The following is a 121,710-nucleotide window of genomic DNA, read 5'->3' on the forward strand; positions in this document are numbered from 1 at the left end:
TAAATAAAATTTAATCAGTTGGTGGCTTCCACTTGAAATAAGCAACATTATAACGAACGAGACCTAATACGGATTCAATCCAGTTGAAAATTAAATTAAGTTTAAATTGGCACTGTGTAAACGGAACTTAATCAACTTATGGTCGCATTTATGTGTTTCAATTGAGTTAGCTGATGGTTTAAACTAGAAATTTAGTTGAATATTTCTGAAGAAAACTAAAGCCAGTTACACACATAGATTTTTGGAGGTTCGATTTTTTGTCGTCTTCTACCAGATTGTACGGAGCTTGGCAAAAACATTAGTATATAATATGTTTGCCACTAATAGAATTTATAAGGACGGTAAAAAGTTGTTCGTCTAAAAATCGATGTATTTGTAACTAGACTAAGCTGCATAGTTTTTTGGTTTGTAATACGATATAATAATGTAGATTTCAAGTAAAATCTTTTCCTCAAGCTGTGGAGAGCTTTCGGACAAACTCGACTGAGTCAAATTCATCAAAAAGTGTTTAAATTGATTCATTAACTAGTAGGACGTAATGAGAAGTGGCAATGAAGAACATTGTGAGTAGATTGAAAACTTTCCTGTTGAGAGGAGCTTTCATTTCCTCCACTACGATAATTATTCAAATGAAATAAAAGTCATAAAGCTTCATTCATATCGAATACCTCATAAATTTGTTGATAATTATTATTAAATGAAAATCCCAATTAAACGCTGTAAATCACCCCGACGAAGACTTCAAATATTGACAACAGGGTAAACAGCTAGATGGAAATTCGATGAGCGCTACTATACATCCATTGAACAACGCTTGATTCAATCATGAGCGCTCATCGAATTTCCATCTAGCTGTTTACCCTGTTGTCAATATTTGCAGTAGCAGAAGTCTTCGGGGTGATTTACAGCGTTTAATTGGGATTTTCGTTAATTCATTAACTAGCATTTAAACAAATGCAACTTCCAATTTATCTACATCTGTAATTTGTTGATACATTTCCAGTTTCAATATTAACAAAATTTGTAGACGTGTGATAATCTCTTCAATCATTCGCGTACAATTACGGCATGTGGCCGGCCAGGTTAGCCGAGGCAACTAAGGCGTTGTGCACCCTACAGTTTGCTAGCGCTACCTGGTCTTGGGTTCAAACCATCCTGGGTCCTGATCATCTCATCAAATCACCCTCTTGTTCTCCATTACACACACAAAAGCTCATGTAGGCATCATCCGCAATATAAAAAATCCATTACCCATTCACAAGCAAAAGTGTATGTGAGCATCATCCGTATTAGATAAATATAATTTGAAGACAAAGAAAAGAAAACAGTATCTTAATCAATGTATTATGAGAATCTAGTATGAAAATAGAGTTGGTAAAATATCAAAGTTTTTAATCAATATTTCAGAAAAGTGTTGAATCCATTTAGTCATCTTTTGGAATTAATCACGCTTAAAATTCAACCGGCTTTTGTGAGAAGGCCTTTTTGATAAGACGGCTTCTCTGATTGATTGTCGTGGAATTAATCACGGTTAAAATTTAACCGGCTTTTGTGTGACCGGCACTTAGTATTAGTAGATTTATTTATTTGAATGGTAAATTCAAAATAGAAGTTAACAACTTGAGAAAGCATGCCTTCTTCAGAACGACTTGGTATTGTCAAAATGATTAATTTATTGAAACAATTTGAGATACTAGTTTCGGTTGCTACACCATTATCAATCTCTAGTAAACTTCAGATGTTTGTATGATACTTAGAACATTATTTATTTATAGATTGGATGATTAATATCAGTATAAAGGTACGTACAGACTTTTGCGCCTTACATGATACTCACAACATTATTTATTCATACATTGGATTATTAATATCAGTATAAATAAATGAATAGATAAATAAAGGTGCATAGAGACTTCTGCGCTAAAATGCGCATTTTACTTTTTTCAGCTGATGTTATGCTTATTATATCTGTATCTGTAGAGAAACAGTATGTTACAGATATACTCAGCTGATGAAGAGCAAAATGCGCGTGCTTGTGGCGCAGAAGTCTGTACGCAGCTTAATTAGACTAACAAATGTTTGTGGGGGAGAATTTAGGGTAGTAGTTATGTGGTTCTGAGTATGGAATATTATAATTATTTATCAATAAAAACTGCTACATTCGTGAGGAGTTGTCTGGAGTGCCTAGAGTCAATGATTTAGGCTAGACACACACCAGTTAGACAATACAAGACATGATCAGACACATTCAGACACAATACTTCACATAGTTGCTTATGAAGACATGTCTAATTCAGGTGCATTTCAATTCTACTTTTTGAAATTTAAATTGTAATTTATTCACAACACTGACATGTTTTACAAATATTTTTACAATGCAATTATTATAAAGAAACAGTATCATGATGGAAAAAAAGAGAAGAACTTCAGTAGCAGTTAACAGCTGTGGTTGAAGTTCTACACTATTGTTATTGTACATAATAGTATGAACGAGACAGTCACTTGATTTTGATAACTACTAAAAAAAGAATAAGTCTTTGCCAATTTCACACAAACAGAATTAGAGCAATAGTAAAAAACAAAAAATAAATAATAATAAAACCTAAAAAACAAATAAAATATAATTTCCTGAAGTACCTAAACATAAAAAGAATAAATAAAAAAATGAATAAATAAACCTCTATCACCAGTCAAATTTTTAACAATTGAGTCTAAATCCAGTCAAATTGAGCATCAGTAAAGTAACAAATAAAGGCAAAAGTTAAATTTAGTACAAAATTGTTTAAAATACTACAAGGAAATACTGAAGGAAAAATAATATTAATTCAATAAAACCGATTTACGCGGGAAAAAATGAAGAAAGACTAAGTAAAATCAAAAACAGTGAAAAGCGTCTTGAAAAGATAATTGCAATGACTAATCAGTGTGTGTTGCGTCATAAGCAACTATGTGAAGTATTGTGACTGAACGTGTCTGATCATGTCTTGTCTTGTCTTGACTAACTGGTGTGTGCCTAGCCTAAGACAGACTGCAAATTAGCTATTTTCATCAAACAATAGTTCGTCAATTTGAAATTCTGATTTCAAAATGTCAATACACTACTTATGGTTGAGTTATTCACTTTAATACTGTCAGCATTAATTATGAAAATAGCATCAACTGCTGGCTGTTTGAAATGAATATCACTGAAGAAATACCACTACTTTCTATAGTGGGATCCAATTTATAATGGCAGTATTTGGTTAACATTGGTGTTGCCATCCTTGTCTGTCATTCAACAAAGCAGGTAGCACTATGATTTTCTAGCTCTGTTCTGGTTTTAACAATTTTGAAATATAATTAAGGCAGAGAATCGGCAACGCCGTTCTCCTATCGTTATCTACTGCCATTATAACGTGGACCTCACTAAAGGCAAAGAATGTGTATGTGAGTTACGTCTAGTGTATTGGTATCTTGAAGTCAGCTTTCAAAGTTGACGATCTTTATGAAATATTTCAACGTGATACAATAATTAATTGTTATAAAATTAGAAGGGCTCAGAGAAATAATACACAGTCACAAAAAACAAATTTTACAGGAGAACGTTTTTGAAGGAAATGCTACATGGACTCTGTTAATTTTTCCTCTGACCTTGTTCGTTATTACATGTCAAGCCATGGACTTTGTTCGTTACTACTCTGTATGTTTCTTCTTCTGCTTATATCTAGGACTATGTTCAATATATCTCTGTAAGATTTTGCATGTCAATAGTACAGCATGATAGCCACCTGTTGCAATGAAAATCTCAATTTTGAAAATTTTGGACTATCTGCGTTATTCCTCTGAGCCCTTCTTCATTATAACAATAATTAGGTTATTGACAATTATTTAGTGATTCATGAGAAATAAATAATTGATATCAATAATTTATTTTATATTTTTCGAAATTCATGACTTGAGAATAGTGTAAAGAATTGAATCGAAATGCTTGCTGAGTCAATTTGTATTGAGTCAAGAACGATTTGAGTCATTGACTCAATGATAGAGTATTTTTTGGCAACTTTAATTAAACTATAATGTAACCATACTCTATCAGACAGAATGAGGATTTGAAAATCAACCCGATTTTTCAAACTTTTATTTCGACTATACTCTGAATTGAGATTTGAAAAACTTCCGTGTTACCAAATTATGCGAATTTAAATATTTTCATGAAAGCCCATGTGACTGGATATATTCAAATTGGCAACTCTGTTTCGACTGTGTTGTCAAATTAAATACATCCTGTCATCTAGTGGGCTTGTATGAAAAGATTGAAATTTCGCTCAATTTGGCAACACTGATAATTTGTCCATGTCTCAACTTGTTTTATACAGACTATACGATCGAATTCAATTGTACCGGGCAATCAAAAAGTCTCTCCGCAGTACCTGCGTTCTTTTTTAGCTGAAGATTGTGTTCTGTTTAGAAACCAGTTCGACAAGTTACTTCCACTTTTTTCCCCCTCTACTGTAATGAATGTTCACGTAAGTTTAATAGATTAACACCTTGCTATTGTTATAAATACTTATTTTTGAGTTATGGAGTTTTTTTTAGTATATAGTTCACTGCGGAGGGACTTCTTGATCACTCTGTATTACAATAGTAGTACAAAATAGAATTCACTCATTTAATAACTCAACTGTTGAAAAGTATTTTGTTATCTCCCTTGAAGTCTATAATATTGATTGTTGATGTTATCGAATTTAAAAAAATTATCTCACCTTTTAAATGAATCAAAATTATCACCTTTAAAATTCGTCAATTTTAACCAAATAACTTTGAAGTTTCCATGAAATCTCATGATAACCTCTTTGATTATACTTCATGTAAATATCTTATAACGTTCCTATATTTATCCAATATTATAATTTTAGTTATTGTAAAATCTATACAGAACTATTGAAGGTTGCTTGAAATTAATTTTATTCTATTATATTGTAGACTAATAATATTGTTATGCTATTATTAAGTTTTAGATTTCTAGTTGTTCTAATGTGATCCGCCTCCTTAGATGGATATAATTTATATTTAGATGTAATTTAGATTTATTGTTGATTAATTTTTACTGAACTATGTATAATTTATATAATTTTGTAAGATTTCACACTAATTTATCAATAATTCATTAGTAAAATGTCAAAGCCGTTTCCGACCACCGTAGAATTTAAGGCTGTTTTTCAGACCGCCGTAGCGTAGCTTGAACGTCGTTTTCGGGCGATGTAGCATGTATACCAGCTTACCAAGAAATATATGAGTTGACATTATACTGTCTTTATTGAGACCAAGATATTTAATGTCAGAGAGTGTTTACATTTTTTTGGGCCCTTCTGTATTTCTCATGCTATATACTAGGTATGATTTTTGGAAAAGTTCAGTAACTAAATATTAATTCTCCAACTAAAACAGGATACAAATCTAGCTTACCTTTATTGCAGTATTATTATAGCCATAACATTTGTAATCATAATCATTAACATTACCACTATCAAATCAAGTTATCACATACACAACTCATTCAACTATTTTAGCTAGAAGTAGATTATTAATCAACACAGTGCTGTTAGCTAGTCTCAAATGTAGATTGAATAGTAGATGATATATTTTGAAATTGTAGAGGAAAACATAAATAAAATGCTTTGAATGAAACAATAATTGGACCATCCAATCAAGTGGCTATATTGATAAACTGGAATCAGTATCTTCCATACAATATAAGTGCTACAGTACGGTTTGTTTTATAGACGGTTTTTGAAACGTTTAGAATGACAGGTCACTGTCTACGTTTGCTAACTATAACTCTAGTCTTCAAGCTAGATTGTATTAGTGCCTGGTAACGGTTTAAAGTTACTTTTTTGAAATTAGAGGGACTATCTAACACATAAATTCAAATTATATTTGATAGAAGAAAGTTTGTAGTTTCTGAAATAGAGTTGTTCCAAATAAGAAACTTTTAATCCATGATTATACAAACTATCTCTCATATTTGTTTAAAAAAGCTATTGCAAAGAGATTTACCGATTTCAAAAATCTAAAATGATTGAGATAATTATTTGATAATCCAAGTAATATCCAAATTTTCAATAATTAGGTCACAGTTTTAAATGTAAAAACAACATCAAGAATAATATTTAAAACTTGGAAGATCCAAATGTCATATATTTATATAATCTGAAAACCATTACTTCTGGATCTTCAGTTAAATTTAACTCCTGTCATCTTGGGAATTAATTGAAACTAAATTTTGAAAATTAAACTTGGAAAATAAGTAAAACTTGTTGTATCAAATTAAGATAACAAAACAAATTAATATTATTATTATTATTATAGACGACAATATAATGTGACTGGTTTTGTAGAGCCTTACAATTTATATTGAAAGAAGTTAACCTGTTGAAGAAGTTGTTGAAACACAAAACAATAAAATAAATAGTTTTGAACTGACAGCATTTAGATGAATGATGCTTACAATGATGCATAAGGAATGCTGAAAGAAGTTAAGAGTGTATCTCTCTATAGAAATAGACTAGCCGTGAACAGAAAGCACCAATTATCACACTAAATTTAATAGAATTAACAATGTAATGATTAGAGTAGCTGATACTATTGCCTTGAATTTTCACAGCATGAAAATAGGATATAGTATAAATTCTAATATTAAGGTAGCTTCACAATAGATCGAAGAATCAAATGTACTCTAAAATTCAGTAATTAAATTTATCATTATTGATAATAAGGATCATAATGAAGTTAGCACAAAATGATCTGAAAACCTGATTTTTCAAACCAGGATGATTACAGTTAATTTTTCATTGAAAATTATGGAAAAGTGGCATTTTGCTTCTAATATGATATTTTGTAAATTAATTCGGTTTCTAGTACAATATTTGAGGAAAATTTTCAAATTTCCTACATACATTTTAACGATCTGATGTAGAAAATGTAATATTTTTAATTATTTCGTAAAAATCTTTCCACCTTCTACGTTCAAAAATATCCTATTTCTCTAAAAATCAAAGGTCATTGCAAAATTATTATTTTGTTGAATAGGTTAGCAATAACTAAAATCGTATGAACACATTATCACTACTATTGTATAACTATAACTATAACCCTAGTCATAACTATTATTTATTAAACACCAAGCCAAACATCACATTTTATAAGTGCTATTAACGTATACTGTACCTATAGTGAGGTCCACGTTATAATGGCAGTGGATAAAGATAGAAGAATAGCGATGCCGATTCTCTGCATTAATTAATTATATTTCTACACTGACAAAAACATAATTGGCATCGTTGTGGACCTAGAAAAGGATAGTACCACCGACTTTGTCGAATGATAGACAAGGATAACATTACCACTATCAAATCAAGTTATCACATACACAACTCATTCAACTATTTTAGCTAGAAATAGATTATTAATCAACACAGTGCTGTTAGCTAGTCTCAAATGTAGATTGAATAGTAGATGATATATTTTGAAATTGTAGAGGAAAGCATGAATAAAATGCTTTGAATTAAACAATAATTGGACCATCCAATCAAGTGGCTATATTGATAAACTGGAACCAGTATCTTCCATACAATATAAGTGCTACGGTTTGTTTTATAGACGGTTTTTGAAACGTTTAGAATGACAGGTCACTGTCTACGTTTGCTAACTATAACTCTAGTCTTCAAGCTAGATTGTATTAGTGCCTGGTAACGGTTTAAAGTTACTTTTTTGAAATTAGAGGGACTATCTAACACATAAATTCAAATTATATTTGATAGAAGAAAGTTTGTAGTTTCTGAAATAGAGTTGTTCCAAATGAGAAACTTTTAATCCATGATAATACAAACTATCTCCCATATTTGTTTAAAAAAGCTATTGCGAAGAGATTTACCGACTTCAAAAATCTAAAATGATTGAGATAATTTGATAATCCAAGTAATATCCAAAGTTTCAATAATTATGTCACAGTTTTAAATGTAAAAACAACATCAAGAATAATATTTAAAACTTGGAAGATCTAAATGTCATTTATACTCAGTGTATAAAACCATTTTTCTGGATCTTCATTTAAATTTATCTCCTGCGTCTTCTTGGGAATTAATTGAAACTAAATGTTGAAAAATAAATAAAACTTGTTGAGTCAAATTAAGATTGGAAAATCAATTCAACTTGTTAAATCAAATTAAGATAACAAAATAAATTAATATTTTTATTATTATAGACGACAATATAATGTGACTGGTTTTGTAGAGCCTTTCAATTTATATTGAAAGAAGTTAACCTGTTGAAGATGTTGTTGAAACACAAAACAATAAAATAAATAGTTTTGAACTGACAGCATTTAAATGAATGGTAAGCAATGATGCTATCATAAGGAGTGCTGGTAGTTATATAAGAGTGCATCTCTCTATAGAAATAGACTAGCCGTGAACAGAAAGCACCAATTATCACAATAAATTTAATAGAATTAACAATGTAATGATTAGAGTAGCTGATACTATTGCCTTGAATTTTCACAGCATGAAAATAGGATATAGTATAAATTCTAATATTAAGGTAGCTTCACAATAAATCGAAGAATCAAATGTACTCTAAAATTCAGTAATTAAATCTATCATTATTGATAATAAGGATCATAATGAAGTTAGCACAAAATGATCTGAAAACCTGATTTTTCAAACCAGGATGATTACAGTTAATTTTTCATTGAAAATTATGTAAAAGTGGCATTTTGCTTCTAATATGATATTTTGTAAATTAATTCGGTTTCTAGTACAATATTTGAGGAAAATTTTCAAATTTCCTACATACATTTTAACGATCTGATGTAGAAAATGTAATATTTTTAATTATTTCGTAAAAATCTTTCCACCTTCTACGTTCAAAAATATCCTATTTCTCAAAAAATCAAAGTTCATTGCAAAATTATTATTTTGTTGAATAGGTTAGCAATAACTAAAATCGTATGAACACATTATCACTACTATTGTATAACTATAACTATAACCCTAGTCATAACTATTATTTATTAAACACCAAGCCAAACATCACATTTTATAAGTGCTATTAACGTATACTGTACCTATAGTGAGGTCCACGTTATAATGGCAGTGGATAAAGATAGAAGAATAGCGATGCCGATTCTCTGCATTAATTAATTATATTTCTACACTGACAAAAACATAATTGGCATCGTTGTGGACCTAGAAAAGGATAGTACCACCGACTTTGTCGAATGATAGACAAGGATAGCATAACCAAAGTTGATCAAATACTGTCATTATAACGTGGACCTCACTATAGTAATTGTTTCATCGAACTTGGGTAACGGTGTTAAGTTTTCAAATAATATTGGTAGTTGATGTGAATTTTGTATTTTATATTTTTTAGAATATGCTGCGACTAACTTGTTGATTACAAATTATATGCATATTTTAATCTATGTACTTACGTATTAATTAGTAAATAATTATTTGTTGTACTATTTGTGGAAACAAACATATTAAATGAATATCATTAGATATTTTATTTCACTAAGCATGTCCTTGTCATCTGAATTAAATAGAACGTAAAGCGTAAATTGAGATGCAACTGGAGCAGTTACAAGTAATATTTTAATCAAATTTTAATTCATTCAGAATTTATCAATAATTGTCTCTAACAATTAATTTTAGATATGGCTCGGTTGCACAAAAGCTTGTTGAATTTTAATCATGATTCAATGCCACGAGAACCAATCAAAGAAGACTTTTTTTGAAAAGGATTGTCCGATTGCTTCAAGTGGAATTTATTCATTTAACTTCACCACAAACTTAACAGGCTTTTGTGCAACTCGGACTTTGACTTTTAAGCCAAGGTCTTCCTCTACATGCATCCAATCACTGATATTTTTGAGGTGTTGGTAAGGGGTTGATATTACTTCTCTCCTCCAAGACAATTTTTTCTATTAGATTCTATTCTCACTTTAGGACATTGACCATTCAGAGATATTTGTTCTATTTTTGGTTTTGAAATGTCTTAATTTTAACATCTACTTTGTAAACATGTTTAACACTAAATTGACTATGTATAACACTATCGAAATTTGGGAGAGGAATAGCACAAGGTTACCTTATTTTTCCTCTCCTAATCGTTTTGATGATGTACTTATGAATGAATGAATCCTATTATATTAAGCGAGCAATTTCTGTATTTATATAAAATATCTGGTTATTTATGTTTAACGGATCTCAAAAACGGCTAACGATTTTCACGAAATTTGTAACATAGTAGGTTTATGATATAAAGATTCGATTGCTCTAGGTCTCATCCTTGGGAAAACTCGCTGAACGACATTAAAAGGATGATTCATCCTTGGCTGAAACAGCTGTGGATAGTAAAAAAGTGAGTATGTGAAAAATCAAAATATCGCATCCCCGAAATTCATAAGATGATGTATAGCCAACTGTGAAATATAAACACGATCATTTGAGAGAATTGTGTTCTGTTTATCAATGAATAAAAATAACGAGCGAAGCTCGGTGTCCCGATATTAAAGAATAAAGAGAGAGAAGTAATGATAATGCGAGAGTTAAGCTGTGTTTACACCAAAGTTATCAACATAATGTTAATAATTTAATCCTTATAGATTCTATTAGATTGAACATATCTCATCATACACACAATCATGATGAACATATGTGTTTGTCAAGTTCCGTTCAATCTAATAGAATAATCTATAAGCTGTAATTTACATAAGCTGTGTTTACACCAAAGTTATCAACATAATGTTAATAATTTAATCCTTATAGATTCTATTAGATTGAACATATCTCATCATACACACAATCATGATGAACATATGTGTTTGTCAAGTTCTGTTCAATCTAATAGAATAATCTATAAGGATAATGTTATTAACATTTTGTTAATAACTTTGGTGTAAAAACAGCTTTAGAATGCTTTTCCAACTTCTCCCTGGTCACTTCATCGTTCGAGGGCAAGCAAGGCTAATAGATTAATCTATCCACCGTTATTTATCTGAGGGGTCAGGGACAAAAAACTATTCTTGCAGCTCCTATAGTGAGAATCACGTTTAAATTCAGCATCTGATGAACATTGGTTTGCTATCCTTGTTCATCATTAGACAGAGCAGATACTTCTATTCTTTTATAGGTACCTTGCCACCGTTGCCAAATAGTTTGTTGACTATAAAGAAATATAATGAACTAAAATATTCATTTCAGCTATGAAAATGTATCATTAAATTATATATATATATATATATATATATATATAATATATATATATATATATATATTATATATATATATATAATAGAAAATATATTTGAGACCGAGTTGATCATGATATATTTATATCAACAATTATTGGTTATTTATGCTCAACGGATAATATTATATTAAAGAATAAAGAGAGAGAAGTAATGATAATGCGAGAGTTAAGCTTTGTTCACACCAAAGTTATCAACATAATGTTAATAATTTAATCCTTTTTACCATTTAATTAATCCATTCTATACCGGAATTAGGCTACTTGAATCACAGTTCTCTACTATAAATGGCAGTATAGTGACAGGAAATTAAAAACTCTGTTGTCCTATATTCTCACTACAGTACCGTACCCGAAAACGTAAATCCCAATCTTATCAGATTCTTATTATTACAAAGTGTTGTCCTAGAAAAAACTTATACGATTTATTCTATGCTATAATATAAAATTATTTTTAAAGTTTAGTTTTGGAAGTATTGAATTTCAATCAACTTTTATGACGTAGAATTTAGATCTGTTTTAGTGCTATTGCAGTGTGACTTCAGATAGCTTTCATTAGATTTTGATGAAGTAGTAATCAAAATTTTATTGTGAGGTATCATAAATCACAAAAATAATTGAAAAATCTTTCCGAAATTTTAAAAATAATATATCAGTAAAATATTGAATAGTTATGTTATTTATTCAAGTTAAAATTAAATTCAAGAGAAATTAAATAGAATTAAATCTCTATGGTTAAAGTCATTATCCAAGAGGCATTAACTATCGATGTATCGATATCGACTTTCTACGATTCTACTAGTCGACTATCGAGAATTTATCGAGTCGATTAGCGAGATATCGATAGCTATTCTTTATTTACAAAATATGAAGTTTGATGACTGTTCTGCTTACGTGATTAAGTGATAGTAAATTTTATAAAACTTCTTGTAAATTTCTCATAATGTTATTTGAAAGAGTGTCTTCTTGCTATTTGATAGTGGTTTTCAATTTATAGACAATAATCTAAACATCTTCATCTATGAATTTGGGAGTATTCAATAGAGTAAATTGGAAGGTTAGTTTTATGTTTCAATATAACTTATTTATCATTTTTTATTAATTGAAATTCATGAGAATTTATTATGAATTTGTTTGCAGTATGGGTCCTTCCTTTATAACAACGTCTTACTACTCCTGTATTTCTGTAGGTCTTTCATTTTAGTCATTGTTAAGAAACAATGAGTAGTTTTCTTAAACTACTTGTTTAAGAAAAAGTAGGTTAATAAGATTTTTAGTTATACTAATAAAGAAAGTGTTTTCTATCATTCCATCTACCTTAAAATAATAAATTAGTTCTTACTGTTATTTATTATCAAGAATCAAACTATGAAGATGTAATTTAGTATGTTTTTGCAATCAAACCTCTTTTATTAGTAGTGTACCTACTAAATTTTAGTGTGTGGTATGCTTCTTGCTACTTTTAGATATATACTGAACAATTTCCTGTTGAAAATACACAAACAATTATTGCTGCAGTCTAGAAAAGGAATTTGAAATGACACTTTTAAGATAAAACTAAAAACATTAAAGATAGCTGGAAAAACTCTATACTTGCTCACCTCTCATATAGGAAAAAATATGTAAAACTGGAGTACTAGACCACCACGAAGAAAACAACATTTTTCAGTAAAAATTAACATTTTAATCAGTAAACAAAGCTGTACCTTGTACCCCAGGGAATCATACTTGGACCATTTTTTCCTGATATACATTAGACTTCCTAAATGAAATATCCAGCTGTAACAAATGTATCCATACTCTTGGCAAACGACACTACAATACTGGTGTCTCATAATGAACTAGACCCAGTAAACACACTTGTCAACAAAACACTGGAAGAATCCATCCATACCTGCAATAAATTACAACTATCTACCAATGAACAAGGAAAGAAGGTAGAAAAGAATACGACCTACAACAATGAAGAAAAATGAAAGAAGGAGAGGTCAAACTTTGTTTGAAAAGATAGGATTTGATTGGATCAACTACCTATAAAACTTGGATAAAAGAGGATATGGAAAGGGTTGATTTAAAAAAATCAACTAAAAGTATTAGAGTTGCCATTATTCGATGAATGAACTGAAATAATGAACTACGTTTAGATATTACATTTTTAGTTTATTTTTTTTGAACCGGTTTATGACTTTTTATGGTTTTTATGAACCTTTGATTTTATTAATTTTTTAGCTTTACGCTTAATACACTTTTTGACCATACATAGTATTAATCTGTAAAAGAGACGTGGTACAAAATAAACTGGAAGATAACGATACAGAGTCAATACCGATCTTTCTGTTTGAAATAGCAAGTCTTCCTCCGTAGCTGAAAGCTGGGTGGGTTCCGGTAGGTAATGCTGTTTTGTAGCAATGACTAGGAACGATACCTGTTGAAATATAAAACATAATTAAAAAAATCAACATCAATTTTCATGAAAAGTAAATAAAATTAATGACATTTTTTCAATTTTAATAAAAAAAATAAATAAAAATTAAACTAGTGTTTGATCAATCATATGAGTACTGTGATGAATAATTAAAGTGATGAAATGATTCAATGGTCATTAAGTTGATAGAAACATTTCTCATCATGTTGATGATAAAATGAATCTGTGAGCAGAAATAAATCTTTCTAAAATAAGTACCATTATTCATTATACTTATTATAAGTACCGGTACCTTATTCAGGTACCATTAATAATACCTGAGTATCAAGAACTCAGGTACTTATCGTCTCCTCTTTCGGAGGAGACGATAATTCGTCGGTCCCGACTACCTAAAAAGTAGTCGGAATCTCTCATCGTCATCCCTCTCACTCATTACCCAAGCACAAGCGGACAAGCCTAAGAGCTTAGGCTCAGTATTATTATCATTACTTGTATTTAAATGCTTTGTTGCAGTATTTTAATTTTAGTGTATTTTTATCAACAATCAATATAGCCTAGTGAAGTTGACAAGGGACTTCAATATTCACAGATACATTCGAAACTAATATAGGGTACTCACAAAAAATTAAACTTGAAAGATAAATAATAAAAGTAATAAGAGGATTACTGACCACAATTATAACTACGCGAAGCAAAGAAAATGATAACTGCTTACTCCTATCCATTACAATGAACTTTTATAAATTTTAAACTAAAAAAAGCTACATTAATGAAACTTCATCTTTACTTTATGATCTCACTGCACATCGTGCTCAACAAAACTGATTCAAAGTATTTCTGCAGCAGATGAACAATAATATTTCATTGTTCAATTAACAAAAAAGGTGTTAGGATTCCTGTTCTGTATTTATTGGTAAACAATGTTTGTATTAACACACTTTTTTATGTATTGTGTAGTTTGTAATGTTTGTATAGTTTTTATGCAGATATTGGGTGCGATTGGTTTTGAAACCTTTGTGATTCATATTGGGAAAGTCATTCCTATTGTGATTACTTGATTGTTCTTCCACTACTAGTAAGCATAATTTCAATTTATGAACAATAAATAACTGTGATTCTGTACCAAATCTCAATATTTTATTTATTTATTTAACAACAATGACAAAACAACTGAATCATAATATCTATTCGTTTTTACTTTCCTTGCCCTATTAACATAGGTAAGGAAAGTATCGCTTTCCGAAAAAAAATTAAGGTACCCCAATTTCTACATTTATATACGTTTCAAGGTCTTCTGAGTCCAAAAAAGTGGTTTTTGGGTATTGGTCTGTGTGTGTGTATGTGCGTCTGTGTACACGATATCTCATCTCTCAATTAACGGAATAACTTGAAATTCGGAGCTTAAGATCCTTACACTATAAGGATCCGTCACGAACAATTTCGATCAAATGCAATTCAAGATGGCGGCTGAAATGGCGAAAATGTTGTCAATACAGGGGTTTTCGCGATTTTCTCGAAAACGGCTTCAACGATTTTGATCAAATTTATACCTAATAATAGTCATTGATAAGCTCTATCAACTGCCACAAGTCCCATATCTGTAAAAATTCCAGGAGCTTCGCCCCATCTATGCAAAGTTTGATTTTAGATTCTCAATTATCAGGCTTCAGATACAATTTAAACAAAAAAACTCAAATGGAAAAGATTGAGCATAAAAATCTTTACAATTAATGCTCAGTAACATTTTCACCTAAAATTGCAAATAAGCTCGAAATTCGAGAAAATGTGATTATTCAATTGCAAACTGTTGATTCTATTAAAACATTCACTATGAAGAAATAGCAGACTTCGTGTGTCTCCAGCGTTATTGTCCTGTCACCAGCTGGCTTGGATCTTTGAATAGTAGACTTTGCGTGAACACTAGCGTCAGGTGATCAATTTTCATAACGGCGAAGAAAGTTGTGTGAGTGCACCACACCATATTTTTCATATTGTGGAGTGAATATTGATTCTACAAGAATAACTCCAATTTATGTGCTGTTCTCCCTTCTACAGCAATACTTTATAATGAATCTGCATTTCTTTCAAATATAATTCTTCCTAACGCCGATAATATGAAGTGAATCTCGCTATAGCATGAGTAACAACTTTTGCACCTGCCTGAATCAAACACTCACTATTTCTTTCTAAATTATCACATCAACCCTTCCCATTCAATCAATGCTTAGGCTGCTCACACACCGATTAGTCAAGACAAGACTAGTCACGTTTAGTCACAATACTTCACATTGCTGCTTATGACGCCACACACACACACACACACACACACACACACACACACACACACACACACACACACACACACACACACACACACACACACACACACACACACACACACACACTGATTAGTCATTGCAATTAGACATGACTCCATAAGCAACTATGTGAAGTATTTTGACTAAACGTGACTAGTATTGTCTTGATTAATCGGTGTATGACCAGCCTCACATTTGAATTATATCTCACTATAATAATCTCGCCGGCCAGGATAGCTCAGACGACTAAGGCGGTGCACACTTCAGTCTTCTAGTGCTTCCTGGTCGTGGGTTCGAATCCCGCTGAATCCCATTGAATAGGAATGGACGTTTGATCATCTCATCAAATCATCCTCGCACTCACATTACCCACGCACAAGCAAAAATTGCATATGGGCATCATCTGCAATACAAAATATATACCATAAGGGAAAAATATATACTGAATGAAAAAGACTAAGAAATTGTCAAAAAAACCACTGATTTATTGATAATTAGAAAGACCGGTTTCGGTTATTACACCATTGTCAATCTCTGATAAACTAAAACTAAATACAAGAGCAGCAGAATTTATACTAGTAGGCGAGTACTGCTATACTACTACTAGCAGTACTCGCCTACTAGTATAAATTCTGCTGCTCTTGTATTTGGTTTTAGTTTCAGAGATTGACAATGGTGTAATAACCGAAACCGGTCTTTCTAATTATCAATAAATCAGTGGTTTTTTGACAATTTCTTAGTCTTTTTCATTCAATATGAATAATTACCACAATATCAACTTCTCAACTACACAAAAAGAAAAATATATACCATCAGGGAAAAATAGCATTAGAAGATATCTCATGATATAGGACGCTCATGTTTCACAATTTACTTTTACGCCAAGCCCAATATTGCCGATTACTGTCGACTATTCCTGATTACTTCTTTCTTGGCTGGTTGAGAGTGTAAGAACGGCACAGTATGAGATACGACCAGCGCCACATAGTTTTACGAAAAAACTACGTGTATCAGCTTGGCGTAACAGTGATGCCGCATCTATATGTTGGCCCAGTAAGCTGGCCCAGCCTGGTAACCTAATGTAGGTCAATGAAGGCCACCCATCCACACACTGTCGCTAGCCGACATTGGGCCAACGTGTAGATGCGGCATGAAATGGAAACATAAGCGCCCTATACCATGCGACATCTTCTTATCTTTTTGGTTAGAGCCACTCTTAATTATCAAGAACTAAAAAGTCCAAGTATCCTTTTTAAAAATGTTTACTCTCAACATGGTTCAACATTAAATGTCATTTTCAAGTCTTGAAAATGTTTTTAAAAAGGGTTCTTAGATTTTTTATTTTCTATTTTCTGATCTTCTTATCTTTATGATGAAATTGTATAATTAATCAGTGAACGCTCCACATTCAACTAATGCTTACTATGTTTTAAGTGAATCTCAATTAAAACATAGTCTCTATTATGAGAACATGAATCTCAATTATGAGAACATAGTCTCTATCAACTTGAAAGACCTCACTCTCCTCTCACAGACTCAAGTCTTTGTAGAGAGTATTCACTGTTGAATGTTTAAATGAATTTTATAAATTTGTATTATGCTTTTGTGAATAAAAAGCTATTTGATTTGAATAAAATAGGTTGATAATATCAATATGCAACTTTACAACTTTTAAATATATTCATTTCCAACTTTCCTAACTTTGTTTGTATTTGTGTAGCCCCGACAGGAAGGAAATTCTTTACATTCAACGAATGCTGTCTATGTTTTATGTGAATCTCAATAAATAGCCTAACAATAATAAATAATAATAACAAAGAACGTGACAACTTTTAATTATATAAATTTCCAACTCGTCTCAACTATTGTTCTGCTTTGTGTGTTCCCCTCCAGGAAGCAGGCGGCGACGGCATGTACGGCGAATGGGCGTCGCTGAGTGGAGTGGTGATGCGGGGGGGCGTGGTGGGCGGCGGGGAAGGTGGAGGAGGAGACAGTGTGCTGAGCAAGCTGGGTGCGTCGAATGGCCGCGACGTGGCTGTGTCCGTTGTGAAGCAGTTGGCCGCCAATCTGGGCATAGCGCAGGCGGCCGAACCCAGTTCGCTCACCACCGACCGTGAAGTCCAATGGTGCATGGAGGTCAGTCAGTCTCTCATTCACAGGGTGTCCCACGAAAGGTGTCACTATAGATTCTACGTGAAATTCGCTACAAAAAATGTTTGGTGACATTTTATTCTATCGATCTCGGCTTTCGAGATCTATCAACTTTTCGATATTTTTGAAATAGGCCTACTTAGGCCTATGTAGGTTATTAATAATTAATTTAGAAAATATTTCATCTAATAACGTCGGATAAAGGAAAAAATAATAAGAATCTTATTTAAAAGTTCTTCCTTTTTCCAACCATTTTCTTATAGTGAGGTCTACGTTACAATGGCAGTGTTTGATTAGCAAAGGCATTGCTATCCTTGTCTATCATTCAACAAAGTGGATAGCGCTATCTCTTTTTCGCTTTGCTCTGTTGCCCGATCTTTTTTTAACAATGTGGAATTAATTAATGAAATATTTCATCTTAATCATTAAAATTCATTATGAAATTAATAATACTTTTTTGCTTAATAAAATATAATTGATTATTTTAAACAAGAATGATCAGTTAATATTACATCAATAGACCTGTATCAGCTACCATTTATATAAGGCATTGACAAGACAACATTGTTCTGCTATATTTATTTACTGCCATTATAACGTGGACCTCACTATAGAATTAGATTTTGACTTATAAGTTTCTAGTTATTGACGGTAAGGCCCGCCGCAAAGTAGACCCACGTTAATCCACGAAAAGCAACCCACGCCGGGATCTTTTTGTGAACCATTGCTATAGAATTATTCATAATCAATTAACTGACAAGTGGATTATTCATTGCATGTATTACACAGATGTCTGGAGAAGCCTAGCAATGGTTTACAAAACAACCCACGGCGTGGGTTGCTTTCGTGGATTAACGTGGGTCTACTTTGCGGCGGGCCTTACCGTCAATAACTAGAAACTTATAAGTCAAAATCTAATTCTATAGTGAGGTCCATTGGAGGTTATTGGAAATTTCTCCTTCTTTCCAACCCTTAGAATCGGATTTTTTATAGTTTTCTGGTTATTGACGTTTTAATGACGGTAAATAGCCCTATTTCAAAAACATTACGATAATTAACCAATATTCTTGGGAGTGTTTATTGCGATTGAATAGAAACAACAACCAATTTTTTTCATATGAGATCTCCTTTAATATCAATTTATATCGTCAAGACCAGCTATTCTGCGTATCTTTCTTTTCAAATAATCAATGACATACAACAAAATGTAGTAGAATACTTCGGCTACAGTCATTATACTCACGCCTAAAAATGCGTCCAAGTATACAACGGTGGAATCGACCATCTCATTGTTATTGAACGTGTAGGTACGAACTTTTGGATGGAAGAAATTGTCCCTGAATCCAATTTCAATATCGTAAAACTTGGACTCACCTAATTTATTGGAAGGACCTGCATCATATGTCTCATATTCATATGATTCGTAAGATACCACCTTGTAGTCAGTGTAGTTGCAAGACGGCAGACAATCACAAGAATTTGCAGAGCTGCTGTCACTTATTGTCTCATAATGACTCTTCAAGGCAACATTCATCGCACAGGAGCTGTTTTCATCTGAGCAGATGTATGTTGATTCGTTGTGCGGCATGAAGAACAGAACACATCCGCATTCTCGCAATGCTCTTTTGGCTGAGCACTCTATTAAACAGTTTTGTCGTGTATAATATTGAAAAAAGTCCAATGTTTTTTCGGTTGTGTTATAGCATTGACTGGGAAATGAAACTTTGTACAGAAAATCATCGACAGGATATTTTAGGATTAGTTCAGGGTCGATTAGAACTCGAGCGCTTTTTGTGAATTGAAGACGATGCCATCTCATGAATGGACTTGGCACATCCCAAGGATTATGAATGGTGAACCGAAGTGTATTGTCTCTCCCAATAAACTTGTCTCTCTGATCAACCAAAAAATAAATTATCTCTGGTAGATCCACTAAAGTTGGGTACTTTCTCAATGGCAGATAGCGGCGACTATGTGAATGAAACTTATTCCCCATTGTATCACTCAAATATGCCCATTTTTTATAAAACGATGGGAACCCATGAATTGTATCATTGTCCGATTCATACATGATGTACCGCCCAGTCTGTCTCATTTCTGGTTGTAAGTGATTGCGTAGAAAATTTCGTACCGCGTTCACGTTGTAAATCTTTGAAGGGGGAAGCATGTTGCAAGTCAAACAGAGTTGCCTGTACATGAACGTTTGCGATATTTCGTAATTATGAGCAAATGAGGTGAAGCGTAATCTATTAAACAGTGAGATATCTTCGAAAAACTTTTCAAGACTTGAATCAGATACAACAAATCTCTTCTCACTACTATTCTTATTATTTTCAGTAGAACTTATATTGTACATCACATCAAATGCTTCCCTTGTCATGCCTAGAATATTAGCAATCTTGTACATTTCATCTCCATGTTCATTCATGAAAGATTTAATTTTTTCCCCTGACACACCTAGTGAACCACATATGGTTAATGCTGGAATTGACAAGGTAGAGATGTGTTGGCGGGTAGGTGCCACTTCAATCGTCATCGGAGTTTCTGCCCATTTAGCCATTTTCATGTTGTATATTGCGAACAATGATATGATGAAACCTATTACAGCTGTACACCAGAAACAACGCTCTAGCCAATGTCTGTTCGGGTCGCCGATGTATTTGACACCATGAAGTGATATATCCTCCAGAAAGTTCTTCAAATAGGGATTCATGTTTTTTCTTCTTCTCATTTGTCTTCTATGTGGAGTTTTGGAAGCAGCCACGTCCATGAGTGTAATTAACACAACAAGCAATTTAATAAACAGTAATTGATTACTCAATTTAATAAATAGTCCATTTGAACAAGAACTAGGATATGGATTCTTGTACTTCCAACTAGAACACTGAGCAGACTGATCTAATGTGAGCGTAGACTGCTAAACAATGAGCCATAAACATTGAATTTAATTCCAGAAAACCTCTTTTAATATTAATATTATTATCGTATTGATATAGAGTTCAGAGCTATAACGAGTAGCCTACATAATAGCTCGAAGCATGCAAATCACATTCCAAATAATTACCATTTCTTTTGGGATTTGCATTAAAAGGTACGTGTCTCACCTTACATCTGTATTGTATGAGCTTGTTACTCATTCTAAGGTCAAATTAATATGACCTCGCTATCCTCCTCCTCCTCCACCTCCTCCTCTTCCTTCTCCACCTCCTCCTCCTCCTCCACCGCCTCCTCCTCTCCCCTCCTCCTCCTCCTCCTCCTCCTCTCCTCCTCCTCATCCACCTCCTCCTCCTCCACCGCCTCCTTCAACCCCTCCTCCTCCTCATCCACCTCCTCCTCCACCCCCTCCTCATCCACCTCCTTCTCCTCATCCTCATCCTCCCTCTCCTCATCCTCATCCTCCTTCTCCTCATCCTCCTCCTCATCCTCCTCATCCTTCTCCTCATCCTCCTCCTCCACCTCCTTCTCCTCCTCCTCCTCATCCTCCTCCTCCACCACCTCCTCCTCATCCTCCAACTCATTTTCCACTTTCGTGTCATTTTTTGTTGATGTTCATGTTCAGTGGTTATTGATGTTCATTTACGAATAACATCATCAATAATTAGATAGCTTAATTAATTCAAACTTGGCATGGTTTATGAATTCATCCAATTTGGATAATGTATTTGAGACATGATCATTGACATGCGAATCCCAAGGGGAATAATAGTAGAGTTATGTGGAATATAAATTTCATGACATATACTGTGAGGAAAAAGTCTAATTATAATGTTTTAGTAGAATGAAATTTTAAATGAGTGGTCCTGTCCTAATATTCATTATTTAGGAGTCTGTTGAAGGTTTAAGCTCACATTAAAGAAAATTCTAGACAGTGTTGAATGTACCATATTACTTACATCCTAGTTATTGTATAGATTGGCAATCCATTTGAGTGAACTATAATCTACTGTGTATATTGCTTGTTGTGCTGATCAAACTCATGGACGTAGCTGCTGCCAAAACTCCACATCGACGACAAATGAGGAGAAGAAAGAACATGAATCCCCATTTCAAGAACTTTGTGGAGCATACATCACTTCATGGTGTCAAATACATCTTTGACCCGAACCGACATTGGCTAGAGCGTTGTTTCTGGTGTACAGCTGTAATAGGTTTCATCATATCATTGTTCGGAATATACAACATGAAAATGGCTCAATGGAAAGAAACTTCCATGACGATTGAATTGGCATCTACATCCCAACACATTTCAACCCTGCCCTATCCTGCTTTGACCATCTGTGGTGCACTTGGTGTATCAGAGGAAAAAGTCGAATCTTTCATGAATAAACGACATGGTGATGAGATTTACAAAATTGCAGATATTTTAGGCATGACAAGGGAAGCATTTGACGAAATGTATAATATTATTTCTACTGAAAATGATACAAACATTAGTGGAAAGAGATTTTTCATCTCTGATCAAAGTCTTGAGAACTTTTTCCACGATATATCTCTGTCTGACAGGTTATACTTCGCACGAGTAAAGTATGAGTTCGAAAAAAACTCCAACTTTCATGTTCAGACAAGTCTGCATGACTTGCAATATGCTCCCACCTTCAAAGATCTACAAAGTGAATGCTGTACGAAATTTTTCACGCAGTCATGTACAACCACACATCAGACAGTCTGGACTGAGCATCAGGTTTCAATTGGATTCTGATAAAATTCATGGATTTCCTTCGTTCACGGGGACATGGTTCTATCAAAATGATACTTTCAAACTATGGTTACCAAGTAAGTACCCAACTTTAGTTGAGAGACCACACATACGTTATGGATTGCTTGATAGTAAAAACAAGTTTATTGGCAGAGACAATACACTTCGGTTTACTATTCATAATCCTTGGGATGTTCCAAGTCCATTTATGAGGTGGCATAGTCTTCGATTATCAAGAGGCTCTCGCATACTCATCGACCCTGAACTTATCCTAAAATATCCTGTCGATGATTTTCTGTACAAAGTTCCATCTGCCAAGGAATGCTACAATACAACCGACAAAACATTGGACTTCATCCAATATTATTCACAACAAAACTGTTTAACAGAGTGCTCCACCAAGACAGCTTTGAAAGAATGCGGATGTGTTCTGTTTTTCATGCCGCACAACGAATCAACATACATCTGCTCTGATGAAAACAGCTCATGTGCGTTGGATGTTGCCTTGGAGAGTCATTATGATTCAAGTGAAATGAACTCCGCCAATTCTTGTGACTGTCTGCCATCTTGTAACTACACTGATTACAAGGTTATATCATATGAATCATTTTCTGAGGATGTGCTTGATGATCCATCGAGTTTCCACAAAACTCACGAGGTTGAAATTATATTCAGGGAAGATTTTTTCTATCCAAAAGTTCGTACCTACACCTACAGTAACTATGAGATGATCGATTCCACTGTTACCTACCTGGACACATTTCTAGGCATAAGTATAATGACTGTGACTGAAATTTTCTACTACTTGTTATTGTATGTTATTGATTATTTGAAAAGCAAGATACAGACAATGCTTGATGGATTGTATATGCCTTGTGAACTGAACTTGAATAAACAATACTAATTAACATTTTTTTATTTTATTTCAACACCTACAATCCATCAAGAAGAATGTCCAAATCATATTCTTTTCAACTCGAGATCGATGATTTGAACTACATCTAAAAGCTAAACAATTTGAGCAGAATATAAAACTTAGTATGAGAAGTTTCGATTGTTGTTTTAAATGTTATGAACGTTTTCAGTTTGACTCTTGAGGTTTTCTAAAGGCCTCCATCCATGGTCAAACAAGTTTGTGCAAATTATCACCTAATCATAGGGCCCCATCAGGCCACATGACTAAAATATTGTACTGAGTGAGTCATAAGTATGGGAACCCTTCAATAAGTTGGAGACTGTTGTAGATATAATACTGTAACTTTCAGGATAAGTTATTGTTCAAATACTCTACCTATTGACGTACAACTGAATTTCAACCCCTCATAAGGGGGTGACTTAGGGGTTGTAACTCGAATATTTAAAATGTAAACACCCATTGTGTGGTACATCATTTTAAAGGCCTTTTAAAAAAAAGTAAGATAACATCAATTAAAATGTATCCAAAATGGCGACTGATTGAAGTTTTAGTTAAGGGCGTTAGAAGTTAAGTGTTAGAAGTTTAGGGGGTGACCCTTATGAGGGGTTGAAATTCAGTTGTACGTAATAGGTAGATTACTTGACCAATAACTTATCCTGAAAGTTACAGTATTATATCCACAACAGTCTCCAATTTATTGGAGGGTTCCCATATGTCTTACTCTGTATATGTGTTAATATGCTGTAGAACTAGTGTGTCTATTCTATTATGTGTGGAGCCTGATTTTATATGTAGGTACTAAGTTAATTTGCACAATCATGTTTGACCGTGCATAAGGGTCTTTATTTAAGCCTTTTTACAATAAAGTAGGTTTCATTTTAAACAGTCAGGTTTAATAATTATGAATAATATCAATGCTTCTCATTTAAACTAATTGTGACAGTTCAAAGTGAATATCACTACAGGAAGTATCAAAAATGACACTCGGTTTTGTTAAAATTGTGAAATTCAGTTTTCATCGAAGTTAGATATTCAATTTTGAACCAATGCCAACCTTCTATTGAAAGTCAATAGTATGTTTGAAAGTTTGAAAGTATATTGAAAGTCAAGAGTATGTTTCTGTCCTGCCTAATGTATCTTTCTAATCCTGTCCGACGGCTGGATTTGTGGGAAATAGCAGAAAACTGAAAAGGTCTTGGGAAGGAAAAGTGAAATCTTGGAATTTTAGAGGTGAAGCCGTGGTCTGGTATTCTAGAGGTTGCAAATTCCAAATAGTCAACAGGTAATAGAGATGGATTAATATTGTGAATTGACAGACCGTAAATCATGAATGGAATGGATTGAATGGAAGTAATTAGCCTAGAATTAGAATCATTAATTATTAGAATCAAGTGTTTGTGTTTTGTTTCAATGTGGAAATTAGTGAAGAATTGGAAAGTCGCACATAACCTTTATTTGGACAATTCATTTTATGAAATTGGGATGAAAAGAAGTTTTGGACTGTAGTCTGTTTCTTTGTCCTTAAGTTGATTGTAAATGATGAATAAATAAATAAATAAATTATACTTGAGATTGGCGAGTCTTCAAACTTAGCTAATAATAAATTACTATTTGATGCACGTTATAAAGTCAGTGGAATATAGACGATATAGCTACCAGTTCTACGTCATACCGGGGTACCACTTGAAAATTACAACAAAATATTTTGTAACATTTCCTAAATTTTTTCCTTGCTCCTAAATAGCTTGAAACTCTCTTTTTGAGGCTAAATGTAGAAAGTTTTCCCGTGGTGGACCCCCCTGGAACATTGCGTTCTGGAACCTATATTTTTACAAAATCAGCACTGTGAATATTTACTTATTCACTTATCTATTTATCATTCACAATCAACTTAAGAACAAAGAAACAGACTACAGTCCAAAATTTCTTTTCATCCCAATTTCATAGAATATATTGTCCAAATAAAGGTTATGTGAGACTTGGTTATGTGAATATGATTATGATATCTCAATAACAATTGGAAATTATGGCTCGGTTGCACAAAAGCATGTTAAATTTTAACCGTGATTAAATGCCAAGAGATTCAATCAGAGTAGCCTTCTTTTCGAAAAAAACTCCGAGAAACCTCTAGGCATCTAATCATGATTAACATTTAACAATGGTTTCTACAAGATTGGTTCCCTTGGCATTTAATCATGATTAATATTATTTGACAACGTTTTGTGAAACTTGAAATTTGATTAACAACATGAACTTGAAGCCGGTTGCATTGAACTCCAAATCAAATTTTACATAAGAATCTACTCAATAATTCAACATTATTTAATATAAGAATCTCAATAATGTAATATTGTTACTGTATAATTAATGGAGGGAATGACTGAGGGAAGGAATGCGCGAAAAAGGCTAAGGGTGGGCACACACCAGTTAGTCAAGACAAGACTAGTCACGATTAGTCACAATACTTCACATAGTTGCTTATGAAGCAACACACACCGATTAGTCATTGCAATTAGACATGTCTTCATAAGCAACTATGTGAATTATTGTGACTAAACGTGTCTTGTCTTTTCTTGACTAACTGGTGTGTGCCTAGCCTAAGACTGGAGTACATAGAAAAACTGATAAAGGATCCGAGATGTGCCAACTACAGTGACCTTAAAAGGATGGCGGGTGACAGAGAGGCATGGAGAGTTGCTGTGAACACCCCCAACGGCTGTTAACCAAAGAAGAAGAAGACTGTATAATAATTAATTCAAATATCCAATGACAGGAATGTAAATGTAACTGAGGACTTCTGCTACTGCATAAGATCGTTAATATTGTTTTTATTTATTTGGTGTTCACCTATTCTTAATTTCTTTGATTAATGAGCAATTTTTGTTGGCTAGGTGATCTGCTACGGGCTGAGCTTGCCTCTGAGCGAGCATGAGGCGATCAAGGATTGTGTCAACGTGTACTGCGAGTGGATGACCTGTCTGCACCCGATTCCCAAGCTCAGTGTGCCCCGCCCCGTGTGTGAGGACCCCAATCTCTACGCGCGCAAGATGATCGGTCACTTCCACAATCTGTTTGTGCCCAGGAAGGGTGAAGGTGAGTAGAGGATCATTCACTCTCAATTGAATCAATCAGTTACAAACACAATATACAAATGAATACATGCAGTAATAACAACAGACATAATATACAGATGGAAATTACTGAGATATTGCAATTAATCAAATGCTAATGAATTAATTATTATTATTAAACGAAAATCCAAATTGAATGCTGGGATTCACCTTAAAGACTTCTGCTACTGCAAATATTGACAACAGGGTAAACAGCTAGATGGAAATTCGATGAGCTTTGGGAGGTACTGGGTTCGATTCCCGGGCTGACAAATAATTTTTGAATAGTAGCGCTCATCGAACTTCCATCTAGCTGTTTACCCTGTTGTCAATATTTGCAGTAGCAGTAGTCTTCGGGGTGAATTACAGCATTTAATTTGGATTTTCGTTTAATAATAATAAACATAATACGGTATACCAAATCAAGAACGGTCTTTCAACTATGGTTATCCATGCACATCCAATAGGAAAACCTATCAATTGTCTCTATTAATAGCACATTTGCTTCCCATTGAATCTCACTTTAGGTGGATGATTGATTGGTGAAACAAATAAATGAATATATTTCTCGTTTATTTCAATAGGGATAATTGAACGTTTAATGTGAAAAAGTCTTGTAGGTATGCATCGCAGTTCGGAATGGATCAAGGAGGCATATGTTTATTTGTATCCCAATAACAGATCTTTCGACTTCTTTAGACTTAAAGAAGACTTCTTCCTACTTCTTTATTTCCATAAGTTCCAATGTTATTCCAGTGAGTGTAATACTCACTCGGCCGGGCTGAGTAGGAATAGTCAAATTAGAACTCGTGAGAATTATATGACTATCTTTGGACTACAGTAAAATAAATTATTTACTTCAATTCCAAAATATAAAAACTTCAATACTTTTAATTATAAAATATTCTTTGATAAGATTTTACTGGCCAAAAGCTTTCGAAAATAACTTATTTTGTCCTCGAATTTGTTTATTAAATGAGATGGTAGACTACTAATTCATGAATTTACAAAATAGGTAGTGATAGTATGTTTGATGTAAACATGATCCAGTGAATTTCAAGACAGGTTAAACATCTCATGCTACAAAAATAAATCTCGAATGTAAGATAGAATTCCAAGTAGAATGTAATAATTCACCCTGACAGTAGAAGTGTAATGAATTATTTACTAATGTCATTGGATGCTGAATGAATTTGAAATTTCTTGAATGGCGTGTCTATCCCAATTAGCTTTATCAATGATAGATCACGTTTTGTTTTTCATTCATCTTCGGCTCCAAACAATGCATGTTGTAAATACTATTCAAATTGTTTAATTCATTATGTCTCTTTTTTCTACAGCCAAGCTTCTAAAAATGAAATCACGTGTGCTATAAACTTGCATATTTCATCTAGCATGAAAATATTAGCCTACATTTTTATTATATTTCTTGGTCACAGTTGACAATGTAACCTATTTTAACTTATCAATTTGTAAATATAAGTTCTAATAACAGCAATGCAGCTGCATTAGTTATCTTAATAATATTTCAACCACTTTATTAGCTAATTTAATAGATAAATGCAACCAATTTTATTGTACTGTTCTTCTTATTGAATAATGTGTGACTTGTGTATGGCATAATATATTATGCACTATATTTCTTTGATATCTTTCCAAATCTTTCAAATCATAACGAATCTTCTGTTCATCACCATCCTAATCCTATTCTATGACACACAATAATATCTGTACTATATTTTCTTCTGATATATTCTTCACAGAAATCTATTTCTATCACAATTTCACTTTTCAGCCTGCTTTTCATCTAATCTAATTCATTTCGTCTTCTTTTTTCGCTAGTCTGGACATTCCTGTATTTGGACCTAAGTGAGTAAATTATCTACAACTTTATGAAATCTGTTTGGTAGGGGGCGCCTAATGTCTAACGGTTATAGTGGTTATGTTATTAATACAAATATATTTATAAAATTGGGTGTAAGAGTTCACCAATAATATCAAGAATTTATTTAGCTTATTATAATTATCATTTATTGATTCAGTTGTACGTAAATCATTGAAATGTTTAGGGGAGGATCAACAGGTACAGCCGAAAACGGTTCCTCCCCGAATTTTGATACATATACATTGGGTCATAATATAGGATAAAATTATTCATTATTAGCGTTCTACTGAATGTTTCACTGTTATTTCAATGATGCATTCATCTCCAAATTGATTTAAACTATTTGTAAGTCTTTATGTTATTACTCATGTTTCCAAACTTGATAATGTGTATGCAGGAGCACTAATCTTGTAATTCGTATCTTGCTTCATTAACCAATTAGGCTAATTAAAACTACTGAGCTTGATAATCTTTGAAGAGGTAGAACATAATCTTAACGCTTGATGGTAGGAACTTAACATTATATCGTGCTTTATCTCCTAATATACAGTTGTAGAAGGATCAATAACATTTTGATTACTATGCTAACTTGATGTTTCCGAATTCAGACCAAATATTTTTTTGCTATAAAATTCTAGAGTAACGAATAAATATTAACACTAATAAATTAACAAAGCTATCAAATTCAAAGTTAACAATAACTAGTCGTTTTCATAATTTAAATTCAAAATGCTTTCTCCCAATTTTTTCAGGACGCTTTGTTCAACTGAATTCTCCTACGCATTTATAATTTTTTTTTGTATAAATTTATCTTCGAATGTGATCATTTTTATGGTTTTCCGAAGTAGCCTTTCAAGGTTTTGAATTCAAATTTCCAATTTAACCTAGCTTTATATTTTATGATGTTAATTAATTTATCCTCAACCTAAATCAATGTTATAATTTTTTTTTAATGAATTTTCTCAAAGGTATGGTTATTCATTGCTATATATATTTTTTTAGAAATATAGAATTCCACTTTTAGTTTCTAAAACAACCTAACATTTTGTTTAATCATGTACAACTATTACACTTATAAGAGAAGGCACAATAGGCTTATATGCCCAAAACTGTCATTTTCCAAATTTATACTACAGTTCAAATCAAGGACTATAATTATTTCATCAATTATTTCAAAGATAACCTAATTGTATTTGAATAGAATTCAAGTGATAGTGAAGTTTAGTGAACCTAACCCTAATCGGACTTTTATGAAAGTTAGGGAAAGAAGTAAGTCAATCTTAACCTTATTTCTTCTTTCGCAATCATTCTTATAATTTTTCTTTAATCGTTAGTGATATTTGTTATTTTTAAAATCAAATCCAAGTGAAAGTGAAGGTTAGTGAACCTAACCTTTTATCGGGCATTGTAATTCTATGAAAATTTGGGAGAGTATTCGTCAAGGTTATCTCTTTATCAATCATTTTGGTAATTATCATAAGAGATAATTAATGAATAAATGAAGAATGATTTGTTATGGCAATATAATAATAATTAAAATATTTTATGGTAAAAATGAATTTGAATTTTTTGATTTGTGTTGGCAGGCATGGACACGATCAATCGTCAAGCGGTGCTGTGTCACCGTGTTTTGCGTACTCTCCAACAGGTGGCACAACTGTCCACCTCCATGGACCGACAGACATGGGAGACACTGCTGCTCTTCCTATTGGCTATTAACGATACCTTGCTGGCTCCGCCCACTGTCAAAGGTAGTAGCATGTCTTGTACTGTATTTACTGGTGTTTTTGGAAGAATTAATTGAGTTTGAACTCACCCATTACCACCTAGATGGTCCTAGATGGCTAAATCTAGGTGGTAGTGACTCACCCTAAGACTGGGTGCTCACGCTAGAGAAGAATCGAAAAACAAGTAATCTTGTTCTCAACTACAACTTGTTTTTAATTTAACTAATCTATTAAATATTGATGTTTCATGGTGTCATAATTTTCAAGAATTGTATAATTATTTCGAAAACTTGTAATGATTCTCAATTTTTATTTTAAAATTCCCCTCAATCTAACGGTTGATACAAGGCTAAACTTATCTCAATTGACAGTTCAAGTATTAAAAAGCAGGGTGGCCACCTACCGAGAAAATCTGGAGAACCTTAAATTCCTAATGATTTTACTAACCGGGAAAAATACCGTGAATTCCTCATGAATTTTTCCAATTACTCGTGAATTTTTCATAAATTTCAATCAGTTCAGTGAAGAAGTGTTCAGTAACAATAAACTCAAATAAAAAAATACTTGTTGGCAATAATAATTAGCAATGTTTTTGAACTCCCTTACATAACAAATCTAAAAACATCGATATTCTTGTCATGTCAAAAATTAACAATATATTTGGAAATTTAAATATGCTATTTGCAATTCTTCATGGAAGATCAAACTGAAGATTTCCATTATAAATTCTTTACAAATGTATATTGTTCCTCAAATACCGCGGATACTCTACCTCGAAATTTTGAAATTTTACTCTGGAAAACCGGGAATTACTTATGATTTGTTTATTTTGAAATGGGTGGCTACCCTGAAAAGTTAATGAAAACACTGGGAATTTGAAAATTCAAAACTTTTTCACACTGAAGATGACACCAATGATGTTGAAACATGTTTGTAATTTTACAGTAAATTAATGATATTTTTGACAACATCCCAGTGTTTTCATTATGGATAGATATCACAACATCTCACAAGCAACAGTATCTGAAGTATTAAAAAGTTGTCTAAAATGGGGACATGAAATGGGGCTGTTGAGTTGTACATCTTGCTTATTCCTTCTGTTTCAATACGGATGATGTCGACATAAACTTCTTGTTTGTGCATGAATAATATAATAAGTTCGTGGGTGATTGAACAAACGTCCATGTCTACCGGCGAGATTCGAACCCATGACCAGGCAGTGCCAGCAGACTAAAGGGTTAAACGCCTTAATCTGTATTTCCAGTTCATGGATTCCCAATATCAGTATCAATGAAAGTGACCGGCACGGTAAAAATATAATCTCCATGAGATCTGATTGGACTATTTTCACTCAGCACGGCCGAGCGAGTATGAATAGTCCCATTATAACGTACGGGAATAATATTTTCACTGTACCGGACACGTCCACTGATACTGATATGTGAGAATCCAGCTATAATAGGTCAATAATCTACTGGTCAACATTTTATGGACTGGTGGACTTTCTATAGTCTATATATACGGTACCATTTGTATTGCACAGTGCTATACATAGCCCACATGACCATTATCTATACTGCTACTCGTAGTTACTCGTAGCTACTACTTAGCTACTTAGCTACTCATGAACAGTAGACCTCGCGCTTTGTACGTTACATTGACCTGTTGCTATGTTTTCTCAAAAATAAATGAATAATCTATCAATTTAAAATGCCTAGAAAAATCCTAATTGAACATAGAGCTTTCTGACGTGTCGTCCCGGAGTGTGAGCGCAGTTATCAGGTCTGGCTGTCGTCGATACGCCAACCCAATCAACCCATCAGAGGACATTCTGAGTTTTCGCGTCGGCCAAAAATCGGTGTGTTGAATTTTAAAAATATAGACAACCATAAAGCTGATTTCCTACAAACTTCATTTTTCACTTTTCATGATTTTAGGAATCAATTTCTTTTCGATAACATTTGTTGCAATTTAATCATCAGAATCCAAAAGAAAAATGTAAAAAAAAACTTTTCCATCAATAACTAAACTTAGAATCATGGCCTAAGCTTATGGAAAGATACATTTTCAAGAATGTTCGATGTTTTTGAACGGGTAGTATTATAGTCTAGTGACATTCCGCCAACAGGCAAAGCTACAGGACCTGGACTATACATTGAGTTATTAATTGCATGCCTTATTGCATACAATTAATAGTCCACACGACAGCTGATTTTCCACCAAATTACTTTGAGATTTTTTTTTTTTTTTTAGATTACGTCCTAAAGACTCCAGTCATGGAGTATAAGACAAGTCATGTTATTACATAATAATTCTAACACTAAGTAGTTCAACCTAGTTTAGGTTTGAAAGGAATTCTTGTACACTATAAAAAGCTCTATCAACTAAATATTTTTTCATTTGTTTTTTGAAAATCTTCAAATCATCATTACTTTTCAAGATTTGAGGTAGCTTGTTATAAAATTTCCTACCAATATAATCTGGTTTTTGTTCAAATAACCTACTATTGTGACCCATTATATGATAATCTGCTCTGTTTCGCGTATTATACTCATGAACATCTGAATTCTGGATCACACCACTCGTTTTCACATGCATTACAACTTCATATACATACAAAGATGGCACAGTTAATAGACCAAGCTTTTTAAATAAAGGCCTACAAGAGTCTAACCTATTCACTTTCTCTATACATCTGAGTGCCTTCTTTTGAATCTTAAACACTCTGTCCATATTTTGTTGAGATGAATTACCCCATACTAAAATAGCATACCTAATATGAGATAGTATAAGTCCATGGTAAGCAGTTAACAGTAGTTTTTTATCATTCAGCCTAGCAAGCTGCCGCAGGACAAATACCCCAGATGATATCTTATTACATATCCTCTCAATGTAAGGATGCCATGTTAATTTCCTGTCCAATAAAATTCCCAAGAATGCTACTTTCTCTTCTTGGTCTAATTCATTTTCCTCTACAAACACATTTATTTCTCTATCCTCTACTGAATTATATTTACTTTTGAATTGTAGGAATTGACATTTCTTACTATTTATTGTTAATTGCCTTTGCTTCAAGAATTGGACAATTGACTGTACTCCAGTAAAAGCATTTATTTCTAGACTATCTAATAAATAATTGTTAAAGATAAGCGATGTGTCATCAGCAAACAACAGAGCTCTGTGATCTTTTAACTCTTTTGGTAATTGGTTCACATACAACAGAAACAGTAAGGGACCCAGAATTGAGCCTTGAGGTACTCCAGCCTGGACCTCCAGTTTTTGAGATTTAATTTTTACTATTTCATTCCCATCCACCTTGGTAAGCTCAACACACTGGTTTCTACCTATGAGATATGATTCAAACCATTTTAGTTCTATACCATTCACACCTACAGTTTTTAGTATTTCCAATAATATTCTATGGTTCACACAATCAAAAGCTTTGGATAAATCAAGAAATATTGCGGCTGCCTTCTCACCTGAATCTATTATATCTATTAGTCTTTCAACAAGGGATACTATTGCAGTCTTAGTAGATTTCCCTTTCTGGAACCCATGCTGTTCATCACATATGAAATTAATTTCTTCCAGGTGCATCAATAACCTATTTAAAACTACTCTTTCAAAAATTTACTTATTACATTTAGAATACTAATGGGTCTATAATTTTCAACTCTTTCAGAATCACCGCTCTTGAAAATTGGCAAAATTTTTCCTTGTTTCAGATCATCAGGGAAAATACCCTGCTCTAGTGAAGTATTAAGGAGATGCAATAAAGGGTCCAGTAATTCATTTTCACATTCTTTTAAAATTTTGCTTGAGACCCCATCCAATCCTACTGTTTTTTTGTTATTCAAATTTTTTATTATTCTTGACAACTCATCTCTTGATAATGGATGAAATTTAAATACCTTTTCAATTGGCTCAGCATTTAATGTAGTTGTATTATAAGTATTAGTGTTCAGTGACTTTTGGAGATTATATGCAACCTGTTGATAATATTTATTGAAAAAGTTACAAATGTCTATACTATCATCCATATAATTTCCATGTTCATCGATTATCCTAGGGACATTAGTAACTGTATCTTTTTGAGCTGCTCTCCTATTTCTATTAATTACCTCCCAAACAGCAGAGTTAAAATTGGTACTAGTTGTTAATATTTCAGCTGTTTTCTTACACTTAGCTTTCCTCACTTCTTTTGCATAGTTTTTCTTTAGACATTTGTATTTGACTTCACTCGGAACATCCCTCACTAATTTAAATTCCTCATAAGCTTCCCTAACAATATTTCTTTGAGTAAGAATATCTTCAGTTATCCATTCATCTACTTTGTTTAATTTACTTTTTACTTTGACTTTTTTTATCGGACAGCATACACTAATGTGAAATCTTAGAGTATCAATGAATTGCTTATATTTGTAATTTAGGTTACAACTGTTATAAACACTACTCCAATTTTCTTGAAGCAGTTCCTGCTTCAAACAATTTATATTTCCTAGCTCATATTGCTGAATTTCTTTCACAAAAGTTTTTTTTCTGCCTGGATTCTGGCCCTGCAACTTAACATCTAAAATTTGATAGTTATGATCTGATAGATCTGAGCTCCCTAACCTGACATTACAACCTTCTATATTTGTGAGGATATTATCAATAATTGTCTGTGAAGTTCGAGTTACTCTTGTATATTCGTGTATCTTAATTTCTAAATTATTCATATTAATAATATCTCTAATATCCTCTGTCATTTTATCCTGCCTGGCAAAATCGGTATTGAAATCTCCTACTACTATAACATTTGTGAAACGAGCGGTTGTAATTTCCAAAAGTGTATGGAGCAGCTCACAAAATTTTTGCCAGTCTCCATTTGGTGACCTATAGATACCTAACACTGCTACCTCAAATCGATCATCAATTTTTAACCTTAGTCCCGTCACCTCTGAATCCATCTCAACAGAAAATCTCTTAACAAAATCCAGTTCATAAGTTTGGGTATGTTTAGCATTGCTAGTGAATATACATACACCACCACTTCTATGAGCTATTCTACAAAATTCTGATCTCAGTGAATAGCCTGGAATCCTAACTTGATTTATTTCCTTTATTTTTAAGCCATGCTCTGTGAAAATAACAATGTCAGGATCCTCCTCTTTAAGAAATACTTCTAATCTGTCAATTTTGTTGCGAAGATACTGAATATTTTGATGATAAATACTAAAAACCTTACCATTTTGTGCTACTCTATCTCTAGCATTTGTAGCTATTTCCCTTTCCCTGTTTTGAGCCAATTTACTAAAAAATCGTTATTTGTTTTTTTGACTGTTTTTAAACCAGAGGATTGCAAACGGCTTTCAATCAGCTCTGCCAATCTATTACAAAAGATTACTTTGCCAGATCGATTTAGATGCAACCCATGATTAGTGAAGTTATGTCTTTTCAGCCTTTCATTTAGAAAACAAATCCCCAGTTGTTTAGAATTCTTATTTTTTAGGCTGTTGATTGTATTATGGATTGATTTGTTTGTCGAATTGATTGCTTCATTTAATTCTGGCCTATCAACCTATTAGGAATAGTACTTATTATTAAGTTTGTTTTTTTTGCTGAGTGGCACAATTTCCTTGATTTTTTCTGTTACTTGAGGAAGATGATTCAAGTTAGGTTCATTTATATTATTTGAGCCACCCAGTACAATTAGATAGTCATTTTCATCAAAGTCTTTAGTTTGTTCCCTAGCTGACTCTACAACTGCATTAATTGATGCACTTGGCTTGAAAAAACATTGGACATCAAATTTATTTTTTAATCTTTTATCAAGGAGATCACTGCAATCACGTCCATGACTGGACGTCAGTAGCAGAACTCTCCCTTTCCTATCTTTATTTCCCTCAGCTATATTTTTGGTTGCTGTCTTCAAAACCTCACTATACGTTTTATTTCGACCATTTTCAGAGCATTTCCCATCATTTAGGTTAGATTTTATTTTTTTTGCATTTGGACGGAGGTTCTATCATACATTTAGTATTATCAAATTTAGATTTTAGTTTCTTTATTTCCTCCGACATTAGACTACATTGATTTTTTAGATTTAGTATTTCTTTTTTATGGTCTTCATCTTGTAACTTTATAATCAGTTCCAAAGATTTAATTTCTTCTACCATCCCTAACCTTTCTTCCTCAGACGTTTTTAGAGTTACTTCTAATTGGTTTTTTTAAATTAGTGTGGCTACTTTGTAGTTGAGCAACTTTTTCGGCTAAAGTAGTTTGAAGAACTGGGGTTTTTGTGTTCGGAATGTTCGGAATTCAGGTGAGCTGATTTCATGTGTCGACTGTGAAGCGAATTTTCATATAGGATGTGTGAAAATGACCAAGGACGATGCGGACTACATAAAGAGAAACAAACAAATTTGGAGATGTAGCAGCTGTTCCTCTACACGTCGCAAAAGTATGGTGAGTGAATCGACAACAGGAAACAAGGACGTGACTCTCCAAGAACTCGCAGGAGTTCTTGAGGTAATTGCAGGAAATCAGACGTCGATGAAGGAGAATATTAAGAAAATGGAGTTGGAGCTTGGGAAATCAATTGAATCATGTCATCAGGCGATTAACGATATAAATAAGAAGTTTGATGAACAAAACAAGCAAATTAGCACATGCCTCATCAACATCGATAAGCTTTCAACAGAAGTCTAGCCTCAGGAAAGAAAATGCAGAACTGAAGGAACGCGTCGAGGATATGGAACAATACTCAAGATCGAACATGCTGGAATAAATGGTATACCCAAAAACAGGATGAAGATGTAACAGAAATCATTTGTAGAATGAGCGAAGCATTAGGACACAAAATAAAAGCAGATGCAATCGACATTTGTCACAGACTTAAACAACGAAATGAAAACCTACCTCCACCAATCGTTGTCAAGTTCGTTCGTAGAACAGACAAACAAGTAATATTGAATAAAAGGAAAGTTACGAGGCAGTTTTCTACAAAGCAGATGGGAGAAACAACGGACCATCCAGTCTATGTGAATGAAAGTCTAGCACCTACGCGAAGAAGGATTTTCACCATGGCGAGAGAGATCTTCAAAAGAGGAAGGATCAAGGAAGGGAAGATTCTAGCTAGGAAAGAAGACGGAACACCAGTTATTGAACTCAGAACAGTGAACAAGTGAAAAAGTTGAGCGTGATAAGTGCATCTAAGCAGCCAGGTAACCAAGAAAATAACAGTGTCAGTACCGTAAATAAAAATGTCATCAGAGATAAGTAGCAGAGAAACACTAATTATTCATCAAAATATACGCAGTCTGCGAAGTAATTTCGATTTATTCTTAGTGCAAATGAGGAAATTAGAAAACAACCCGCTAATAATAGTCTTGACAGAAATATGGATACTAGAGAATGAAATAGACTTATATCATATAGAGGGCTATTCCGTACATGGTAATTTCAATCATAACTACAGAGCAGGAGGAACTTTGGTTTATATAAGCAGTGAGATAACGTTCAAAACAAAGACAATAGTTTTTATTTCAGCGGACTGTGTACATATATCTTGTTCATATAATAATTTTGAATTTCAGTTGTTGGCTGCTTACAGGTTGCAATCAAACTCACCCAAAATATTTCTTAACGAATTAACCTTGTACTTAGAAGAAATATTTAATATTAACGAAAACAATGAGGTCCCTTTCTTTTTCACGGGAGATATAAATATAGATCTTTTTCAGAACACCAGAATTATTGACGATTACAAATATTTAATGAATAGTTTTGGATTTGAATCACTCATACTGATTACACTCATAGGTCCCGATTTTCCAACTCTTTAATAGATCATCTCTACTTAAAATCCGGCAAAAATAGAACAAAACTGAATAAAATTAATCTAATTCCAGAAATACTACATTTAGATATAACTGATCACAGTACAATCATACTTAAAGTTGAAGGATTGAAGAGATCCAACGAAGAAGCAGATACAAATTATAAAAAAATATGCCTAATCAATTACCGGAAGTTGAATAATATTTTATCATCGATTGATTGGGATAGAGAAATACCAGCAGTATCAGTTGATGAGGGATGGGAAAATTTCATTGACATTTTAAAAAGCGCTATCAAAGATTCACAAGAAAATCTTCTTTTAGAAAATAACTTGACACAGAAATATAGGTCGCCATGGATAAATAGTTATCTGATCAAGCAAATAAACTTAAGAAATGAGTTATACAAGAAAGTTATCAAACAACCTAATAATGACGACTTAAAACAAATATACAATACATTCAAAAATAACTTACGTAATGAACTGAGAGAAAGAAAACAATATTATTATTCAAAACTGTTTAGAGAAAGCCAGGGAAACATTAGAAAGACGTGGAAAACAATTGACGCGTTAATAGGATTGAAAAAAAATAAAGAACCACTAAAACTGATTGTTGATGAGCAGGGAAATAGCATACATGATAGTAATAAAATTTCTAATTCGTTTAATTCTTATTTTCTAAATGTTGTGAATAAAATGAATGATGAATTAGAACAAACCACATTGCAAACCAGGGAAGAGTCTGCTAGAATATCAAAAATAAGGTTTCCATACAATTCTCCAACAAATTCAATTTTTCTCCACCCTACAAATCCGGAGGAAGTAGCAAGTACAATAAGAAAATTGAAAAATAAATCTTCGCCAGGTGTAGATGGGATAAGCACAAGCATGATTAAAAAACTTACATGAATTATTTGAACAAATTAACCGATCTAATTAACCTAAGTATTGCCAAAGGAAAATTCCCAAGCATGTTCAAACACAGCGTAGTTATACCTATTCCTAAAAAGCCAAATTGTAAAAACATAGATCAGTTCCGCCCAATTTCACTTTTACCGGTTTTTTCCAAGATTTTAGAAAAAATATTCAAGATTAGACTTGAAAACTTTTATAAAAATAATAACTTTTTTAGTGATAACCAATATGGTTTCCGTGAAGGAAGAAGTACAGAAGCGGCAATTAAAAATCTCATTTCAAAAATAAATGACAGTTTTAGTGTTAATAATAAGTGTGCAGCTCTGTTTCTTGATATATCTAAAGCATATGATGCAATTGATAAAAACATGCTTCTAAAAAAACTTGATTTATCAGGAGTAAGAGGAATTGCCAATGATTGGTTAAGATGCTACCTATCTAATAGGAGTCAAAGGGTCAGAATTAACGATACGTTGAGTGAACCCGGGGACATTACCATAGGTATTCCTCAAGGATCAGTGTTATCAAGTACTTTATTCCTGGTCTTTATTAACGATTTGACGGATGGTGACTTACAGGGAAAGATTACATCTTTTGCAGACGATACAGTTATATTTTATTCGGCCAAAACAAATCAAGAACTTAAAAATAAATTAGAAATGGATCTTAAGCACCTTAGGTGGTGGTTTTGCGAAAATAAATTAACTATCAACACAGACAAATCTAATATAATACAATCTAATCTTCAAAACACGGATCAGGAGTTAACTAGTATTTACTTCCATAAATTAGATTGTGCGCAACAGGTGAGTAATATATTGTGTAACTGTGAAACTATAAAACAAGCACGTACAGTTAAATATCTGGGCCTCATATTGGATAGTAGGCTCACTTGGTCAGATCATGTACAGAAGATAAAAATGAGTTATTTGTATACATAAGGAAGTTCTATTACCTCAGACAGTTATGTCCAAAAGAAGTATTGTTACAATTATACCATGCAATTATTGGTTCTAGAATAATTATGGAATAATATGCTATGGGAGTGCATACAATGTTCATATTAAACCTGTGATTACTGGTCAGAACATATATTAAAAATAATTTGTAATAAACCTAAACAATATAGTTCAATGATGCTCTTCAGAGAACTGTCAATATTATCAGTGAGACATTCTTTTCTATTCAAAGCATTGCTGGATTTAGCTAAAAATAATTTCGATATTCAACAGATGAGAGAAAGAATAAACCTCAGGAATTCACAGGACATTAACCTCCCAAAACCAAGATTAGAGCATTCCAGACGACACTTCAAATACATAGCTATAAAATATTCAATTCACTTCCAGTAACAACAAGGAAAATAACGTCACGTCAGTTATTTAGAAAAGAAATCAAGAAATTCATTTTACAACTAGACAACCCGAATGATTTTTTTACTAAATTAATATAGGTCTAAATTTAGTATAATTTACACATTACACGACATGAACACTGCAACAATCAAAGATCATTGAACTCACAAATCCCGTCCGGTATGCGTAAACAGTAAGACAGTATCAAATTTCAATCACTGTATCTTTCTTCAAAACGCATTCATTTATGGTATAATTACATCAGCACTTTGAAAAAAAAACGAAACGTTAACTATGAATAAAATTGAACTAAATATGAAAAAAAACAGCAACCACTCCGTACATAGTTTTAAGTTTTGTGTAAGTGTGTGTGTGTGTGTGTGTGTGTGTGTGTGTGTGTGTGTGTGTGTGGTGTGTGTGTGTTGTGTGTGTGTGTGTGTGTGTGTGTGTTGTGTGTGTGTGTGTTTGTGCGCATGTGTGAATGTGTGTGCGTATGAATGTGTGCGCATATGTGAATGTGTGTGCGTATGAATGTGTGCAAGAATGATTATAAATATTGACATATTGATTTATTTCAATATAATACCATATTCAATTATTATGTTCTTCATGATATATATTTAAATTTGTATATAAATATTTTATTATATATATTCAAGTGTCCCCACACAGGGTAGCCTATAGGGACACATATTAGAAATTAGGAAACAATATTGTATTTGATTTTTGGAATGCATTTGATTGTATAATTATTTTTTTTGAATAAAAATTCTTCAAATTCTCAAATTCTTTATTTGCCATAATACAATACAGAATAAAGAATTTGAATTTGAATTTTGAATTTGAATTTGAATTTGAATTTTGGTTTTGGCGTTTTTGAATTTTGGTTTTGGGATCGCGTAAGTACTCCCGCTATGTGTACATTTCTATTACTAACCTTCGGTGTTCTACTTGAGCTCATCTTCCTATCTAAGAAATTATATTACTTGCAATAATAATAATTGATTTATAAATGATAGGATTTTAATTTGGTTATAATTTTAGTCAAGTATCTATGTTTATTTTTAATTCTTGAAAACCTAACCTCAAACTAACCTCTAAACCGTGTTTGGCTTATTAAAATAGAATTAAGAATCAAAATCTAAAACAAAATGATAAAACGTGATCAAGAAACAATTAATAATGAAATTAACACAAAATTTGTACTTATCCGTGACTATTTATAACACAAAATCTTCCAAAACCCATGAGCGAAATTATGTAGGACTTTCATTCACAACCTCTAACCTTGGTTGATATTAATTGCATGCAATTTATAATCCACTCGACAGCTGATTTATGATGAATAATTCTATAGTCTGATTTTTACGGTTATATTGGCGATCGAACGAGACTCTTTTACCTTTTGTATTATCCTTTAAAAATTTGTTATAACTTTTTTAATAATGCAAAATTTAAAAAAACCTTATATATACGTCGACGCGAAATTCAAAAAGGAATATACCTGTAGAATTTCATGAAAATCTATTGCCGCGTTTCGCCGTAAATGCAGAACATAAATATAAACATGGAAACTTATAAACATTAAGAGAAATGTAGAACCGTCGACTTGAATCTTAGACCTCACTTCGCTCGGTCAATTATATGATGTTATATTGAACATCAATATAAACATGAAAACTTATAAACATAAAGAGAAATGTAGAACCGTCGACTTGAATCTTAGACCTCACTTCGCTCGGTCAATTATATGATGTTATATTGGTGACATGACCAATTTGATGTTAACATTTGCAGATGACGTAGGCGACAAATTGTGTGAACGCGTGCTGAGTGTGCTATTCGAAGTGTGGCTGTTGGCATGCGTGCACTGCTTCCCCTCTCCCCCACTCTGGAAGACCCTGCGTGAGATGTCGATGAACTGGCGTCACCGGGTCGCTCTGGTCGAGCAATGGAACCGCGTCAACTTGGCGCTCACGCAACGGTTGCTCGACTTCATGTACGGGCCCAGTTTTCCTCAGCTCAAGATTTGTGAGTACAGATTGAATATAGGTTGGAAAAGTAAATAATATAGGCCTGCATAGAGTAGTTGAATAGGTTATAAAAGTGAAAAAGATAATTATATTCAATAGTTGATAGACGTTGAATAATGCATGACGGTGTAAGTGTCGTTGAACAATGTAAGTAAAGAAAAAGTGGTGTTGACGCACTACCTCTGTAAACAAACCTGTAGTGCATTCGTGTGACGTCAGCACAGGTAGGGCTCCTACACCAATAAAAATTCGTTGATTTCAGCTGATCTATATCAGCTAGAGTTTCTATTGGTGTAGGAGCAATACCTACTATTACTATTAAATAATAGTAGGTATTGGTAGGAGCCCTACCTGTGCTGACGTCACACGAACGCACTACGGCTTTGTTTACGGAGGTAGTGGTTGACGTTGACTTCATGTACGGACCCACGTTTCTTGAGCTCAAGATTTGTGAGTCGATTGAGATAGTAGATAATAATATTGACTATAGATTATTCATAGAGTCAAAGATTTGTGAGTAGAGGATAAAAAAAGTTGGAAAATTTAATAGAGAATAATAGTTCAGACCCAATTCTACTTAGTATTAATTTTCGGTCTACAATCGTAGAAGATGTCTCATTTTTTTCGGTTAGACTAGTATAATGAGAAACGCAATGATGTCGAAATTACAGGCAAACATCTCGAAAACAGAGAGGCCAATATTTTTAGGGCTGTGTTATATCGCTTGAATTTTGATAACCGTTCAAGATATTCTACCTGGTTTGTGCACAAAGTTCTAGAATATTTCCTGCAAATTTGTTCATTTTGGGGAATAGATTACAGTTTCCCACACTTCTCTTCTATTTACAGTGGAAGACGACATCCAACTAATCCCGGAAGGTATGTCGAACGACTGCGTCGCCCAATGCTGGTTCCGTCTGCTGCATTGCATCGGCAATCCCGTTGACCTGTGCAGACCGCAGGTATAGTCACTATTCATTCATTCTTACATTTATCCAGTCTTTCAATCTTTAAGGGCCGGTTTCCGAGCTCGGGATCTATAAGTTCTGGACTTACAGAGTTCAGGACTAAAATAAGCGCTCGGGTCTAAATTTACTTAGTCACGATTTAATCTTCTGAACTCCGGGGTCTATTAAGTTCTCGACTTAAGCTGTGTTTTCGTAACGGGCAGAAGCAGAATCGATTGCAGCGCACCCAAGCGGGCAGAAACAGTAACACTCAAAGAACTAGTTCTTTGACATGAATTTTGCTTTATGTGTTATGGGTAATGAATTTTTTGGGTTGTTCAAAAGGTAATTCTAAAATGATTATTGGATATTTGATTCATTATAGTGAATTAATTGCTTTTTATAACTCAGATAACTTTTCCACAATTATTAGTTACTTCAATAATGCTAAATATTATGCTTTATAGGCATGTCAATCAAAGAGTTAACTTTTCATTTCCTATACCTGGAAATTTGTAAGGGTAAATTATTTTAAGTAACTGTGATTGTATTTCATTATTAATAAGATATTATTTTATTAATTAGAAGCATTCCATTATTAATAATATATTATTATAATTATTTTATCAACTAGAATCAATTGCCTTCAGAGTCAATGCATGTTCTTTGAATCACATTGCGTATAGGTAGGCCTACCTACTTGTATGAGTACCGTATTCAACTTCAAAGGCCTATTGAAGCTCTATCGAAAAAAAATTCAAATTAATAAATAAGTGCTTTACTTTTGGCATTTTTGGAATCTACGGGTTATATTACACCAAGAGAAATAAATACTGTAAACTTTTCTTAGGCAATTTTATTTTAGCAGTCCCCTTCTTGATCATTTGGATAGGTACGTCCCGGCTGATATACATGAAATATAATAATCGTGAGGCCCATTGACTGCCTAAATCAATATGCCTTCTCAGGCAAGGTTCAATTGGGGACTCCTCACCAGTAAAAGCTATACGAATATTAAAAATTATTATTATTATAGATTACTGTAACACATATGACATGTACAAAGTGTATTAAAACAGGCGAACTAATTCTAATAATTATTGTTGAGATAACTATATCTTGCTAGAATAAACAGGTTCTCTTATGGTACTTTAAATAACACATAGCCTATTTTAAAATGGATAAATATCTATTGATTATAGAAGGTAACTAGTACCCTTGTGATATTCCAAAATGAAACATGATTAGTTTCGACATTTTCAATAAGGACTCTCTTGACAATGACATAATTTTATTAGAAACTGGTCATGCTTATTTTGAATATATTAGGGTAGGCCTACTAGTTATTTTTCATAATTAAAACATTAAAGTTGCTCTATTAAAATGAATACTTTATTAGATATTCATTAGAATTAGAGTAGCCATTCAAACTCCTTATTTACTTATAATGTTCTAAAAGCTCATCAATTTTAATCAAAACCTTGGAAATATAGTCTAGAAGGTAGAATTAAAAGTAATTATATTTGATGTGGCTTGGAACATAATATTTTCAACTTTTGCGTGAGTTATTTTTCATATTCAAAGAATTATTACCCGTTCAATGCAGTACATAAGTACTATTATTTAATTCTTAATGCAATACATAATTGTGATAGCTTACCTTATTTTATATAAAATTAGCAATGTTAAATAATTTTATTATTTCCAAAAGAAGCAGAAGCCATACAGAACCAATAAAGTTGTTAATAAGAGTTCGATGCTGTTGGGTTGAATATAGTTTTAAAAATCCCTCAAGTATAAACCATCAAAACTTATTTTATTAGCTTCATGTCACTTGCTGTTTTCTTAAACTACCTGAATTGAAGCAGTTAGCAGGAGCGATCGCCCAACCCCCCCCCCCAAAGAGGATATTATTATGAATAACATGAAATAAACACATCAAGATTTACTGAAAAAATTGATATATTTCTTAGATTAGTCCATCTCTTTCTTCTGTAGGCTACTACATCATACATGAATTATATCCATGGAATATTATTCATAGCTGATTTTCTTTGTCATCCTCTACTTCTGGCTGGTACACCACTAGGCCTGAAATCAAAAAGTTATAATTTATTATTCATTATAAAAAAAACTTTGCAAAGTGAATTCTGAAATTGATTGTTTGTAATCTGTATAAGTTTTCAATTATATTTCTTGGCAAGGAACTCCCAATAATGAAAAGTAATATTATATGAGAAATTCCAACAATCAGTTGAATTATTATTAGCATCAATCTCCATGTAGGAATTGGTATTAATCAGTGTGTCCAAAGGTCAAAAGAACTTTTTGGTGAACAACATATTTTTGGATACCATGAACAATTCATTCATTTCTGTAGTCAGTAGGTCTACTTCTCGACCGTTTGGTTTATTTGACTCTTCAAAAATGTACTGCATAAAGTAATTATTGGTTCTTTATTTAGAGAAACAAGTTTAATGAAACAAATGGAAATATAATCAATTAATTGCTTGATCTGAAATGATGATTATCTACAACATTATAAGTAGAACTAAGTGATTTGAAAATGAATACCAAACTGTAAATACATAAATCTCTCTCAAAACAATGCAGGTATTTCATCCATGAATTCAATTATAAATTTTAAAAGGTGGAATCACTGTCATTTAAGCTATTATTCAGTGTTTTTTACCAGCACTTGCTGGTTGAATTTTTGAAGTCATCTATTCATAGTTCTAATGTATGGTCATTTATAAAGTTCAACATTCACTCAAGAACAAGATGAACAGTTGAGAAGAGTGTTTAAAAAACAATGTATTCACTCATCATTCAGGGAATAGAGCTGTTCATAATATTTGGTATTTCCTCCATAATGAAATAATTTATGTAACAAAATCTAATAATGTGATAACATTGAATCAATAATCTGATGTTAAAATATTATCACATTATTAGATTTTGTTACATAAATTATTTCTTTATGGAAGGAATCCCAAATATTATGAACAGCTCTATTCCCTGAATGATAAGTGAATACATTGTTTTTTAAACACTCTTCTCAACTGTCCATCTTGATCTCATGTGGTTTCACGTAGTTTCGAAATATTAAAATTTCCTGTAAGCTATTAATGATTTTGTAATTAGTCAGTTTTTCAATTATTTTAGTCACATACCATATTTATGTCTTACTATTTGAATATCTAACATCAAATCAATAATAAAACATCGTGGATAAACTTTTTGAAAAAATGGGAAACTGTATAAAATGACATCGCCCACATATAGTTTAAAAAATGTGTGGAATTTGATCTTACCTAACTAACTCATTCTATCTATGGGCTCCAAAGAATTTTTCTATCCTGGTCAGCAAAAATGAATTCATATGCATTTCCTTTGAGCACATTCTCTTCAATATTTTGTTTGTAAATGGTACCTGAAAAAAGAAACATATTTAATCTTTCAAAATATATTTTGGAGATAAAGTGAAGTTAATCATCAATGATAATACATAGGCCTAGTTTGGACTTTGAATAAATTAGAAGTGAACTGGGCCTCAATAAACTATTTACATTAGATAGACTATACATACTAAAAGTATATAGCCTACTTACATTCGTAGCACATAACAGAAAACACTTTAAAGTTTTATAATATAAATTAAAACAGGAGACACACGACATAGATAGATTAAAAACACTGAAAAACTTACATTACACTCTCTGCTCGGTCGAGAAAAGGGACACAGCTCCTCGAAAATTTCCGATTATAATGTAAGTTTTTCAGTGTTTTTAATCCATCTATGTTGTGTGTCTCCTGTTTTAATTTTTACTATTTACATTGATATACCTGGCATCACGCAATAGAGCATGAATAAGTTTTTCAAATACATTACTATTTAAGTTTTAAATGAGTTTGGTAGCAATGGTCAACCAGAAAAATAGTACCTACCTATTCTATCTTTTTTCAATGGCAGTCTTTCAATATTCAATTACACTGACTCTGATCAAGTTATTTCTATAACAATCTATGAACTAATTTTGTTTCCAAGTGAATTTGAATTAATTAAAAGAAGATTAATTCATAGATAGGTACCAAAGACAAAGTAAATGTTCTAATAGTCAGGTTAGTTTTGTTATTGTATTGATAAACTATGGGTTTACAATATTTTGAGGTGCAACAAGGATAATGGAAGTTTAGGACTTAGAATGTAATGGATTACTTCAAAGTCAAATGATGATGCTATTTTCAATAAATCTGTTTGTGAAAACTACTAGCTGCATTATAAAAAATGTATTTTGTGATTAGGCCAACTCAATGAAAGTGTAAAAGATTGTTAGCATGAAATGCTATCTTATTTTATCATGTAATGCAAAATGTTATCTTGGTTGAATAATGTTTTGAATCTGATCATTTAATGTTAATCTAATCAATCAAGTTTGAATGAGTTTAAATCTAAATAGTTGATTAGATTTCTCTCTTTCTTGTGATAATTCTCTACCATACACTAACTGGCTAGTCTAGGCTTTACATTATTATTAAACACTAGAAATTATACTTTAAACAAATAAATAAACTTTCGTCAACTTCTAACTTCTTGAAAAATGAAAAATATAGCAATTTAGACCTAGAGACTAGGTTATTAAAGGCCTACTACAGTAGGCTACCTGAATAAAAATTGTAAACATGCTGGTAGGCTACTTATAAAAATTATATCAAATTGTGTACGGTAGATCTAGCCTACTTTATTATGAGAAATTTAAGTCTACTTACTTGAATCCTCTATCACATCAGCAATTTTTAACCATATTCTATTTTTCAAATAGGTAATTTGTTTTGTTGTAATTTAGTTTTGTTGGTAAAACTAAATACATGGAGCTAGCCCTGCGGACTCAAGGTGATGTTCATGGCAGGGTGCTGCACTTGCATTGCAATACATGTGCTGTTGCGGAGGGCTGCCAGTGTCCAGTTGTTGAGCTGGTCGACAAATACAAGTATTTGGGTGTTGTTTTTGATAGCCGGCTCTCCTGGTCGGCTCACACTGCATACATCAATGGTAGGCTGAGGAAGTTTATTTATGTGTTCTCTGTGTTGTCCAGAATCCTCAACCATGGACTGTTGAAAATGGTATATTATGCATTTGTACAATGCATCCTTCAATTTGGCATTATAGTCTGGGGAGGTTCCACAAATGCATCAGTAAAGTGTTTGGAAATAACCCAGAAGGCCATTATCAAGACAGCTCTTTGTGTTCCGATCCGTTACCCCACAGAAGCATTGTTCAATTCATTTAAAGTGCTGGACCTGAGACAACTTTTTATCAAGAACCTGCTTTTGTTTGGTTTTAAAAGAAATTTCAATATGTTGCAACCTGTGAACCATGTTTATCCAACTAGATATAGAATTAATGTCGGCATAACTGTCCCCCCTATCAATAGATCTGCATCAGCATCCAACCCTCACCACCTTATCCATATTATCTACCAGAATATCCCAACAGATTTGCGTACAGTTTTACCAAGCACAAATATCTACAAAAGAATGCTTACCTCATGGCTAATTCAAACTGGTAGAGAATCTTCTAAAAATATGTTAAGGTCAGCCCACACCACTTATATTTAAAAATACATTTCATAGTTTCTCCTACCTTCTGATATATTATCTTCAATGATCACTAATCTTATTTTTATTCTTTGTATTCTCAGTTCTATAATATTATATCTTCTCTTCAGATTTTAGATCCTATTCTACATTAATTTCCTCATTATCCTTATATTCTTATCTCTCTCTCTCTCTCTCCTCTCTCTCTCTCTCTCTTCTCTCTCTCTCTCTCTCTCTTCTCTCTCTCTCTCTCTCTATCTATCTATCTATGTATGTACGGTATGCATTTGTATGTGTAGGTCTATACATGCATCTGTGAACATATATGTGTATGTTTATTTTTCTTCTTAAATATAATAATAAACTATTAGACGGTGCAGTACTTGATCAAAATCCAATGCAACTCGGTCCCCGCGCACAGGCACAGCCCATGCGGGGACCTTCCTCCTATTCAACAGTTATTTGTGTTAACAGCAATAATAGTTATCAATGTTTATTAATTTAACAGTCACAGTTTTTGTTAATCATGGTCATGTATTTTTAGAAATTTTATTTTATATACATTATAATATCAACATAGGCTACTAGGCTCATAGTCATGTTATAATTCTGTGTATATCTTGAGTTTTATTGCTGCTATAACATGTATTGTGTTTTTGTTTTTGAGGAATAAACAGTTTGATTTGAAAAAAAAAAAAAATTCGTTGTGCAGGTCTGGAAAGTACAAAACTTTGAACTGTCGCATCAAATTTATAACGAATTTCACGCCTTTCTGTAGTAAATCCATTTTCAATTTCTCTTGTAAAAATTATAAGAATAAAGAAACCAATAGAAATATTTTATACCTCAATTTTCTACTGCAAATTAATTTTACAGTATAATAGTAGCAATCCGAAATCTGACAACCAACAGCAAAATAATATCAAAACAAACCATTCAACAATTGAAGATTGAGGTTAAAAAGAACATGGCGTCTGATCCAGAGAAAGATTATTCTGCCGGTGTCACGTGATCAGAGCAGAAAAGTAATTCGAAGCTGTCCGTTCTCGTCGACAGAAAATTAGAAAAAACAGAAAATCTCGTCGCCGAAATTAGTTCTTTTTCGACAAAACGGTTCACGAGCAGTGATCGGTCGAAGCAAAATAGCATTGTGTTGATAGGCCTTATAAAGAACGGCAAAATGAACGACAGTTCGTCTCTGATTTAAACAGTTCTTTTTTTCTGCTCAACTTTCTGCCGATGGGTGAATACTCCCATAAGAACCAATGTTAATTTAAAGTGAATTCTGTCGTCTGCCCGTTACGAAAACACACCTTTATGAGTCCACGACTGCATGAGGGAAATTCACATTATTTTGCTGTTGTATTGTTGGCATTATACCAAAACAGAAACAGCTGATTGCAGCGGGATAATTCAAATGAGCATGCTCTCCAAACTATTTTGTAAAAATAGTAGGCCTATTCAAAGCAAAACCTTTGAATGGTGAATGAATAAACATTTCATTTTACGTTATGCAATTATTGATCATTGATCCTAACCAGTGATTTTGGAATAAAATTTCATTAGGCTATTGAGTTTGAAAACGTATTTGTTTTGAAAAAAATGGAATAATAATTTATTTTGTTATATTATTATTATTATTAATTATGTTAAATATGACATTGATTAATAACATTCAGATTGGAATATAAATTCAAGGCAATCCTTGTATTATTTTTCTTGAACATTTTTAGGTTATGTCAGTAAAATAAGGATAGTTTTTTACACATAATTCTGATACAATTTTATTCTAAAATGAACTTGCGAACTATAAATTATGAATTTAGATAGACTAATCCAAATAATTGAGGTATTCCATGACATCTATTTGGCTTTTTATCTACTCCAAAACAATAACTGAATTGTGTTTGCTCCGTTAAGTCTAGAACTTGAATTTAAACCCTACCCCAGTCGAGGTTTTAAAATCACGCTGTTTTAAGTCCTGGACTTGACAATTTTTGATAAATCCTTGACTCAGAAAGAGGCGAGAATCTAATTCAAGTCCTGGACTTTACTCAGAAAGCGAAATTATGAACTCCAGGGTCTAACGTGATCTCTAAACTCCAGAGTCTATTCAAGTCCTCGACTACGTTAACGCTCTGACTCGGAAAGCCAATTTTCTGACTCCAGAGTTTAAAGCCAGTTAAAGTCTAGAACTTAGCTAAATTCCGAGCTCGGAAACCGGCCCTAAATATTTCTATCTTTTATACATCCATTCATTCAGCTCTCCACCCATTCCCTATTTCAATCATGTAATACTTTAATAAAGGCTCATTCGATTATGTGGGATCCGACTGAGATCTCAGTAATATTTACGCAGTTAGTCTGGTATTACCACGATCACGATACTACTAGGACCTTTAGGGCAAACCTTCAAAGCCACTTTCTTCTTGAAAACTTTATTTTTCAGTACAGTAAATGAACTAACTGACGTTACTCTTTCATTCATAATAATAATGTAAATTGATAATCATGATTAATAATTATTTTTTCATTAATTATTTTCATCCAGTATAAATTTATTCAATCATTCGTTAATGAAAACAAGAACAGAAGACAAGTTTGGAAGCCTTGAAGCATTAGTTTTGGAGGCGTGATGTTATTCTAAAGATGATTATATGAATTAAAATTTGGAAATCATTTTTGGTTTCCTAATATCGAAATAGAAATATGGAAGACCAGTTTTGGTTGTCTAAAAGTGCGTACAGACTTGAGCGACATACACACACGCATCTCACTTTTCATCAGTTGATGCGTATTATATTGAAGGGCCGGTTTCCGAACTCGGAATTTGCCAAGTTCTAGACTTTAAACAGCTGGAGTTAGAAAATTGGCTTTCCAAAACGTTTTTCCTTGACGAAATGCAACATTCCTAAATAATTCAAAATATCTGAAACTTCACACTATTTTCTCTTTATTTAATTTTGTGTTCAATTTTATAGTTTTTCGAAATTTAAATTAAACGTGGACTGCGACTACGCCCCGTTTTGGAAAGCCAATTTTCTGACTCCAGCTGTTTAAAGTCTAGAACTTAGCTAAATCCCGAGCTCGGAAACCGGTCCTTACTGTTTCTGTACAAAGTGTTCGTGGCGCTTAAGTCTGCACGTATCTTTAGAAAACGTTTTGTCGGAAGACGTTGAAAGTGTAAGACTTACCATGCAGTTGATTGTTTGTCGTACTGCAATACTGCCATGCAGTATTTGTGTTCTTGGTTAACAATGTATAATAATGTATGACTATTGTCTATTTGACAATTGATTATTACCAATATGGTATTTTTCTTACCAACTAAGGGTCGTTTGCACAGTCAAAGCTCAAACTCGATTCAATCAGCTGGTGTCTTAAACTCAAAATGAAACACATTATAACAAACTAGACTTGATACGGATTTAATCCAGTTCAAAATTAAATTTAGTTTAAACTGTCACTGTGCAAACGGCCTTAAGACAAATAAGTGAATTGAATCTTGGACGGAATGAACGGTTGTTTGTTCACACTGTTCTGTAGGTGATCAGCCAGACACAGAAGTTCCTGCAGTTTGCGATCACGAGCGACAGTGTGGTCGACCCCTGCCAACATCCCTGTCTGGCCGTCCTGCCTCACAACTTCCTCAAGGCCATCAAGGGCATAGCGGGACAGGTGGACGCGTTTCTGGGTGAGTGGCTGCATCTTCTCACTACTGGGTTTCTGATGGCGAAGACCATGTTAAGTTACCTCATCGGTGTCTTACCTTAGAGATACCCTTCAGGTAGTCTTTTTTCCGTTATGACTATTCTTGGATATAAATAAAAATAGAAATCCTTAGAAATAAAAGTACCCTTTTTAAAATTGTTTACTTACAATATGTTTCGGCTATATTATGCCACTAGCCGTCAGGCTCGCTTCGCTCGCCATATCCGTCTAGCCCCGACGACCCCCGACTGGATCGTTCAAAATTGAGATCAGCGGGCTCGCTTCGCTCGCCTGCATTTTTCATTTGAGCATGCTTCATTTCATCAGAAAGTCAAAGTTCTGAGAAAACGCAGAAAAGCTGAGAAAAACGTTGGAAAAACGCTGATTTTGGGCGTATCTTTGATGAAATATTAAAGTCACCTCATCACAAAAGTTTTAGACCTCTGTACCAAATTTGAACATTTTCTGTCTATTACTTGATGAAAGAACTGAAAAACGCAAAAAACAGCTAATTTTGGGCGTATCTTTGGTGTTATTTCAAATTCCTTCTAACACAACATTATTACACCCTAGCTTAGCTTCTGTACTAAATTAGAACAATTTCTGTTCATTTGTTCTCGATAAATCTGAGAAAAAGCAAAAAAACGCTGGAAAAACGCTAATTTTGGGCGTATCTTTGACGTTATTGTAAATTCCTTCTAACACAACATTATTACACCCTAGATTAGCTTCTGTACTAAATTTGAACAATATCTGTTCATTTTTTCTCGATAAATCTGAGAAAAAGCAAAAAAAAAACGCTGGAAAAACGCTAATTTTGGGCTTATCATTGACGTTATTGTAAATTCCTTCTAACACAACATTATTACACTCTAGCTGAGCTTCTGTACTAAATTTGAACATTTTCTGTTCATTTGTTCTCGATAAAGCTGAGAAAACGCTAAAAAAAACGCTGGAAAACGCAGATTTTGGGCGTATCTTTGAAATTTTTTACAAATTCGTTCTTATTGCGCCTCTAAAGGGCCAACTGAACATACCTACCAAATTTGAACGTTTTGGTCCGGTAGATTTTTAGTTCTGCGAGTGAGTGAGTGAGTGAGTGAGTCAGTCAGTCAGTCAGTGAGTGCCATTTCTCTTTTATATATATAGATTATCAAGCGATTGGAAAAAAGTATCACTTGATAATAGCATCATATAGCCGAAAAATGTTGTGAGTGAATAATTTTAAAAAGGGTACTTGGATCTCTATTTTTATTTAAACCCTTCAGGTACCCTGATTGTACCCTTGGGCTCGGTTGCACAAAAGCCTTCTTTTCAAAAACGTCTTCTCTGATTGGTTCTTGTGGCATTTAATCATGATTAAAATTTAACAGGTTCTTGTGAAAACATTCATAGATATATTTATTTCTTAGCGAATTCCTGAAGAGTGAGTCAATAAATTTTAGGAGTTCAAGGAAATTGAAACAAAATTTCTAAATTAGTAATGATACTGCTATTCAGTTAATAAAATCAATATGGAAACTTGAAGTTCCCTTTATTATTTAAAATATTACAACAATATTACAAAAAAATGAAGGGTACTTCAAGTTTGCATATTGGTTGTTTTTATTAATTTGTAAAAGTAGCCCATTCAAGTGAAATGTTTTTGCTATTCAGTTACTATATTGGCTAAGCTAATTTTCGAAAGCAAGTTGTGGGGGCTATTTAGCTGGGAACTAAAGATCAATCCGATTAAAATTGACAAACAGGAATTGAATCTATTGAATTGAATAGTTTTGGTTTGTAAGAGTATCACTGAAATTTAAAATTCAATTATTCAAGATTAGTTGGAGAATTCAATTTATCAGTGTTGTGTTCATTTTTCTCCTACTATTTGCTGTTTTTGTATATTTGTTTCAAACTGTCTCTTATTTTTTGCATGCGATTTTGTTGATACACCTAGCATGTGAAAGAAGCACACACGGTTTTGCATCTCAATGAATTTGTGTTTCATTTGAATTTTTTTTGTCAGGCTTCCCAGAATGTATTTTTAATTTGCTTAGTGTCTGTTGAATTCATCTAAAAAATTACATGTTTAATTGCTTATTTTGAATAACTTTGTGTTGATTAACTAATGTGTAGCTGATAAACCACACTGTCAAATATGAAACACTCAACTTCTTTGTAGAATGTGACTAAATAAGTCACAAAATTGTGTGAAAAGTTTTGTTGATTTTACTGTGTCACTTATTGCTTTAACATACAATAACACCATCAGGGTTACAGTACTAGAATCAGAATTATGTGTCTCATATACTTAAAAGATCATATTCAATAAGATCGATAGAATATATTATATTCTTCATAACTTCATCATTTGATTGTGTGAGAATTGTCTTGTCCACCTTTTAAACTAAATTATCATTCACGTGATCAAGTGAGCATATTTTTTTCTCATTCAGGTCTTGCATCCTGACCCTGATTCATGATGCATCAAAATTTATTTATAACTTATTTATTCCAATCAAGAGCAACGGGAACGCTGAATAAATAATGAAGAAGCATTTCATAAAGTATGGATTAGATAGTTTTTCATAAGATTGTACAATATACCTAGTCTCGCACAATATTTCCTCCACACTTTTACGGTATCTCCTTCTCATTCAGATGTATTGCTATTTCATATGCTCCTTCTCTTTCACATTTTATTGTCCTTCTATTTGCTTAAAATATTCATCATCATTTTCCTGTTTTCAATTATCATCACTTTCCCCTTCCGCTTTCAGTTTTTATCAATTTCTTTATGCTTTCAACCTTTATCAATTCAACTTGTTCTTCTAGTTTATCAATCTAATGTCCTTAAGTTGATTGTGAATGATAAATAAATAATATCACTCCTCTATTGGCATTATTGTACTCACGTTCATCAACTATTCCTCTCTTAATTACTCTTATATTTTATAAATTATTATATCAATCATAAACTTACGTTTCTTCAACCCAAATCAATCCTTCAATTATTTACGTTTGTTTATTCATGTTTATTAATTATTCCTCTCCTAATTATTACCACTTCTTACGTTTCTTCAATTATCAATCTCTCCTTGTCTCCTTTCTTCAGTTCTATATTTTTTTATCTCTCAATTTATATTTAAAAAAATCCTTCTTAGATCTTCAGTTCTATCTTCCTATTTATCTCTAAATTTATGTTGAAAAAAAATTCCTTTCTAGATCTTCAGTTCTATCTTTCTATTTATCTCTAAATTTATATCAAATAAATACTTCTCAGATCTTCAGTTCTATCTTCCTATTTATCTCGAAATTTATATCTAAAAATTCCTTCCTAGATCTTCAGTTCTATCTCTCTATTTAGCTCTAAATTCATATCGTACCTCTCTATCTCTAATCTCTCTCTGTCTTCACATATTCGTATCAATCCTTTTTTGTGTTCTAATCTTCATTTTTGTTTCTTTCTTCTTCTTTCTATTTCCTGAGTAAATTTCCATTGAATAAAGCACTCTTTCTCTCTCTCCGGTTCATCCGGAAATTTGATTATGCCTAATAAAGGCATATAATCAATCAATCAACCTCTCTCTCTCTCTTTCTCTCTCTCTATACATATTCATATCAATCCTTCTCAATCCTCTGTGTCCTAATGTTCATCTCTTGTTTTTCTCTCCTTCTCTCTATTTCCTGGTGTTCTGTTCTGGCTGCGCACATTTGCACTGCTGTTGGATGGATGATGGGTTGAAAAGGAATTGCAACACAGCCAATCACGTGGGACGATAGTGGCGGAGGAGGAGGAGGAGGTGAGGGGAAGAAAGGTGGAGGAGGAGGAGGGGATGCCCCCTCCCACTCTCCCACACCTCCAACCCAGCGGCGGCTGGCTAAAAGCTTTAGTGTGGCTCCCTCTACTGTGACAAAGGGTAGGCCTCAATAATACATGACAAATCATTCAAATTTATCGAAAATCAGTTGAAAAGTTTATTTTAGTCATGTTTTAACTCTGTATTGACAACATAATTTGGGCTAATATAGCCCTAATAGGGCTATAGTATAGAATAGAATAGAATGACATTTTTGTTGACGTGGCGAAGTTTGGACAATAATGTCCACTCTACCACTTAACCACGTCGTTAGCAAATACAGTAATACAATACAAAATATGCAGAGATAAGAAAAAATTGAAGCAAGAAATGGCAATAAAATGTAATAAATATGAGAGATCAATATTGAATAATAAAAGTCTTTAAAAATAAGTGTTTTTCAATGAACTCAATCACTTCACTGCTTAAAGAAAAAGCAAAAAATAAATTAAAACAAAGTAATAGACAAGCTACTGAAGAAAATGAATACAGTAAGAATTGGAATCAAAGATGAATTTGTTGATTTCATGTATAGTGGATATGGATATGAGGAAAAAGAACCTGTGTAGGCCAAACAGTATTCAATACGTGGAAAAGAGAATAAAGAAAAGTGGGGAAAATCAGATAGCAAATAAGAAGATTTTAAATAGGAAAAATTTTGAAAAGAAAGAGGATAAGATGTAGTTACATAATAAATACATATTTTTGATAATTGATATAGTTAGGGCTATAAGCCAGTTTTTTTTCATTCCCAATAAATTTATGATGATGTGTTTCAATCATTGCTGAATAAATAATAATAATTATTGCGAAAAATATTAATTATCACTGAATGAAACTGGACTCCCACGTATCAGTGACAGTGAACCTTTCCGATACAGTAAAAATTTAATTCCCTTACGTTTTAATGGGACTTTTCATACTCGCTCGTCCGGGCTGAGTGGAAATGGTCCCATTAGAACGCATGGGAATTAAATTTTCACTGTGCCGGTCACTTTCATTGATACTGATTTGGGAAGATTTGATTACTGAAGTGGAATCCAGATTTAAGCAAGCATTTGCTACAAACAAAACATCAGTTGGTACTTTTCAAACAATTGTTCGAGTATCGCTCGGAATCGATGTTAACTATGTCAACAGTGGAAGGAATGTAATTTTCATCAGTCTCTGTTGTCATTTGTCAACAATAAATTATTGTAACATCGACTGTTGTTCGAGCAACATAAAAGTCTGCTTCAGTCTAGAGTATCGCTCGGAATCCATGTGAACCATGTCAATAGTGGAAGGAATGTAATTTTCATCAGTCTCTGTTGTCATTTGTCAACAGTAAATTATTGTAACGTCGACTGTTGTTAATTTATTTTGAGGAACATGAAAGTTTGCTTCAGTCAGTGAGTAAATATATCTTATTATTCACATAGAAAGAATCTGAAAATTGTCAATACAGCGTTAAAAATTTGATGAAACATCGCATTCAGTTACCAAGAAATTCAATATTGTAAATTTGTTATTCTTGTCATATTTTAATCGCATTACTGCAATCTGTACCCTGTGCACATATTACATACGCTATCAATTAAGTCATCTTTTGGTGGTGGAACGCTAGGGCCAAGCTACACGAAGCGTTTTTTAGGCGTTTTCAGACGAGTCGGCAGGGCAGGAAGCTCAGGACAGGATTGGCTGATTATCAGCTGATTCCCGAACGCCAACCCAATCGGAGAGCTTTCTGCCCTGCCGACTCGTCTGAAAACGCCTGGAAAAAAGCTTCGTGTGGCTTGGCACTTAGTTTGAAAAAGTTTGTCAAGAAGCTCAAAATACATCTATTACATCTCTACATCTATATATCTTTTGTAACAGATAATTTGATACATTACATAACATTACATAATGTATCACATTATTTTGTTTTATGGGTTGAGTAATATGATAGATGATACATAATACATATGACAGATTAGTATGTATCTTGTCAACTAATGTGGTACATAATGTAACTGAGATGTGTCACATTATAATGTATTGTATCAGATGTATCATATATATTAAATATGTCATTATACTATCATGTTCAATATCCTAGATCTATTTGTACAGAACCTTGGAATGTAACAGTATGTATATTGTATGTGTCGTGACTAATATTTGAATTATTCCTTTGTGTATTTAAACATGTGAAAGAATGGCTAAAAATGTCCAATAATGCATTACTGTATTTGTTCGATGATTTTCATGAATGCTATGTGAATTATGTGACAGTATTTGAATAGATGTTTTTGAGATTTTCTTTGTAATAATCTGAATAATCCAGTGAACATGAATAATCGAGACATGTATCCAAAATAATGAATAAGTGCTTCTTTTGTGAATGATTCCTGTAAGTTTTCTGTTAGAATAGTTGCATAATTGTTGTGAATTTTTGTTGCATCAATTTGTATTACACCAGTAAAATATTGTGTCTTTGATTTGGAAACCATCCAGGAATTTAATGCATACTACCAAAGAGAAAAAAATGCATAATCTTAAAGCTTATAGCATTAGCTTATAAGTCTTTAAAGATAGCATAGCTATGTGTTCTCTATGGTACTACGTTCACAGGAATTAGGATATTGCGTGTAGACCTCAAAAACTGACTTCAAATTGATTGTATAATCCACTTTCACTCTAAATTCAAGAAAAGTTTCAAGATCATTATGTAATTATTAAATTTCAATTCATTAAGTAAAATTACAAAAACCAGATGTCATTGACGATTATAACTGTAGCTTAAAAACTTGATAATTGAATTTTTTTGCAATATGAGAAGAAAATTTAGCATTAAAACTATTCGAGACAAGTAAATTATGAATTTAATGTGAACTCATAGTAGTTAATTATTTGTAATTTATTATTTTTTAAGGTATTCCGAAAGCATCTCTCATTGCTTTGACAACAAGCAGAGCCTCAGCTGTAAGTCATCCTCCTCCCCCCACCCCGGGAAATTCTGGGCCTTCCTCAACCTCAAGTGTTACTTGTGAGTGAAAATCTTGAAAAATCATACATTTTTCAATTAATTTTGCATCTGTAGTTTATGTAAACTTAGCAATTACTACAATAATTGATTACATAGAAATAGACAAATAATGTGTTGACACTCTATTTTGATATTTTAAACAAAGTCATGCAGTCAATTATTCATGTAAATAAAAGATTTTGTTCACTTACTGACTGGAGTACTTTCGGGCGGCAAATCAGTACTCGTGGTCCATTATTCGTCCCGCCAAGTGAATGTAAGTATGTTTCCGCACATATTCTGCCGTGGTTTAGTAGGGTCTATGGATCAGCTGCCTCAATCTGAAACCTAACAATTTTAAACATTCAAATGGACGCTTTCCGTATTTATTTACATAAGTAATTGAGGTACATGTCTTTGTTTAAAACATCATAATAGTGTGTTAATGAACATGGTAGATGAAATAAACATAGTAGATGTTAATAAATCGCAGTTCGGAATCGATCAAGAAACCATCATCTTTAAATAATGTGTGCTGTGAGATTCATTTCAAACTGGCAGCATTATTTAAATTGTAAGCTTCAATCTTATAAGGAATGCTGAGAGTTTGAATCGGATCTCAGTATTCTACACAAATTCAATTTTCAATGAATCGATATTATTAATTATCAATGAACATTGAAACCTACTTAACTTGAAGGCTATTGAGCTCTTGGGGATTTTGATGCTTTGAGAATTGCTGACATTTTGAAGCGACAGTAGAGCAATTCAATTTACAATCAATTAATTCTAATTTATTCATGAATATTGGAACTTGCCAAACTTGTAGGCTATTGAGCTCTTATTCTGATTTTTTGGTCATCCTGAAATTTATATCTTCATTCTCCCTGGGTTTGGATTATCTTCACATATTATTATACAAGAGAAAAAGATAAATTAACTATTGAGTCTATTGGAATAATTTATGCAATATAAAATCTTAGGATATGGGTTTAATTTATTTCCAGTTTGAAGCTTGTTGAAACAATCGATCGTCTTTATAAGATTGTATTTTCACAGTATTTCCGTGTATTACCACAGTTCTGCTTATCATATATTTGTTATTCAATAATTATTGTAAATTATTTTCTAATTCTATTTATCAATAATTAGTGGTTTGTATGGTTTTCCAGCTCTGTTATCACTGGGATGTGAGGTGCGTACTCCGTTGGCACCATGCAGACCGAAATCGAACAGCATCCTCCACTTGTTTGGCGAATGGTTGTTCGAGGCTGCACAAATTGGAACCCCGCTTTACAGAAGTCGACTTGGCAATAGTGAGTCTTTTCACGTATCAATTCTAATACCTGGAAGCCGAGCTTTTCATAATAGTCACTGAACTTTTCATAATATAAAGTTATACTGAGTTTTTAATAGTGTAAGTGCCATTGGCACAGCCTGCTACATTTTTTTTTTGTCAAAGTCATTCAATTTCAGCTGTTTTACATCCATGAAATGAAGCCGGTAACAGCTGATTGTAGAACAAATAAACATATGTTTCTCGTTACAGCATACTATACTGTAATAAAATCATATATTTTCTTTACAGTCGAGTATGTTTCCTTGTTCCGAATTAGGAACAGCAAAACTGGTACAAAAACCATCTTTTAGCGCTCCAGGTGGAAGTTTTGTCAACTAGAATCAAGAAATTCCTGATTCGAAACTTGTAAACTAGGTTATGTTTATAGAATGCATGTAGTAATGTCAGCACAAGCAGGTAATGTTTTCTGTTTCTCAATTATTCTTTTCTAGATTATTATGACAAAAAATAGTGTAAGCTACTTGGACGTGAATAAAGCATTCTCTGATTGGAACTTGTGGCATTAAATCATGATTAAAACTTGGCAGGCTTTTGTACAACCGTACTTGATATTCATGGTGAGGAGTTGTATTGACAAATCCACATACCCCTTCCATAGGCGATCAATGGGTTATGATGATGGGACAAATGAAATGAAAATGAATGGTTAGGCCCAGATACTTGTTTTAATGACAATCATCGCCGTTTGTCCAGTGAAAGCTTGAATTGTATTAGAACAGCTGGTGGCTTAATCTCAAAATGCATCACATTATAATTAATATCGGGGACCGAGCTTCGCTCTGGAGTACAAAAGCATAAACAATTCATTTCGAAAGAAGAAATAATAATAATATTTATAGTTCATATAGAAATGATCTAATCACAGTGAATTGAGATTAATTCCCAGAGGAATGCAACATTTTTCCTCACAAAGGCCCGGTTGCACAAAATCCGGTTAAATTTCAATCCTGATTAATTTCACGTGAACCAAATCAGAGAAGACCATTTCAAAAAGATGGTTCTACTGGAATTAATATATAAATTATATAAATTGCCTTATATATTTGCAATAAATATATGAATAACCTCTAGACAGTGTATTCTAAGTTAAGGTTTAAAGCCGTTTTGGGCGAATTCTTGCCGTTTTTACCTAAATGTATATCAATAAATGAATAAAAAATATTTTTCCCTTCCTCAGGAGACAGCCGACCCAGCTCAGTGAGACTAGACTCGGTGGGCAGTACCGGCTCGACCAATCGCAAAGGCAGTCTGTCGACCACCAGCCAACCAGGCTCGCTCACAGATGACCTTGACGGGGTGGGCGGTGGGGGTGGGGGCACATCGCCCTACCCTTCCCCCGGCCTCTCCTACCAGTCGGGTCGCGCCGAGGCAATAGGCGCATTGTGTCGCATATTTTGCGCAAAGAAAACGGGCGAAGAAATACTGTCCGTTTACTATGCCAGGTTCTATTTGACGCTGCAACAGGGGTTAAAAGTAATCGATTATAGTTTGCCGCCGCCTTCTACGCCTGTAAGTAGGGGTTCATTCATTCAAAACTATCAACTGTTTTATTCATGGATACTAATTAATTTTTACATAGATAATGACGGTCAATGAGGAGATGGTTGAAATCTCTGCTGAAGAGCCCTTTCACACGGGGAGCCCTTACTTTTCACCTTTGAGGCTCTCCCTCCCGAGAGGGAAGAAGTCTCTCATCACTAGAATGCATTGAATCCAATGTAGCTTTAAGGCCGGTTACAGAGCTCGACCGACCGTCAATGCGTATGTACCATCCTGACCGTACGCATCGATGAATCAGTTTTACACATTCACAGCTCGACCGACCGTCAGTGCGTATGCACCATCCTGACCATACGCATCCATACATCAGTTTTTCTGACTCACAAAATGGACGCCTTTACAGATTATTTAATTGCAGGTTATTATCTTCGTAAACGAAAGATTAAAAGACGTAGATATCAAGTTCACCGGATGGTCGCCCAAAGAGCATTTCAAAGGGAATTGATTACCATTATATACATCATTGCTTGGGGATGAAGATACATTTTTCAACTACCTCAGAATGCCTATCAGAAATTTTTATTAGCTATTTCAAGCTTGTTTCACCATTGGGAATACTGCTTGCAGTCACTATAAGCTACGGATCAAATAAATGTAGATAATATTAATAATATATGATTTTTCCAAAAAAAATTAGAAATGATTGAAGAAATGTATAGAAAAACTCTGAATTCAAATATGAGACTATTAATTGAATTCATTCATTATGCTATTCAATTCAATATCAGCTGATTGTCGGGCAGAGGTGCCAGCACATTGGTTATGTTGCGATCGGGCTACTGATCATTACAGCACTGAAAGCTTCTATTTGCTTCAATAGAGCGTCAGTCGACCGATGGTCTTCGTACGCAGTGCAAAACGCATGGTCATGACCGTGCGCATGCGTGCTGTCAGTCCTGCTCTGTACGGATACATGGAATATCTATAGAAAAGACAAGCGCGACTGACGTACGCACTGACGGTCGGTCGTGCTCTGTAACCGGCCTTAGACGAGGAGCGGGTGACTCCTCGAAATGCAAAATGAAGAGGAGGCGAAAATGCACTCGCTTCCTTCCCCAGTACTCATTTTATTATCTTTGAGCTGAATATCATTCACCTTGTCAAGGATCACATGCATCAAATGAAGCAGAATAGGGGCCTTCATGCGAAAACAGTTGAAAAACTTTTTCTCACCCTGTCTCTATTATTAGTAAAGCTTGGGAAAAACTTCTGCTTCATTGCGTTTTTGATTGATTGGTTATACCCAAGATAGTCTTGGTCTTTGGCGTTTTTGACTTCGAAGTTTGTGGCGACGGTAGAGAAGGTACAAGCATAGAGTAAATGTATCGTTCAAGATAGATAAAGTAAATATACTTGGTATTATTTTTCTCTGGTACAAGGCAACAGCTCGTATTCGATCCATTCTACAGCTGAGCTCAGGGACCGTAAATGCTTCTCGTTTGAGAGATGCGGTAGTAGGAGCGAAGTACGCCCCCATATAGAAGCGAGAGCCGTAAAGCTTCCCGTGTGAAAGAGCCCTGAGGGCAGCCGACCTTTTTCTCGTTATTGAACCATTCATATTCACTAGCCTATACAGTTTTCATTTATCTACTATATACTTATTCACAACTGAAATTAAAAGAATTCCAATGGTTATAAATCAATGATTCATCAATAATGAAATGATTCACAATATTTGTTCTTGTCTCCAGGGCAGGGAGTGCGAAGAAACGTTGTCGAGTATTCTGGTCAATTCCCCTGATCTGCTACGTCTCGATTTGGATGGTATTCAGATTCTGGTGCCAAGCCTCATAGATGCTCTAGAAATCGTTCTACCCGAGAAAGATTTGAATTTGAAGTAAGTTAACTCCAATTACATCCTATTGAAGAAAGCAACTATTGGTTAGTTCGACGTTCGACCTAGGAGCTAGCCAAGCTCGACCTCTGTTCCACGCTCTTCTCGCGTTCCACTCTTGCTCCTCCTTCGATCTGCTCGAGTGACGTTCGATTGCGGAGCAGAGCGAAAGTCTGTACGCACCTTTAGGTCTGGTTTCTTGGACACTCATTAAATATGATGAACAATTAAGCTTATCGATTTAATGTTTCATTAGTTTTAATAAGTGTCCTAGAACGACTCAAGGCCTTAAGAGGCTCATTAAGAGGCCTTCAACTACTCAACATCCATTTCCAATGGAAGTTTATTTGTTAATATTGTTCAATGCCAATTATAAAAAAACACACTTGTAGATAGCATTTCGACTGACATAGATGTTGTTCATTCATAATTTGAATCCTCACAACTAAATAAAATTACTATTACAGGTCTTCATTAGTTTCAAAGGTTTGACTGACATAAATGTTTTTTCATAATTTGAATCCTCTCAACTAAATAAAATTACTATTTCAGGTCTCCATCAGTTTCAAAGGTTGAACTCAGAAGAAACTCAATACATCTTCTCCTGTCAATGTTGGTTCTACCGTTGCATTATCAAGTAAGTATTTATCAAATAATTCAAGTTCATTAGTACCGTGAATTTTTATAAAACGAAGCTTATTATACTGTATTTTCAACAAGAATTACAAATCAATGCGTGATCTCAAGTTATATTCACAATACAAAGTCGATAAATTTGAATTCATAATTAGCAGCTAATGTTACTTATATTTGAATTTCATTCCTTATTTAAAAAAACCTTATAAAATCAATACTGTTCAGAATGTGCTAATTTTACAAATTTTATCTCTATATTGTTGTAGATGTGGTTTTGTAATTAACACTTTATTCATTAAAAGTTTACATTTATGAACAAGATAAAAATAAAATACATCATCTTTGAACAAATCTCATAAAACTCCCACTTCTTATCTTTTCATAAATTCGTTGCTAAAACATTCACCTTGATAACCATGATTCTACAATGATTCCAGGATTCTACCATGATTCCATGATTCTACCATGATTCAGCTTGATTCTATCCATGTAGGGCTAGCCTACATCAATACTTTCATTGAGGTTTGAGGATTGTTTATCAAGCTCTTGAATAATTTCACTTCCTATATAGTTGTGAAGTTAATATTGTGGTACCTAATTATTCAAGAGTTAAATAAAGACTAAACAATTTTCAAAACCACAGATTATTTTTAAAAGTAGAAAGACCGGTTCCGGTTTTAGTTTACCAGAGATTGATAATGATGTAACAACCGAAACCGGTCTTTCCACTTTCAATAAAATCTGTGGTTTTGAAAACTTTTTGTCTTTTTGTTCAGCTCTTGAACAGTGTTATTGAATTATTATTATTTCCATTCGCAGAATTTACCAATCAAACCACTGCTGGGACATGAGTCGATTCCTTTGACATTTTCTCAACTGAAGCCAAGACTCATGAACCTGTTGATTAATGCCCTACAAGTCGAAACTGATCCACAAAATACTCAGATGCTCTTGGGTGAGTCATAAGAAGAATTCATTACTAATAATTGCAATCTACAATAAACTTTCACTGTAATAGAAAAGGTTTCAAACTATAAGATGTATCTATATTGAATGAGAAAGTATATTGATAATTGACATGAAGTTGACTCAACCACTGTTAATTTTTTGTTCTGTAGTGTTATAGAACAATTGTAGTTTATTTATTTATTCATTCATTTAATATAACAACTACAATAACGGAATAAAAGAACAGACGCTAGCCCAAAACTTCTTCTGTTCTTGAATTTAGTCTAATAAAATGTCCAAAGTAGTTGTAATTGTTCTAAAGAAGCAAGTACATATACTTTTATAATCTCTCATACAAATCGTGTCTTTTTCTTATGCGTTGCATTGTTTTTGTTTTGTTTTTTATTCTAAATTTTTGTATCTCATGTCTTCCAACATATTATGTTGCAATGTTTATCGTGAATGTACTTTTTATACTCGATTAAGGTCCAAATTCTTTTGTATGCCTTCGAATATCTTGGTGAAAACCAGCTCGCTATACTACAGTTACTGTGTATACTGTTAATTAATCCATTTATCTATTGTTTTAGTATCGTTTATTGTGAATTAATTAACTTCCATATTTTAAATTATAGTTTAAAGCAATAAAATTCTCTAAGAAAACATTTTATTGCGGATGATGCCCACATGAGCTTTTTTGTTTGTGCGTGGGTAATGAGAATTGCGAGGGTGGTTTATGAGATGATCAAACGTCCATGCCTATTCGATGGGATTCGGCAGGATTCGAACTCGCGACCAGGTAGCACTAGCAGATTTAAGAGTGAAACGCCTTAGTGGTCTCGGCTATCCTGGCCGGCAATAATTAAATTAATTGATGGATTAATAGTTTTTGTATTGTAAGTAAATAAATGAATTGTTTTACAGGAGGTTTGTTGCTCAGTGTACAAGACTCAGCCACTTTTGAAGAATCAGACCAGGTGACCCAGCCTGATGTGTTATCAGCCAGTGGTAGTGACTCTACGTCCAATCTTCTATCTTCTGGTGAGTGACACTTCATTCATTCATCTCTTTATTCATCCAGTCATTCATCCATCAATATCAATGCATTAACTCATTCATCCAATGTCTCATGAGCCATTCATTCATCCTTTTATTAATGGAAACTAATATTAAAGGTTACCCTCCTTCAAAAGAAAACATTGTTCACCTTAATCTGACTGATACAATGATAATGTCAATAGAATGAAATTGAAATTTTCCTCTAAATTGTCATGCCTGATTATAAACAGATCTGATTATAATCACTTTGATACTTTGATCATTTGCACGATTAACTTCAATTGTAGTTGATCATATAATTTTGTACACCATTTTATCCACCATTATAACGTGGACCTCACTATAGTTAAATCTTATTAACTTATCTACTCATTTCAACTTATTAAGCTACTTACATTCAACTTATATTTGATATTACTCATTTTCAACTCATATGCTTATTTAAAAATCATCATAGAATCATTTTAATCAATTAAACTATCAATTCAACATTGCAGTATTGAATATGTAACTCACCTGCTCATTTTAAATCTATTATTCCAATATAAATGAATTTTCAGCCATTATTTCAATGTGGTGAGTTAGCTACTCATTTCAAACCTTATATTAACTAATAATTGTAACCCATCTACAACTATTAATTCAACTGTGGAGCATTCAACTCACCTCGTTACGGTACTCAGTTCAAATGAATTATTTCATATCAATATAAACAAATTTATTAGCAATGATTCAATTGGGTGAGTTGAGTACTCTAATTTAATACCTGCTATTAACTAATAATTGTAATCCATCTACAACTATTAATTTATTCAACTGTGAAAAATTCAACTCACCCAGGTACTCAATTTAAACCCATTATTTTATATCAATACAAACAATAATTCAATTGGGTGAGTTGAGAACTCATTTAAAACCTGCTATAACTAATTGTAACTCATAATTTCAAACCAATCTAACGTGAATTAGATCATTGAATATTTAACTCTCCTACTCATTTCAAATTTATTATTTTAATTTAAACTACCTGCTATTGACTAATTTTAACTGATTACTTTAATTCTAAACCGAATTTTCGACCGAAGCAGACTCAATGAGTTCGGTTAGCGGAATGAGCGACGGCACAATCACCGAGGAACAAGATGGCGGCTCTAACGTCTACTACACGGATGGCGAACACTCTTACGTGATCAACGCCCCCAACAAACGTAACTAATAAACAAACTGCAACCGCAAATGTTAACAATCAGCATGTGATGTGGGTTGTGCGTCTGACTAACTCTGTGTAAAGTAGTCGAGGTGATAGTGTGCTGGATTTTGAATGAAAACACTTGAAGTTGTCACAACAATAGAATTGCTGCTTTCATCTTGACCTATTGTATGTTATGTTATTGAAGGGACGGATTCAAGGATCCAAAGGTCCAAAGAACCTCACACGTCAACTGAAGCTTATTGTGTGTCCCAAATACGTTAGTTGGGCAAACCAATACCTGTGTCCTTTACAAGATCCAGGTGTTTTTTCCCTATACTAACATCCCATTCATCACCTGGTCGCTTGCAGCCAAACACAGTCCTTCTTCTTGCCCCTAGTCTATTGCAATCCAGTATGATATGCTTGGCAGTCTCTTCAGACTGATTACAAAGCCTACACATCCGACTTTCATTTCTGAGTCCAATTGTGTGGAGATTTTTCCTGAAGTGGCCATGTCCATTAGAGCAATCAACTGCTTGGCCTGACCTCTACCCAACCTCACCAGCCAGCTGGTGAAGTAAGAGCTTGCGTCTGCTAGCAGCGTTTTGCCAAGTGCTTGACCAGGGTGACCTTGCCATTGCTGGTGATGTAAGTCCCTGGACCATTTACTTATTGTGTGAAAGGCAGTTGTTTTACTTATGCCACAGCTTGGCTCTGGACCAAAGAATGGCATACTGGAACTCTGCTTAGCAAGCCAATCTGCACGCTCGTTACCACCTATGCCTACATAGCCAGGTACCCAACCAAGATGCACAGAGTGACCTATTGTAGGTTGGAAAAGGCTTTTCAAAAGCAGTTATGTTAAATTTACTCAAGGGTACAAAATTGACAGTAGATTCATGTTTAATAAGTTCTGTTTTCTTCTTGTGTGATTATAAACTGACTTCAGTGCTCAAATGAGTCTGATGAACGTCAGGAAAGTCAAATTAGCTCCAACATGAACTTGGATATACAGGAAGCGAAGAGCATAATGCAAATATTAATATACTGCAGAAAACATATTGAGACATGGAAAAAGTATTCGCGTTGCCAAATTGTGCTATTCTATGAAGATTTCATGCATGCCTATAGGACTGAATATATTCAATGAGCAAATGCTGTATTGACTGTGTTGTCAAATTGAATATATTTTATCATGTGGACTTGCATGAGAATGTACATTCTCGCACAAATTGGCAACACAGCTATTTTGTCCCAAGTCTAATTTTTTTTATTCCTACTACAGCGATCTCATATAAGGCGTTTGACTATTATCAATCTAATCTCTATTAAGTAGAGTTTACAACTGCTATTGGTGTAACAACCAAAACTAATTTCAAAACTGATAAAGGTTAACTGATTTTCGTTGTTGAAACTTCTAATTCTAGTTAGTAAAGTTTACTACTAGACATGGACAAGTAATATTTATTCAATTATCAATGATATTTTGCAGCTTCAAGTGTATTCATTCAATATCTTACCAACTGGTTGATTGGATTGAGCAAATATTTGCAAATTTATAGTGTATAGCTCATAATTTGCATAGTGAAGTGATGATTCGGTGTCGGATTGAATACTGAAATATATTATTGTACTTTTTGATTGTGTTACGCTTTTCCAACCACAGTAAACGGAACGGGATCTTGAACTTTCACGTCAATTTTAATTGATTTTCTCTTCATTGAAGTTGAGTTTTCTTTTACGAACTTACCGTAAAGTAAACTGAAATTTGTGGCTCAGCTTATAACCAAATATTTTTTATTTAAATTCACTACACAAATATTTAGCTATCTAGGTTCTTGGTTACAATTCACAAACTAAGCTTTTCAAGTCAATTTTTTTCATTTTAATTTAATAATTATCATAGAACGCACATCTTTTTCATAAATCAATGTAAAATTTTGTTTGTGAACAATTAATGGTAAACTAGTTTTAGTCTTCGTTCCGTTCTCAGTGGTCCTAGCAACCAATCAAGAAGTTAATTTATATTTTCAATATTATTCCTGTGGTTCACATTTATGTATTGTTTTCTTCCTAATCTGTCTAATTTCTAATCTTCTAATCAAGTGTACTAACTGTTCTGTACTAATAGAAATGTCCTACCCTTATTTATTGTCATCTATGTATGTAACCTGTGATCGTCTAGTGTTGGAAAGTTGTTTATATTGTGATTAATAATTAATTTGTCCAATGCTAATGTTTCTATTTATTTATGTGTAGTTGATAGTTCTATGTTGGAGTGATAGTCTAAACTTGTGTAATAGTTCAAAAGTTTGATTTTGTGTAGTTGATAGCTCTATAATGAAAATACAGATTCAATATTAATAATGATCCAAATAGTGAAGATGTCCAAAGTCCAATCTGAGGTGCGAAGGTTTTATGGGTTAGGATGCTGAATAGCGCTGCTTAGAAATGGTCTACTACCCAAGCATAATAACGCAGCGATTTGCGGCAAAAACGAAGCGATTTGCGGCAAAATGCATCGATTTGTAGCATAACGCAGCGATTTGCAGCAAAACGCAGCGATTTGTAGCATAGCGTAGCGATTTGCGGCAAAAACGAAGCGATTTGCGGCAAAACGCATAGATTTGTAGCATAATGCAGCGATTTGCGGAAAAACCGTTGCGATTTGCGACAAAACGTATCGATTTGTAGCATAATTCAGCGATTTGCGGAAAAAACGATGCGATTTGCGACAAAACGTATCGATTTGTAGCATAACGCAGCGATTTGAGGCAAATCTTTGCGATTTACGGTAAAATGCAGCAATTTGCGGCATACTGCAACGATTTGCGGTATAACGCAGCTAGGACAATCTATTTTCAGAATAGTTTCTAGTTGGGAATATGTAGTTGGCTAATACCTAGTTGGTTTTCTCCAAGGTATTAAGATTTCTTCTAAATATGATTGATGATAATAAATACATTTCTAAATATCTTGTTCTTTCTTACAAGACAATTTGTATCTCAAAATACTTTGTGAGTGTGACATTTTGAGACATTTTTTCTAATGCACTTTGTGAGTGCTACTAGACATTTTATGAAACAAATTGTCTATCATATTGAATATCTGCATCCTTTATATCAATGTGATTTTGTGATAAATACATCTTCTCTTCCAATGAATGTGAACAGTTCAACATATATGTATCATCTTGTTAGAATAGTTGTATACAAGAACATTTTAAGTTCTCTAGAAATTCACTTTAAACCGTCAGCATATCTTATGAGTAACATCAATGAGTAACTTCAACCACAGCTGTTAAGCTATTGAAGTTCTTTTCTCTTTTTACCATCATGATTCTTGTTTTCCCTAATAATTGCATTTTAAAAACATTTGTAAAACATGTTTGAACAAATTTAAATTTCAATAAACATATAAACATCAATGTTTCCCATTCAAACAATGCTGACACTATGAACAGTGTTATCGCTATAGTTCATTTATCCACTGTACCAGTTCTTCTCAAGTAGCTTGACAGAAGTCAGTTACATATCTAGCACGTTCACCATTCTCTATTTACTGCCAACTCGTACTATATTGATGTATGCATGATGTATAGTAATGCATGATGTGTTGTGGTTTATTCAATGAATTCCTTCATGATAATCTGAGAATTCCATGTATTACAGTACAGTATTTTAAAATTTAACTACTCTTATACTATGTAGTTTATGTACTGTTCTCATAGTCTTCTATATTCTTCTCGACTTTTACTTGGAGTTTCCATGGTTGTTTACTTATAAATAATATAGACTAGTTTTATTCAGTTTTTCAGATATTTTTCCATATGAATCCATTATAAGTTTTTCAAAAACTAGTCCCCAAACAATTCAGCATCGGTGTATTTCTATAGAGGAACTGAATTGCAGGCGAAATCTATCACCCTGTATAGCTCGCTAATGAAGCGTTTATGGATATATGTTTATAAGAGCTTTTTTACCTCTATTATCACGCATTTAATTATTTTACCATATTTAAGAATCACCCTGTATATTGTGTGGCATCGGAATAGAGCATGTCAAATTCTTATACAAATTATCCTGTTGAACGATTAAGAAAATATAGGGATATGAAATTTCAAATAAGCTATCCATCTCAGTATTCGCTGTCAAATTAGTTATGTTTCACACTATTTATTTAAATAATAAAATCCCAATAAAATTCACTGTTTGTGATATTAGTGGTTCGTAAATTTACAAAAATTTCCATAAAACAATCAGATGATCGTTTGAAGTCAACATCAATGCATTATCAATTTATACAACTCTTTATTACTACGTTTTAGATAGAACTATTTGGTTTCTTAAAGAATTCAAGAGTGATGGAACTTTATGAGTGCTAATTCATTCTTCTCATGTCTAAATAGTGCCGATATCGCAGAATATATACAGAATGGAAACTGTCAATCAAACGCCTATCCAACCAATGCTCTTTACATGACACAAATACTAGACACGTCACGTGACCTTAGGAAGTTCGAATCCTGGTCTTCTGATTGGCTCGCGGCAGTGAACGAGATCAATTGATTCGAATCAATAAAGTGATCCAAACCTCCCATCAATCCAATAGTGTGGTCTACGTTATAATGACAGTGGATAAAGATAGGAGAACAGAGTTGCCGTTTGTCTGCCTTGATTGATTATATTTCTACATTCTTAAAAACCTATTTGGCAACGTTGTGGAGCTAGAAAACGATACTGCTATGTGTTTTGTGGGATAATAGACAAGGATAGCAACACCAAAGTTAATCAAATACTGCCATTATAACATGGACCTCACTATATTACAATGCGGAACTTCCTAACAAGATGGCGGATTTTTGCGCCAGGTTACTATAGTGAGGTCCACGTTATAATGACAGTAGATGAAGATAAAAGAACAGCGTTGCCGTTTCTCTGTCTCAATTTATTATATTTATACATTGTCAAAAACAGATTTGGCATCATTGCGGAGCTAAAAAAGGATAATGCTACCTGCTTTGTCGAATGATAGACAAGGATAGCAACACCAATTTTAATCAAATACTGTCATTATAACGTGGACCTCACTATAGCCGAGTTTCCATACTGTATGTATACTGTGATGATATATAGTTTTCTGAAAATTGACTCATGTATATTCTATATCACTATCTTAGGTCCATATGCACCATCTTGACTTAAACGGAGATATATCAGCTGTTGGTTCAAACCTGAATAACACTCGTCATAATTAATGCAACCACACCTTCATGTAATCGTAGATTATCGTTGAACATAGTTGGTGCATAAGGGCCTCAGGGTATGATCACATTAGATGCGTGTATTTGCAAGAGCACTCCAGATCATGCATGAGCCGAGAATCAAAATCTGGAAAGAGCCATTGAAACACGTTGTGACTTGTTTGTAGCTTCTCACACTGAACGCAACCAACAAGTGCACGCGTTCAGTGTGAGTGTTTCTATAGGTCTTTCCAGATTTTGTTTCTCATCTGCGTGCTTGGTCATGCATAACCAAGCGTGCACTTGCACATATATGCATCCAATGTGGTCCTACCCTCAAATGCAATATACTTTTATATACTAACAATATACTATGCAATATACTAACAATCAATTCACGTTTTTCTTGGTTCAAACAAGTTATTTTTTTTATTTTAATTTAGAGAGAATTGTGAGAAGTTGAGTGAGTTTTATTGATAATAATTTTCAATTTGTTGTATCTAGATTCTGCTCACGGGTTGCTAGTTCGTGCAACATATCTGGTCTGCCACCGGTTGATTTCATCATGGAAAACCGATCTGAATGTATCATTGGCAGCTCTGGAACTGTTGTCTGGACTGGCTAGAGTCCATATACGTGATACTGGTGAGTTTTCACTCAAAATTGATGTATTTCACTCAGTCTCAGTAATTCTACACAAAGTTGAGAGGTGCATAGAGAAAAGATAGCATGAGAAGATATCCCATAGTATAGAGCGTTTATGTTCAAAATTTCACTGTTAACTCAAGCCGATAGTCCTAGTAGTTTTTTTAGTGAAGCTTTTTGATGCTGAGGCTCTCATACTGTTATTTATTTATTTATTCAATCATTCAGAATCACACAAGTAACAGAAAAGTACTACAGGCTTATAAGACCAAAACTGTTCCAATTCTAATTTATACAACAGTCCAAATGTAGCTAGGTTATGTGTCACTTAACATTCTTCAATTACACGTATTGTGTAATCATATATTCAGCGTATGGCAGATACACAACAAATATATAGCTCATGAGTCTCAAATGCCTACATACACACTGTATATTCTCAATTTCTTTGAAATTCTGTGTAGTTTTCAGTCAGAAGAACATAAGTTTGTTTGACCGCCATCATTTGCTAGTCCATTTAGTGTCAACTAATGTGCACCATGGAGGCGAACTAGCGTTACACATATTTGAGTTATAAAAATGATTGCTGGAACAATCTCATACTGTGCTTTCCTTGCATTCTTATCAGGCCAAAACAGTAATAATAAACTTGGGTTAACAAAACATCGGCTTCAAATTTGGAACATAAACGATCTATACTATGGGATATTTTATCATGCTATCTTTTCTCTATGGCATTACTAAATCGGTGTTGTTTTAAAGAAATGAAATGCACTCTTCACTTGAATTCGAGAATAGGACTGTATAATGAGATTCTCGTTATAAAGTTGGTGGACATTGTTGGTTAATAGGACGACAGAATACTGTGTTTGAAATTTTTCCGGGTGTATTTGATCTAGTATTGATTATTCATAATTAATAATTATTAATTAATATTGTTAGTAAATGAAGTAAATTCGTATGGCTTTTGTTGGTGGGTAGTCCCTTGCGGGAAGGTCCCACCTCGTCTGAATATTCATTATTATTATTTTAATATAACTTGAAATCATTATTCCTGGACCAAAGATCAAGTGACGAATCAGAGTGTGATATTATTTAATTATTTAATCGTGGACAGAATCACAAATCATATAAATATGATTAGGAAGGAACAACAGGCTTGGCCCAAATCTATTCCATTCCCAAATTTTGATAAATTAATAAAAAGTCCAAAAAATAGGTTATGTTTCTACTGTAAAACGTTCAAGTTTATAACTTTTTATAATTATTTTATATAATATAATATAAATATTATAACCTCTTCCTTTGGACAACATTAACTTTTTATCGAAATTTTTGGAGAGAAATAGTACAGGCTCAGCCTAGTCTTTCCTTCAATGTCATAATTATATTATGATTGTAGTATTTTGTACAATAAATGAATAAATAAATATAAAATTTAAGCTGTCTTACTCCAGACCAACAGTTTTTTTTTCAAAATCAAAATCAATTTATTCGCCATAAAATACATTACAATTATATGAATTGTCCTCTAAATACAATTTGACTTTGAAAATAATATTTCTGTAATAAAACACAAATGTCAATCAAATTAGTAAATAGAGAAAGCAAAACATCAAGCTTTTTTATCAATTTGATTATTTATTAGTTTAATGTGCCAATCCGATAACACGGGAGTGGCCTGGTTAAAAACTTGTGGTGATATGTGCGTTTGAACCCAGGATCTCAGAGCAAGCACTCTATCCACTTGCATCTATTAAAACTATAGTGTGTTATTGTTAATAGTAAATTCTTGTTAATGGCAACTGTGATGTTCTAAGATTTTCACTGACTTTGCAACGTGAATATCACTATAACATAAACTAAACAATCATTACTTTCCTCTTATCATTGGTATCATTATTATGAAATATCGTTTCAAGCAAAATATATGAGGTTTTGAATGTTATAGATATGAGTTCATCCTAAATGTTAATGTTCCGATTTGAATTAACAGAATCTAAATTATTTTCTTCCTTAATACTTCCCTTTTCTTCTCCTCTTGACCTTTCATTCCTTACTTTTATACCCTCTACCTGTCTATTACATGGGAAACCATAGTTGGCTAGGTATTTTTCCTCCTTTCTTTCTTTTCAACACACCCCGCCATGAAGCCTGTTTTGTATTTTATTAGAAATTTATTTTTGATTGTGATTTTTTTGTATTTTGATTTCTTTTATGAATATTGTATTGTGTTGATTTGAATGAAATTGATTGATTGGATTCTTTACGTTGATGTTTGTGATATTTATGAATTAGAAAGGTTCAATATTGAAAGATATAGTTGTAAAAATTAATATAGTTATTCTTTTTTCTTACAGCAAAAAAACCAACTGGTATGTGAATGATTCAATTCAAAAATTATTTTCAAACTTGACCTTTGTTGCTGTTGCTTTCAAATATATCAAACTGAATACTCCCTTTCTTTCTAACACGAAATGCTTATTGTTATCACTGCTTATGGTCGATTGTAAATCATTATAATTGTGTTTTATTCTAAAATTTTCAAATATTTCATTTCTACATTTATGTTTTTTGTCCATGATTGTGTGTTAATCAAATCAATATTATTATTATTTAATTTCTTCAAAAAATGAGTGTTTTTGTACGCCGATTTGTTTATTTTGCTTCCATAAATTGTAAATATGTACACTTATAATGTAGGATTGAGTACACTCAGTATTTGCTATTATTTGTTAACTTTGTGTAAATTTTTCATAATACTAAACTTATATGCATGTTCTTCTTATGTTTCCTCAGCTCTAGTAAGTTAATTTAACAATAAATAACTGTTACTTACATAATTTCAAAACTAATTATTTTTTTAAAGATTCTATGCTTCTATAATAAAGTCATTCGTCGGTTTTGTGTGAGGTTATGTTCCGTTCATTTCCCTTAAAACTAATTCGTTGATAACTATTTTCAATTAGGGAATAGAGGAGTTTTTGGTGATGCCAGTTAAATGCTTCCACATAGCGTTCTATACTATTATAAAGGAAATGACATAATATTGGCTATAATCTGGAATCTCCAACTTGTTTCGTGGTTGTTGATTTGGAAAATTGATGGAAAAATAATAAAAACAAATGCACTCCGACTATTTATATCTTGAACATCTCTCATCATCGTCCATCTCATAATTCATGCATGAGCCTATATTCCGGACTATGAGCTTGATCCGACAATCGATATACCCCTTTCATAGCGTTTTGAGACTGAACAACTTACCTGACTTACTTAATATATTATACTAGTGACCCCTTGGGTTGAAGAACTCGCTCAAGAACTGTTGTATTGTAATCTTTGAAACCTGCAACTTTTAATTATACAGAGTTGATGAAAATTATGAAAACAGCAAAATATTTCTCTTACAAGAATCATTTGACAGTAGGTTTCATTGGGGATCCTATTTGAATAAAAATATTACTCTTCAAATATTACTCTGTCGCTTCAACATCTAATATTAACCAGCTGGAATCATGTGTCAGCGGGTGTGATAGCTCCCAAATAGCCTCAGCTGATGTTATGAATGAATGGAAAAAATGTAGTAATTGCAAGCAATGAATTCTTCAGCTGACTGAATCATAACAATTATTTTCTTACGCACTTTCATTGTTATTCTTATATCCTGAAAAAGGACGAAGGAGTGAGTCAATTTTGTTGTCCAACGAACTTGAACTGTGAAAAGGTTTGAAGAATACGTGTTCAAAATTTGAAACTAATTGATCAATTCTTGCTAAAGTTACTGTAGAACATACACACAGACGGACAACGACTTTGGTCTTCAGTGAGTCAAAAGTGAGAACTCACTAACGCTCGTTCAATTGAACACAGAGAGACTCCTACTAGACTTCCTACTGCTAATAGTAATTTCAATTTTGACTAGAATTTAGATTTAATGTGTTTGTTACATTTATAGACGCACTAGAGTGCAAACGTGCGGTGAAGTGGATCTGCGACTACATAGTCTACCAGTGCGGGCGCCCTCCGCCCGCCCACTCCAAGGACCTGCACTCGACCATAGTGGCCGCCTTCCAGTGTGCGGCCGTCTGGCTGCTGGCCCATCCCTACATCCTGCAGGACAAGGACTGGCTGCAGACCCTCTTCGAAGTGGTCGAGTTGGGAATATCTGGCTCCAAGTCACAGGCGAGTCTGAAAAGAGAAAATATTGCATAAAAATCATATTTTTGGACTCAGGGGACCTTGAAACGTATAGAGAACTTGAAATTAGGGTTCCTTAATTTTTTTGGAAAGCAATACTTTCCGTACCTATGGTAATAGGGCTAGGAAAGTAAAAATATATCCCATGGTTTGTGGAATTCATCCAGTTAGGAAGTTTTGTATCAAATTTTGGTGTTGTTTATCTAGTTGAGATGATACTGTATCATTTTGTGTTGATACTGTATCGTGTGGTGATACTGTATCATTTTGGGGTGATACTGTATCATTTATAGTGATACCAAAGAGAAAAGATAGCATAAGAAGATATCCCATGGTTTGTAGAATTCATTCAGTTTGGAAGTATTGTATCAAATTTTGACAGGTTGTGTATCAAGTTCAGATGATACGGTATTATTCTGTGTTGATATTGTATCATGTGTGTTGATACTGTATCATCTTGTGGTGATACTGTATCATTTTTCAATCACAATTGATCAATCAAGTGGCTTTGTGGTGATACTGTACAATGTGTGGTGATACTGTATCATTTATGGTGATACCATAGAGAAAAGATAACATAAGACGATATTCCACGGTTAGGGCGTTCATGTTCCAAATTTCACTGAAGCCTATAGTCGTAGTAGTTGGTGTTGTGTATCAAGTTGATGATACTGTATCATATTGTGTTGATACTGTACCATGAGTTACTGAATCATTTGTGGAGAAACCAAAGAGAAAAGTTAGCATAAAAATATATCGCATGGTATAGGTCGTTTAGCTTCCAAATTCCAAGTAAAACCGATATTTTGTTAACTCAAGCTGATTAGCCTACTATTGACTACTGTCCATCACTACTGTTTTATTACTGAGAGTGTCAAACGGCACAGTATAAGAGACTACAAGCGTCACATAGATTCACGAAAAAGAACTACGTGGAATATCGGTTTGAGATCACATTGAAAATTAGAACATAAACACCCTAAACCATGGGATATCTTCTTGTGCTATCTTTACTTTATAATAGGATCGTATTAACAAGTAAAAATCAACTACATTATTGCCAATTTTCCATTCAATCTGATTTCATTTCGTTCACTACAGAGACGCTATAGATCTATATATATTCGTATTATACCGGTATCAGATTTAAAATCGGCAACGTTGTTTCTCCACTATTATTATAACTTGGACCTCACTATAGACCATTATTACTGTCACGTTTTTGATCAGCATTATTATCACTTTTTTGAGCAATATCTCCCTCTTTTCCTTTTTCCGTTTTTCTTCCTTCCTCTTCTTCTCTTTTCTTCTTACTCATTTTCCTCTTTCTTGTGCTCTTGATTCCTCTTCTTTTTCTTTTCGATTCTTCTAATCTTTCATATATTCTCTGTGTGATTCAAGTATAAATGATAATTTTTAAAAAGTTGAATGAACAATTTATTTTTGTTGTACAGGGTAAACCAGGAGAAAAAATCAAGCTGAAGGATGAGAAAGAGCTGAAACCAGTCTCAATGCGTGTCAGAGATGCAGCCGAATTTCTGCTAAGTGTCATCCTTGAGCAGGTAACTATTTATTCAATTTTTATTTTTACTACACTTTCATTGTTCTGTGTTTTAATGATTTACACTTTTCATCACCCACGCAAAATTCTCATCTTGGCATCATCCGCAGTAAAAACCTCAAGCATCGCCGCGCTTTATTATTGGCTATAGTATATTATTGTAGTGTGTAAACATCGACTATAACCTACTATATTATACAGTAATAAACTATAGCCGCTAGAGCTGCTGTAGCTTCGTACCTAGAGCCGTCACTTAGGAATTGAACATTACTCGAACATTATTTATTTACATTTTATAATACACAAATCAAATACATGATCAGAAAGGAGCTACAGACGTAGCCCAAAACGGATCCCTCTCCGAATGTTGATAGAAGTATGTCTAAAACGTAGGTTATGTTGCTTCACTTTGAATCAAAAAGTCCAGAGATATGCAAACCAAAATTTAGAATTTAATTGATTGAGAATCGAAAAGAATGAAAATTTTGCACCGAACTGTATTCAATTGTTCGGCTTCACTGGAAGTCACACTATAGGTTCGGGCTTTTATCGTCAATTATACTTTGTATCACAAATTGAATAAATTTGTTCCAATTATTAAAATTATAATTAATATCGGGGCACCGAGCTTCGCACGTTATTTAATTATTGATAAACAGAACATAATTCTTCAAAATGATTGGGGAAGGACAAACAGGCACAGCCCAAAACTCTTTCTTCCCCGAATTTTGATTTATACACTATAAATGGTCCAAAAAGTAGGTTATGTTTCATACACTTCAATTCAGGTACAATTTTCAGTCAACATATTTAAAAATAGAAAAGTTCTAATTTAGATTGTTTACAAACCAAATTGAATAACAAAATAACACTTACTGATCACTTAAAACTGTAAAATAATGAACAACTTTGAATATCATGATATACTCTAATTTAAAGTGATAAACCATGTCATGTCAACAAATCAAATTATTTTGATAGAATCTATTGAAATTTCTAGATAATATTTTGCGCGAGATACGGTAAGCTGATTAAATGATTACACAGCTGATCTCCCACACAGGCACACGCATCTTCTGTTATCGACAGCCGACGAAATTATCATCTGTTCTTCCAAGGATGAATTATCCTTCTAATGTCCTTCAGCGAGTTTTCCCAGGGATGAGACATAGTGCAATCTAATTTTTATATCATAAACCTACTATGTTCCAAATTTCGTGAAAACCGTTAGAGCCGTTTTCGAGATCCGTTCAACATAAATAACCAGATATAAAAGACAGATTTAATCAGATTTAAACAGACATACAGAAATTGCTCGCTTAATATAATACAGTAGGATTTGATTAATGAACGTGGAGATACTACTTCATCCATCCTCGATGAATTCAGAATCTTCATGGCAAAATTAGTTCAGACAAGATGATGCGTTAAACTTGTATTTCTTATCCCGTCCATGTTAATTTGATAACTCAATTTTATAATATAGTATGATGATAAATGGTTGATAATTAAGTGATTGTAAAAACACTTAATTCACATGGGCTACTTTTTAAATTAATAAAACAATTTTAAACTTTATTTCAAAGATTTTTTTTTAAATAAAGGGCGCTTTAAGATTTTTATATTGTTTTATTAAGTGATTGTGTATTTTGATTTTGTTAGGTGGGTTACATGCCCTCGCCATGTGGCGCCGAGTCGCTGTCCTGTCTACTGGACGAGGTGGCGCTGGCCAAGCAATGCAACTCGGCCTCCCATCAGCTCAGTCAGCAGTCAGCTGTTGCCAAGTTCCGCTACTTTGTGCTCGAGAACTCCACTGTCCTAGCGCTGCTCGAGGAACCGCTTGGAAATGATCAAGGTCAGCTATTTATTCATTATAGTGAGGTCCACGTTATAATGGCAGTATTCGATTAACGTTTCCTTGTCAATCATTCGATAGCCCTAAAAATTCGAAAGAGGGACGGTTTTAGGTTTAGCCTGTTGTCAGCTCCCAATCATCATCATCAAATAAAAAATTCTTTATTGGTTCTTCAACGACAATAAATATACAAAAAAAAACTTTCAGCAAAAATATAAGAAGCCAATCACCTGCAAGGAAAAACCCGTGCGCAGGTGAGAGTTGCTAATACAAATTTTATATGAGTCATATTACAAAAGATATTATAAATAGAAATAAGAAATTATATAACATTAATAATGAATAAGTGGAATAAGGGTGAAAGAAAGAGAGAAAGAAGAAAAAGAGGAAGAAAGAGAGATGGCGAACATACTATTGAAACAAAGATAAGAGTCACTCAAAAAGTATGTCCTCGATTTTACTGGTAATTATCCATTCAATAGTTCTTTTTTTAATCAATGTAACAGAATTTCGATTAATATGCTCCATAAGGTAATCTGGAATTTTACTGATTAACTTATTAGCTAGGTAAAAGTATTGTCTCCGGCAAACATTAAGATCCATTCTTATATTTTCAAACCTATTTCTGGAAAGTCGTAAATTGAGGTTTGATTCACGGAATAGAAACATATCTTTATTATTTCTAATGAAAATTATGAGGTCTTCAATATTATAATTGACGGACAGTTAACACTTAAAACTCTTTGAATAAATATTTAGTTGGATAAAGACGAGGTTTACCTAAAATAGTTTTGGATAAAAAATTGGTGTTTTTGGATAATTTTTTTTTTTTAATGTGCATTCAAAGCACCCCCCAAGCACGAATGCCATACTGTAATGCAGATTGAGCATATGAGTAGTAGATTAGCTTTGTTATTCTTAGATTATTTAGTTGTTTGATTTGATGAAATTTGTAAATAAGAAATCATTGTATATGAGTTGTGCTTTGTATTCAAATGAAATAGATGAATAATCACTAATCCTAAAGCACGCTGCCCATAGGTACACTAGTAGCTTCCACTAGCTGCGGTGCCAGTCACTACCTACCCAGGTGTGCAGAAGTTTGTGGACACTTGTAGGTCAGCTGTATGTTCTTATGGGAGACTGTTCACCTGTCAGTCGTAGATGTCCGTCCGGTGAAACCTTACGTCAGTGGATGGCCTTAGAAGTAGATTAAAACTGCGTAGATACATCGATCATGGATGAATGATTTTTCTATTGAGATCTTCATCAAGATCTCAGTTAACTTAATAAAGAATCAGCCAGACAGCATCTGTACGTCAACTTTTCAATTCGTCGATTTCCTGTTGCTTTCAGGAAGTCCAGTAGATACAGTGTCGTAATTTACATTCTGAAATATTATAAAACATTCTGAATAATTCCAACATATTGCTATTTAAAAGCAAAAACCTAACCATTAAACTTGACCCAACCTTTAATTAAGTTCTCCAACCTTTAATTAAGTAAACTAATGTACAACGATGTAGCTGACTCTTGACTGTGTATCAGCCTGCAACGAAAACTTGATGAACTGAATGGCTCAACTTCCCATTTGTTTCAGTACCGGTATATCAAAGAAATGGCCAAATAGATTCTTGATGAGCTGAGAACTTTACGAACTGAGACCCTCCCTCTAGTGTGCACTTTGCAACTTACTGTAGTTAAGCCTGCAACAAAACTTGATCCCATGAAACTTGAGAAAATGAACAGATATACTTCTTTTTTGTTTCAGTATCCCATGAAAAATGGTCAAATTAGGTACTTAACCAACATTAGTTTCTTATTATTACTATAGTTCTTATTTGTTTCAGTATCTCACGAAATGCTCAAAATAGGTACTTCTTGAACCTGATAAATAGGATCTTGACGAACTGAAACCGTACCGACCGCCTGTTAGTCGAAAAAGTATGGTGAACGATAAGTAGTTGACCTTAGAAGTAAATTCAAACTGTGTAAATACATTGTATCGATCACAGATGAATCATTGTTCTATTTGAATTTGAATATTTTATTTAATTTTATTCTACTTTTTCAGATCCGCAACCAACAGTGACGGTGCTGATCCGGGGCGCTTTCGGCCGGCACGCGTGGACGCTGCAGCTGCGTCACTTGCCGCGGCACAAGTCAGGTGGCAGCAAGTGCAGGCACGTGGGTGGCAGCCCTGGCAGGCCTGTGCCAATGCACGATGCGGGCACCGTACGGGCTCCCCCGAGGACTCCCAAACACTTCCCCGACGCCGTCGAGAGGATACCACAGTGCAAAGTGTGAGTCGCTTCAAACTGTCAGCATTTCTTTTAATAGAATCAAACTTTTAATGTCACGCTTTTTAAATCTGAAATCCATGACAATCTTCAGTGAATCTATCAATTGATAATATTTTGTATTATTACAGTACTGGATGGAATAATGTATTGTAATGCAACAGGTCTCTATAAAACTGACTTTCTCTAGTTTCGTCACAGTCTTTGACTGGGGAATGCCAAATTAGTGTTTAATTAATAATATGGTGTCGTGAGGTGAAGAAAGTATGATCATCTGATCATAGCGCTTAAACTTCGATAGGAATATCTCTAATGCTGAAAAGTATGATTTTGAACATATTCAAAAATTGTGAATAGTAAGGTTTTCGTAATAGATGGTGCTTCTTCTCAATTTGGTGCTTCATGTTTATTTATATTTCGACTTAAACAGACTACTTTTGCTATCTATGGATTTAAATCAAGGTAGGAGAAGGTTAAAGGGCAGCGATCCCGCATATATTGGAGAATTTTTATGTTTGTTCAGTCGATGTTGAGGAAGATTTATATTATTTTTGTTTCTCGTGTTCATGTTAACAATTGGATCTCAGAGGTCGGTTCGAATTCCCAGACAGTATTATAACTTCCATAATATATATGTTGTTAGAACAGTGTGATCTTATTCTGAACAAATATGGCTCTTTTGGAGAAGTAGCTCCTAAAGTTTTATTTTGTAGAATAATTTCATTATTGTTTTGTATATTGTATAGTTTATTGATTTCTTTTGTAATTTATGAGGAATAATTATAACGGCTTTCAATGCTCCATTTGATTAGCCTGAAAAATTGTTCTGATTGCCTTTTTATGCAGTTCAATATTCTGCCAAGATAGTTTTTGGGTGTAGCTTGTGACAAATCAATCATCTATCAATCAATGTGTGGTTTGCAGCGACCGTTCAATCCCCGAACTGGACTCGCTGCTAATGGACGACCCGAGCGGCGAGCTGAACGAGTTGTCGCGCCTCATTGAGCGACAGTCGGTGGCCGAGCGGAGCGACACGAGCGACAGTGTAGCGCGCAACAAAGCGACAGTCGCGCGACAGCATGACACCGATGCTGAGTGCACGCCGCCGCCTCTCTGTCACGAGTTTCAGACCGCGCGACTCTTTCTGTCGCATTTCGGCTTTTTGTCGCGGCTCGATAATACGCAGGTTAGAAATTGTTTATTGAATAGATTCGTTAAATCAGTACTAAATTTAATTTATTTCAAATGTTTATTTCCTCCACAAAGTTGAACAGTCACAAAGTTTGTAACATGGTACTTATCTTACAGTATAACCTAGGAGTCTCGGTCATGGGCTTTGTTTGGTGTTAGTCCCTTCTCTGCGAAATTATTATAAGTATTAAATGACTACTAAACCAAAACCTCAGCGGAAGGACCTTCAAAGAAGACCAGGAGTGGAACTCACTTAGGTCACGAGGACTAATCAGTCTGAAGAGACTGCCAAGCATATTACACTGGATTGCGACAAGCAACCAGGTGATGAATGGGATGTTAGCTTAGGGAAAAACTCCTGGTTCTTGTAAAGGACACAGGTATTGGTTTGCCTAACTAACATACTACTTGGGGACACAATAAGCTTCCGTTTACGTGTGGGGTTCTTTGAACCTTTGGATCCTTGAATCCGTCCCTTCAAAAAACAATAAATACTAATAAAAACCAAAACCTAGATTGACAAATTTCTTATTCCTTTTCAGCCGACATCAGTTCCACCGCTAGTAGCCCTGGACACATCGAGCTCTAGCTTCTGTTCGGATCTGGCCGCGTTGGACACAATCGGCTCGAGAACTTGCGACACTTGTCACGTGTTCTATGTCAGAGCAGGACAGAAACAGGCTGATCACATTCTCTCCAATGTGGTGAGTCTCATTACAAAGCACAAGTATTATCTTTTCAGTCTGTTTTCTCTCATCACAATTGAATTTCATCAAACATTGACTTCTTCTCATTCACATAAAGTACAATCAAACCATTGCTCTCTGGACGTATCATCCATTTTTAACGCATCCAGTAGAATCATTAAATTGTATAAAGAGAGATATTGCGGTACTTTTCCTCAATACCTCTAATATAGTTATATAAACAATATAAGTGTATTTTTATTTTTATCTTTTACCAATACTTATATTCAATTAATATTCTTGGTATAATTACACTAATATAGTGGTATTAATAATATCAGTGTATCTTTCTTTTTCATTTTTTTATCACGTATGATTGAGTGCACCTCAGAGTATAGTACATATTTGGAACCTCCATTCATGTCATCATTTAATTATTGCTTCGTCGGTTATATAATGCAGTTCGGTTCTACCAATAACTATATTCCTATAACAGACGGTTTGATTGTCACTTTTCTTAGGGCGAGACTATACTAGGCGTTTCTGAAGCCAATTTTAGAGTCGGCAGGGCAGGAAGCTCTTCGATTGGCTGATTGGGTTAATAAATTGTTGTATACTGTAGTTAAATTTGATTCTATATTTCTCGACATATATCATAATCAAGGATAAAAAATAAAACGATTAAGATAATCAATATAGAGAGTTAAATAAAGATAATTTAGTGGTTGTAAAGTAGTGGATGTAGAGAGGACGCGAGTTCTCTCTCTCCCTTCAGGAGAGAGACACTCGTATCGTGGGAGTGGAGAGAGTTTTTGATAAGTTTTCCTCAAGGGAGAATCGACACTTTTTGACATTCGCATTCTGACCGTGAATCAAGTAGTAGTAATATCTATTCAGTGCACGACTCTCCACCCCGACGCTCCGCCTCATGGACGGCGATCACCCAGCGAGAAGTGACCGTAGAGGTGCCAAGTGTAAACACCATGACCAGAGGTATCGTAATTAAAAGAACTATTTAATTTTCTTTCTAAAAGGTGTTTATTCCTTTTTCCAACATTCCGTAACCCGAATACGTCTCTCGAAGACGCGGCCCATGTTGAGCCCATTACAATACATTGGATTTGGTTTTGGAAAATCTCGAGATTTGATTTCATATTTTTCGACCGATTATGATCGACGATAAAAAATAGAATGATTACGATAATCTACTTGAGAGTGGAATATTGTGTTTCATACATTAGATTTAAACTTAGAGAATGTTGAAATTTGGTTGTTTGTTTTCGGACAGATATCCGACTCAACAGTATCGCCGCATTTCCTCGAGATGCTTCTGTCTCTGGGTTGGCCTGTGACAGTGGGCCAACACCCGGGCTGGACTGGCCAGCTGGAAACCAGCTGGAAGATAACGCCCACACAAACGAATGCCGGTCAGTTTTGCGTTTTCAGTAAGATAAACAATTATTCATTAATATTATTAATTATAATATAATTATTATAACTGTTTCTCGTCCGAATTTGTATTTAAATACAATTAAATACACTATTGGCATCACCCAGCAAAGGAAAAATTCCTGTCTGCTGAGTGAGAGCATCAATTCAAAACAAAATCAAGCTAACATGAAACATAAAAGAAACCAAGGGTGCTAATAGTGAAAAAATAAATTACAATATATTACTGATGTCAAAGAAAAAGTTTTCAACGATCCAGACAATGACTTTCGTTCCCATCCTTCGACTTACCACATGGGAAAAAATCAATTCTGTTACTATAATACAATATAATCTGAACAACTGTTAGTCTGTAGGCGCCACAAACAATACACGTATGCTTTTCATCAGTTGATGCGATGCTTATCATATCTGTTTCTTGCTGTCACCTTAAATATATGCGTAATAACATAGAGAAACTATAGCGTAAGTTATGCTATTATAACTTCTGCTATTGTTTCTCTATGGTAGTAAGCATGGCATGCTTAGCTGATGAAAAGCATACGTGTATTGTTTGTGGCACACATCAGCAGATAGATGAAGAAAAAATCAAACATCTATGAGCAGACATGCACAAACAGACGTCTGTGTGTGTGTTTTTTTCAACATTCAACATTCGAACACCTGGGGACGTTCCTTGTCTGGCTTTATTCGTCTGTATTTATACACTGTGTTCAATAAAGTATTATCCCATTGATATTGCATTATGTTATCGTACCATGTATTCAATAATATTATTATTCCTTAGTGACAGTTCTTCAGACAGCTGATTCAGAAAAGGGCAGTTAGAATTATTTCTGATGCTAACTACCTGGACCACTGCAAACCGTTGTTCATTGACCAAGAAATAATGACTGTTTATAGCTTATTTCTCTTTTTGCTGTCACTGAATGTGAGAAAAATATTGAATCATTTCCATGTAGGGAGGACTTTCATCAGTATGATACAAGAAATAGGCAGCAAATTGATGTTCCTTAAGGCTCGATTACACGGGGCGAGTTTACTCGCTACTCGCCGGCTAGTTGGCTAGTAGCTAGTAAACTCGCCCCGTGTAAACCCATACTAGCCGACTCGCTGGCTACTAGCCGGCGAGTAAAAAAGCTGAAGAAAAAGTAGAAGACCGGTCAACTTTACTCGCTACTAGCCAGCGTTTGAGCGAGCTTGCTAGTAAACTAGCCGTGTGTAAAGTGATTTGCTAGTTTTAAAAGCGGCAAGTGACCTGTTTGATATGCTTTTTCTTGTTGAAGTCTCCTCACTCAGGTAATTTGCGTCTTTGAACCAGCTCAGTTTTGGCGTGTAAACTTCATCTTTGCCACAGTCACTTTTTTACTCTTCTCTATTTTTTGTAGTTCTTGCCTATACACATCTTTTACTGTCTTAATTTTGACCTTCAGTTTTTTAACATCCATTCCTCTCAATAAGTTGTGCTCATCAAGATCAGACATTAAACGTTTTACATTTTCCTCCTTCAAAGTTTTATTTGTGTAGTCTTTGTCCTTTATATTCCACAATAAAGGATATTCACGGTAAAGTACAAGAAACTTAGCAATATCACTGCCATTCCACTTCATTTTCACACAAACACGTGTCACAACAACTCCGCAACTAACTAGTTGGAGAGTGAGCGAGTGAGCGACTGGCGCTAGCTACGTGAAATCGACCACTAGCGCACTCGCCGACTCGCTGGCTTTTCACTAGCCGGCGAGTCGGCGAGTAAACTAGCCCCGTGTAATCGAGGCTTAATACTAGGCTGAGGAGAGTGCAGATGAATTCGAAGCTAATTTCTTTGAGAATCTTCAATAAGTTTCCTGCTTCAGTGAGAACCATGTCTGCTCCTTTGTCTAAACGTACATTGAAAACTCTCTTGACAGAAAATCATCTAACTCACTGTCGGAATTTTTTGATATGGATAGGGATGTAATTAGTAATTATTTTTAAATATACGTTCCATAATGTATTAATATTAGGTTGGCAATAATTTTAGTGTATGAGAATATATTTGAATTATATATATATATATATATATATATATATTATATATATATATATATTATATATATATATATGTTTGTAACATTATTTATGTATGAGCTGAATCATATGATAGTCAGTGTTTTTGATTGTTTTTTATTATTGTATGTTTTGAACATTGTGATGTTTCCGATTGTGTAATCTATATGCTTAAAGGAATAAAATCTATTCTATTCTGTTCTTACTTCTAATCTATTATTGTTGTATTTTCAGATTTGGAAGACCACGGCCAACATGGTGGCAGCCTTTACAATGGAAACTCTCATGTGATCTACTGGGCCGATGTTAGTTCGGAAATAGCATTCGTTGTGCCGACACTCAGCAATGTCAAGAAGCATACAGAGAAAGACTTCCAAACAGATAGTTCAAGTAAGTATGAATGTCAATCAAATCAAATCAAGTTTTTTTGCCACACTAGAACATAATATGTTTGTATCGAATAAATAATTATTAGTTATTATTAATTATTATTAATGTTTTAGGACCTCATATATGGAGATCGAAAGAAATCAGTTTCTGACGAGATCAGCTGGTTGCCCAACAATGTTTTCTTCACCACCCTAGGGCCGAAAGTGCCCGCAGAACTCAGAATTAATTTCCTCATATCATTTTTGTGTACATCTTGATTGACGTCATATCTGGATTTTTTTAAAGAGAATGTCACAAGCCCCAAATGAGTAAGAATTAAGTATAGTCTTCATTTGTAGCTCGACAATAGGTTTGCAGTGATCCAGAGTCAATAGTTTGACAAAATAAATATTATGTTTTTTTCCTGGTCTATATTGTACAGTCTCTTAACATAGCTAATAATATGAACAACTTGAAACACAGCTTATAGCTTGAAGAGCTAGAAAGCTTATAACTTGAAGAACTGCTCCCAAACACAGACAATATAGTATATGTTGTTTCCAATATCCAGTTTATATTTTATTGTGTCTGTTGATTTGTATGATAAATCAATAAAATATCGGGGGACCGAGCTTTGCTCTGGAGTGTAAAAGCATAGAAAATTTATAACAATTAAGTTTGTTTTTTCGGTTCTTTTTCAAAATTATTTCTTTAATACATGAATCTTCTCTATTCAAGTAATAATAATGTGAAATATCTGTTCTATTTTTTGTTTTGAAGCATCTAAATTTGAAAATTTACTTTGTGAACATATTAGTGGTCTGAAAATTTTGCGAAGTGAAGAGCTACAAGACTTAACCTATTTCGGACTATGTGTAACCTATATCTAAATTGGGGAGAGGAATAGCACAAGGTTACCTTATTTTTCCTCTCCCTATCATTTATATGATGTATACTTATTATATCAATCAATAAAGAATCAATAAAGAATAACAAAAGTTTATATTTATTTATTCGTTTTTTCAGTCATACAATTATTTTTACAGCTATATGAGGAGGTACAACAGGCTTATGCACAAAACTGTCCCTTTTCAAATTTTATACTACAGTCCAATTCAAAATCTAGGTTAAGCCACTATCACTCATAAAAATAACAATTCATTCACACTTCAAAAAACAAATATATCATCAATTAAAAATAGATATACTATGAATTCGATTTAGAATGATATATTAATAATAATATTTGTTAATATACTATTTACTATTCCACAATAACAGCATAAAGCATAAAGTAAACTTGTTTTCTAAAAAAAGAGAAATAAACAAAAATAAGATTTTCTTGCTGGATTATTCCTCTTGTGAGATCAGCTCATGCATTCATTCACACATGCACTCGCTCACTCATTTCCATTACGGTATCGACAGACGACAAAATTTCCAGCTGTTTTTCCAAGGACGTATTCATCCTCTTAATGTCCTTCAGCGAGTTATCCCAGGGTTGAGACCTAGTGCGATCGAATTTTCATATCATAAACCTACTTTGTTCCAAATTTCGTGAGAATCGTTGGAGCCGTTTTCGAGATCCGGTCACATGCAGATATATAAACATCTAAATATCTAAACAGAAATTGTTCGATTAAATAGTATAGGATTTAAAATACACCTTCAAAAAGCATAGCGCTTGAATGATCGGGGCATATCGTACTTGTAAATTATTTCAAGAATCTCATATTCACTTATTTTTCATTCATTTGTGAAAATACTGTATTAATTCAATCACTGATCATATTATAAATATTATCAGATCATTTTATCATTTATATTGATGATGGATGGATTTATTGATTGATAGACTGATTATTGGTCGTTTGTTGTATAGGAGGTGCCTGGTTTGAACGCAGTGTCAGTGTATCAGGGGATAAGCCTCGCAATATGAGCCTGGAACTGGATGGTTCCAAGGAGAAATGGAGTCGAAGACATCCCCCCACCCCTGTGCTAGTTGTATGGCTGGAAAGCTTCGAAGATCATCTGCATTTTCCTTTAGGTGAGATGCTCTAAATTAGATTACACATTTCCATATTATAAAAAACGTTTATAACTAATTTATCATTTCATAGAGCAATTACTAGTATACCATTCTCTCATCTTATTTTATACACTAGTTCCTTTCGGCCAAAGACGCCATCATCAAGTGTCAAAATGGATATTCAAGGATGAAATGAATACTTTCAAGTTGCCCTATTGGAATAAATGAAAATTAATGTATTATATTTTTTTAAATTAATAAAAACAATATAAAAACTTGTAGTACCCTTTTATTAAAAGCTTAAAAATATTTTAACAACTCGTTTCGACCATTGAAACTAGTCGTTAAAATATTTTAAAGTTTTTAATAAAAGGGTACTAAAAGTTCTTATATTGTTTTTATCAATTTGAACTAGCCGTCTGGCTCGTTTCGCTCGCCATATCCGTCTAGCCAGGGGGCTCCGCTCTCTGGACCCACGACTGGATCGTCCAAAAATGAGATCAGCGGGCTCGCTTAGCTCGCCTGTATTTTTCATTTGAGCATGCTTCATTCCATCATAAAATCAAAGTACTTTCTCGCTCGATTCAAAGCGCAAAAAAACGCTGGAAAACGCAGATTTTGGGCGTATCTTTGGCGTTATTTCAAATTCCTTCTAACACAACATTATTACACCCTAGCTTAGCTTCTGTACTAAATTTGAACAATTTCTGTTGGTTCTCGATAAATCTGAGAAAAAGCGAAAAACCGCTGGAAAAACGCTAATTTTGAGCGTATCTTTGTTACATTATTACACCCTAGCTGAGCTAAAAATTTGAACATTTCCTGTTCATTTGTTCTCGATAAAGCTGAGAAAACGTTAAAAAACGCTGGAAAAACGCAGATTTTGGGCGTAGATACTTGGAAAATTTTCCAATTCCGTTCTTAGTGCGCCTCTAAAGGGTCAACTGAACATACCTACCAAATTTGAACGTTTTTGGTCCGGTAGTTTTTTCCGAGTGAGTGAGTCAGACGACAGTCCTTGGACGCCTCCACTACAGCTCTCCACGCTTCTTGGTCCTCTGTCTTTTGTCTCCTCCTTCTACATCCCAGTTCTTGGAGATCGTCTCTCACTTTATCTTCTCACCTTTATCTTGTTCTCTCTTCCCTTTGGAATGCAGCCTCTCTTTGAATTTCTTATTACTGAAGATTAAAAAGTTTCGGTTTAACGATGAGATAGAATGAGATATTGCAAGAAAAAAGCTTGGTCCCTGGTCCCCATAAGGCCGCTGCTATTTCAAGCTTTAAATTCATTTATTTATTTGAGAACCTTATATTTTCTAGAAAAGTACCACGTACTAAAGCCTAAAACGGTTCCAATTCAATCTAAATGTAGCTATAGTGAGGTTCACGTTATAATGACAGTATTTGATCAACTTTGGTTTTGCTATCCATGTTTATCATTCGACAAAGCCGGTGGTACTATCCTTTTCTAGGTCCACAACCATGCCAATTATGTTTTTGACAGTGTAGAAATAAAATTAATTAATGCAGAGAATCGGCATTGCTATTCTTCTATCTTTATCCACTGCCATTATAACGTGGACCTCACTATAGGTTATAAACCACTTCCATGTTTTAGAGTCATACTCCAATTTACAATACAAAACAAGCAAGAAACACAGATTTCAAAATATTTTTAGAATGAATTCAATCAATCACAAACAGTTAAAAAAGTTAAATTGAAAAATTGTTATTTATTATTTCAATAGGTCTACTTAAAAGTTCTATTGCATAGAATTACTATTACCGTACCCTTTTTATTTCCTCTGAAACATGACTAGTTTCTGGTATTTATCCAATTAAGTGTCATTATTATTTATTTATTCGTGGACAGAATCACAACTCATATAAATATGATTAGGAAGGAACAACAGGCTTGGCCCAAATCTATTCCATTCCGAAATTTTGATAAATTAATAAATTGTCCAAAAATAGGTTATGTTTCAACTGTAAAACGTTCAAGTTCAATTGTATAATATGTTTTATTAATTGTAATTATGTTTGCAGTTGACATGATGCCCTACATCAGCACAGGACTGGAGCCCGAGTCTCAAGGTCATTTGCCGAGAAGTCAGGACTGCTTCGTCATTTTCCTGCACGCTTTGCATAGTGGTTTACTCAGGGTTAGACTGCAGGGTCCGTCTGGCAGGTTTGTTCACATTTTCTCTAGTTATAAGTGGCTCACTCTTCAACTTCTCAGTTAAGCTGGGCGCACACCAGTTAGTCGAGACCAGACAAGACACGTTTAGTCACAATACTTCACATAGTTGCTTATGAAGACATGTCTAATTGCAATGACTAATCGGTGAGTGTTGCTTCATAAGCAACTATGTGAAGTATTGTGACTAATCGTGACTAGTCTTGTCTTGACTAATCGGTGTGTGACCAGCCTTAGGCTAGGCGCACACCAGTTAGTCAAGACATGATCAGACATTTTAGTCACGTTATTTCAAATTCCTTCTAACACAACATTATTACACCCTAGCTGAGCTTAAAATTTGAACATTTTCTGCTTATTTGTTCTCGATAAAGCTGAGAAAACGCTAAAAAAACGCTGGAAAAACGCAGATTTTGGGCGTATCTTTGGAAATTTTTCCAAATCCGTTCTTAGTGTGCCTCTAAAGGGCCAACTGAACATACCTACCAAATTTGAATGTTTTTGGTCCGGTAGTTTTTTCCGAGTGAGTGAGTCAGACGACAGTCCTTGGACGCCTCCACTACAGCTCTCCACGCTTCTTGGTCCTCTGTCTTTTGTCTCCTCCTTCTACATCCCAGTTCTTGGAGATCGTCTCTCACTTTATCTTCTCACCTTAATCTTGTTCTCTCTTCCCTTTGGAATGCAGCCTCTCTTTGAATTTCTTATTACTGAAGATTAAAAAGTTTCGGTTTAACGATGAGATAGAATGAGATATTGCAAGAAAAAAGCTTGGTCCCTGGTCCCCATAAGGCCGTTGCTATTCCAAGCTTTAAATTCATTTATTTATTTGAGAACCCTATATTTCCTAGAAAAGTACCACGTACTAAAGCCCAAAACGGTTCCAATTCAATCTAAATGTAGCTAGGTTATAAACCACTTCTATGTTTCTGAGTCATACTCCAATTTACAATACAAAACAAGCAAGAAACACAGATTTCAAAATATTTTTAGAATGAATCCAATCAATCACAAACAGTTAAAAAAGTTAAATTTAAAAATTGTTATTTATTTATTATTTCAATAGGGCTACTTAAAAGTTCTATTGCATAGAATTACTATTACCCTTTTTATTTCCTCTGAAACATGACTAGTTTCTGGTATTTATCCAATTAAGTGTCATTATTATTTATGTATTTATTTATTCGTGGACAGAATCACAACTCATATAAATATGATTAGGAAGGAACAACAGGCTTGGCCCAAATCTATTCCATTCCCAAATTTTGATAAATTAATAAATTGTCCAAAAATAGGTTATGTTTCAACTGTAAAACGTTCAAGTTCAATTGTATAATATGTTTTATTAATTGTAATTATGTTTGCAGTTGACATGATGCCCTACATCAGCACAGGACTGGAGCCCGAGTCTCAAGGTCATTTGCCGAGAAGTCAGGACTGCTTCGTCATTTTCCTGCACGCTTTGCATAGTGGTCTACTCAGGGTTAGACTGCAGGGTCCGTCTGGCAGGTTTGTTCACATTTTCTCTAGTTATAAGTGACTCACTCTTCAACTTATCAGTTAGGCTAGAAGCACACCAGTTAATCAAGACATGATCAGACATTTTAGTCACGATACTTCACATTGCTGCTTATGACGCAACACACACTGATTAGTCATTGCATTTAAACATGTCTTCATAAGCAACTATGTGAAGTATTGTGACTAAACGTGTCTGATCATATCTTGTCTTGTTTTGACTAAAAGGTCTTGCCTTATCCTCTAAAAAACACACAGTATTATCTCATCAAATAATATATTATCTTTACAACTATGAACATTCACTACTTATACTGTTCTTAGTCTGGCCACTAAGTACATGCATTGCATGTTTATCATGCACACTCACACATGTTCATCATGCATGTTTTGACATCAGTGAGAGGTTTCTAACATAAAATAAACAACCAATAACAATAAATAAACCACTGGAAAATTACTAATTATAATGATACAACTATAATTGAACCTCAAATAGAGCAGAGAAGAAAAAACAAACAAAAAATCGGAGATACAAAAACCTCACCTCAAAAAATTTTGCCCGAAGCCTTTCACTGTGATGACACAACAATTATATCGATATGTGCATCATGCATGTCCTACCGTTAGTGATCAGCCTTATAATATAATGATAAATAAACTCATAAGATGATCAGTGTCAACTCATTAGGTATTCAACATAAACCAGCTCATCATTTCAAATCTACTATATTAGTACCAGTGCGGCAGCGAAACTTCCTTTTTTTAAAGTGATCGCCATTCAGTCAGCTGATGTCGTCGTAGTAGAGAAAATTTGGTCTCGTTAGAGAAGCCAGACCATAAGGTTTTCTTCCCGACTAGTTCAGTCGCCATCATGCATTGGAACAATGAGAAGCGTGAATCTGACGTTGAGACATTTTTCGAGCGGATGTTCTGTGATAACAACCCCTCGCTCATTTCGAAATAACTTTAATCTAGCCCCTTTGGCTACTGTCCAATTCCGAAAATCAATTGTTACGTGGGTCACTACGTTCAGACATACTGTAAGTGCGACAAGTCGAAGAACTGAAGTCCCCCGGCCCATTAGGTCACCTGAGAACATTGAGGCAGTGAGAGTTTCAATTGTTGCGATCACCACAGCGTTCTGCGCGCAAACATGCGTCTGCTCTTGGACATTCCGATCGTTCTGTGAGACGAATTCTTCATGATAATCTTCATTTCCATCTATACAAGATAGCAGTTGTACAGGTACTTTCTGAACGTGACTTCAATTGAGGGAACACTTTCTACGACGCCTCATCTCAATTAGGATCGATTTGAAGTAGTCAGCCCGATCTCCCGATTTTAATCCTTGTGATTTTTTTCTTTGGGGGTTTTTGAAATTCCTTGTTTATGTGAACCTTCCAATTACCCTACAAGATTTGAAAACCAATATCAGGGAGGAAATTGCCAATATAACGCCTGTAATGCTGGCAGGAGTTATGAAAACGCCAGAAATCGGTTTACTTGACTTATGGTGAATGGGGGACGTCACCTACCTGATTTGATTTCCAAAACAAATTTGAACAAAACTTTATATTATGTGTCTACATTACAAAAAATAAATACAAACTTTCTGATCCATACAAAGAGTTTTATTCACGTTTAAAAAAAGGAAGTTTTGCTGCCGCACTCTGTACTATATTACCGGTAGTACTAGTATAGCTCTAGGATTTTTTATAAAAAAATTGAATCCTGCTTAACTTGATACTACATGATATTTGCCTTTCTGTGCTTATCTAGTGTTCACAAAACATCTTGAAGTCAATTTTCCTCCATCAATTAATCTTTTTCATTTAAAGTTCCTGAATTCTCATTAAAGTAGGTTGAAAGCTCAATAATACGTTACTTATATCAGTTATTCATTTGGTTCAGCTAATTTTACAGCAGATTGTGATTTGGAGTCCAGAATTGTTATGAACTGTGGATTTTCTCAGTTATAATTCGTAGGCTTTACTTTCAGTGTTGTCTCATTATGGTTAATATTAATATTTGTAATTAATATTTTCTATTACTGGTTTTATTTTTCAGAATGAGCCTTGCCACGCCATTGGTTGATGGAATGGTTATAAGCCGAAGAGTGGTTGGGTCTCTTGTCAGACAAACGGCTCTAAATATGTGCCGTAGGAGACGACTTGATAACGACAAGTAAGATTATATTCTTTTTATACTAAGCTCAATATTTTCCAATCATTCATAGTTTGAGAATGATATTGCATGTATCAATGTATAAAATAAATAAAAATGAGTAGCTTAAACGATTCGAAAGTTGAGTTGTTTCCGACCCTTTGGTGTATCATTTTGAAAATTGTAAATTCATTTTCTCAAGATGTTTGAGTGATCGATATATGTTTACTCGTATCTTTATATTTATTTTTCATATTATTTATAAATCCACGATTTGAAATAGTTGCAGGCCTTCTGCGCTAACCTTTTAAGACTTGGAAATCCCATATTGGTTTTCAATTTTTAGCAACTCATTTCTTGAAAATTCTTATGCTATTCGCAATTTTTTGTTTAATAATTTATGTTTTTTTGCACAGTTATCAGCCACCTCACGTGCGACGAAGACTAAAAGTGCAAGAAATGGTCTCAAAGTACAGATGTGAAATGACATTCCCCGAATTACTTACCTACTTACTGAGTAACGAGAAGAAAAATGATACCAAAGAAAGTTCGTCTGGACGAAAATGAGTGAGTAAACAATATTTTACATGATTTGTCTTAGAATAAGTGAGTGTTTCTCGTACATGACTTCTATTGTGAACTAGATTTTGAAAGTAGGTACCATCTAGAATAAGTGAGTTTTTCTCGTAGATGAAAGTAGGTACCATCTGGATTCGAAAGGTATTATTTATTATGAAGTAGATTTTGAAAGTAGGTAGCATCTTGATTCAAAAGGTTATTGCTATTTCAATGAATTATCTGAAGTTATGTGACTAAGTTACAATTAGTAAAGTTTCACTTTTTTAATCTCGAATAAATACCGTTTAGTTGGAATTCTAATTAGAATTCTAAATATAGAGTTAACTCTATAGTTAGAAGTTGGTACTCTAATAATACTTGGCATTATAAATATTTTTGCGTTTAATATAAACTCGTAGTGCCGGTTGCACAAGAGCCGGTTAAATTTTAATCTACATTAATTCCAAGAGAACCAATCAGAGAAGCCGTCTTTACAAAAAAGGCTTCTCTGATTGGTTCTTGTAAAATTAATTTCGATTAAAATTTAACCGGCTTTTGTGCAACCGGGTCTTGGTGATTAACTGGGTAATTGTATTTGAGAAATTGGTTCAAGTTTCACCTAGTTTGATCAACACAATTACTGTATTGCTGGAGATCTCTTAGAATCTTTCCAGTTTATATAAGCAATACTAATCATATAATCTTCGAAATGTTTCCATGATTTTATTTGAAAATATACATATTTGAGGGCACCAGGAAGTCAATCCAGTTATTGAACTCATAACGCACACTGAACAGTATAATTTATAGTTAGCCAACTAAGCCAAGTGAGAATGGAATTCTCAATTTGAGAAAAATAGTGTATTGTACTATATTAATAAGAATAGAAATTGAAAACTAGATCTATAAAATAAAATAGAAATGAACTTTATCCAACCAAACACATTTTAAATAGTTCTCAATCTAATAAGAATCAAATTGAAAGAATAAACAGTTCATCAGGCTTGGCATTATAGATAGTAAGAGTATAGTTTTGATAGTAAGAATAGTTTTGTGACGATATTAATAATTCTTGTTGTAATTTGACACTGTTCAGATGTATTTTGTGCATTTTGATGAATAAAGAAATTTTCAATCCAATTCAATTCAAAGAGATCCACTTTAACACACAAATTTGAAGCAGTGAATGAAAACCACAAGAGTTACTGACCATGATATTTCATTGAAAAGATTTTATGTGTCGTAGAATCTGCTCTTAACTCACAGTTATTAGTTCAATACAAAGAAGAGCTGTAATTGATGAGGCAAGTGGAATATTACCTTGTAGTACTTAATCATTGAGTATTTGATTACATTTACTAGAAATACAGTAAGTACATCGCCTAAAAGTGTATATTGATTAATAGAGGTTTAATTGTATGCATTACAGTACTGCACGTGTACTTAAGATTTGGGAGTTGTTAACTTGAGTCTAAACTGTACAATTACGCATAGAGTTGTGACTGAATCATAAAATTTATAGATTGACCTAACTAATATGCAGGCGTGCTGGCAAATATAAAAGATAATCCGATAAATATTTATTAGAAGTTAAGATATCAAAAATCTTATTAAAACTCCTCCGTCAAAATTGTATTTAATTATTGATTAAAATTCTTTCATTATTTGATCATTCATTAAAATTTGTTCATTTAATGGACAATCACCAAACTTGAAATGAATCATCCATAGAAAGTAGAATGGACCAATTGACAACACCATTGATTCATTATTTTCGAAAAATCATGAAGTGCATTGAAAAGTGATTGTCTGGTTTATCCTATTGCTGCAAGTGTCTCCGTTATTGATAAATGTTGAAGATGGTATTTCAAGGAGGAATAATCATATTATCAATTTCAGATGGCTGATCTAATCAACAGTCATTGCCAATCTCTGTGAGAAAATTGTAATTTTCTCTAACCTCAATTCATCGCTTCAAATACAATCAGCATTGGAGCCAGCCTCTTTACATCAATTTACAATATTGTTTATTGTAATTTGTATTTACAATAGAAATGTATTGTATCTCATACACAATTGTATTGTTTTTAGAACACAATGCAACATTTCTACAATGCTTTAAATAAGGACAGAATTTTAATGATTATATGATTGAAAAAATTGTCGCAACTTTGCAATACGACTGTACTTACTGTAAAGTACACCAATTTTATTTTTTAAATCATATAGAATAAATTGCATTACTGTATTATACTTTTATAATACAGTGCTGTTTTTCTACAATTAATTAGAGAGGAAGCTTTTTGTTATGAATTCAATTCTTGTGATTGGATTTAGTGTAATACAATAAGGCAACGCATGTAATGTGTTGTGTTTTAATACTATGTAATGTACTAATGCGTAATTTATTTGTTTTTTATTTTAATTTACATTGAATGCGCGGTGTATCAGTCTTGAATCTCTTCACCTATACAAGTCACACGATAAAATCATGTTTATTGTTGGTATCAATAACAATTTAAGCCCCTTTAAACAGTATTATTCAATAATTTATCAGAAAAAGTCCTGAAAATGGACTATAAACTAGGGTTAGTTCTTCCTGAACAATATTACCTACATTATAGGAAATATTATACCGTCATTATAACTTCAAACAAGTCTGAAATATTTGTAGACGTATAAAAGAGAATATGTTCAGAGAAGTGGAGTTGACAATATCCGAAAGTTTTTCTTTCAAGTTGAGATACTTCAAGTGGGTTCCAAATCACCAGGAAATTCATAACTAAATAGTTGAACATAAGCTTTTAAACTAACTCGACAATGTGATATTTTATCAAAGGTTCAATGTAGTAGAGAACCATTGTTTTTTATTTATGTTAGTAGAATCTATTTTATTTCAGTTATTTAGTTTCAAAACATTGATAATCAAAGTATTTATAAGTTAGATTAACTGTAAGAGTAGTTGATAATTTTGGGTAATAAACAGTATTTTTATAGATGATGGTATTGAATAGCTATAACCAAACTATGTACTTAATATATTTTGTTGTTAACTAGTTTGAATAATTTTCTGTTGAAAACCTTTTTAAAAACTGTTTTTAATGATTTTACTTGTTGGTTTCAAGAGGAAAAACCTCGCAGTAGTGGAGAAATTTATCGGATTCGTAGAGAAATATATCAATGTTTTTATCTTTGTGGTATTGAATTGTGGTACAGAATTGATGGTGGATTTTCCGTGTTGTAGCAAAGAGGACTCTTGAATTTTGCCTTGGTTGTAGCGAAAATTATTCTTTGTTAGTAGTTTCATGCTACATTGATTTTAGATCGCAATTTCTGATTCAAATGATTTTAGATCGCAATTTCTGATTCAAATGATTATAGATCACAATTGGACTTGAATTGATTGTAGATCAAAATCTTAGATTTGAATTGGTTGTAGATCTAAATCTCAGCTATAAATCGGCTCTAGGTATAGATAGTAGATTTGATAACCCATATTTGAGCATTTACAATGATGAATATTTCAAAAATGTTGGTAGGCAAATCATTTAAAATCTGTAGTTTGAAAGTAGTACTGGAAATTCCCGATATTCTCATAATACTATTTAATTCCATACATTTCAAAAATCTTGAAAAGCTATGGAGATACTGATTATGAATGGGAGAATAATTCTATTTGGGAATCAACACGGGTTCCAAACAAAGACAAACCAGGTTATGCTGTTATTTATTGTTCTTTGGTAATTGGGAGAACTGAAAGAGAAGACAATTTCAGAGGGGCAATTCGTTTATTGTTAAAATTAGCATATCAAATCAATCAATAAAAATAAATAAATTATTTAAATTCGCAACACTATGACAACATTCCAGATGTTATACGATATTCATATAGCTCAAGCACCAATACCTGAAACGATAAAAATAGAATAATGACAGAATAATACAGTTTGAATCGAAGATTTTAAGTGATTTCGCTATGGGAATTCAACAAACGTTCATGTAATACAACAAATATGGATGTAAAATGACATGAGCCGGTTTTGTGCCATGGGAAAAAGAATCAGTGGAAAATTCCTGTAGCCTTAATGCCTGGTCCACACACTCGTCAAGTCGCTTGCCAAGCTGGTAAGCTTGGCCACGTTGGTCTTGCCATCCACACTGCAATGTGACCATTTGTGGATGCTTGTCTGGCCACTCGCCATCGCTCGACAGACATCACTATAATTATACATTGGTGCTTGCATTCTATATAGTAGTTAAGATTTTTTCAATAGCCTATATTGTTTGGATACATAAGAGAAGTCCAGAACCAATTTTTTCAGAAGCAAAATTTCCATGTGCTAGATACATGGTAGCTTAAATACCTCGTACCTTTTCGGTTAATTTTCCAGTTTTCAGATATATCCGCCAAATCCAGTAATCGGACAGAAAAATTCGCTCTCACCTTTTTTTAGATTATGTAATTCTTAATAAAATGAGATCATTCGGAACTCTCTATCTTCAATGAGTACTGAGTTAAATTTATTTAAATGAGTAGAATTAAAAAAAAAAACAAAAAACAATTTTAACGGTAATTCTAGAAGTTCAATTTCTTTTCTTTTTTAGTTTCAATTTCTTTATAAAAAAATAAAACAATCAAATGCATCCCAAAAAGCAAATACAATATTGTTTCCTAATTTCTAATATGTGTTCCCTATAGACAGTTGTATAATTCAGAATGATTGAATAAATTAAATGAATCATAATTGAAAATACTAACCAATAGCATTGTTGCACCGATCCACCCACTTTTGTAGTGACTGGGTGAGCTCCAGGTCTCCGTCACATTTGACCACAGACCAGAGAGCTACATCAGCCACGCCCATCTCGCCGCCTCCCAACCATTGCCCCTGAAAACAAAATTAAATAAGCATTTTATTACATTACTTTTGAATTCAAAAATTCCAAGTAGCCCTATCGAAATAAATGTACACAAAATGACATGATATTACATAGAGATAATTCGATAATTAATGAAAATGATAATTTTTATTAAAGAAATTTCTAATTCCAGACTTAGAATAATTATTGCTGGAAGTAAACATAAGGTGTAATGGCTCCATTGCACAGTCATAAGTAGTATACTTATGTAGTCGCTACCTAGTCTACTAGATAATTAATGATTTATATTGTCAATTGTCATCATATCTAGTATAAGGTTACCTGATCAACATTTTGACGTCCGACTCTAAAATATTGACGGAAAAGCGTTGCACTGTGACTACAAATTCATTGTTTCTAAAAAATTACACAGAGAACATACGATGTTGTACGTTCCGACGCTCCATAGTGACTGAAACGGCATAGTATGGGCCGCCTGCCAACATTCGTTCAAGGGCAATACCCACTAGCAAAGTACTAGCTGTTCGAAAAACATGAGTTCCCTCTGCACCACCTTGTAGTAACACAGAGGAGTTTATCCTGCGTTGCAGTGGAACCATCCACAGATCGTCCAGTCATACCGGATGTGGACGCTGCTGCAGTTCCGGGGGTACGTTAGCAAGTTCCGGGGGTACGGTAGCCAGTTATGGTTGTGGAAACTACTGCTGTTCCCAGGGTACGTTAGCCAGTTCCTGGCTGGTTAAGGCCTGGACGTATCTTCTAACTTGAAATTTGAATAATAGACAAATAGAAATCTAGAAGTGACTATATATACGTGGAATTCTAACCTTATCTTGGACTTTGTCACCTATAAATTTGGAAGAAAAATAGCACTACCTAAAAAGGACTACCTTATTATTTTATTTGCCAATGTTATAACATTAGTGTCATTTGCATTGTAAATAAATAAATATGGTGAATATAATAACCTTTCCGAGTGCGGCGTTGGCCGCCTTGACGCCCGCCTTCTTCTCTTTGGCAGTGGAGGCGTGTCGCAGCCCGTGACAGCGGTCGAGCAGCGAGTCGAGTCGCGTGGCGGCCACCGTGTCGTCGTGCGACTGCAGGTGGCGGTGCAGGTAGCGCAGTAGGTTCACTTCGCCGCGGATCGCCGTATGGTGCAGCGGCGACGTGATTAGCTCCAGATCGGGGCCGGATGCTAAACATAACACAGAAATGAATAACACTATAACTATTACTATCAATAACACAACAATATCAATGATTAGTCTATTCGTGCATGAAACGTGTAGATTTCGTGTCCCACGAAAGGCGTAACTGCCGATTCTACATTCAATTTGCAACAAAAAATTTCCAGTAGAATGTCCTTATATCGGCCTTAGTTTTCGAAATATATATGGAAAATTTAAATTAATAAAAACAATATAAAAAACTTGTAGTACCCTTTATTAAAAACTTTGAAAATTTCAAGGATTAGTTTCGACCATAGTTGAATGTTTTAACTTGAAAATGACCTATGGTCGAAACTAATCCTTGAAATTTTTCAAAGTTTTTAATGAAGGGTAGGCTACTACAAGGTTTTATATTGTTTTTATTCATTTGAACAGAAGTAGCCCATATAAGTAATGTGATTTTATGGAAAACTCATTTTATGATTTGTTCCTGAATTTTCATAATTGAGATTGAATATTATGGTAGTTATTCTATTATTTATGCTAATTCTTCATATCAGTGTAGATACTAAAGGGAGGTAGGGTGTCCCACGGAAGGTGTAACAGCCGATTCCACATGCAATTTGCAACAAAAATGTACAGTAAATTTCCTTTTATCGACCTCAGTTTTCGAGTTATATCAAAAATATATATATACAGTATTTTATGATTTGATCCTGAATTTTCATAATTGAGGTTGAATATTCTGGTTGTAATTGTATTGTTTATGCTATTTCTTCATAGTAAACAAACAATTTGACAAAGGTGTGAAGTTGGAAGAGGATACAGCTATCTGCTTTGCTTGATAAAAGACAAAGATAGCAAACCGAAGTTTATCAGGCGCTGACTTAATAACTTGAATCTCATTGGACTATGATTAGCTTCAATCTTCTTACAATTACAATGCATGAAAAACTATTAACTTTTCCAGAATAAGCTTGAATATGATTCAAAGCCACTAGGGTTAAACTGGACTTGGAATATGACTTGACCCATCCTTTACAGAAGTTTCAGTAGAGGAAATAACCAAAAAAACAACTAAAATATTGATAGTGGTCTAATAACAAAAAACAGTATCTGAAATTGTTTTTATGAAACAGTGGTTTTGACAATATCAAATAGTTTTCATTCAATAGGAATATCTACCAGCACACAGAATGTAGCAATATCTCCGGTTGCTTTAAAAACTATTCTAAAAAATTGGATAAACTCTCGAACACTCACTTTCTTTCCATACTAGAGTTATATTGAGCGAAGATTGACTACAGCCATTGTTGTTGTTATCATGTAGTACTTGGAACAGTTCATTCACTTTTGGAAAGGTTGCAATTGTTGAATGAACGTGGCTGTTTACTCGAACTTTCAACTTATCGCCCCATAACTTGTTAATGGCCAAAAGTGAGTAGGGTGGATGCTTCGGATTAGCATTGATAACCACATCGTAGATAACTCCTCCCTGCAAAAAATACAACCAATAATTTAAAATTATTATAATTGCATTGAAATTGAATACAGGAATAGATACATTCCTTGCATTGATAGAAATAGGATAGGTTTAGAAAAGAGCTGATGGAACACCTTATATTAATGAAGGAATATTAAGTATAGGTTCCAAAACACCGGAAGGTGATGTAGATTATAACAGAGAGCTATCATCAACAATATCAGGCACTAAAATACGGCTCTCAACACAATCTACACGATAACAGTCCTGCCTACCAACCCAAAACTTGTCCTGACAACCCAACCCAAAACTATAATGATAATATTCATATGGCTTTTATTGGTGGGGAGTCTCTGACGGAAGTACCACCTCGCCTCAATATATCATTTAAGCCGTCAATGTGTCTTACGACTCATTCTTCAACCGGGACCGACAATTAACGTGCCCATCCGATATTATAATTTGTAGTTATGAATTTAAAAATCGTAAACTAGAGAAAGTAAAGATGTTTTAAATTAAATAAAAACATACCTCCTCAAATCGTGGTTTCATGGTAGCCGTATTTGGTTTGATGTCTGGAACACTTCTGCTATTTTTCACAGGTACAACTTTTTCACTGCTTAACCGCTCTCTAAATACACTCATCTGATTTTGTAAATCAGTTAATTGTTGTAGAATTATTTTTTGTCGTTTATGGATGTCATCATATTCGTTATTCGGTGTCTGAAATAAGAACATAGAAATTGATCATAATAATTGAATTTTAAAAGATTATATTGCCTTTTTAGGAAATCGAAAAGTGGTGTAACTAAGATAACATGCTTTTATGAAAGTGTATTTTACAGCAGTAAACTCGTTTTACAAAAATCGGAGATAAAGAACTTAGTGGACTGAATAACAGAAGGTGATTTAGGTTTAATGGAAGAATTGTTAACAGTTATTTACCAGTCGTTAACAGCAATTGACGGCTGAGATGAGTGATCACTTTCAGGTTTGTATAATGAACAAGGCCACTTTCAGGTTTGTATAATGAACTAGGGTCTCGAGCTGAGACACCAAATTCTAGTAGCCGGCTGGTGTCTCTCTAGTGTTCCCAGGTTTGGTGTCCCATCTTGCTTTAAACATGGCGGTCAGTAGTAGCTCACTGGCGACCCAGCCTACTGGCCCAATGTTAACAAGCCTTATAGGTAAATGTTAAGTTATTGTTGCCTCCGTTCGATAAACAAATTGAAGGTTTAATTGATGATTATTGTTAAACAATTATAAATAACAAAATAAATAGAAATGTATAAATTTCAATCACCTGCGACATTTTATAAAATAATCACTTATAACCTGAGTAATTGAGATAAAACAGCATTACATACAAAACAAGGCTGAACATATTAAAAATATGCATGCAAGAAAAGAGTGAAGAAAAAATTAACCTTCTCAAGAGCAACCGTATTCTCATCCTTAATAGGGTTAGAAGCTTGAAAACTTGTATTATGAATACTCTTCATCTTGTACATATTAGATGATGTTTCTAAATTGTCTGGTAGACAAAACACCGGTTTAATTTGATACATTTTGTTAGGTAGTGGTCCATTCATGACTAAAGTTTAGCAGCAGACAGTATTAGTAACAAAATCAAAATATCTTTAACACAATAATTAGGTACTGAATGAGAGTAAAAGTGCTTCACAAAGCAATTCAAACTAATACTTGAAAATCCTTATCAATATTTTTTACATGGTATGCTTCCTTCTAAACTACAGTAATAATCTTGATAACTGAAGTTTCATGAATGAACCTAAAATATGGTCTAGACTCTGGACAGGAAACACCTAACCTCAAAATAATTTTGAGTCAGCGTCAGCGAGCAGAAGTCAGTGTGACCAACATTGTCGAAATTGAAGCTAGAAATTTTATATCTGAGACAAATATTTATTTTACTTTGTAGCTGTTTCGAATTTTATTCTATGGAATCAATTTATTTGAATAGCTTTTGAAAGTCATGAGATTTGATAAAGTATGATTGATAATAAACGACTGACAAGGCGAATTATTAGTGTTAATTATTGTTCATTAGTTATTAATCATCGGTATAATCAATTATATAAATACATAATTATTGATACCAATTAGAATATTTTTTATTGCTTGGTATTATTATGAAATTATTATAGAAATGGGACGCACTGAAAAACGGAAATCCATTTCAAACTTGTCAAAGCAAGCAAAGTCAAAATGGCGACCCGCTACAGAAACAGAATTAGTAGACATGGTTCTTTCTCCGTCTTGTTATTGTTAACGGAATTCAACTTATTAGAACATGGATAATTTGTGTTTTCATTTTCCAATATTTATGAAAAAGTGTTTCTTTATGATTCACAAAAGTGAAAAGTTCGTGGGTCTCAATATTGAATGAGCTTGTTGGATTACACTACACTAGCAAACTTTTAATGTGAGTTTTACTTTTAAAAACGATCAGTTTCATCTTGTTATTTCTAAATTTATTTATTTTCAGATTTGTTTTTAAATATTAGAGTTTATTTTATTCTAACTTTAGTTTAGTGTTTTTGTACCAGTTTGGGGTTTATACTTACTTCATACTTCTCTCCTTAGTCATGACCAGATCTGGATTGACTTTCTCAGTAAGTAGACCTGACTTGGTCCTTGTCGTCTCCTAGGGTTGACATATAAATCATGTTAATGATATACTCTTATTCACGTTTCTAAACTTATGAAAATATAAAACATTTAAAAATAGTAATCTTTCAATTTTAACACGATGGCCTTGCCTGTAGGCATCACATTTTCAATTCAATTCAATTTATTTGCCATATATTATACAAGATTTATACAATTACAAATTCACATAATAATTGGGTACATCATACAGAAATTTAGAATAAACTCTATTCTAGAAATAGGCTAATAAAAATAAATTAGATGTAACATAACTGAAATCCCAGTTGAACTCATTTTACCGGCAGAAATTGCTTGCAGAGACACGTGTCTGATCGCTAGCAATGAGTTCAGTTCAAATCATTGAAAGATTTTTTCTTCTTGACTGAAACACAAAAAAGAACTTTGTCACTCGACATTCAGCTGATGTTTCCAATGGCCTCAAAGATTCCTCCACTGAGTAGAATGGGGACTCCATTAACCAGTTCTTGATTTTTGTTCTGAAGCTCGTGTTGTCCAAGTTCTTCACACTGTCAGTTAAGGCGTTGTAAATCCTCAGGGCTAGTATTGGAAAACAATCCTCCCTCTTACTCAGCCTGCAGAAAGGGATGTCTATTTCTGCTTCTCCTCTGGTGTTCGTGTTGGAATGTCTGTCTTCTCTTTTCTTCTTGTGAGCAAGTGGAAATTATCCCTTGCGTACAACAGGGAGAGCTGTATTCTGTGAGGGAGCTGATTGTATTCTGTGAGTATTCTCAGCATGATAAAGATGGGTCGGCCCGTGGTCCAAGTAGCCCGCCGAATCCAGGATCCTTAGAGCTTTCTTCTGCTGGAGCAGAAGGCTACATCTTTACAGCTTGGAGCAGGTCCTCACAACTGAAATAGGCTACATACAATAGTTGATATGGCCATGAAACATAGCAAAATATACCTCCACCAGATTGTTCCTGGAGATTAATGGTATTTGTAAAACGGTCTCTTCTTCAAAGTAGTGAACCAGCTGCTTCTTCATGCACACCTATCTCAAAAATCGTTTACTTTTTGTGTAGTTGAGAAGTTGATATTGTGTTAATTGTTCATATTAAATGAAATGACAATTTCTTAGTCTTTTTCACTTAATCAAAAATCTTTGCCATAATTGAGATGGGCCTGTAGCTAACCATGGCCGATGGATCTCCCTTCTTGAAGACAGGTACAGTTCTGGCAAGCTTCAGAGCAGAAGGGAAATAGCCTGCCTCTAGGCAAATGTTCAAGACAATGTTGAGAGGGTGAATGATTTCCTCAATAATAGGCCTAGCTTTCAATAGGTCAACTGACACACCGTGTATATCCTGGGAACTTTTACCATTGAAACTCTTCACTATCAGAATGGTATCGTCTCGTCGTCTGCTGTTGACAGTTACTATATAACCATATCTGTATAATTTACTAACTATAGTTTAGGCTAAATAACTTAACTGCAACGTTTTTGCACAATTGCCCACAGGTAGAGACTATTGCGGAATAGTTCAAACAGTAAATACATATAAAGGTGCGTACAGACTTTCGCTCTGCTCCGCAACCGAACGTCACTCCAGCAGAGCGATTGATGATCGACCGGGGAACGCGAGAAGATCTAACATCTTCCGTAACGTTCATGATGGGTGCGTGGGAGGAGCGACTGTGGTTCGATGGTGGAACGAGGGCGGTACGAGGGAGGAGCGTGCTCGGTGCGGGTTGGAAGCGCGAATATGTGTACGCAGCTTAAGAATAAATAGGTTTGTTCAAATATTGAACATCCTACAGTTCTAATAATAGTATTTTTCTTGATGGTTTAGGGTTTTTTATCTTGATCAATTAGTGTTTTTTCATGCTTAGTTATAAAATGAGATGATCGATTACAAAAGGTCTAGTAATAAAATTTATTACTGTTATAAAATTTATTACTAGAGCTTTTGGAATCGATCCTACCGGTATCATTTTCTGGTCTATTTAATAGACTAGTTACAGAGTGTGAACATATTGAATGCCTATTGCATGTTCACGTTAGATAATTCATGAATCTTTTTCTCCTCTTTATCTATCCCAATGTGCCGTTTTAACAGCGTTGGGTGGTTGGTCGCCTCGGATCCATCTTCTCCACTGCTCTCTGTCCGTAGCCATTCTCTTCAACTGATTCACGGTCTTGCCTCTTTTTGCTGCTATCCGTGAAACAGTTGCCTCCCATGTCACCCGTGGTCTTCCTATCGGTCGTCTGCCTTGTGCCCTGGCCTCCATGTATTGGCGAGGCTTTCTGTTTTCGTCCATTCTCAAGAGATCTCCATACCAGGAGAGTATCCGTTCATCGATTGTTGTTTCAACCGCTTTAATGTGTAATTCTTCCCTTATGCGGTCATTTCTCACTCTGTCTCGTCTTGTTCTCCCAACTATTCTCATTCATGAATCATGAGTCGAAAAACAACATTTGAAAAGCACCATTGAGACACGTTATTACTTGACTTGGCATGTAGTTGCTCACAAAAAAAGCAACCAGCAAGTGCAAGCGTTCAGCGTGAACTCTTATTGTATCTTTCCAGATATTGTTTCTGATCTGCACGCTTGGTCATGCACCAAGGTCCAAGCTTGCACTTGCACATGTATAGGCCCTATGTACGCATTCAATGTGATCACACCCCAAGGCAGCCTCATTTTTTACATATTATATTGGATTGGTTCTATTATCTATTGGTACTATACTAGTAGTTCTGTGAACAGTAGACCTCACGCAGTATTCTCAAGTACCTGATGTCAACTGTTTTAAATGTCAACAAAATCAGTTCACGTTTGAATTTGTATTCCATAGTTTATTAATATTTTATGTTAATTTAAACAATGAATAGAATATATTCCTATTCCAGAATTTATATAATATTCATCCAGTTCCGTGATAATCTTTCCATCCAATGAAAAATTTTTTTTCCAATCAAAAATATTATAATTTATTCAGCATTATTTAGTTCATTTGATTATTATTAATCACCTATTAAATTATTTTTTTCGAATATAAGAATATTGATACTGATGGACACGCATAATAATACCATGACTGCAAAACAAAATATTGAAACCAAAGACCTTAAAGCTGCGATTAGACCAAATTTATTAACAAAATGTTAATAACTCAATCCTTATAGATTCTATTAGATTGAACATAACTTATCATACACATGATGAACATGTGTGTTTGTCAACTTGCGTTCAATCTAATAGAATCTATAAGGATTAAGTTATTAACATTTTGTTAATAACTTTGGTGTAAACCCAGCTTAAAGATGCATACCTCTTCAAGGTCTTTGATTGAAACTATAGACCTTATACAAATGATTGTCAGCTGATTTATGATGAATAATTCTATAGTCTGATTTTTACTCTAATATTGGCCTTTGAAGGAGGCTCCTTTTTCCTTTTATATTATCCTTAAAATGCAAAATTTCCAAAAACCTTGTTTATACGTCGACGCGCAATTTAAAAAGGAACATATCTGTGAAATTTCATGAAAATCGCCGTAAATGCGCAGACATATAAACATTTAAACATTAAGAGAAATGCCAAACCGTCGACTTGAATCTTAGACCTCACTTCGTTCTGTCAATTATATAGTAGGCTACCTTATATACTATTTAGTACCTTCAGAGTACCTTACGTATACTATTCAGGTAACTTGTAAGGTTGCATTATTTTTTGTATTCTCTGTATATGGACTTATAATGGTTTCAAAATTGAAAAACACAATCTAGTTTTACACGTGTCAAAGTTGTGAAATGCCTTTACATTCTCTTCTGAGCTTTGTTTCGCTGTTACTCTCTATTACAACAATTCTATCACCGATATGGTACCTATTTTCTCAATCTACGTTTCACCGTAATTTATACAGCTTTATGAAATGAATTTGAGAGTTGAACAATTCTATGTTTGCTCATGCGCTCTTATTTTAACTGTTTTTTTTCTTGTTAATTAATTCAGTATTTCTAATCTGCAGGTCAGTACAGGAGATGAAATCGTGAAATCAGACAGAGAGATCAGTTATCAGACTTTTAGAATTCTGCTATCATTGTACTGCCTCAACTTATTAACAGAACTCACAGGTAAGAAGAAGAATATATGCTATTTATCTACTGGAATTATTAGCCTTATCGGATCATGGTGTATTTTTTGTTGCTATTGTTTATGGTTAGTGGTATGGTTCATGTTCTACAAAACCTGATATAAAGTGGATCAAAATCTAGGCTATATCATCCCTTCGCTCACAGTGGAGCACAAGGAATCTCCCTTTTGCCGGAGCTTTTGCCTTATCTACTCTACTCGTAGAACTGTGTAGTTAATGTATGAAAGCTTGTCGAATCACAGCATTATAATTGTTTATTAAACAATACACAAGGAATCTCCTTTTTGTCTTATCTACTGAATTCTTAGAACTAGGTATAGTTTATTTATTTATTGGATAGAGTAAACAATACAGTAGTCGAAAAAGAAAAAAAACTTTTGGCTTTTGCCCAAAACTTGTTCAATTTCCTAATTTTGTCTTGAATTGTCAAAATACTCTGTAGGTTATGTCCATTTTAATTTATACAGTAAATCATCAATCTAAATATACAAATCAGAATAAAACAAACAATTCTTAAATTTAGATAGGTTAATAATAAAATTTCCGTAAAAACATAAAGCAAACTTTAAATTCACAAAATAATTCTATAAAAGCACATAAATTTTGAGCTCGAAAATATCACGTTGACCAAGACATTGTTAAAATGTATAAATGATTGTTGAATCACTGCATTTTAAATATTTTTAATGTGGTAATTAGCTGTTTCTGTGAACAGCAGACCTCACGCAGTATTCTCCTCCACAAGTACCTGATTGAAACTATAGACCTTAAGGAAATACAGCAATAGACTGGCTTCTCCACACATCTGTGTAATCACTTGTCAGCTGATTCATAATGAATAATTCTATAGTCTGATTCTTACTCTAATATTGGCGTATGAAGGAGGCTCCTTTTTCCTTTTATAGTATCCTTGAAATGCAAAATTTCGAAAAACCTTGTATTATACGTCGACGGGCAATTAAAAAAGGAACATACCTGTCAAATTTCATGAAAATCTATTACCGCGTTTTGCCGTAAATGCGCAACATAAAAACATTTAAACATTTAAACATTAAGAGAAATGCCAAACCGTCGACTTGAATCTTAGACCTCACTTCGCTCGGTCAACTATTTTATTTAGAAAATGAAATGAATTCATTCATTCTTTTCATTTAATTCATCTTCATATTGAATTTCACATGAAAATGAAATGTTTCTGGCCGCGAAACTACACTTTAACGTCACACCTCCAAATGGGCACCTGTGTTTGGCATAGCCCGTGAGGTGTAACTGTGACACGCGATCTACTACCCGGCGGCACTGCCAAGTTGGTAGGCGAGAATCACGGAGGAGTTTAGCCTGCATTGAGTGGAACCACCACTTTACTGGGCAAGGCCGGACGTATCCTCTATCTCGTCTACAGACCGGGAAAAATACTCGTGGCTCCCAATTGTATATGTCTGCATGACGGTCATTTGCATGTCCACCACGCAGGCGCGAGCGTTTCGGAAAGAAGCACCAGTGAGAGGATTTTTCGACATGCTATGATGCTACTTCCAGAGACGGAGGTGTACCCGATTCCCACAGTCTGGGACCCGAGGTCTGGCCCCCCGGGGGTTTCACATGCCTGCTACTTCCAGAGATGGGCGTACCCATGTTCCCATAGTCTGGTCTCTCACTGGCGTCCCCAAAACTCCATCAGATTGCTTCAATGTGCCCAGCTACTCCCAGAGACGGAGAGTTCTGGCAACTCGGTCAAGCTATGAACCTCCCATAGTCTGATTCCTACATGAAAATGACATTGATATCGGTACTGAGTTTTTGCTATCAAAATCAATTGCCGATTTACCATTTCACGTTCAACTCATGGTACATGATTTTGAACTGTCTTGACGAGCTGAGAAGAATGAGCTGTTGTACGAGAAGATCCTATTATTGTGTCAAAAGTCAAGAGTGACATTTTCATCCTTGATGTGTCCTTATAAGTGCCTCTCTACTAGGAAATCCTGAACTTGAATTCATCTTACGGGTGATACTGATAGAACATAACATTTTTATAACAATGTGATCCAAAATATTGATTTGATCGGTAAGGAAGACCTTGAAAGTTATTACAATAGAAAATTTGTATTATTTGGCTGTAGGAAATGATTTTTCTATTTCTGCTAGTACTACCCTCCCCCCTATACTAAATTTCAAAATTTCTGAGTAATTTTCAGAGTTAATTGTACTTTTACGTGATATGTGATTTTTTTATCATTAATCCAAGTTGTATAGAGTGAAAGTAGGCTAGTGAGTTTTCATAATTTTCAAAAATACCTTGAAAAATACCCCTTTTTTGAAAATCTGTAGCTCAAAAATCAGAAATCGTAGAATCTTGCGTGACCGCTCAATCTATTGGAAATTTTATTACCTTTAATTTTATAAAGAATGCTTTTTTCAAAAACCCTGAGGTTTTCGAAATAAAAGGGAAAAATTGAAAAAACCCAAAATTTCAGTTTTTTTTGGGATTTTAAGGGCTGACTCTGGCGTGTCAAAAATTTCAGATTAGAATTCAGTGCCCCAAAATACATATAAAACTGACAAGAAAATTCTTTGACGAGGGGGGGGGGGTTGTTTCCTGAAAAACGACCATTTGACTGGACTAAATATATTGTCTAAATCTTGTGAGAAAATCAATGTTTGTTTGCTCTTAAATTAGCTGCTGTCAGATATGTTATCAGATATTTAATCTGATGTAATATAATTTTATCAGATATGTTAGAAGAGTTAGACTTTAAATATTCATAATTGAGTTTTTCAATTCTCTCGAATAATGTAGATAAATTTCCAGTTAGTGTCATGAATTTAATGCTATGGGCTTGAAATAATTATTTAATATTGTGAATTGAATTTTCTTTTGATGTAGAATTTCTTCAAACTGTTATCAATCTGAATCAAGTGTTCCGAAAATTATTATTTGAAGCCTAGTATCCCACATTCTGCATTATGACTTACAAATTGATATTTTTTGTTACACGACCTTTCCATTAAATAATTTTTAATGTGGTTTTTGTTTTTTCCAGATGCCTTCACCAAAGACTGACCCCAGTGTTACCTCAACACCTGAAGTTCAACTGGACATCAACTATTCTAAAAACTGCCTATTCAATGATTCAGGGAACGTTTCCGTGAACGTGTCTCCTATCAATTCATCTCGTAAACGTCAACTGGACGTTGATGATTCCAAAAATCGGTCATTCAACTATTCTAAAAGCAGTTCATACAATGAATCCAATAACGAGACTCCCATAACTTCAAAAACATTTTTATCCAACAAAACTCCCACAGTTTCTAAAACTATTACAGCTAATGAAACCCCCAAGTTGCCTCGTGAAAGTTTTACAACTTTTTTCACGTGTAGTACACCCTTATCAGGGTATAAAACGCCGTCGGCAAAAAAGAAACGCCTTTTCACGCCGGGAAACAGTAGTGGTTACATCCCAGTATCCTCTCCTACTGACAGTGAACTATTGAGAGCTGATCTAGACAACAGTGATGTGTTTTTAGACGGCAGTTGCTTTCAGTCGGTTGATGTTAACAGTAGTGCTGGGGAGGGGGAGGGGGATCGCACCCCATTGAAAACAATCCTTGAGACAAGTGAGTTGAGTGATTGTACACCTCTGAAATCAATCTTGAACAATAGTGATTGTAAATTGTTGGAGTCACCTTTGAAATCAATATTGTACAATAATGATTGTGAGACGCCTTTGAGATCAACCTTGAAAAATACAGTGTTGGATGGTTGTAAGTCACCTGTGAAGTCTCCCTTGAACAGCAGCTCGAAGAATGATAGTAGGTTGTTGCATACGGCATCAAAACAACAGTTTGACGACAACGAATTAGGTTACATGGACACAACAGCTAAACAGCATTTTAACGACAGAGAACGGTTGGATATGGCTGTTGAAGAACAGTTAGACAACAGCGAGTTGGATTATTGTAGGCCTTTGGAAACAACATCAGAACAACAGTGAGTAGCGGTCAACAACAGAAATCGGTTGGGAACATCACAACAACACTTCAGCCACATCGAACAACATCAGTGAGCTGTCGTCAACAACTAAACAACAACACAGGAACAGCAAACTTGATGATTGCTGCCCATTGACAACATTAATGCGATTGGTTGTACCAAGAAGGATCCAGAAGAAACTGTCTAAGGAGCCGTGATTGTTCGTGCCAAGAAGAACCCAGAAGAAACTGTCTCAGGAGCCATCGTTAGAAGGTGTAAGCGGTATTGAATTTGTGAGTTGCATTCTTATCACTATTGTTGTACATTACAATTTATCTTTAGATTACTCTAGTCATTGAATTGAGATTTTGAAGATTCTTTTAGAAGCTATAGTTTCTGCCAAGTAGCCCATCAGTCAAATTTTGTAAAATTACTATTTTTTGATAAAAGTAAAGAGGCTTTTAGGTTTAAAGAAGATACAGGATTCAGACTTTCCATATGATATTAAATATTTCAAAATATCATTAGTTATAAGTACTATTGATCTTATTATGATTTGTAATAATTTACAAATTGATTAATGTCATATTTTTTATTTGATCTTTTGTGAATCAAATCTATTCGTAAATTTGAATCTGATACAACTTGCTTATAATCTTCAGACTTTTGTAATCTAATCTTCGTAAATTTGAATATGATAAAAGTTGCTTATAATCTTCAGACTTTAGAAGCTATAGTTTCTATTAGTAATCATAGTTACGTGTTGTAGAAGGATATTAAGATTCTTCAGGCAATATCAATAATGCGGATTGTTGAAGGTCATTTCGGAATGATAAATTCAATTGGATTTGTTTGAATTGGATGATTATATTTTCAGTTGATTCATTAAAGATGTTTGGGATGAATTTTGTCAGTTAATGCTCATGCAAAGCTAAATTAATTTGTTATAGTCATTGATCTAATGGATCAATATTTTTCAAAATGAATCTATGACATAAATTCGATCATGTGCAATTTTAATTTTATTCCAAAATATGTCAAATTCACCATAATTTGCTGAGAAAAACTGAACATTATTTTAATCAACTTTCTATCCAATTTGTTTTTGTCAATTGATTTCGAAATGATCTCAATGTATAAATACTACTCTAGTTTTTCAAATAAACTCTCTTTCAGATATATAGATATTTGAAGACTATCAAGATAGAAAGCTAGATAGCTGATTATCTGAAAACTTGAGATAGATGTCTGATAGAACGAACTTTCTATTAGATTCAAGAACTTTCACGGCTGTCTAGGACTGGATTTAATGATCTTTAGACTGACGTTTTTAAGAAATTAGATTTTTTTAGACAAAACCTCATAATTGTTTCCTTTTAAATTTAATTATTGCTTCAGTTCACGGTCTATTTCTAAGGTAAAAAAAGTAAAGTCGTATGGCATTTGTTTGGTAGGGAGTCCCTTGCGGGAAGGTTTCACCTTGCCTGAATTTATCATTTAAGCCGTAAATGGGCCTTCCAACTGTCATACTTCAGCCGGGACCGACGGTTTAACTAAGGTTTAATTATTAGATGAAACATTCTTGAAAATTGAAATGGAATTTCACATCAAAAAGGGGACATATTGAAGGATATCATCTGCTGATTCGCCCCTTGTGAATCATGTGATTTGCTTTTGCCAAGTCGGGAATTATTGTTCCTATATAATATAGTAACTATGTAATATTATAGGCCTATAGTAATATACTAGGTAATATAATATTTACTTTCGACTGGCAGTCAATAGTATATATTATACTGAAAATTATATAAATATTCATTATAAAAGCAACAAGGGCTCTTCCAGACACTGACAAGTCACATTTATCACGTGGATGCGTTCAATTCAATGTTGAATTCAGTGTGTCGACCGACTTCAACATAGAATGAAATGCATGGACGCATCTACTTGATCAATGCGACTTGTCAGTGTGTGGAGGAGCCATAACACTGAAGTAGATTCATCTTTATTCGTTGTCAATTCATTCATTCATCTTTGTCATTATTCAGAGGGTTGACTGTTGACTCTCAATTCATTGAAGAAATTATGATATGGGTTTGGTATAAGTTTACTGGAATAAAGAGACAGCAGATCTTCTTTTTTTAGTGCAGAGATCCCTGGTGGAACTTTGTAGGCAGGTTTTAGAGAAGCTGGATGTTGCTTCGACCTTCCTCTGGTCATCTTCTTATTAACTTTTAATTCGAAAAAATCTCCTTGCTGGTATGAATAGGCCTCTTTATAAAAAAAACTGAATAGGGGACTCCGTCCTTACTTCGAAAATCTTAATGTCGTTACACCTTTTCATTAGTAATTGATGTTAATACCATGCAAATTAGAAATTGAATACATAAGTGGTATCGAATAATAATATGAATATCTTCCAAACGGTTTGATGTATCGGTGTGTGGTTTTTGCCATTCATTTTGTCTTGAAATTCCGTATTGTAATCATGTATCGCATGATCACCTTCCTATTCAAAAAAATAAAGTTGCATTAAAAATGTCGGACCAGATTTAGTCACAGTAAAGTAGTATTTTTGATTTGAATAGGATCCTCAATCACACCCTCCTTGAAATCACATTGTTTTATGAGATACTAAGCCGTTCTCATAATTTTTCTTTCCTTTCTGCTTTGAAAAGTATCAAATCAAATTTATTCTCTTCAACACTTTACAAAATTGATGTATATTGCACAGCAAAACAGTAAATACAGTAGTACTACAGTATAACATAACATTTATAAGCATACCATAAAAGACTATAGTAACAATTTGTTGTTTTGTACAATATACAGTATAAGATAGTAATGAAAAATACCTTACATAGGCTCTTGCCTGTGAGTAAGGGTGAATCTGGATTAAAATGATTCAGATGAAACTTGCATGAGAAAGTAACAGTAAAGAGATTTGAAATGTAGTATATATTATTGAACAATAGAATTTACCGGAGCTTGATAACGTCCACCAGTTTGTAGCCTACTTGTTGCATCTAGAATGAATTGGGTATAACTATAACTATATCCTATATCCTATAAACCGAGCTAATGAAGAATTTGATTTCATTTGATGAAATGTATGTATTTTGTTGGGTAAAATTTCACATAAGTTAGTCCAAAAATGGTCAAAACAGGATTTTCTGGTTTCTTCTGATATTTTTGTGTGACACTTTATTTCTACAAGAACACTGAATATTCTCAAATATAACATGATTGAAACACGTGCCATTTTATATAGGCAACAGAAGTCTCGATAATAATCTAAAGGTGGCGAACACGTCCGACCAATTGCAGCGCATGGAGGTCGCCAGAAACATCTAAATTATTATTATTTTGTCATGTGAAACTGTATATATGAGCATAGCTCTAACAGTGTATGACACGTCAATTAAATAATATTAACTACATCTAGTTTTCCCAGCCCTGAGGTCACAGCAATTTCAAAAAAATCTTAATACTGAAATCACTCCAGCCACGCACGTTGCATGTATCTTGTCATGGCTCAAGACAATCCCAACAAAGCCGCGGAGACCAGGGTGTGTTGCTAGATTTACAATTTTCACATTTATCCAGCAAAACGCCCGGATAGAGCACTGTCTTCAAAGATTAAATATATAATGAGTAATCTCATTCCCGTTGTAACCCCCGACTGAGAGTACAACTAGTATTTCTGAAAGGTATATATTATCTTCAACTAATAAAGGGCTCAAAACTAAAATATTTAAGGTGAGAAGAATCTCAACCAGTCACAGATTAGTAGCTGATGATAAAAATTAATGTAATCTGAGTCGGTATGATACTAATTGACCTAATCATGATAAAGAGCTGAATATAGTCTCATTAACTTGGTTTTATTGAATTGTTGACTTCGATGGAAAATTAATTAAGAAATAAGTTGTAGCATTCTCTTATTGAATATGGACAAGCTTCAATCAGTGTATCGTTTAAGGTTGCTATAAATCCGCGATAATCACTTACATTTTTCAAAGAGCATGGTAGAGAATTAAAAACTTGAAGCCCTACATAATGTGGCCCCCCTCCAGTAATGTGAGCCTGTTTATTTGGTATTGCAGAGTGATCGCTTGATGTCTAGTGTTGTACCCATGGGAAAGGCTGTTATCCATGAATCTTTGTCTGGTTTTGAAAACAAAGGAGGCGATCTCATAAAAATACAGAGCCGTTACAGTAAGGAGTTCTAGTCGTTTAAAAATTGGCCTACACGACACTCTAGAGTCAACTCCTTCAATCAACCTGATGGCCTTCTTTTGCTTGCGAAAAAAATCTCTGTACATTTGTTTCACTCCATCTCCAAAACATAATACTGTAGCGAATATGTGACAAAAAATAGTAATGGTAGACAGCCAGTGATGTGGCCAGTTGCCACTCTTGCAATTGTTTGTAAGGCAAAGAGAGATCGAGATAGCTTTACATCGTGTTCGCAGAGAAACGCCAGCCCTTGAAACCACCGCAACCAAAAAAAAAAAAAAAAATAAAAATAAAAAAATAATGGGATAAATTGGGCTATTTTGTCAAACTGGGACGATGACAAACTAGGTCTTTTTTCGATCCAGCTTGTCGCTTCACGCACACGACAAGCTTGGTTTACTCGCGGAAATCCACCACCACCGGCCCAAAAATTCTATTGACCAAACGTAGGCAACGTTTTCCAACTCGTCAAAAGTGGCATCTTTCTACAGAGCTGTTTTAAGGCAAAGAGAGATCGAGATAGCTTTACATCAAGTGCTTTCAAATGACCATCCCACTCAACATTTCTCTGCAGCTCCACTCCAAGAAACCCGGATCAGATCTGAAGAGTGACATTCCTCTCCCGCATCTAAACTGCGTTTGCCATTGGTCCCGTGTGACGAACCCAAACGCGCTGGAAGAATCTAGAAGCCCCCCTGTCTCCGCCGCATCAACCATCTTAAGGCTCATTCATAACAATATGCTCATATGCTGTCGGCCTCCATTTTAGTATGCCCAAATTATTTAGAGATATTTTTGTTCAATGATTACTTTTTTGTAACTGTGATGTGCAGCAAAGA

General features: G+C 33.8%; 3 protein-coding genes across 13 annotated transcripts; 2 read left to right on the plus strand and 1 right to left on the minus strand.

Annotated features, from left to right (window-relative positions):
* The first annotated feature begins 12,131 nt into the window (after positions 1 to 12,131).
* Positions 12,132 to 101,392, plus strand: LOC111064411 (ral GTPase-activating protein subunit beta). Of its 10 annotated transcripts, none has more exons than XM_039436726.1 (32): positions 12,142 to 12,349; positions 17,929 to 18,171; positions 26,690 to 26,891; positions 28,751 to 28,777; positions 30,380 to 30,544; positions 42,410 to 42,643; positions 43,495 to 43,607; positions 52,737 to 52,884; positions 56,636 to 56,806; positions 59,643 to 59,756; positions 60,908 to 61,051; positions 62,273 to 62,604; positions 64,347 to 64,492; positions 65,042 to 65,126; positions 65,945 to 66,080; positions 66,998 to 67,114; positions 68,218 to 68,340; positions 74,071 to 74,211; positions 76,572 to 76,586; positions 78,170 to 78,396; positions 79,866 to 79,973; positions 81,635 to 81,827; positions 83,902 to 84,130; positions 85,052 to 85,313; positions 85,861 to 86,022; positions 87,293 to 87,431; positions 89,737 to 89,892; positions 91,754 to 91,918; positions 93,947 to 94,088; positions 97,683 to 97,799; positions 98,195 to 98,345; positions 100,236 to 101,392. In XM_039436726.1, the coding sequence occupies exons 1-31, from the start codon at positions 12,314 to 12,316 to the stop codon at positions 98,343 to 98,345; spliced, it is 4,743 nt and encodes a 1,580-aa protein (XP_039292660.1). In that variant the 5' UTR covers positions 12,142 to 12,313; the 3' UTR covers positions 100,236 to 101,392. The 10 variants fall into 10 exon arrangements, with proteins under 10 accessions (XP_039292665.1, XP_039292670.1, XP_039292660.1 ...); XM_039436727.1 differs by having other exon boundaries at positions 68,221 to 68,340; XM_039436731.1 differs by lacking the exon at positions 28,751 to 28,777 and having other exon boundaries at positions 12,132 to 12,349.
* Positions 101,393 to 102,105: 713 nt separating this feature from the next.
* On the minus strand, positions 102,106 to 107,994 carry LOC111064410 (aminoacyl tRNA synthase complex-interacting multifunctional protein 2). The gene is made up of 6 exons (XM_039436737.1): positions 107,297 to 107,994; positions 106,401 to 106,592; positions 105,650 to 105,881; positions 104,186 to 104,412; positions 103,096 to 103,225; positions 102,106 to 102,243 (listed from the first exon to the last, which is right to left on the minus strand). Exons 1-6 carry the CDS (start codon positions 107,459 to 107,461, stop codon positions 102,230 to 102,232), a joined length of 960 nt encoding a protein of 319 aa, XP_039292671.1. The 5' UTR covers positions 107,462 to 107,994; the 3' UTR covers positions 102,106 to 102,229.
* Positions 107,995 to 108,077: 83 nt separating this feature from the next.
* Positions 108,078 to 119,229, plus strand: LOC111064409. 2 transcript variants are annotated; one of them, XM_039436739.1, is made up of 4 exons: positions 108,086 to 108,315; positions 110,023 to 110,293; positions 112,534 to 112,639; positions 115,704 to 119,229. In XM_039436739.1, the coding sequence occupies exon 4, from the start codon at positions 115,704 to 115,706 to the stop codon at positions 116,652 to 116,654; it is 951 nt and encodes a 316-aa protein (XP_039292673.1). In that variant the 5' UTR covers positions 108,086 to 108,315; positions 110,023 to 110,293; positions 112,534 to 112,639; the 3' UTR covers positions 116,655 to 119,229. The 2 variants fall into 2 exon arrangements, with proteins under 2 accessions (XP_022207824.1, XP_039292673.1); XM_022352132.2 differs by lacking the exon at positions 110,023 to 110,293 and having other exon boundaries at positions 108,078 to 108,315.
* Positions 119,230 to 121,710: the final 2,481 nt, after the last annotated feature.

The sequence above is a fragment of the Nilaparvata lugens genome, chromosome 10 (genome assembly GCF_014356525.2).
Source record: "Nilaparvata lugens isolate BPH chromosome 10, ASM1435652v1, whole genome shotgun sequence".
In the NCBI taxonomy this organism is placed as follows: Eukaryota; Metazoa; Arthropoda; class Insecta; order Hemiptera; family Delphacidae; genus Nilaparvata; species Nilaparvata lugens.

Coding starts and splice junctions, on each gene's coding strand:
- LOC111064409 (XM_022352132.2), top strand. CDS start 115,704: ATGCCTTCACCAAAGACTGACCCCAGTGTTACCTCAACACCTGAAGTT.
- LOC111064410 (XM_039436737.1), bottom strand. CDS start 107,461: ATGAATGGACCACTACCTAACAAAATGTATCAAATTAAACCGGTGTTT. Junction 106,593..107,296: donor ATACGGTTGCTCTTGAGAAG/GTTAATTTTTTC, acceptor TTCTTATTTCAG/ACACCGAATAACGAATATGA. Junction 105,882..106,400: donor TGAAACCACGATTTGAGGAG/GTATGTTTTTAT, acceptor TATTTTTTGCAG/GGAGGAGTTATCTACGATGT.
- LOC111064411 (XM_039436726.1), top strand. CDS start 12,314: ATGAATTTGGGAGTATTCAATAGAGTAAATTGGAAG. Junction 56,807..59,642: donor TCCCTCTACTGTGACAAAGG/GTAGGCCTCAAT, acceptor TTATTTTTTAAG/GTATTCCGAAAGCATCTCTC. Junction 91,919..93,946: donor TCATCTGCATTTTCCTTTAG/GTGAGATGCTCT, acceptor TTATGTTTGCAG/TTGACATGATGCCCTACATC.